The sequence below is a fragment of the Choloepus didactylus genome, chromosome 6 (assembly GCF_015220235.1).
Source record: "Choloepus didactylus isolate mChoDid1 chromosome 6, mChoDid1.pri, whole genome shotgun sequence".
NCBI classification, from domain to species: domain Eukaryota; kingdom Metazoa; phylum Chordata; class Mammalia; order Pilosa; family Megalonychidae; genus Choloepus; species Choloepus didactylus.
This window is the reverse complement of record NC_051312.1, coordinates 8571740-8709764: the sequence shown is the minus strand read 5'-3', so window position 1 is coordinate 8709764 and position 138025 is coordinate 8571740. Positions and strand designations below refer to the sequence as shown.

General features: G+C 50.3%; 8 protein-coding genes and 1 pseudogene across 15 annotated transcripts; 4 read left to right on the top strand and 5 right to left on the bottom strand.

Annotated features, from left to right (window-relative positions):
- Positions 1–9611: 9611 nt before the first annotated feature.
- On the bottom strand, positions 9612–13017 carry MRPL11 (mitochondrial ribosomal protein L11). 2 transcript variants are annotated; one of them, XM_037839367.1, is made up of 5 exons: positions 12809–13007; positions 12349–12444; positions 11811–11904; positions 11570–11729; positions 9637–9893 (listed from the first exon to the last, which is right to left on the bottom strand). In XM_037839367.1, exons 1-5 carry the CDS (start codon positions 12929–12931, stop codon positions 9788–9790), a joined length of 579 nt encoding a protein of 192 aa, XP_037695295.1. In that variant the 5' UTR covers positions 12932–13007; the 3' UTR covers positions 9637–9787. The 2 variants fall into 2 exon arrangements, with proteins under 2 accessions (XP_037695296.1, XP_037695295.1); XM_037839368.1 differs by lacking the exon at positions 11570–11729 and having other exon boundaries at positions 9612–9893; positions 12809–13017.
- Positions 13018–36589: 23572 nt separating this feature from the next.
- LOC119536567 (basic proline-rich protein-like) lies at positions 36590–37819 on the bottom strand. Its single transcript, XM_037839427.1, has 2 exons — positions 37809–37819; positions 36590–37334 (listed from the first exon to the last, which is right to left on the bottom strand). Exons 1-2 carry the CDS (start codon positions 37817–37819, stop codon positions 36590–36592), a joined length of 756 nt encoding a protein of 251 aa, XP_037695355.1.
- On the top strand, positions 36786–47196 carry PELI3 (pellino E3 ubiquitin protein ligase family member 3). Of its 5 annotated transcripts, XM_037838829.1 has the most exons (8): positions 36786–36910; positions 37946–38098; positions 38650–38721; positions 40862–40991; positions 41633–41734; positions 42557–42751; positions 43082–43270; positions 44567–47196. In XM_037838829.1, the coding sequence occupies exons 2-8, from the start codon at positions 37947–37949 to the stop codon at positions 45134–45136; spliced, it is 1410 nt and encodes a 469-aa protein (XP_037694757.1). In that variant the 5' UTR covers positions 36786–36910; position 37946; the 3' UTR covers positions 45137–47196. The 5 variants fall into 5 exon arrangements, with proteins under 5 accessions (XP_037694757.1, XP_037694758.1, XP_037694759.1 ...); XM_037838830.1 differs by lacking the exon at positions 38650–38721; XM_037838831.1 differs by lacking the exons at positions 36786–36910; positions 37946–38098 and adding an exon at positions 38126–38361.
- A 1317-nt stretch (positions 47197–48513) lies between these two features.
- Positions 48514–77686, top strand: DPP3 (dipeptidyl peptidase 3). Of its 2 annotated transcripts, XM_037838827.1 has the most exons (18): positions 48514–48551; positions 49678–49952; positions 51524–51613; positions 52244–52381; positions 53047–53121; positions 53694–53787; positions 56929–57059; positions 57174–57304; positions 57390–57448; positions 65364–65558; positions 65787–65899; positions 66246–66338; positions 68131–68193; positions 68285–68409; positions 68536–68656; positions 69653–69832; positions 74870–75032; positions 77126–77686. In XM_037838827.1, the coding sequence occupies exons 2-18, from the start codon at positions 49683–49685 to the stop codon at positions 77296–77298; spliced, it is 2214 nt and encodes a 737-aa protein (XP_037694755.1). In that variant the 5' UTR covers positions 48514–48551; positions 49678–49682; the 3' UTR covers positions 77299–77686. The 2 variants fall into 2 exon arrangements, with proteins under 2 accessions (XP_037694755.1, XP_037694756.1); XM_037838828.1 differs by lacking the exons at positions 48514–48551; positions 49678–49952 and adding an exon at positions 49978–50899.
- A 1375-nt stretch (positions 77687–79061) lies between these two features.
- On the top strand, positions 79062–99708 carry BBS1 (Bardet-Biedl syndrome 1). The gene is made up of 17 exons (XM_037840019.1): positions 79062–79145; positions 79408–79484; positions 79617–79651; positions 82158–82430; positions 82882–82928; positions 83077–83115; positions 83251–83323; positions 87230–87361; positions 88069–88175; positions 90043–90163; positions 90330–90488; positions 92243–92312; positions 92801–92959; positions 95325–95458; positions 96368–96502; positions 96960–97046; positions 97310–99708. Exons 1-17 carry the CDS (start codon positions 79099–79101, stop codon positions 97394–97396), a joined length of 1782 nt encoding a protein of 593 aa, XP_037695947.1. The 5' UTR covers positions 79062–79098; the 3' UTR covers positions 97397–99708.
- On the bottom strand, positions 85366–85722 carry LOC119537526 (annotated as a pseudogene).
- Positions 99709–102876: 3168 nt separating the features above from the next.
- Positions 102877–109367, bottom strand: ZDHHC24 (zinc finger DHHC-type containing 24). Its single transcript, XM_037838878.1, has 3 exons — positions 109044–109367; positions 107697–107974; positions 102877–105329 (listed from the first exon to the last, which is right to left on the bottom strand). The coding sequence occupies exons 1-3, from the start codon at positions 109322–109324 to the stop codon at positions 105034–105036; spliced, it is 855 nt and encodes a 284-aa protein (XP_037694806.1). The 5' UTR covers positions 109325–109367; the 3' UTR covers positions 102877–105033.
- An 884-nt stretch (positions 109368–110251) lies between these two features.
- On the top strand, positions 110252–122440 carry ACTN3 (actinin alpha 3). The gene is made up of 21 exons (XM_037838874.1): positions 110252–110395; positions 113524–113638; positions 113801–113920; positions 114278–114364; positions 114448–114535; positions 115172–115250; positions 115335–115416; positions 116168–116253; positions 116503–116595; positions 116994–117224; positions 117355–117502; positions 118547–118697; positions 119241–119349; positions 119433–119573; positions 119855–120037; positions 120445–120579; positions 120738–120917; positions 121267–121413; positions 121513–121578; positions 122042–122200; positions 122282–122440. The coding sequence occupies exons 1-21, from the start codon at positions 110252–110254 to the stop codon at positions 122438–122440; spliced, it is 2703 nt and encodes a 900-aa protein (XP_037694802.1).
- Positions 122441–122700: 260 nt separating this feature from the next.
- On the bottom strand, positions 122701–127746 carry CTSF (cathepsin F). 2 transcript variants are annotated; one of them, XM_037838876.1, is made up of 14 exons: positions 127408–127746; positions 127075–127173; positions 126686–126770; positions 126532–126593; positions 126342–126417; positions 125650–125763; positions 125399–125544; positions 125215–125311; positions 125055–125135; positions 124177–124296; positions 124031–124095; positions 123841–123931; positions 123349–123407; positions 122701–123262 (listed from the first exon to the last, which is right to left on the bottom strand). In XM_037838876.1, the coding sequence occupies exons 1-14, from the start codon at positions 127618–127620 to the stop codon at positions 123188–123190; spliced, it is 1383 nt and encodes a 460-aa protein (XP_037694804.1). In that variant the 5' UTR covers positions 127621–127746; the 3' UTR covers positions 122701–123187. The 2 variants fall into 2 exon arrangements, with proteins under 2 accessions (XP_037694804.1, XP_037694805.1); XM_037838877.1 differs by having other exon boundaries at positions 126693–126770; positions 127408–127712.
- Positions 127747–138025: the final 10279 nt, after the last annotated feature.

The following is a 138025-nucleotide window of genomic DNA, read 5'->3' as shown; positions in this document are numbered from 1 at the left end:
TTCTTCTCCGGCTGCCCAGTGAAGAATTTCCTGAGGAGTTCGTCAAAGTTGCTGGTTCATTTCCTGAGGAGTTCATCAGACATCTTCCTTGGAGTTGACAGTTTGCTGACTGCTCTACAGAATTTGGACTGTGCAGACTCACAGTTGCGTGAGACACTTTTACAATTTGATAGAAACACCTCTCATTGATTCTGTTTCCCTAGAGAACCCTAACTAATACAGGAAATAATGAAGTAGGCATGTAGGCTCAAGGGGATGATTCAAGAATAATAATCGTTGCCATTTATTGAGGACTTGCAAGGTACCAGTCATTTTACTAAACACTGCATATGCACTAATTCATTTAATCTTTGTTTCCCTTTTTGTATTTTTAAAAATTTTATTTTTAGAGTAGGTTTACAGAAAAATCATCCAGAAAGTACAGACTTTCCATATAACACCCCCCAGTTTTCCCTATTATTAACATTTTGCATTAATGTGGCACATTTGTTATAAATGATGAACAGATATTATTATAATTATATTATTAACTAAAGTCTATAGTTCACTATAGGGTTCACACTTTGTGTTGTACAGTTCTATGTTTTTTTTTTATTGTGGTAACATATATACAATATAAAATTTCCCACTTTAACCACTTTCAAGTATACAATTCAGTAAACTGAATGCATTTATTCCATTTAATGTTGTGCTACCGTCACCATCATCCATCCATTCATCACCCCAAGCAGAAACTTTGTACCCCTTAAGCATGAACTCTCCATTTTCTACCTCCACCCCTGCCATGAACTTTCATATTCTAATTATTTCATATCAGTGAGCTCATACAATAATCTGTCCTTTTGTGTCTAGCTTATTTCACTCTATGTGATGCCTTCAAGGTTCATCAGTTTTTGAAGCATGTATCAGAATTTCATTCCTTTCTACAGCTGAATAATATATTGCTGTATGGATATACAGCATATTGTTTCTTCATTCATTGGCTATTGGGAATTGTGCTGTTATGAATATCAGTGTACAAATATCCAAGTCTCCACTTCCAATTCGTTGGGTGTATACCTAGGAGTGGGATTGCTGGGTTATATGGTAATTATAAGTTTAGCTTTTTGAGGACCAGCCAAATTGTTTTCCACAGTGAGTGCACAATTTTACATTTCCACCAACAGTGCACGTCTTCATATTTCTCTGCAACCTTGCCAGCTCTTACTATTTTGTTATTATTTTCTAAATAGCTGTCCTAGTGGGTGTGAAATGTATCTCATTGTGGTTTCGTTATGCATTTCCGTGATGACTGATGATGTTGAGCATCTTCTCATATGCTTATTGGCTATTTGTATATCTTCCTTGCAGAAATGTCTACTCAAGTCCTTTACCCTATTTTAAATTGAGTTATTTCTCGTTCTGTTGGTAACTTTTAGCAGTTCTTTATATATTCTGGATATCAAACCCTTATCAGATATATAGTTAGCAATTATTTTCTCTTATTCTGTAGGTTCTCTTTTCACTTTCTTAATAGTGTCCTTTGATGTACAAAAGTTGCATTAATTGTCAATGCATTGTCTTTAATTGCTCATTTTTTTTATTGTGGGAACATATATGTGACATAAGCTTTCCCATTTCAGCCACTTCCAAGCATGCTACTCAGTGGGATTACTCATATTTACACTGTTGCAAAATCCTCACCAGCTTCCATTAATAAAACTTTCCCATTTCCCCAAAGAGAAACCCTTCACCCATTATGCATTAACTCCCCATTTCTCCTGCCCCTTCACCCCTGGCAACCTTTACTCTAATTTCTGTCTCTATGAGTTTCAATATCCTCCAGTGTGTTCTTTGTAGTTGCCATGGAAGTTATATTTAACATCCTAAGTCTATAATGCTCTCTTTTGTTTAGATACCAACCTAACTTCAACGGTATATACAAGCTGTGTTCCTATACCACTCTATCAACCACCTTTATGTAGTTCTTGTCAGAAATTACAGATTCATACATTATGAGTTCATATCCACTGATTTATCATTAGATTTTATGCATTTGCCTTTTTGAGTCGTGTAAGATGAAAAAGTGCAGTAACAAACCTAAAATACAACAGTACTGGCATTTATATTTACCTATATCATTATCCTTACTGGAGATCCTTATTTTTTCTTGCAGCTTGATCTAATGTTTAGTGTCCTTTCCTTCCAACTTGCAGAACTCTCTTTAGCATCTCTTGTAGGGCCAGTCCAGTGGTGATGAACTTCCTCAGCTTTTGTTTATCCAGGGATTTCTTAATCAAGCCCCCATTTTTTTTTTTTTTTTATGGTTTCATTTTTTTTTAATCATCATTTTATTGAGATATATTCACATACCACGTAGTCATACAAAACAAATTGTACTTTCGATTGTTTACAGTACCATTACATAGTTGTACATTCATCACCTAAATCAATCCCTGACACCTTCATTAGCACACACACAAAAATAACAAGAATAATAATTAGAGTGAAAAAGAGCAATTGAAGTAAAAAAGAACACTGGGTACCTTTGTCTGTTTGTTTCCTTCCCCTACTTTTCTACACATCCATCCATAAACTAGACAAAGTGGTGTTTGGTCCTTATGGCTTTCCCAATCCCATTGTCACCCCTCATAAGCTACATTTTTATACAACTGTCTTCGAGATTCATGGGTTCTGGGTTGTAGTTTGATAGTTTCAGGTATCCACCACCAGCTACCCCAATTCTTTAGAACCTAAAAAGGGTTGTCTAAAGTGTGCATAAGAGTGCCCACCAGAGTGACCTCTCGGCTCCTTTTGGAATCTCTCTGCCACTGAAGCTTATTTCATTTCCTTTCACATCCCCCTTTTGGTCAAGAAGATGTTCTCCGTCCCACGGTGCCAGGTCTACATTCCTCCCTGGGAGTCATATTCCACGTTGCCAGGGAGATTCACTTCCCTGGGTGTCTGATCCCACGTAGGGGGGAGGGCAGTGATTTCACCTTTCAAGTTGGCTTAGCCAGAGAGAGAGGGCCACATCTGAGCAACAAAGAGGCATTCAGGAGGAGACTCTTAGGCACAAATACAGGGAGGCCTAGCCTCTCCTTTGCAGCAACCGTCTTCCCAAGGGTAAAACTTATGGTAGAGGGCTCAACCCATCAAACCACCAGTCCCCTATGTCTGTGGTCATGTTAGCAACCATGGAGGTGGGGTAGGCGAATACCCCTGCATTCTCCACAGGCTCCTCAAGGGAAGCCCCCATTTTTGAAAGAAGGTTTCACCAGATGTAAAATTCGTGGTTGGCAATTATTTTCTTCCGAGCTTTAAATATGTCATCCCACTGCCTTTTTGTCTCTGTGGTTTCTGATAAGAAATTGGCACTCTATCTTATAGAGCCTCTCTAGTACATAATGCATTGCTTCTGTCTTGCAATTTTCAGGATTCTCTTTGTCTTTGACATTCCAAAGTTTGATTACAGTGGGTCTCTTTGAGTTTACCTTGTTTGGTTTTATTGGCTTCTTGCATGTGTATATTCATGTCTTTTGTTAAATTAGGGGTATTTTCTGCAATTATTTCTTTGAATATTCCTTCTGCTCTTTTCTTTCTTTCTTTTCCTTCTGAAATTCTCATAATGTGTATGTTGGTACCTTGAAGGTGTCCCACAGGGTCTCATGAGCTAGGTCTACTTTTCTTCATCCTTTTTCCTTGCTGCTCCCCTGACTAAATAATTTCAATTGTCTTAACTTTTAGCTCACTGATTCTTTCTTTTGCCAGCTCCAATCTGCTGCTGAAAGCTTTTAGGGACTTTTTTATTTCAGTTACTGTGGTCTTCACCTCTAGTATTTCTATTTGGCTCCTTTCTATAATTTCTTTCTCTTCATCGAAATTCTCATTTTGTTCATGTATCGTTTTCCTGATATCCTTTAATTCTTTGCTTGTTTTTTTTTTTCCCCTCTTTGAGCATATTTAAGATCATTTTAGAAAAAAAAAGTCTTTGGTATGTCAAAATTCTTGTACTCTGTGTTGGTAGTTTCTGATGTTTTATCTTGTTTCTTGGGATGAGCCATCATTTCCTGTTTCTTTGTATGCCTTGTATTCTTTTGTGGCACCCTGTACATCTTAATATTTTAATGTGTTAACTGTGGAATTTAGTCCCTGAGCTATCTGTTCCTTAAGTTTCTATCCAGCTAGTGATATGACAGAGCTAATAAAAATGAGCAAACACCTTTCACAGTCTTTGCAGATTGGTTCTGTGTTGGCTGGTATTCTCCTTCAGAACTTAGCCTTCCTAATGAAGCTGAAGAACAGCCCAAGGTGAAAGCACAAGGTCCTATCCAGTCTTTTCTGAGCTTATGTCTTGTCCTGGGCATATGTTCATGATCTTAGGAAATCCCCCTGTGCCGGTTTGGATATATTATGTCCCCCAAAAGCCATGCTCTTTAATGCAATCTTGTGGGGGAAGATTTATTAGTCTTTTGATTAGGGTGTAAACTTTTGATTGAGTGTTTCCATGGAGATGTGACTCAACCAACTGTGTGTGATACTTTTGATTCGATTACTTCCATGGAGGTGTGGCCCCACCCATTCAGGGTGGGTCTTGATTAGATCATTGGAGTCCTTTAAGAGGAGCCAGGGCCAACAGAGATGATTAGAGATGCTTGGATTTGCAGACAGATGGATGTTTGGAGATGTTAAGCTAAGAGAGGAAACCCAGAGTTTGCCCAGAGGCCAGCCACATGCCTTCCCAGCTGACAAAGTGATCAGGATGCCATCAACCATTCTTCATGGAAGGTATCCTCTTTTTGATGCCTTAGTTTGGACATTTTTATGGCTGTAGGACTGAAAATTTGTAACTTAATAAATCTGCTTTATAAAAGCCAATCCATTTCTGGTGTTTTGTATAACAGCAGCATTAGCAAACCAGAACACCCCCATTTACAGGCATCCAAATGACTTCTCTTCTCCCTATGAAATAGCTTCTCCTCCTGCTCCATGTGCTCTATTTTATGTCTAAAAACTGGTGACTCTTTGCTTCAGGCTGCTTCAATTTGATTGTTTCTTACACTGATTTAGTTTTCTGCAAGCTGTTTCTGCATGCAGGGCAAGTTCTGGGATGGCAAGTCGGAGATGAGTGTCCTGGTTCAGTCCATCAGACTGCCACCAAATAGAGTGGCATGGATATTCATGCACTCAGTGTGTGCATAGGGGTTACCCTGCTCCATCCAGAACTGTGACCAGGGTCCTGCGCTGAGAGTGCAGATTGGCTCCACACCAAGGCAGGGAGGGATGGGGTCAGCAAGCATGACAAAAGGTTTTCCTATCATTATTATGTTGCCTTTGTAATCTTGATTTGGCACTTGTCCTGTTCCCACAACCCTTTAACTGTTTTCCAGAGCTCTGATAAAGATGGCTGTGCCAGTTTTTTTTAACAGTACAAATTGATTTATTTAAAAATTACACAAAAGCACAACAAAATAGACTATCCTTAGAATTATTAATGCTTTCTTTAAGATCAGATAGGATTAGAGGGTATGAAATGGTATTGGCGGGGGGGGTGAGCACCTGACTAGTTCTAAGGCTTTAGATACAGTGCAGTTGATTACATATTAATTCAGCCATTACATATTGGGGATAGCAGTTGGGGGATCAGTAATTTATCTACAGGGAACTCCTACACAAATCAGACCATCCAGACTATCCCAGTGCCATCGTTTACTCCAGACCCTAAAGCCACCTGGATAACAACATTCCCATCCTTCCTTCTCCACCCCATCCCCTAACCATATATTCTTCTCTCCCCTAAGGTGCAGTGCAATCTGAAGCAGTCTGCTCTCTGCAGCTGGAACACATATTGTTTTGGCTGCATGGATCCTGTGTGTCTAGGAAGGTTGTAGGGGGACAGCCTTATTTTAATACTTCAGGTTTGCCATGAGTAGTTAGTCTCTTCCCCACACAATCTAGAGTCCCTTGAATGCAATACAAGTATCAAGCAAGTAAGGGATCAACTCTGCCTTTAGCAGTACTAGCAATGCACTAATCACTCACAGCTCACTCTGTGCAACTCCCTGTACAGGGGGTGGGTGTAAAACTGCTGTGTCACCAGCTTTCTCTCTCTGAAGAACCTCAGTCCCCATGACAGTCATAAAGACAGAAACAACACTTGTGAGCTCAACAACAGGTAAAGGCACATGAGCTGTTGCCATACATTGCAGACAGATGCCCAACTTGGGGCCATCTTCGCTGCTGAGTGTTTGCAGTGGAATGCTTTGGGATCACACCAAACTTTGAGTTTGTAATCTACATGGGAGGATCTAGGCTCTGTCAGCTTTTGCTTGTTCAAAGATTCTGTGAAGAAATGGAACCCTGGAACGTCTTTGCCACGTCTTTTTAGGTAGGTACCATTTTCCCTATCTTATAGATAGGAATCTAAGGCACAGAGTAGTTAAATAACTTTCCCAAGACCACACAGCTAGGGAGCATGGAGTGGAGATTCGAACTTGGGCAGGTTGAACCATTACACCTCAGTGCATCTTGGAGAAACTGGTGACAGAGGAGGGGATGTGTGGTTTGAGAAGTGAAGAGACATGGCCCTCAGAAGGGACTTTGCCTTGAATGGAACAAGAAAATTCCACTGTCACAGGTAGAATGAAGTGAAAGACGGTAGGTTTGTAGATTCAGTCAAAATTGGGGGATTTGATCACTTATATGCAGGCACCAGGAACACATAGGTAAATAAGTTCCTTTTGTAGCTGCAGAAGAACGTACATCTAGAAGCAGAGACAGATACATAAAAACCCAACAATGGGAGGCTGGCCGAAACACCATTGTAGAAGCATGGAAAAGGGGACTGGTTAACCTGCCAATTCCTTACAGTTCTTTTGATCCAACTGACAGATCGCAATTGCAATTGTGTATCCCCTGACATATTATTTGTGGTCTATTCAGTTGCTTCTTTTAAAAGTATTTGTTATAAAATGTTTCAAACTTATAGAAAAATAGAAGGAATAGATCATCGCACAGTCAATTGACCCAATCTCTAGAGTCAATCATTGTTCAAACCATTCAAATATTTTACTATATATATGTGTGTGTATATATTATATATATTGCATATATATTATATGTATGTAACTCCTGATGGTCTATATGTCCCTAATGAAGTATGGAGCTAGGTATGATCCTGGGCAAGTCATTTAACCTCTTAGCATCACTTTCTTCATCTACAGAATGGGGTTAATGGTATCTATATCACATGATTCTTTAAGAAATTAAAAAGAGAGAACAACTCAGCAATTCCACTTCTCAGAATTTATCCTAAAGGAAAAATTGACCACACTGGGCTTCACTTGATTTTTCCAATTCACTGCATGCTTCCCTGAACCATCAGAGTGGGCTACATTTTGCTGCAGTAACAAACCTCAAAATATCAGACTTTAACTTAGTCTTGTGTCTTGCCCACACAAAGGCCACTATGGGTGCAGGTGAGCCGTCCGTGCAGCTGTCCTCTCTATGATGGCTCAGCATTGTATCTTCAACAAAAGCTTCTGCTTGCTGCAGTAGGAGGAAAAGGCACTGGAGAGCCTCACACTGTCAAGCAAATAATTCCACGCACATTACTTCTGCTCACATTTCACTGGCCAAAGCAAGGAATATGCCCTCACCTAACTTCAAAGAAGCCGGGAAGTGCAATTCCCAAGGTGAGAGGGAGGAGAACCAGAAATATTGAGAGCAGCACTCAATGTGTAACACACACCCACTGAGCACAAGCTGTCAGCTCTCATAGCGGACAGGGTCTAAGTTAGCCCGCAGGATCCCCACCTCCTGGTATTCACGCCTTTGTATAATTCCCTCTTCTTGAGGATGGGCAGGACCTGAGGTTGCTTCTAACCAATAGAATATGGCAAAGGTATGGAATGGATGTACGAGATTACATGCATGTGGTAGCATTATGTAAGATTGTCACGTCCGTCTTGTGAGAGGCTCTCCCTCACTGGCTTTGAGTGAGCAAGTAGGCATGTCGGGAAGACCACATGGTAAGGAACTAAGGTGGCCTCCAGCTGACAGCCAGCAAGAACCCGAGGCCCTCGGTCCAACTGCCCACAAGGAACTGAATGCTGCAACCACTACGTGAGTCTGGAGGCAGATCCTCCCCCGGTGAGCCTCGGATGAGACCGCAGCCCTGGCTGACACCTTGATGGTCACTTTATGAGACCCTGAAGCAGAGGGCCCGGCTAAGTCATGCCTAGACTCCCAACCCACAGAAACTGTGAAATAAAACAACACATTGTTTTAAGCTGATAAGTGAGGGGTGATGTTATTACATAGCAATAGTAATACAGCTCTGCCTGGAATCCTGTCCCCAGCACTCACCCCTAGCTAAGGCCTATTCAGCCTCAGTTCTCACCTTAAATACCCTTCAAGTCTCAGTGTAAAAATCACTTCCTCTAGGAAGACCTCGCCAAATCCGCAGGCCTGGCTAGGCCCCCCTTTAAAACCTCTCAGCCCATCATACTTCTCCTTTGTAGCAATAATCACCATTGTAACTAATTTTTTTGTGTAACTGTCTGTTAAATGTCCATCTCTCCCGTTAAACATTGAAGAAAGAAACTGTATCCATTGTATTTACTACTAATTACTCCTCAGTAATAGTAGTATCCAACTTTGAATCCAGTGCCTGATTCATAATAACAGTTGCTCGGAAAATGTTTTCCAAATGATGCTCATCCCAGGGTGTTTGCAAAAATACCTAACAGTTGAAGACTGATTGGATAAAGAACAGTTTACCCATAACACAGTCATGGGTGAAGCAGTCATTAAATTTTTTTTTTAAATAATAATGAAAAAATATTCTAAATAACTGCCAAGCTAAAAGTAAAAGTATATAGAATATAGCTCCAATTTGTTTTTAAAAAAGAATTATAAATACACACACATACAAATTTTAAGAGTATAAAAGATATACACCAAAATATTAGCAGGAGTCTCATATACAGTGGTGGGATTACCTGTGATTTTTATTTTCTCACAGGTGTTTTCCTATATTTTCCAGATCTCCTCAGTACAAAACTAAGTGTTTAGTACATAATAGTAACTCATTAAATGCAAATCCCATTTCCTGCCCACCTCCTCCCCTCTTCCTTGACAGGAGAATCCTTGATGCAATGAATAATGGGGAAAACAAGGGCCAGGGCCTTCCAGGGGGGCCTGAAATAGCCCCAGGATCTGGGCCACTCTGACCTGAAACCCCCACAAGGGTCTGTTTCTACCAAGACAGCAAGTCCTCAAGAGACAATATATTGCTGATGAAAGAAACAAGCAACACTTTTTGCTGCTTCTGTACAGACAAGCCCCGCATCCATGGCCCCCGCCAACCCTGCCCCTTCCCTCACCCCTTGGGGGAGAACACAGGATTTATAATCCAGAGGCCTCGGTTCTAGTCTTACCTCTGCCAACAACTCAAAACATGGGCAAGTTGCTCTGCTTGTCCGAGCCCCAGTTTTTGCATCTGAGAAACTGCATGAAGACCCCCACAACCCAGGGCTGCGAATGTCTGTCCATGTTTGCTATGATCAGTAACCGGTCCCTTTCCCCTGGGGTTCCAAGACAGAGGCCAGAGTGGGTGACAAAGGATGTTTATTCAGGGTTGATCCCTTGCTACAATCCACACGTGTAAAAATATATAATTTAAAGTCAAAATAGGAACAACAGACTTAGTGTAACCTCCCTCCACCCCTCCCCTTTGGCGCAGCCCTCCCAACCAGCACCCTTCCCGGCAGCTCTCTTCAAAATTCTGGGATGTGGGGGGCAGGGGTCACTTCGCAGCAGCTTCTGCCTGGGCTGCCAAATCGGCCTCTTTCTGAGCAGCCAGAAACGTGGCTCGCTCCTCCTGGAAAGCTGCCAGCTCCTCTGCACTGAGGCTGTGGGTGCAGAAAAACAGGCAGTAGGTGAGTAGCTGGATCCAGCTTGCCCAGTCCTTTTGCCCCACCTCAATGTGCCAGCCTCCATTTCTGTTCATCTGTTCTCTCTGCCAGGAAGGCCACACACACACACACGCACGCACACATACACACACACTAACTATTTTCTTCTTATCAAAGCCCTACTCATCCTTTGAGGCCTCGGCTGGATCCCAGTCCAGATTAAAGGCCTCTCCGCTGTGCCTCAAACACTGTACAAGGAAGTCCCTGGGCTGTGCTTGGGTGTCTCCCCTAGAGCAGGGATCAGATTTGCTTATCTCTGTACTCCCAGTAAAAGTAAAGTTTTGAGAAAAGTCAAGTGATCACTGCTCCAGGCCCAACCCCACTCCTCTTGGGAATCAAACAACGGCCTTGGGGTAGGGCAGACCAGAGGCAGCAAGAGGCCAGACTTACCCTCCCACCCATCACCTTACCTCAAGGAAACAATTCCTGAGGTCACCCAAAGCCCCACAAGGAGGGCTCCCTGTTGTCCTCAGGAAAAAGTCCGAACTTGAGGCAACTTGAAAGGTCCCTGCTGACTGGTCCATTTGCTTTGCCTCCCTCGTACCATCTCCCACTCTGCTTCTGGTGCTATGTACCTGTCAGACCCCAGAAATAAGAGTCTAACATATAGAAGGAATGTCTGATCCAGGGGCCCTGCTGCTTATCTCATAGACACTAGGTGCGCCATAAACTAAGGGTTGAAGGCTATTTTAGAAATCCCAGTCATAGAGGCACCTAGACCCCAGAGGGCAGAGAAGGCAAGATCAGATATGCCATAAGATGAACCGACCACAAACAAGCCAAAAGGCCTACTTTCTCCACATAGATAATACAGTGCACATCAAAGAAGAGTAGTATGTTAGAACCCCATAAACAGTCAGCTCAGAAACTGATAAGCACTCACCCAATCGAGGCACAGAAGACACTCAGCAGGACCCTTCCCCCGCAAAACCCAACGTGGGTTTTTCCTTTAAAACATGCTGCTCTCAGACAGAGGGCTGGAGCCATTTTTCCTTTCTTTCTTTTCACTGGCTCCAACCTGCTTTCTTCTGCTTTCTTCCTCTAATAAACCTTAAACTCTCTACTTAAACCATGACTCACTGCATTGTGTGGATTCCTGAACGACCTAACAGTACCCAGATCACACCGAACTTGGCCTCACTCATTCACCTTTCAGATTCACAGGGATTTTTCCACTTCTCGGAACATTTACCCCCAGTCCTTGTCCTGGCTGCTTCCCCTCCTTTCCCAGGTCTCAGCTTAGATGTCCCCTCCCTTAGAAAGTCCTCAGTGTACACATCAGACAAAATCAAGAGTCCTCTCTCTGCTCCCCCAAAACCCCTACTTCCTTTTATCCACAGGGAACCTGTGGCAGTTAGGAGTGGAGCCAAGCATGGCTGCCTCTTTCCCAGCTGTATCCACTATCCAGAACAACACCTAACACACAACAGGTACTTAATAATTCTATTCTAAATGAATGAATGAGGTCTCCCTGCCCCCACCCAGTCTAGAGAATCTAAGATCTTCTGACTCAGAAGCTGACTCTCCCACTGTAGTAGGCCCACTCAGCTTTGCCCCAGAATCAAGAGCTTTTTGGATCTGTCCCTCACAGCCTGCCTCCCCAAGACACTCACTCTTTCACCACACGAATGCCCAGAGAACGGGCAGAGCCGATGATGGAGCGGACAACAGAGGACAAGGGTGCATCCTGGAGGGCAAAAGCGTCGTCCTGAGCTTTGATGCGAGCAATCTCATACACGTGCTTCAATGTCACCAGGCCTGCCACCTCTTTCCCTGGGAGGATGAAACAAGCAGCCCTTCACTCGTCATTCCTTCTTTCTAAGATACCAAAATCCAGCTCACCCCAGCCCTCACCTGTGTTGCGGGCTCCCTTCTCAATCCCAGCAGCTGCCTTCAGGAAGTAGGAAACAGTGGGCTGTCCAATCTTGATTTCAAATGTCCTGTCAGGCTTAACAGAAAGAAAAAATGTGAGAATATTCCTCCCTGTTTCCCTCAGCCCCTGCTGCTTCAACTGCCCCAGCCCAGGGAACGTCTAACTTCCTGCTCCCCCCATCCCACAACTCACCATTCTATCGACCCACTTTCCTGTTGTGTCCCTTTAACAAACCACAAAGCCACAGGGGAAAAGAAACCAGCGGCAAATATCTCTGCCACCTCTTTCCAGGTCCAGTTCTGCTCTGGAAGCCCAGGAAAATGGAGGGGCAAAGGAAAGTACTGCAACAGGGCAGGCAGGACCTTAGAAAGGGCAGGTCTTCGTCTTTACTGTGTAAATGGGGGAAGCAGAGCCCAGAAACAGGAAAGGACTTGCAGAGTAGCAACCCCAGGCCAAGGGGAGATGGGGAATTGGGGGAAGGTAAGAGGAAAACTGGGGATCGGAGTCCTGATTCTTTACCTTCACAAAAATCTTAGTAGGCAGAGGAATGCCTTCTTTGATGTCCTTTGTCTTCTCGTTGAATTCCTTGCAGAATTGGTTTATGGAAATGCCTTGCTGTGAGGGAACCATAGGGGATGGGTGTTGGGGGGCCAGGGTCGGTAAGGCCCGGCTTCCTGCCACCCAGGAGACTCTGTTCGTTCTTGTCTCTTTTCTTCGGTCTCCAGTTCCTCCCTCTCCCTTCCTCAGCCCAGATTCAAGTACCACTTTAAGTGCCACAGAATTTGAATACTTCATCTCACTTTATCCTCACAGCACTGAAGAAGGCTTGAGACGCTGAGGATCGGAGAAGTTATGTGACTACCGCAAGGACGTAGAATGCGAAATAGATCCGAGGCCTCCTTAAACCCTCTACCCACCGCCTGCGGTACTCGCCACCAACCTCCCGCTGCTCCCACGCCATCCCCTGCCTCAACCGCACCTGACCCAGAACGGGGCCTAGAGGGGGTCCAGGCATGGCCTGGCCTGCCCTCACGATGGTCCGGATCACACCGCCGGCCTCGGGCTTCTTGAGGACCCTAGTGGCCCGGCTTAGCTTTGACATGACGCGGGGCTCAGGGACTCAGTTCACCTCACAGTAGCAGAAAGAGGCCCGCACTGGGCGCCGCCATCTTGGGTCAAGGGTCAAGGGGCCTTATGGCAGGTTAGGGCAGGAGCGGCCAACAAATAGGAGCGTCGCTTCAGTCCTTCCATTCGCCAACTAGTAAGGCGAGGCGAGAGAGAGGAAGATAAATAATTTTTAACTTATCTTCTGTAGATAAGAGAAGGGCCCGAATGACCCCAGTATACACATCTCGACTGGAACGAACACAGGCAATACTTCGGACAACTAAAAAGGTGGGGGTGGGGTGTCGGAAACCCTTGATACCTGCACAGCATTGTGGGTATGGTAGTTTTTACCCTTTATACAAGTCCCGCGGATTGACATGCGCTGCGGCGCCATCTGCTGGACAAGATGATAACACCTGGGTTTGAAATGACTCCAGATCCGGTTTTCAGGGACGCCAAGTCTCTTTACTCTCTGCGCTGCAGTTGGCTCATCTGTGGTTTGCAAGCAGTATGGTTACGAGCATAGACCTTGGAAGTAAACTGCCCAGTTGCTCCTCTTGCTGGTTTTGACATTGCTTGTTACTTGACATACGTGCTCGGTTTCCTCGCCTCTACAGTTGCACCTATCTCTGGAGATCGTCGTGAGGATTGAGTTAGCAAAATGCTTTAGAACAGTGTCTGGCATCTAGTAAGCATGTGTTGTTAATATTATCTGAAGAATGGAGACCAGAGCTAAACAGAGCCGTTGTGAGGCTTAACAGGCCCCAAACACATTTGATACATAGTCTGTGTCCAAAAAAATAAGCCAGCATTTTATTATACCATTCAACTTTTTTTTTGAGCCGTTGCTCTATGCCATACACTGTGCCAAGCAATTGTTTTAAGTCTCATTGAATCCTCACCTTTATTGTATCCACTTTACAAATGAGAAAATTGAGGCTCAAAAAGATGGCTCAAGACACCCCACCTGTTAGTGACAGGGCTGGGAATGTTTCTAGAGCTTGTGCTGTTAACCACATCTCTGTCCCTTCTCATCTAGTAAAATGAGATAACCCATGTAAAGCGACTCTAAACTGAGAGACCCAATATAAATTTCTTGTTTTGAATTCTATTTGGACACCCCCTAATTACAGGTAATGGTTCGTGCCTCTGAAGTCTGTCAAGGACTTGATAACCTTCAGCTTTGTTAACCTTACCAGGACCCTGCACTCAGATTTCCCAGCTGTAAGACCTTGGGCAATATAATTAACCTCCCTGTGCTTCAGTTTCCTGAGTAGTAAAATGGGGCTAAAAATAGTACCCACAGCATGGGAATTTAATGAATGTACTTAAAGCAGCTAGAAGAGGGCCTGGCCCAGAGCAAGCCAGTCTGGGTCTGCTTTAGGGCTCTGTGCCCCACACAGACCAGCGTGAGGCTACCTAGAAAATAGGTGCTCACTTAATTCTTTTACAAATAAAGAAGAAATCCTTCCTGAATAAAAGAATCAGGGAGTTGACCAGCCTGGGACAAACTGGGCTCCTGTCAATGGAAGCACAGTCTGGATTGTTCTGACATATACAGATTATAAAGAAACAACAACTCCCCCAGCTGCCTTTGGAAATGTGTAAGGTCAGAGGGGTCAGTATCAATGGCAAAACTGAGGCTGGACAGGTGGGTGGGGGACGGATCCTGCAGGCCTTTTCCAGCTCTGCTAAGGAGCAGGGGCTGCACAATAGGAAGCCATCAAACGGTGTTAGCATTTGCACTGTATTTGCATTTTGTAAAGGTCACCCTGACTTAGGTATGGAGGAGGGACTGGAGGAGGCAGAGGGGTGGAGACGATGGAAAGGAGGGGCCCAATTCAAGAGATATTAGGAGATAAAATTTATTTTCATTCAACAATTGCTTCTACAGCTTAAACTGTGTCAGGCTCTCCTCACATTAACTCATTTAAACCTCCTCACAACTCTATGAGGTACAGGTGCTATTATTGTCCCCATTTTTTCAGATGAGGAGACAAAAGCATAGAGAGATGAAGTCACTTGTCCAAAGTCACGCTGCTAGAAAGTGGCAGAACCAGCACTGGAACCCAGGCCGCCTGGCTCTAGGATCTGCACACCTAACCACTTCATAGGCTGCCTCAGAAATCAGCAGAACTTAGGGCTTGGTGGGCAATTTGTAGGGTGTGCCAGCTTGGATGTATTGTGTCCCTCAAAACGCCATTACCTTTGATGCAATCTTGTGGGGGCCGACGTATTAGTGTTGATTAGATTGGAGTCCTTTGATTGAGTGTTTCCATGGAGATGTGACTCTATCAACTGAGAGTGAAACTTTTGATTGGATAATTTGCATGGAGGTGTTACCCCACCCATTAAGGGTGGGTGTTAATTGGATCACTGGAGTCATATAAAGGAGTTCACAGACCTCAGAGCAACTGAGAGTGACATTTTGAAGGGGAGCTGCAGCCCAGAGAGGACAAAATGCCCCAAGAGCAACATTTTGGAGAATGCTGTTTTGAAACACAACCTGGGAGCAAGCAGACGCCAGCCACATGCCTTCCCAGCCAACAGAGGTTTTCCGGACGCCAGTGGCCATCCTCCATTGAAGGTACCCTTTGTTGATGCCTTGCCTTGGACACTTTATGGCCTTAAGACTGTAACTGCAACCAAATAAATCCCCTTTATAAAAGCCAACCCATTTCTGGTATCTTGCAAAAAGGCAGCATTAGCAAACCGGAATATAGGGGAAGAGAGACAGAGACACAGTTGGGGCAAAGGAATCGTAGGAACTTTCACGTTCAGTGTGGGAAACGTGGAGTTGTAGGTTTAGGTGGAAGCAGGTGATTTGGCTTTGGGAGTGCCTGTGTGGTGCCCAGTCAGAGGGTCTGGTTTGGCTTCTGTCACTTAGGGATGGACAGTCCTCGAAGCCAGGGCCATGGGTGAGATGACCTGGGCTGGGTTCAAGACAGGAGAACTCAGCATTTAAAAGAGGAGGGGAAAGAGTGAGTAAAGGAAACCCAGAAGGAACAGCCAGAGTTAGAAGGAAAACCAGGAGAATGGGGTGTCCCTGAAGCTGAGGGAGAATGGATTGAGAACAAGAAAATGAAAAAGTGGAAATCAGGTTGCCGCTGAGCCTGTGCCTGACAGATGAAGACGCCTCGACAAAATGTTTGCAAGTGGGAGGTTTGCAAACCCTGTTGTACCCAGTTCACCGAGCTGTCCAGGCTGCCAGGAGAAAGGCGAAAGAGGGAGAAAAAGGGAGGAGAAGAGAGACGCAGGGGGCCTCAGTAGGAGAGGCTCAAAGCCTGTTTCCCAGATGGGTTAATGGATCCTGGAGAAGGGGTCAAGGCCAGGGGTCGGGGGTGATTAGTCCCATTTCCCAGGAAGGCAGTAAGACCCTGGGGAGGGAAGAGTCATGGCGTAACCATGGAAGACTTTGCAGAGATGCCCGTGCCCTTGCCTGGTAAGGAAGTGGCAGAGAGTGTCCTATGCTTGAAGTGTGACGGGAAGAGATGAGAGAAGCCAGCAGCCCGGAAGGGAGAGGCCAGCGAGGCAGAGGCCTGCTCAGGGCACAGGTCCAGATGGGCCATGAGCATCTTGACTCGGGCCTGGGTGACAGACAGCGTTGAGTACCAGACGCATCCCACTGGGGAAATGGGGTAGGAACTTCACATTCCCACCCCATTCCCTGGACTGAGACAGAAATGAAATTGAGTTAGGGAAAGGTAACGTTCCCTATCTAACACACATGAATTATGGACTGAGATTTGTCCTCGTCGCTCACAAACATTGTTGGCCCCATGCCTGAGAACCATGGAGAAGCTGACAGCAAAGGGGAAAGGCCAAGGAGAGACAGAGTAGGTTGGGCTCCCTTGGGCCTTTGATTGGAAACATGGGGAGTCGGGAACCCAGGAGCCTCCCACATGGGTCAGCCCGCTCCCTCACCAGGCACATTCCACCTGTCCCTGGGTCCCGCCCAATTTGTCCCCACAATTCCTGCCAACCTCACCAGCCCCGCTGTGGCTGCCCAGGGAGCAGGGTTGAAATCCAGGTTCTCTCTCTCTTCTCTCTCATACACACACACACACCTGTCCCTGGCTGTGTGACCTTGGGAAAGTCCTTGGTTTTTCTCAATTGTTAAATAAAATTATAAAGATGTCTACTGCACAAGGTGTTCTAGTTTGCTAACGCTGCCAGAATGCAAAACACCAGAAGTGGATTGGCTTTTATAAAGGGGGGGTTATTTGGTTACAAAGTTACAGTCTTAAGGCCATAAAGTGTCCAAGGTAAGTCATCAACAATTGGGTACCTTCACTGGAGGATGGCCAATGGTGTCCGGAAAACCTCTGTTAGCCGGGAAGGCACGTGGCTGGTGTCTGCTCCAAAGTTCTGGTTTCAAAATGGCTTTCTCCCAGGACGTTCTTCTCTAGGCTGCAGTTCCTCAAAAATGTCACTCTTAGTTGCTCTTGGGGTGTTTGTCCTCTCTTAGCTTCTCCAGAGCAAGAGTCTACTTTCAACGGCTGTCTTCAAACTGTCTCTCATCTGCAGCTACTCTCTCAGCTTCTGTGCAATCTTCAAAGTGTCCCTCTTGGCTGTAGCTCCTCTTCAAAATGTCACTCTCAGCTGCACTGAGTTCCTTCTGTTTGTCAACGCATTTATACGGCTCCAGTGGTTTAATTTAGACACACCCTGAATGGGTGGGGTAACACCTCCGTGGAAATTATCCAATTGGAGTCATCACCCACAGTTGGGTGGGGCACATCTCCATGGAAACACTCAAAGAATTACAATCTAGTCAACATTAATATATTCCCGCACAAGGTTACATCAAAGATAATGGCATTTTGGGGGACATAATACATTCAAACCAGCACACAGGGCTATTGTGAGAACTCAGTGAGATGACCCAGGTAGGGTAAGTGGTAAATACTTTATACACGTTAGCTCCTACTATTATCCTCAGTTCAGACTTTATCATCTCTTGGCTGGATGCTCAGAATAGCCCCATCTCTGGTCTCTCTGCCTCCATCCTTGCCCTTCCATCCTCTGTAACTTAGCCCCTGCCGAATGCTTGTCAGAGGCAACAACAGGTTCCTTCCCCAAAGTGTTTGACTTGGTTCATTGGAGACACTGGGGGAAATGCAGCTTTCTGGGGATCCCCTCCAGATCCACAGTGGTGACCCTCAGATACCTGCCCTTATCACAGTGCCCAGGTGGTCCTGCTGCCATTGACACTTGAGACCCACCCTTCCGCAAGGGAAAGTCTACACTTGTTGGTTTGGTGGCCCTCCAGATCTAGCTCTGCCGATCTCTCCAGTCTGCTGATCCCTACCTCACTCCATAACCTCCAGCCGCAGCAGAGTGCAGACACTGTCCTACCACCCTGTGCTTCTGCGGTCCCCGGCCCCTCACTTCCTGTGCATATGTGTGTCTGGACTCTCTCCCCTTTTCTATGTGGCTAACTTCTACACACCATCAAGACTCAGCTCAAGTGTCACCTCCTCCTGAGGGCTTTCCCTGGGTCTCCCTATCCCTCTCTGCAGTATCACGGCAACTGTGTTTCCCTCTTACAGAAAACTGATCACATTGTGCTGCAACTGTCTCTTTACCCCTTCATCTACCGCTCCCATTAGACCCGTGCTTGTTTCACAGCAGGGTTGTGATCTACCTGTGGTTTATGAAATTAATTTTGTGAGTCCCATTAGAATGGAATAGAATAGAAAATATCAAAGCACATCACATGAAGTAAGAATATGTATTGTCTTCTGACATTTGTGTTTCAGGCATGTGTGTGTGTGTGGGTGTGTGTGTGTCTGTGTGTGTGTGAGGTCATGTTGTGAATTGAATCATGTCCTCCAAAAAGATACGTTCAAGTCCTAACCCCTGGTCTGATGAATGTGGGGCCCTATTTGCTTATAGGGTCTTTGAAGATATTATTAGTTAAGATGAGGACAAATTGGGTTACAATGGGCCCTAACCCAATATGTCTGTGCCCTTAGAAGAAAAGGATATTGGACACAGGCAGTCAGACAAAGAGAGAAAAGATGGCCATGTGACAGAGGCAAAAAGCTCCATGGATTGCAAGCAAGTCACAGCCAGAACCCCACAGATTTTTGTGGAAGCATGGCCCTGCCAACACCTTGATTTCAAACTTCTGGTCTCTAGAACTGAGACAATAAATTTCCGTGGTTTCAAGCCACCCCATTTGTGGTACTTTGTTAGGGCAGCCCTAGAAAACTAAGATCAGACATAATGAAAATGTATTTCTTATTATTGTTGTGGTCAAAAAGGGTAGAGAGCCACTGCAGTAGGCTGCATGATCCTCAGAAATGAAGTCACACCTTATTCATTTCTTGATGTCCAACAACTGAGCTAGGACCAGCATGTGGTAGGTCTTTGGGAAATATTTGTGGAGTAAATGCAGTGATCCTTGCATCTACTGTCTTCTTGCTTCCACCTCTGCTACTTAGTCTCACCAAAATCTCTCGCCAGGATGACAACACCCTTCTCACAGGTCTCGGCTTCCACTTTGGCCCCTCTGCAGACCTTCCTTCAGCAGCCAGGAGGGATCTTTCTAAAGCACAAGTCAGATCATGTCACTCACCTGCTGAAAACGCTCCAATGACTTCCCATTGGAACCAAGGGAAAATTTTAGCTCCTGACCATGCCCTACAAGCCTGCCACGATCTATCCTCCTCTCTGACCTCTCCTGATCTCACCATCCCTCATTCCACTCTAGCCACACTGACCTCCGTGCTGTTCCTCAAACTCACCAAGCCCATTCCTGCCTCAGAGCTTTGCAAACATTATTACTTCTGCTTGGGAGGTTCTTTCCCCAGACAGACTCCTTGTCTATGCCCTTCTGGTCTCACATCTAATGTTAACCTCTCAATGAGCCCATCGCTGACCGTCTAGCCATTAAAATCCTATGGAGAAGGAATATTTACTAACATGGAAAATGCTTATGCTATAACTTTAAGTGCTAAAAAGCAGAATACCACATTGTGTGTAGAGTGTGATTACCATTGAGTGTGTGTGCATGTGCACACATTAGAAGAAAAACTGGGAGGAAAATACACTCAGATGGTAAAAGTGATTGTGGGTAGTAAGATAAAGAATGATCTTTTTCTTCTTTCTATTTTTCTGTACATTAAAATTTGCCTACCTTGAATATATGTCACTGCTATAATCAGAAGCTTCTCAGTGGACCCACAGCATCTGGAAGGTAAAATTCTAAGTCCCCAGTATGGTGGTTTGAAGTTGTACATACCCCTGAAAAAATGTTAACTTTAATCCATTCCTGTGGGTGTGAACCCATGGTAAACAGGACCTTTTGATGTGGCTACTTCAGTTGGGTATGGCCCTCCTCATTCAGGATGGGTCTTAAACCTCTTACTGGAGTCCTTTATAAATGGAATGAATCCAGAAAGACAGAGAAAAATACAGAAGCAAGAAGCTGAAAGCAACAAAGTCTGGAAGAGAAGGGACAGACGAGCAGACATTGTCACATGCCTTGTCATGTGGCAGAGGAGCCAAGGATTCCCGGTAGCCAGTCTTCAGAAAGAAGGCATAGCTTTGGTGATGCCTTGATTTGGACATTTTTCTTAGGCTCAAAACTATAGGCTAATAAATTCCCATTGTTAACCAACCCATTTCATGGTATCTGCTTTAAGCAGCTAAGGAAACTAAAACACTCATCTTGGCTTTCAAGGGTTACTAGACTTTAGATTGAACTCACCTTCCTAACACTCCCCATGTCCTCAACCCCTTCTCCACCCTATTTCACTACCTTTAATTGCTTTTTGAAGTGAACGCCTTTGAGTACAATCCATGTCCTAAAGGTTTCCCTGTCTCTGAACCTGCACCTGCAAACAGGGGTCCCGGAAAATTTTGTTACCTGTGCCTGCAGTTGACTGGCACCAAGTCTGGGCCAGAGTTCCTTCCTCTGGAATTCTGAATTAAAACTAAGAAATTCTATTCTCAATCTGGGCTGGCTTCTTGAATGGAGAAGATGCCAAAACTTGAGGGATATAGGGCAGCCATTTTGCACTTGGGCCAAATATGTTGGTCTGTAGGAAAAGGAGAATGATGCCAATTTACAGAGAGGAAAGGGACAGAAAAATAAGGAGAGTGTCCTCCTTCCAGGTTCCTGTTGTCAACTGCCACTCCCCAGAAAGAACTGTGTTCAGGTTTCTAAGAGTGTCAGGACTTTTGATTTCAAGCACAGAAGTTAATTCTGGACAGAAGTTAATAAAGGATGCTGGGTAACTTACAGAATCTCCAAGCTGCCCAGGATCCAGGCTCAGCAGCTATGCACATCAGAACCACTGCCCAAAATCATGCCACAGATCCACTGTCCCTGCCGGGCACAGATACCTCACCCACACCACTAGCAAAACTGACAGAGGTTGCAGACTCAGCAGCTGTACATGGAGTGTTTTCCCAATTCTTTTAGACCTTTAACTTTTTCCAACAATGTTTTTGTGGTTTTCAGAGTTTAAACTTTGCACATATGTGACATTTATTCCTAAATATTTTATTCTTTTTGATGCTGTTCCAGTTTGCTAATGCTGCCATTATGCAAAATACCAGAAATGGATTGGTTTTTATAAATGGGGTTTATATGGCTACAAATTTACAGTCCTAAGGCTGTGAAAATGTCCAAACTAAAGCATCAACAAGATACCTTCACTGAAGAATGACTGATGGTGTCTGGAAAACATCTGTTAGCTGGGAAGGTACATGGCTGGTGTCTTCTGATCCTTTGCTCTGGGGTTATGGTTTCAAAATGGCTTTCTCCAAAATGTCTCTAGGCTAGCATCTCCAAACATCTCCAAGCATCTCTAAGTGTCAGCGTCAGTGTCAGTTCTTAGCTTCTCTCCAAAATGTCCCTCTCAGGTGCTCTAAGCTCCTTCTGTCTGTGAGCTCTCTTATAGGACTCCAGTGATTTAATTAAGACCCACCCTGAATGGGCAGGCTCCATATCTCCATGGAAATAATCAAAAGTCTCACCTATAGTTGATTGAGTCACATCTACATTGAAACACTCAATCAAAAGATTAATGTCTGCCCTCACAAGATTGCATTAAAGAACATGACTTTTGCAGGACATAGTATATCCAAACCAGCACAGATGCTATTGTAAATAGAATTTTTAATTTCATTTTCAGAATGTTCATTTCAAGTGTATAGGAATACAATTGATTTTTTTAAACTTGGGACAAGTGGCTTCATTGAAAAATTTTACAGCTAGAAAAAAATTATTCCATATACAGTAAAGTAGGGAATCTTGGACTTGAATTCCCAATTTACACCTATGTATTTCATGGCTTTAAAATATATATAAGTGTATTAGCTAGGATTTGGTTCAGCTGTCAATTGACAAAAAACTCAAAATAATAGTAACTTAAACAAGATAGAAGAGAAGAAATAAGTCTTTCTCACGTAGATGTAGGTTGTCCAGGTCTGCTATGGTGGCTCCATGATCAAAAGGGACCCAAATGTCTTCTCTTATTGCTTCAACACCCTCACATATGGTTTCTTCTTTAAGATCCAAGATAGCTGCTCTGGCTCCAGCCATCAAGCTCACATTCTGACCAGCAAGAAGGAAGAAAGAGAAGAGGGATGGCATGCTTCCTCCCTTCAAGGGCACTTTCTGGAAGATGCCATACAACACAACCCCTTCTAGCTCACTGATTAGGACTTAGTCACCTTACCACACCTGGCTGCAAAGGAGGCCTAGAAATATGATATTTATTCTAAGTGGCCATGTGCCAAGCTAAAACTGGGGGTTCCAGTACAATAATATAAAGAGAGAACAGATATTGGGAGATAACTTTTGGTTTCTGCCACACATTAAAAGAAAAGAATGAAAATAGCCTCCAAGCAGAGGCAATCACTGTTAACATTCTGATATGTAGCACTTACTTGCATATGTGTATATAATTTCTTTACAAAACTGAGTGCCTACTATATACCCTGTTTTTTTTTTTTTTGCTTTCACTTGAGTACAATTGTTTTTTGTTTATTGCATCCTACCTGAACTTTTATTAGTTTATTAGTTCTAACAGTTTTTCTTTTAAGGTGGTTTCCTTAGGATTTTCTATATGCAAGATCATGTCATCTACAAATAGCAATAGTTTTACTTCTTCCTTTCCAATCTTGACACTTTTTTCTTTTGCTTGCTTAATTGTTCTGGCTAGTACCTCAAGAACAATGTTGAATAGAAGGAATGAAGGCAGACATCCCTGTCTTGTTCTTGATTTTAGAGGGAAAACATCCAGTCTCTCACCATTAACTTTGATATTAGCAGTAAGTTTTTCATAGATGCCTTTTATCAGGTAGTGGAAGATCCATTCTATTCCTAGTTTGTTGAGTGTTTTTATCAAGAAAGGGTGTTGGATTCTGTGGCATGATATATTGTGTCTATTGGGATGATTATATGATTTTTGTTTTAGGTCTATTCAAGTGATATATTACATTAATTGATTTTTTGGATGTTGAAACAACCTTGCATCTCTGGGATAAATCCCATTTGGTCATTGTTATGGGTTGGATTGTGTCCCCAAAAGGATATGTTTAAGTTGGGGTCCCCAGTACCTCAGAATGTGACCCTTTGGAAATAGAGTCATTATAATTAGAATTAGGCAAGGTAAAATGATGTCATCCTAGCGTAGGATAGGCCCTTAATCCAATATGACCAGCATCCTTATAGGAAAGGGAGAGGAGACACAGACACACAGAGAGAACACAGCCATGTAACAACCGAGGCAGAGATTGAGTTACACCACAAGCCAAAGAACACCAAGGATTGCCAGCGAAGCCGGGAGAGAGGCACGGAGCAGGTTCTCCCCTTCTCCTTCTGACATCTTGATTTTGGACTTGTAGTCTCCAGAACTATGGGGCAATAAATGTCTGTTGTTTTAAGCCATCCCATTTGTGGCACTTTGTTATAGCAGCCTACAAGACTAAGACCATCATGATGTATATTTCTTTTTATATGTAGTTGGATTCAGTTTGCCAGTATTTTATTGAGGATTTTTGCACCCAAATTCTTAAGAGATGTTGGTCTATAGTTTTCTTTCTGGTTTGGGTATCAGGCCTCATAAATAATTCTTCTTTAAATATTTGGTAGAATTCAGCAGTGAAGTTATCTGGGTCAGGAGTTTCTTTGTGGGTAGTGTTTTGATTACTAATTCAGTTCCTTCACTTTTTATAAGTCTGTTCAGATTGCCTACTCCTTGAGTCCATTTTGGTAGTTTGCATCTTTCTAGGAATATGTCCATTTCACCTGTGTTATATAATTTGTTGGCATACAATTGTCCATAGTATTCCTTTATAATCCTTTTATTTCTGTTGGATTGGTAGTAATGTCTCCACTTTCATTTCTGACTTTGGTAATTGAGTCTTTTCTCTTTTTTTCTTGGTTAATTTAGCTAAAGTTTTTGTCAATTTTGTTGATCTTTTCAAAGAACCAGCTATGGTTTCATTTATTTTCTCTATTGTTTTTTCAATTCTCTATTTCTTTAATTTCTGCTCTAATCTTTATTATTTCCTTCCTTCTGCTTGCTTTAGGTTTAGGCTTCATTTTCTCTTCTTTTTGCAGTTTCTCAAGGTAGAAGTTGGGTTATTGATTTGAGATCTTTCTTCTTTTTCTCAAATGTAGATATTTACAATCATAAATTTCCCTCTAAGCACTGCTTTAGCTGTATCCCATAAGTTTTGGTATGTTGCATCTTCATTTTTAAAGTATTTTCCAATTTGCCTTGTGATTTCTTCTTTGACCCATCAATTATTTAAGAGTGTGTTGTTTAATTCCCACATATTTGTAGTCTCTCAGTTTTCTTTCTATTATAGTTTTGATCCCAGGAGGGCTCCTCCTAACTGTATCTTTGTTTAAACACCACAGGCTTTATTTTCTTGTTGAATTTTAGTAGACTTTCTGGAACAAATGTTTCTTCATTTGCTGTATGCCCTTAGAACCATTTCCAGAGACTTTAAATGGTTATTGTTTGAATTTTTTCACCATTTTCATTGGGGGAGGGGCGTGTCTTGGTTTGCTAGGGCTGCTGTGGAAAATACCACACAATGGGTTGGCTTAAAGAACAGGAATTTATTGTCTTATGGTTTTGGAGGGAAAAAGTCCAAACTCAATCTCTCAACAGGCCATGCTTTATCTTGGAGGCTGTAGCATTCTGGTGGTGACTGGATGGTCATCCTAGACACTCCTTGGCTTGTATCTCTGCTTTTGTCACATGGCAATCTTTCTCTCCTTGTGCCTGCTTCTCTGACTCTGGCTTCTTCTAAGTGACTGCAACTGAATTTCCTTTGCTTGTAAGGACTCTGGCCATATGGTTTAAGGCCCAACCTGATTCCATCTGGCCACATCTAAATAAGATCTTCAAAAATCCTATTTGCAAATGAGTCCACATCCTAACTAATAATAAAATCTTCAGAGGTCCTATTTACAAATGGGTTCACATCCACAGGACTGGGGGGTTAGGACTTGAACATGTCTTTTTTGGGGGGAGTGGGGGCATGTTTCAGTCCTGGGCCTTCAGAGCTCCACACTCTGTCATAATGGATTGGAACCTCAATGTTATGTTTTTAAGATTAATCCATGTTCTTACATATGGCTATAGTACATCAATTTTAACTGCTTCATTTTATGAGTATATACAATTTATTTGTTGGTTTTCTTTTAACACTGGGCATTGGATGTTTCATAGCCAATAGATGGGCTTCTTTTAATTCAGGTGCCCTTTTATGCTCCAGTAAGATGTGAGGGAATTAAGGAAGGGTTGCTTGGTACAAAACATGACTGCCCAGCAGGTGGTTTGGCTGGGTGTGGTGGTTTTAAGATTTGGCTGAAAATTCTTTGACATCTGTGCCAGTTTGAGTGTATTGTGTCCCCCAAATGCCATTATCTTTGTGGTCTTGGGTGGGGCAGACATTTTTGGTGTTGGTTAGATTTGCTTGGAATGTGCCCCACTCAGCTGTGGGAGATGATTCTGATGTGATGTTCCCATGGAGGCATGGCCCCGCCCATTTGGGGTGGGCCGTGATCAGTGGAGCTATATAAATGAGCTGACTCAAAGAGAGGAAAACGGAGTGCAGCTGGGAGTGATGTTTTGAAGAGGAGCAAGCTTGCTAGAGAGGAACGTCCTGGGAGAAAGCCGTTTTGAGGCCAGAGCTTTGGAGCAGATGCCGGCTGCCTTCCCAGATAGCAGAGGTTTTCCGGATGCCATTGGCCATCCTCCAGTGAAGGTATCCGATTGCTGAGGTGTTACCTTGGATGCTTTGTGGCCTTAAGACTGTAACTGTGTAGTGAAATAAACCCCTGTTTTATAAAAGCCTATCCATCTCTGGTGTTTTGCATTCTGCAGCATTAGCAAACTAAAACAACATACCTCCCACCAAGGGGTGGGTCTAAGTTCCTCCCTTTGAATCTGGGTAGTGTTCTGGTTTACTAAAGTTGCCATTATTCAAAATACCAGAAATGGATTGGCTTTTATAAAGGGGATTTAAGAGGTAACAAATTTATAGTTCTAAGGCCATGAAAGTGTCAAAACCAAGGTATCAACAAGAGGATACCTTCACTGAAGAAAGGCTGATGGCATCTGGAACACCTCTATCAGCTGGGAAGGCACGTGACTGGCTTCTGCTGGTCCATTGCTCCCGGGTTACATTGCTTTCAGCTTCTGAATCTGGTGGCTTTGTCTTTAAGCATCTGTGGGTTCTCTCTTAGCTTCTTTGGGGCAAACTCTGGGCTTCATCTCTTAACTTAGCATCTCCAAATGTCTTTCTGTCTGGTCTCCAAGTGTCCAGGTCTGTGTCACCTCTGATTTCAATGGCAGTCTCCAAAATGTCTCTGGGCATTTTCTCTCTAAGCATCTCTGATACATTTCAAAATGTATCTGCCTTTTATCCTCTCATAGAGGATGCCAGTAAACTAATTAAGACCCACCTTGAATGAGTGAGGTCACATCTCCATGGAAACACCTAATCAAAAGATCCCACCCACAGTAAGTCTTTACTGATAAGATTGGATTAAAAGAATATGGCTCTTCTGGATACATAATAATTTTGAACCAACACAGTAGGCATGTGATTGCTGCGACCAATAGAGTAGAACAGAAGTGATGCAATGTGGCACTGTGGCTTCTGTCTTACACTCTTGGATTACTTGTTTTGGGGAAGCCAGCCGCCATGTTGTGAGAACAATCAAACAGTCCCATGGAGAAGTTGACATGGAGCATAACCAAAGCTTCCTGCTATCAACTAGCACTAACTTTCCAGGCATATGAGTGAGCCTCCTTCTAATTGGGTCTTCTGGCCCCAGTGAAACTGTCTTATGACTTCAGCCTCAGCTGACCTCCTGACTGCAACCCCATGACAGACCCTGAGCCAGAACTACCCAGCTAAACCACTCCCAAACTCCTGATCCTCAGAAACTGTGTGTGAGATCATAAATGTTTATTGTTTTACACTGCTTGGTTTGGAGGTAACTTCTTACTCATCTATAGATAACTACATACAGATTTTGGTACCAGGAATGGGATAATAATGCCTAAAAATGTGGGAGTGAATCTGGAACTGGGTAATGAGCAGAGTCTAGAAAGACTTTGAGGATTGTGTCAGTGAAAGTCTGGAGAACCTCTGAATTAGTTATCTATTGCTGTTTAATAATATTACCATAAACTTAGCAGCTTAAAACAACACACATTTAATACCTTACGTACCTTTCCATAGGGTCGGGAGCCCAGACATGGCTTAACTGGGTCCTCTGCTTAAGGTCTCTGCTGTGGTCTCATTTAAGGCTCAATTTTATTGGCAGAATTCAGTTCCTTGCAGCTAAAGGACTGAGGGCTTCGGTTTTCTGCTGGCTGATGGCCAGAGACCACACTCAGCTCCTAGAGATTGTCCTCAGCTCCCAGCCATGTGGGCCTCCAAACAGAGGCAGCACACAAAGTGGCATCTTGCTTCTTCAAAGATGTCCAAGAGACAAGGCAAGATGGTGGCATAGGGAGATGTGGAATTTATTTAGTCCTCTAGAGCAACTAGTAAATATAGTAAATAGCCAGGAACAACTAATAGTCTGGTGCAACTGTTGGGGGACATCTTTGACCAGACACACATCGTACACCAGTCCAGAATGGGTAGAATGCCTGAGATTGCAGCATAGAACTAAATGGAAATGTCCTCATGTAGATTGTGGTGGTAAATACATAACTACGTGGTTATACTGGGAATCATTGATTGTTTACTTAGGATGGATTATATATGGTGTGTGAATAAAACTGTTTAAAAAATAGAAGGATACAAGTGCTAGAGAATATGTGGAGAGAGGGATGTACCCATTCACTGTTGGTGGGGAAGTAGAATGGTGCAGCCCACTTGGAGGGCAGTGTGGTGGTTCTACAGGAAGCTAAGTATGGGGTTGCCATATGGTCCTGCAACCCTGTTATTTGTTGTATACTTGGAGGAACTGAGAGCGGGGACACAAGTGGACATTTGTGGTGGCAGCATTCATGATTTGCAATGGATGGAAGTGGCCTAAGGGTACATTGACTGATAAACCAAATGGTAAACTGTGGTGTACACATACAATGGAATTTTGAGTGGCAGCAAGAAGGAATGAAGTTGTGAGTTATGCAGCTAGGTGAATGGACCTTGAGGACAGTAGGTTGAGTGAAATAAGCCAGAAATGAAAAGACAAACATTATAATGTCTCACTAATATGGACTAACTATAATGTGCAAACTCTGAGAATTGAATCTGGAAGCATGGGCTATAAGGGGAAGGCTTATGGTAAAGGTTCCCAGATTGTAAGCTCTTACAACAGTCACATTTATTCTTGAATTGTAACAGTTATTTCTAAATTTTGAGATGCTGAGCTGTTTGTGTGTGACCTGGTTGGTCCCTGGAGCTTCAGGTGTCTGTGTGGCACCTGGGACTTGGAGCCAGAGTTTGGCAACTGAGAATGTCAGCATTGCTCCATGAATCAACAGCTAAAGAGGCTGAAAAGGAAATCAGACTTTGACTGGAGATATGAATGACATGGACTTAGTTGAGACTGGGGTAGATCAGACTAAGGGTAGAGGATGATATTAACTGTGTCTTAAAACTTCGGCTTCTGTGTGGGACCAAAGGAAGAGATGTTTATTTGATGCAAAATCTATATTTTCTGTAGCACACTATGTAATTTAACTTGTATGGTCAGTTTATTCAAACACCTTAATTATGTGGAACCTTGAATAGGGTGTGAGATCTTGGTAGTTTGTATAGATTACCGTGAAGCCCTGATACAACCCAGAGTAATTTGGGCAGAGAATAAAAAGTACTTGCAAAGCCCCTTGAGGGACTGGGGAAAAATGTGGAAATATTAAACTTCCCCAGCTGGGGAATTCCTGATACTCTCATAAGCATTGGGGACTACTGATTTGGAAGGCCAAGCCCTGGATCTTGGGGCTTGCCCTTATGAAGCTTCTTGCTGCAAAGGAGAGACTAAGCCTACTCATAATTAGTACCTATCTGTCTCCCCCAGAGAACCTCTTTTGTTGCTCAGATGTGGCCTCTCTCTCTAAGCCAACTCGGCAGGTAAACTCACTGCCCTCCCTCCTATGTGGGACATGACTCCTAGAGATGTAAATCTTCCTGGCAACATGGGATATGATTCCTGGAGATGAGCCTAGACCCAACTTCATAGATTCATAGGATTGAGAAAGTCTTCTGTACCAAAAGGAGAAGAGAAATAAAACAAAATAAAGTTTCAGTGGTTGAGAGTTTTCAAACAGAGTAAAGAAGTCATTCTGGAGGTAACTCTTAGGTATTATATAGATATCCATTTTTAGTTTTTAGTTTTCTAGAATAGCTGGAAGGAAATATCTGAAATTGTTGAACTGCAATCCAGTATCCTCAATTCTTGGAGATGTTCATGTGACTGTATAGCTTATATGGTGTGACTGTGTGATTGTGAAAAACTTGTGGCTCATACTCCCTTTACCCAGCGTATAGACAGATGAATGGAAAAATGGAGACAGGGAGTAGATGAATGGGGGTGGGATGGGAGAGAGTATGGGATGTTTTAGGTGTTCTTGTTTACTTTTATTTTTATTCTTACTTTTATTTTTATTGTTTGAAGTAATGAAAATGTTCAAAAATTGATTGTGATGGTGGGTGCACAATGATGTGATGGTTCTGTGGACAATTGTACACCTTGGATAATTGTTTGGTGTGTGAATATATTTCAATAAAATTGCAAAAAATATATATAAAGCCATCCAAGAGCAAGGGGCAGTACAAATGTACATAACATATCATAAAATCATGCATATGTAATCATGTACATCCCGTCACCTTTGCCATATTCTGGGGTTAGAAACAAGTCACAGGTCCTGTCCACACTTGGGGGAGTGGAGAATGAAAGGATGTGACCACCAGGAGGCAGGACCATGGGGCCATCTGTGCCAGTTTGAATGTATTATGTCCCCCAAACGCCATTTATCTTTGATGCAATCTCGTGGGCAGACATATTAGTGGGGATTAAGTTGGAACGTGGGGATTAAGTTGGAACGTTTGGATTAGGTTGTTTGCATGGAAATGCACCCCACTCAACTGTAGGCGATAACTCTGATGAGATATTTCCATGGAGGCATGGCCCCACCCATTCAGGGTGGGCCTTGATCAGTGGAGCCATATTAATGAGCTGACAAACAGAATGAACTCAGTGCAGCTGTGAGTGACATTCTGAAGAGGAGCTACAGCCAAGAGGGACACTTTGAAGAAAGCACAGGAGCTGCAGATGAGAGACAGTTTGAAGATGGCCATTGAAAGCAGACTCTTGCTCCGGAGAAGCTAAGGGAGGACAAATACCCCAAGTGCAACTAAGAGTGACATTTTTGAGGAACTGCAGCCTAGAGAGGAACGTCCTGGGAGAAAGTCATTTTGAAACCAGAACTTTGGAGCAGACGCCAGCCATGTGCCTTCCTAGCTAACAGAGGTTTTCTGGACACCATTGGCCATCGTCCGGTGAAGGTACCCGATTGCTGCTGTGTTACCTTGGACATTTTATGGCCTTAAGACTGTAACTGTGCAACCAAATAAACCCCCTTTATAAAAGCCAATCTGTCTCTGGCGTTTTGCATTCCGGCAGCATTAGTAAACTAGAACACCATCTTAGCCTTAGGGACATGGTTAGTAGAAGTCTGATGGCCTTTGATGAAGCTGCCAGTGTGGGCTTACAGGAAAGTGAGAAAAATGTTGCTGGACACTTGAGGCAAGGAGATTCTTGTTATATAGTGGCAGAAATTTTACTACAATCACCTGTGGTAGTGTGGAAAGTAGAAAATGCACCTAATGAACTGCATGGTCTGGGTAGGAAGATTTCCAGACAATATGTTGATGGTATCACCTTATTTCTTCTTCCTGCTTAGAGTAGTATCTGAGAGGAGATATATAAACTGAAAGAAGCACTATTAAACTAAAAGGAGTCCAGACTTGATGATTTTGAAAATCCCCAGCTGCTCCAGACAGCAACAATTCTAAAATTAAGAAATGGATTCTGGGAAAAGATCAAACATAGGACATTGTCAGGAAAAATGTGGGATAGAGTTGAAGCCAAGGGTATAGCTGTGAAATTCTTTGTTAAGACCTCAGAAAGACCTAAGGCAGGAGAACCACTCAGTCAGATAATCAGGCTTCGAGGAAACTTAAAGGAGTTGTCTGTCAGCATAGGCTGAAGGGAGAGAAGGGCTTATCTCAAAGAGAATTAGGGGTATACTCCAGTGGAATGAACCCCAATAAGAGTCACAGAAATCTACAAAGTTTTTAAGAGAATTGTATTGGCAGAAACACTGCTAGGTTGGACTGAAAAGGACAGAAACAGTGTAAATGGAAAAGAGGCATTTGGATCCCCAAATGTCTACAGAAAAAAAGTGGGCTGGGGAAACTTCTTAGCAGCAAACACAGACTACTGTTTATGAAAAAGGAAGGATCACTCAGAGGGTGGGGTCAAGAGCTGTGGACAATTATTTTCAGGTCTTGGAGTCTTAATCAAAGGACAGCCAACTTGTATCCTGCTAGATTTCAGGATTGCTGTGTATCGCTGACTCCTAAACTCCCCTTTTATGAACAGGAAGGCATATATAGCAGTTACTCTATGCCAGTCCCACCACTGTATGTTGGGTAGAGGCAGAAGATTAGTTATCTCTTCCATTCCCATGTCAGTTAGAGAGGAGCTGTCCTTGAGGAGGTGTCTCCAGGGAACCACACTTCATGCACATCCGGACCTGATTGAGATGGTGAGATTTTGGACTTCCAGCTGATGCTGTAATGAGGTGAGATTTTGGGGGGCCTTGGGAAGGGGTGAGTATATTTTGAATATGAGAGGGGAGTCAAAGGGTAGTCTCTGGTAACCAGCCTCCAAGAAGCCTCCACCATAATGCCTGCCTGCTGGGATTGACACTATGAGTAGGGCTGATCTATTAGGATAGCTCTAGTAGGATCTAACAGGATATTACAGAAATGATGGTGTGTGACTTCTGAAGCTAAGTCAAAAAAGACATTCTGGCTTCCACCTTGCTTTCTTGGATCACTCACTCTGGGGAAAGCCAGCCGTCTGGACATGAGTACTTCGAGCAGGGGAAGTCCAAATGGAGAGGAACTGTGGCCTCTTGCCAACCACGAGCACCAACTCGCCAGGTGTGTGAGCGAGCTTCTCTGAAAGGGGATCCTCAGCCCAGGGAAACTTTCATATGATTATGTCCCCAGCTGACATCTTAACCGCAACCTCACGAGTGATCCTGAGCCAGAACCACCCAGCAAAACTGCTCCCAGATGCCAGACAGCCAGAAACTGTGTAAGACTGTAAATGTTTATTATTTTAAGCCGCTAAGTTTTAGGCTAACTTGTTATGTAGCAGTTGATAACTAATACAGCCAGGCATGAGATGAACCGTTAACAACTACCTTTTGGTTTAATCCTCATGGATGTCCAGAGATGGGGTGGGTGTTAAGAGTACAATTGGTTCAAGCCATCAGTCCTTTAATTATAAAAGGGGCCGTAAATTATAACTTGCATCACCTTCTAGAGCAGGGGTCAGGAAAGTTTTTGTGTAAGGGGCCAGACAGTAAACATTTTAGACTGAGTCACAGTCTCTCTCATAACGACTCCACTCTGCCACTGTAGCACAAAAGCAGCCATAAACAATTCGTAAGCAAATCAAAGTCCCTTTGAGTGTCCCCACCCTCTTTTACTTGGAATGGCTTCTCAGATCTGAGGATGCTCCCCTGGTGTCATGGCTGGGGGGAGTCACAGGCCTGTGGACCAGTGTCCTTGGAGATGTCACTGTTGCATCGGACCTCGAGTCTGGCTGTCCTCCCCACAAGTCTGGCTTCACCACATCTTACTGTCCTCTGGTTGTCAATCCAGGTACCCTGAGCACCACCCCTGTCAGCCGTGAGACCCCTTAGGACCCTCCAGCCTCTCTCAGCTCTGCCTTTCTTGGGGACAGAAATGCCAAGGCTTTCCCGTCCCATGCTGATGTGGCCAAGACTCCGTGGGCTAGCTCTCAGAGGAACCGGCACAAACCCACACACTGCCGTTCTCATTCTGTCCCCAAGGCTTCCCTCCAAAGCTACACCCCAAGAAGAAGGCCCAGGTCTCCCCTGCCCGGATCTCCAAATTTATCTGGGGGTTCTGTCTTTTCCCAACTCCCTACTTTCCCACCTACAGCAAGACCTCAAAGGCAGAGCCCAGGAAAAGCTCTTGCTTCTCTAACCCTTTTTGCCTCTCCCCTCCCCTCTCCCTTCCCCTCTCCCCCACTCCCCTTCCCCACCTTCTCCAAATGTCATAGTCCAGAAAGAGTTTATTGTTGCTTTTTGTTTATTTAGTTTCTTAAACACTTGTTTGTTTGTTTATTAGAGCAATTGTAGGTTTACAGAAAAATCATACAGAAAGTATAGAGTTCCCATATTACAGCCCCCCAAAAACAGTTTTTCCTATTATTAACATTTTGTGTGGTACCTTTGTTACAACTGATTTAACAATATTATTATATTATTAACTTTAGTCCATAATTTACAGGTCACTTTGTGTGTTGTACAGTTCTATGCTTTTTTTTTTTTTTTTTAATTCTGGTAACACATACACAACCTAACATTTCCCATTTTAACCGCTTTCCAATATATAATTCAATATATAATTACATTCACAACATCACGCTACCATCACCACCGTCCATTACCGAAACTTTTCCATCAGCCCAAACGGAAGCTCTGTACAAATTAAGCATTAACACCTTTCCTTACCCTACTCCAGACCCTGGTAACTTTCATTCTAGTTTCTGACTCTGAATTTGCATATTCAAATTATTTTATTTAAGAGAGATCATACAATATTTGTCCTCTGAGAAGCTTTTGGAGAGCTGCAAAAATCTTGGGACCTTAGCAAGCACTTTTGCTTGGAAGCTTTGCATTGACTTTGCCACTCTCGGCTATGTGTTGCCCTTCCGGGAATTCTCTTTCACTTCTTTTTTTCCTTAATTAGAGAAGTTGTAGGTTTACAGAAAAATCGTGCAGAAAATCCAGTTCCCATTACTAGCCCCTTGCATTAGTGTGAGACATTTGTTACAGTTGACAAAAGAATATTACTATAATTGTACTATCAATTATAGCCCATGGTTTATGTTAGGGTTCTCTGTTTATGCTGTACGGTCCTATGGATTTTTTTTTTAATCCTAGTAACATATATACAACTGAAAATTTCCCCCTGTAACTACCTTCAAATTAAAAATTCTTTCTCAACTGGCCTCACAAATATTCTTCCAAACTATTTATGCCAGCTCCTTGCCTTCAGGCATTTGAACTCAAGAATTAAATAAAATTTTCATCTTGTTGTTCCTTTGTCCATTTCTCTGAAGCAAGTTCTAGAATGAATTAAGAGAAAGGAAGGGAGAAACAAATGGAATAAAAATAATACTGCAAAATGTCATCCCACCACAGACTGGTATTACAGTTATTATTCCCCATTCACAAATAAGGAAACTGAGGCCTGGAGAAATGAAGAGGCTGGCGTTCTTGGAACCAAGCACTGAAGTCAGCGCCGGAAGCCTGATGATGGTGTCCCAACTCTTCGTCCCTCTCCTTTAACTGAACAATTCTGGGATCAGAACCAACCCGTCTCCCCGAGGCCTTTGTGGCCTGCCTGTGCCCTCCATGCACGCCCGGATGCTGGCGCACTACCCAGGAGGAACCTCTGCTCTCTGCAGCTGGCCCTGACGGTCTCTAACTCTCCTCCCTGAGGTCCTGGCATCAGCCGGTAGCCCTGGGGCTCAGGTGGAAGTTCAGCTCCATGCTTGTCTGACCCTGTGACTTGGGACCAGCTTTTCCCGCTCCCCAAGACTCAGTTTCCCCATCTGTATACTCCAGGAGTGTAATAACAATGCAGCACACGTTCACAGAGGGCCCAGTCTGGACAGGCACATGATGGAGTGGGACCATCCCAGTGTCCCCATGTCCCACAGTGGCCGTATGTACCTGGCATGGTGGCAGCCTGTGGCTGGCCTAACTGGTGTGGCTTCTCCGGGAGTCCCTCTTTGATTAATGAATGCCTTTGTCCCTAAAGAATGTGCTGTCATCTGCTTTCTTGTCGCACCTGACTGCTCTAGCCCCAGGACAGTTGGTGAAGCAGTTGGTATCTTGGACTATTTTTAGGTAGGGGAGTTGGTGGGGTGTGTGGATGTGGTGAGGCCCAGGAGGCGTCTGGGGGGCTGGGAGCTTCACGTGCAGCAAGTGGGGGAGTGGGGGGCAGGGATGGATGTTCCCTCTCAGGGATATGCCAGCCAACTTCCTCCGACCCTTCTTGGCCAAGGCCAAAGGCCACCTCCTCTGCGCAGTCTTCCTTGGTTTCCTAATAAACACACACACAGAGCCAAAAGACAGGATTAAAAGACCACCCTCCCAGCCTCCCCCAGCCCTTGGTTATAGCCCTCAGCAGGCCAAGAAATCCGAGCAGTAGGGTCGTTATCTGATGCATCCCTGGGTCTCCCCGGCTTCGCCTGGTCATAAAGACAAGACTTTGGAGTCACACAGTTGGCCCATTCCTAGCAAAGTAACCGTAAGCAAGTCCCTAGCATAAACTTATCTCTGTTTTCTCATCTGGAAAATGGGCTCACCTCCCCCGGTCTGTTTGCTTAAAGCACAGCGCCCAGGCCTGGCACACACTGACAGACGAGATCGCCGGCTCTCCCCCGAAAGGGGCCGCGTGCCCCCAAGGTCTCTGGTGAGTGTATGTTGGGGACAGGGCCGAAGGTCACTCAACAAGAAAGTGGCCAGGCCGGGCTGGAAGCGGGTCTGCGACGCGGGGCAGCAGCAGCCGCTTGGGCCTCCTCCGCCTGCAGCATTTTCCTTGTCTCCCTCCTCCCCGCCCCGCTTCCCTCCTCCTCTAATTCCGCGGCTTCCCTGGGCGGGAGGGGGAGGGGGGCTCCCGGAGCGGGAGGCGGGAGTCCCCCGGCCTAAGGCTGGGGGAAGTAGCCTCGCGCCAAGGGGGTGGGCCTGCACTGCTGTCGGGGAGAACGCCAGGGGGTCTCTGGGGAAACCCCGTAGTCCCGAGAAATGGGGGCGGGGCCAGCAAGGAGAGGCGAGGGAGACCCTGAGCCAGGGTGGTGGGCGGGGCTTCACAGGTGTCTGGGGAATGGGCGTGGCCTCCGGAGAAGGGGCGGAGCTCCGCCGACCCGGGCTAAACTTCGCCGCAAGGGGCGGAGCCTCTGGTGGGGCGGGGCCCTGCTGGGGGGCGGGCCCGAGAGTGGGCAGGGCCTCGGGCCGGGGGCGGAGCGTGGCGATTCGCGCTCGTCCCCCTCCCCCGGCCCCGGGTGTCCCCGTGACGAGGCAGCGCGGAGCGTCCGCCGGCCGGGCCCATCCCGCCGCAGCGGCCCCGGGCCCAGGCAGGGGCGAGGCGGGCAGGGAGCGGCGCCGAGCGGGGCCCGGAGCGCGGCGAGGTGAGGCCGCCGGGGCGGAGGGGGCGGGGGCTGCGCCGGGCGGGCGCGGGGGGCGTGTTTGCGTGTCTGGGGGCGGCGGGGGGAGTGGGTCGGAGGGCGGGCGCCCGTGGCCGTCGGCGCGTCCGCGGGTGCGGGCTGGGCTCTGCGCGGGTCCCGGCGCTGCCCGCGGGGCTCCGGGAGTGCAGAGCCGTGTGCGCGCGCGCGCCGGTTGGTGCGGAGGGGCCGTCGGGTGTGTATCTGCGTATGTGCTGGGCGGTCGTTGTGCCCGGCGGGCCGCGGGGCGCGGGCCTGCCCCGGCGCAGTGCCCCCTGCGCCGGGATGTTTTCCCAACAGGCTCCCTGCCAGAGCCGGGCGCTGCTGCAGCCCGAGGCGGAGCGGGGGGCGCCGTTCCACAGGCCTCCGGGGACCCGGGGACCGCAGACACCTGAGGAAGAGGGCGCACCCGGAGCGGGGGGCCGAGATGGGGAGACTGAGGCAGACAGATGGGGAGGTGGAGGCGGGCAGACGGGCAGAGATGGGTAGAGACACGGTGAGGACAGCGGCTGGGAGGACAGAGAGTCATTGAGAAAACAGAAAAACGGACAGAGGCCTAGACCCGCAGAGGGGCAGAAAGATTAAAATGGACAGATTCCAAGAACCTCACAGAGGGGAGAACTCAGAGGTCCCGGGGCTGACAGCTAAACCCAAGAACTGAGTCTGAGATGAGGGGTAAGGATCCCCAACTCCTGGGGTGCCCTCTCTTCCAAGCAGGTCCCAGAATGGGGTCTTGGCCAAAAAGCAACCTCTGGCCACCCCAAGTTGACTCACCCCTCTGGCCTGTCCCCCTTGATTCCACCCCACCCGTCTCGGCTCTGTGGAATCGCGGCAATCCTGTCAGTTTAGGAGAAGCAGAGGTGACGTGGTTGCCATAGCAACAGAGGCGGTGAAAGGTCACTCTAGCCTTAGCCTAGGCTGCCCTGCAGCAGACTGGAGCTCACATTGAGGGGGGCTGGGGTGGGAGGCTGCCAAGCTCTTTTCCTCTTCCACCCTGCCCAGAATGGTGCTGGAAGGAAACCCTGAAGTGGGTTCCCCCCGAACCTCAGACCTCGGGCACCCCGGGAACAAGGGCTCTTGTGTCCTCTCATCTGCGGGTGAAGACGCACAGCCCGGCGAGGAGCCCATCAAGTATGGCGAGCTCATCGTCCTGGGGTGAGCGGCCCTGGGCCAGGTGGGGTGGGGCACTAGCACCCCCCAGTGCAACCAGACCAAGGGCCCCCCAGGTCTCCCCACATTGGGCCCTTCTGCTCTCTGTCTCTCCTCACCTTCCCAGCTGAGAGTCCGAGTTGACAAAACCTGCCTCAATTCATACTGTTACTTTATGTTCCCATTTTTCATAAATTACTGAGACAACTCGAACTGCCCACCCGAGCATCTGTTGGGAGGAGAACAAAGTTTATTACTGGCTTCCTTTCGTAAGTCACCTGTGTGGAGTTTGGGGCGAAGAACTCTGGTTCTCGAGCAAAACTGCTTGGTTCACATCCCACCTCTGCAAGTTACTTAACTTCCCTGTGCCTCAGTTTCCCCCATTAACAAAGAGGGATAATAAATAATAATTCCTCCTTCAGAGGGTTGTCAGAAGGAATGAATGAAGTGATTTCTGTAAAGTTGGTAGTCCGTACCTGGCACAGAGCGAGTGTTCTGCGAGGCAGGCCTGTGCCAAGCCCTTTCATGGACATTATTTCATTTCGATCTTCACAAAGATGCTGTGAGGAAGGAGGTGAGGAAACCGAGGCTCAGAGAGGGGAAGTGACTGGCCCAAGGGCACACAGCTGGTAAGTGGCAGGGCTGGGATTTGGACCCAGGTCTTTCTTACTCTAGGTCTAGTGCACTTTCACTAAAGCCACAGCTGACCCTCATGCTGCCGATGAGAAAACTGAGTTCAGGAGAGAGGAAGCAACGTGAGTTGGTGGCTGGATAGACCGCATCCCTTCCCACTCTTTGCCTGCTCCCTGATATAGGATCCCTGCACCACCACTCAGCTCTTCTTTCGCCTCCATGCGTCTCTCCTTTCGGCCTCTCTCTGCCATTGGTCATGACGAAAATATCTGATAAACTCTGTTGTCATGATGATAACTATTTAGAAGTAATAATTGATAAAACTCTGTTATCATGATGATGACTAGAAGTGATAATGGCTAGTTTGCGGACGTGTGCCATGTACTTTTATTTCTAATGACCGTAATCGCTAACATTTGTCAAGGGTTTACTATAATACATGCCGTACTGCCAAGCACTGTTAGATGCTTTCGCTCGTTTAATTCTTACAACGAACCTGCGAGGTAGATCCTGCTATATTAGTCCCATTTTACAGAGGTCACATGATAAGTGCAAGAGCCAGGATTGAAGCCAGGCCTGTCTGAGTCCAAGCCTGTGCCTTGAACTTGCCCTCCTCAAGGCCTACCCCACCTTATGTGTGAAAAGTTCACAAGAATAAAAGTGAAACCCCTCTCAGAGCTGCTTGCCCTGGAAAAGTAGCTGCTTGGTGGCCCGTGGGTGAGGCCATGGTAGGGAAGACTGTAGACCTGAGGGGATGGGCCCTCTTGGCAAACCTTTGTCCTCTGCAGAGCAGGGAACCCCACACTGGCTGTGCATTGGGGCCATTTGGAGAATTCATTGAAAATACACATTGCTATACCCATCCCAAACCTTATGGAATCAGAATCTCCAGGGGCAGGGCTAGGAGATCTGTATTTTGACACACTCACTGGGAGATTCTAATTCAAGTGGTCCTTGTCTATATTTGGCAGCTCTTCATCTTGCTACTCCCTGCTCTGAAACTTTCTATGGCTCCCTACCGCTTCCAAAATAAAAGCCATACTTCTCAGTCAGGGGTCCAGGGCCCTTCTACCAACCTTTCAGGCCTCATCATCCCCCCCTGCTATGCTTTGCCACCCAAATCATCATCCCACCAAACCCTGCCAGCTTCGGGACCTCTCCTTAGGGAAGCCCTCGCTCCATCTAGAAGGGCTTTTGCAAGAGAGGCAGGAGTCAGAGAGATCGAGCTCAAATCTGGACTTTCTCACTTACTGGCCTGAGACCTTAGACAACTCAGTTTACCTCCCTGAGCCTCGATTTTCCTCATTCATAAAATGAGAAGAAAAACACTTGCCTGGCAGGACGTTGCACAGAATCCATCAGATAACTAGTAATATGAAGCATCAGGCACCCATGAGACACCAGGACGTGGCTGTGATTGAGGCTCTGTTTCACCCCGTCTGCCTCTCACAGTCATTCCCTCCCAACAGGAGCTGGAAAGGAAGGTGGAAATTTGAGATCTATGGATAGATGGAGGTAGTTGCATTGTGTGTCTATTTTTTTCCTTCATTTTTGTTTCCAGGAGTGATTGTGGTGGAATAAATGGCAGTTTGCTAAAGACAAATCCTTTCCAGTTCTTCAAGGCCCAGTATAGTTGTTCCCTCTTCCAAAACCCTGATCCTGGGGCCAGAATTCCCTTCTCCTGCCTCTGGGCCTGTGGCACGGTTGGCTCTTGCTTAGGTCATGCAGGTGGCACTTGAGAAGTTTCCTTGAGAAGCCGAGGAACAACCCCATCTCACCCCCTCCCCACCAAAGGCACAGAACTGACCTGGGGTGTGTCATCTCTTCTTCCCCAGCGCCCAGCACCTGGCCAAGCACGGCTCAGGTGTCCAGGAAACCCTTGGTTACTTGAACAAAAGGCCGTTTGAAGATACTCTGAACCCCTTCCCACTCCCCACATGCATCAATTTGATATTGTAGAATTTTCTAGTCCTGGGTGGTCTAGTGCTTGGGTGGTCTAGTGCTTGTTTATTAAGGTGGGATCTGCCTGGAAGTTGGCAGTGTCCTCCAAGTCTCATCAAGGGCTCACTTTTCTCTCTTTTTCTCTCCCACTTCCCTGCCCCCAAATGCTATCCTCTTAACCTCCCACCTCCACAGCTACAACGGGTGTCTGGCAAGCGGAGACAAGGGCCGCCGGCGGAGCCGCCTGGCACTGAGCCGCCGGCCACATGCCAACGGAGTAAAGCCGGATGTCATGCACCACATCTCCACCCCGCTCGTCTCCAAGGCAAGCAGTGCATCCCAGCAGACCTGCCCTGTCCTGTCCCTCCTGCCCGGGTCCTGGGTCTTCAGACTTCCCAGACCTACATGCCCACAGCCCCACTGGAGTGGGGGATCCCACAGCGTCATCACTCACTGCCTCGGGGGCTTCCAGGGAAATGGTGATGATGGAAAATCCTCAGCAGAGCGTGCAGTCTTTTACCGTTTGCGAGGCGCTTCCCCTTACCCAACCTTACCTTCTTGAAGCTCTTTGGCCACCAGACCCCCATCCATTGAACAGTCATGATCAGCATCATTTTAGAGGCAGCCAAGGCCCAAAGAGCAATGGCAAAGGAGAAGCCTTTGGCTTCCGGGGATTTGGCTTAGAATTCAGGCGCTGCTGTTTCCAGCTGTGTGGCTTTAGGTCATTTTCTCCTCCTCTCTAAGCTGCAGTTCCCTAAACTGTAAATGGGAGAGCTACCCATGACTCCTTCATGGGTCGATGCGGGATTGAAATAAGGTAACTGGGTAAAACAGCTGCTGCACAAACTCTCCCTGCAAACGGTGGGATCCCCTCCTTGTCACTAGGAGCCCCAACTTCTGGCTCAGGGACTCACACTTCTCATAGCCACGTGCCCTGGGCAGCGACTTCTCCTTTCTCCCCACCAGGCACTGAGTAACCGTGGCCAGCACAGCATCTCGTACACGCTGTCCCGGAGCCACTCGGTCATAGTGGAGTACACGCACGACAGCGACACGGACATGTTCCAGGTATGCTCAGGCCCCTCCGTGGCCTCCTGCCACCAGGCTCCCATCCATTGGACAGTCATGATCAGCATCATTTTAGTGGCAGCTGCAACCCTGCCGGCGTCCCAAGGTGTGGCTGGAGGACCAAAGGCCGTGGGGAAGGTGCTTCAGGGATACATCGTGCAGGTGACACCTGTTCAGATGAGGAACCAAGATGTCCCCATGAGGGCTGTTGGCTTTGCAGAGTCACACAGCACGTCAGGGGCTGGATCAAGACTGGAGTGGGAGGCTGTGCACTTTAGGGGTTCAGAGTGACCCTGCCTGGCTTCAGATCCCAGCTCCATCACTTGCTAGCTAGGTGGCTTCGGGCAAGAGTCACTTCACCTCTCTCTGCCTCAGTTTCCTCCTCTAAAATGGGGCCAATAATAGTACCCGCCCCCATGGAATTGTTGGGAAGATGAAATGAGGTCATGCACACGTATTGCTTAGCATGGTGCCTGGCACACAGTAAATACTTAACTAAAATTTCACTATTTGCTGCTAATATTTGAGCACTCCCAGGTGTCCTATCAGCAAATTAACTAGATTTTTATTGAGTGAGGTGCCCCCCTGCCCTGCCCTGCTCCAGAACTGTGGGGGAGACAGAGAAGAGGAAGCCCCCAATCGTGGGCCTGTTGGACCTGGAGACCCCACCTGGGTTTTCCCAGAGGGCCCAGGGGAGCTGGGAGGTGGCCCCAACATCTGTGGGTGGGTGACCCTACACACAGAGCAGCTGCTGGGAGCAGCAGGTGCAAAGCCCGCATGATTTACCTGTGCATGTCTAAGCCTGTGCCTGCCCCGCACCAGATTGGCCGCTCCACGGAGAACATGATTGACTTTGTGGTGACAGACACGTCCCCCGGAGGAGGGGCCGGGGAGGGCCCCTCGGCCCAGAGCACCATCTCCCGCTACGCCTGCCGCATCCTGTGTGACCGCCGCCAGCCCTATACTGCCCGCATCTATGCCGCTGGCTTTGATGCCTCCAGCAACATCTTCCTTGGAGTGAGTGAGCCCCCAGGCAGGGACTGTCACCTCATCTGGGAGTGAGCCGAGGGGTAGGTCTAGGGCTGCACAGCATCCTGGGGTGCTGGGGTGCTGGACCGGCCCCCGGTCACCATCTCCAAGACCCAGGCAGGGATCTGCAGCCTGCCCCTCCATCTCCCCCTGAGCAAATGAGCAAAACCAGGCCTGCAGCTCCAATTCCAGTGCTCCCCTGGCCACCGCTGGCCCTGAGGGGCAAGAGCAGGGGGTCCCGGAGGAGGGAGCACCTCTGGCAAGCAGCCTGCTGAGGACACTCGGGGATGTGTGATTCGGTCCCTCGTGTGGTCCCAGGAGCGGGCGGCCAAATGGCGGACACCTGATGGCCTGATGGACGGCCTGACCACCAATGGGGTCCTGGTGATGCACCCGGCGGGCGGCTTCTCCGAGGACTCGGCCCCAGGGGTCTGGCGGGAGATCTCGGTCTGCGGGAATGTGTACACGTTGCGCGACAGCCGCTCGGCACAGCAGCGGGGGAAGCTGGTAGGTGGCTCTGCCCCAGGGGCTTCTGGCCTGCTCCACCTCCACCCACCCCCCCGCCACCCCTCTCCTGCTGCTGCCCAGCCCCTCCTAGTCTGTCCAGCCCTTTGCCGCAGCCAGAAGGGGGTCCCCTGTCCCTCTGGCCAAGGGAGCTCTGGCAGTCTCTGTTGGGGGGAACACCAGTCTCAGGAGTTTTGGGCATGTGCCACTCGCTCCCCAGACAAGACAGACCAGTGTCCCCAAGTGTAGCCCACACACCGCTGGGGTCCACAGGGTGATGGGAAGTAGAGTGTGCACACGCATGTGCGCGCACACACACACACACCCCTTATAATACCAAGTGCTTTGTGGACACCAGCAGTTTACAAATCACACCCTCTTATGAGGGTGACACCTAGCCTGGGTGCGAGCAGTTGAAAGTCTCGAGTGTTGGCAGCTGGTAGCACGTCTGCCACGTTCAGCCGGCTTCAGCTTTATGACCCGCCCCCAGCGGGAAAGGGCCCTGGGAGTGGTTCTGCCACAGGTGGCTGTGGATGTTCCACCTGGCACAGGGTAGGAGCTGGGAGCACACCCTGGGAGGGGGAGAGGATTGTCCCAGGCCTCATGGCCATGCAGAGCCCTTCCTGGGTGTGGGGACATCAGGCAGGAGGACTGAAATCCTCAGGAGAACCCACAGCTCATCTTTTGAGAGCATGAGCTCTACTAGGGGAGGGGGAAATAAGATTTTTAAAAATGATGCCCACGAGTGTGTCACACGCACATGCCGAGCACCTGCTGTGTTCCGGCCACCTTTCCAAGGGTTTACGTTGATTTATCCATGTGGTTGTCATGAGAACCACTCTAGCCGGGGGAAGTGGCACCCAGCTGGAGGTTGAGCTCCTCAGCCAGGGACACAGTCACTGGTCGGACCACACTTGAAACCCTGCAGTCTCGCTCTAGAGTCCTTGCTTTTGACATCCCCTGGGAAAGCTGCTTGGGGCTAGGTCCCCACCTTTCCAGGAAGAGGCGTTTCCTGCCTTAGGGGAGAGCTTGGGAGAACATTCTGGAAAAATGCCGTTTGGGTCCAAACCTCCTGACTTCACGGGTGAGGAAACGCAGGCCCACGTCCCACCGAGAGGCAGGGTCACGGCCCACCTGGAGGAGCCCACACCTGCCCTCCCACCCCACCTGCCCTGTAGGGGGCTCTCTGCAGGGTGGTTTGGTGGGTGGGATGGGAGCTTGGCTGGGGCAAGGGCTGCCCGCTGGCGGGGAGGCCTTGGGGTCCCCTTGGGCAGTAAGGCCCGTCTGCTGCCCCAACAGGTGGAAAAGGAGTCCAATGTGCTGCAGGATGGCTCGCTCATCGATCTGTGCGGGGCCACGCTGCTGTGGCGGACGCCGGCAGGGCTCCTGCGGGCCCCCACGCTGAAGCAGCTGGAGGCCCAGCGGCAGGAGGCCAACGCGGCGCGGCCCCAGTGCCCCGTGGGCCTCAGCACCCTGGCCTTCCCCAGCCCGGCCCGCGGCCGCACGGCACCCGACAAGCAGCAGCCCTGGGTCTACGTCCGCTGCGGCCATGTCCACGGCTACCACGGCTGGGGCTGCCGGCGGGAGCGGGGCCCCCAGGAGCGCGAGTGTCCGCTCTGCCGCCTTGTGGGGCCCTATGTGCCGCTGTGGCTCGGCCAGGAGGCTGGCCTCTGCCTGGACCCCGGGCCGCCCAGCCACGCCTTCGCACCCTGCGGCCACGTCTGCTCTGAGAAGACTGCCCGCTACTGGGCCCAGACACCACTGCCCCACGGCACCCACGCTTTCCACGCCGCCTGCCCCTTTTGCGGGGCCTGGCTCACCGGCGAGCATGGCTGCGTCCGCCTCATTTTCCAGGGGCCACTGGACTAGGCTCTCCAGGGCCTCCTGCTGCTGCACCCGCCTGCCCACCCAGGGCAGCCACCTCCTGCAGCCCAGAGGACGCTCTGCATGTGGGACTCGACCTGCTGGCAAGCGGCCACACCTGATGGATGTGTTGGATGGGCTGTGCCCTCCCCCTTAACTCCGGCCCCCAAGGGGGTCCCCGAGATCCCCACCCTAATTGGACACACCAGCTCTGACCCAGGTCGATGGAGGGAGGCCCACCCCAGGCCCCTGCCCCTTCCTGGGGCATCCCACGTTTTGCCGCCTACACTGTGCCCCCTCCTGGGGGAGTGAAGGGGCCCAGGGGCCCCTGACCCCCAGCTTAGGCTGGCTGCACCCTGAGCCCGCCAACCCAGTTCCGGATCTCCACCCTTCCTGCTGCTGCCCTGGGTTCCTCCGTAAACTGCGCTGCTCCGCTGCCCTCAAATCCCGTGCGTCCTGCATGCGTGCGATGCCTCCAGTCCCAGAGCAGAGGTGGGTGGGCAGCGGGTTGCGCCCGGCACTTGCTGACACCCGCTGTGGGCAGGGCTCCATGCCGAGTGGGCACTGGGAACAGGAACAATCAGACCGAGTTCGCTGCCTGGTGGAGTTCAGTCTAGTGGAGGACAGACCACTTTGCCACATGACAGCGTGGCTCCCTGGGTGCTGGAGTCGGAATTTCTGGGGGCTGCAGAGCTGTTCTCCCTGGCTGGTGGAAAAGCCAGGGTTGGTGACCAGAGCTCAGCCCCTGTGGCTGAGTCAGAATCCTCCAGGTCCACGAGGATGGGAAGGGTGTTTGAGGCAGAAGGAAGAGCCTATGCAAAGGCTCAGATGCAAGAGGGATTCAGAGTGTCTGCAGGTGGTGGAAAGAGGTTGGGGCCGTGCTGATGGGGAAAGACGGTGGATGGAGAATTTTGAACCTCCTGGGGACAGCCTGGAGCCGATGGAGGGAGGAGGCGGACTGAGGTCTTCAGAGCGTCAGCTGTGACACAAGGGCTACCGTTACTGAATGCCCACCGTGCCCCGCACTGTGCTGATGATAATAACTACGTTCATTGAGCACTCACCTGGCGCCGCGTTCTGCTTCTCGGGCACGTTGTTTAATCCTCACGGTGACCCAGCTGGGGAGGTGTTACTGTTTCTGTTTACAGGGAGATTAAGGCACACGTCTGAAGTCACACAGAAAGTGGCCAAGCTGGGACTCAAATGCACAGCTGCCATCCTGGCCCCAGAGCCTGCCCTTTTCTTAGTGTGTGCCTCCCATGAACAGGGGCAGGGGTGAGGCTGGAGAGTGGATTTGTGGCCCCCCACCTGCTCAGTGCCCAGCCTTGTGAGGGGAGATGTGATCAGGTTGTTGCTTCCAGGACATCACCCTGGCCACCGCAGGGAACCCAGTGGGGAGGCAGAGGTGGATGTGGGAGCACTCCAGTTACAGTGCCCACACGTGCGCGCACACACACTAGGAAACCAGCTCTTACCTAGTTCTCTTTTCTGACCCTGAGAACCAGGTAGGGGAACTTTCCAGCAAGAAACCTCAGACAAGAGGAGAGACAGGCAGAGGCAGCACCTGTGGCCAAGCCTCAGCTCAGGGCACCATCCTGGGCGCTGGGGAGCTCAGGGGTGCTGGTGGAGGGGATCAGACAACCCCAGTCCTAGCCTAGCACTGCCCCTGTCCAGTTGGTGGAGCCTCAGTTTCCTCAATTGTTAAATGGGAATAACAACACCTTCCTTACCAGGTGGTTGGTAATGTATGGAGTACACCTGTGATACAGTAGGTGCCTGAAGCCAAGGCTGGGAAAGGTCCTGGGTAGAGTGCTCTGTGTGACTGTGGGGGGGACCGGGGGACAGTGTGGTAGAAGGCCTGAGTGGAGCTAGACCAGTTCAGAGACACCTAAGGATCTCTGTGACCTTAGGGAAGTCAGTGAACCTTTCTTAGCCTCAGTTTACCCATATGTGTGAAGGGTAAAATGGTTGTTGCAAGGATTAAATGAGATCCTCCATGTCAAGCTGCTGGCATAGGACCTGACAGTAAATGCTCAAATTAGCTGTGATCATAGAAACAGGGCTTGACTTGGTGGGGGGGTGGGGGTGGAGGGGAGGGTGTCCCAAGGGTACTGCAGAGATCTTTTGCCTCCTTCGGCTGCCCCCTGGTGCCAGCAGACAGCACTACCTCCTTCCCTGGGCACATTTCAACTTCACCCCAGTTGAAGACTTTACCCATTTTAAAGACTGACAATTGAGGCCCAGAAGAGTGATTTAACTAAGGACATAAACCAATTTACTGAACTCCCCCTAAAATGATAACTGTCATAAAGAGCCAACAGTTAGTAGCACTGAGGTGCCTAGCAGGGCCTTTGCCAGCCCATGGGCACCTTTGTGAATGAGAAACTGGTGCTGGGCACATGCTGCCTTGTGCCAAGGCAGAGTGTGGCAAGGAGAATGTGCATGATTTCAGCCCAACCCCTTACTTAAGCCTACAACGACCTGGGAGTAGACAGTTTTTAGCTCAGTTTTCCTGCTGAGGAAGCCAAGAGAGGTGTAGTGACCTACCCAAGGTCACACAGCCAGTGGGTGACCAGGCCCCACCCTTGCTTCTGACCCCGGACATCACGATGCTCCCAGTCGACCCAGGCCTGGCGAAAGGCACTTTCTCATCCGTGCCCCGCCTGCACCCCCAGGCCGTCCTCTTCAGACCTCCAGCCCTGGCAAGCTCTCAGGGTCGCAGACAGCTTTTTTAACCAAGTGGCACCTGGCGAGCACCAAGGACCTGCCAGGCCTCTCCCACGCCTCGCCCCTTTGTGCCGAGTTTGGAGATGTTGAGCGGTGCAATGAAGAACCCGGAGTCTTTTTCTGCGCTCCTGTGCGGGCAGCTCCACCGCATCCCCGACCAGAGCCGGCTCGTCTGTAACCCCTATTCCCCGCATGCAGCGCTTCGCAGTCTCCGAAGAGGCTCCTCCACCCGGTCCCCGAATCCAGAAGGGGGAACCACGTTATTCCCATTGTGCAGGTTCCCATCTGCAAAACCGAGGTGTGGGGGCTTGGGGGGTGAAACCCCAAAGGAGAGCGGGGTCGGGGCTGTGTGTTGCGGGGAGGTCCCCGGTGCGCCGTCCAAGATATCCACCTGCTCGGGTCGGGGGACCTTGCTAGCCCCAGCTGCCGGTCTACGCCGCGGCCCCCGCGCGAGCTCAGCCCGCGGACGAAAGGCCGAGGCCGCAGAGCCCAATGCACACGCGCCTCCGCGGCGCCTGGGGGCGGGGGGCCGGCGGCCGGCGGAGCGCGTCTGGGCGCGCCTATTGGCTGGAGTCGACGCCCATCGCGGCCCAGGGGCCTGGCAATAGGCAGGTGGGGGCGGGGCTCCCGGAGCTCCAATGAATGGGGGAGCCGGAAGCAGGAAGTGAGTTTGCGAACCGAGCAGCTGCTGCAGGTGAGGCACGGCGCCCGGATTTCGGGGTCACAGTGCGTCCTCCGTGGGGAGACGGGGCGAGGCTGGGCCGAACGCAGGGCCATTCCCCTTCTGACCCGCCCCCCTCCAGCACTCCCTCCAAGTCCATTGCGCCCCCGCGGCCAAGGAGTGCTCTGGGCAACGAAGGGTTGGCATACCCTTTCGGAACCCCGCGGACTGTGATCTTGGGGCGGAGCACCGAGAGTGGGGGAAGCTGGAAACTCATTCCCAGGAAGGGAGGGGACTGTGGAGAGGGCCCTGGGCTGGGAAACCCCGGGTCCCAACTGGGTTGTGTGATCTTCAGTAAATTGCTTGGTCTTTCTAAGCCTCTGTTTCCCTATCTGTAAAATGAGTTTTCTTCCACCTCTGAACTTCTGTGACTCTGGCTCCCCGGGCTGAGTTCCGGGAGAGAGCAGAAGACTGGAAGGCCAAAGAAAAGACAGGGATGAGGTAGGACAGATCCTGGGAGCCTAAGGGAGGAAAAGAGTACAAGGAAAATAAATCCCTTACTGCTATAGGTATGTTCTGTCCTATGTGACTTCATCTAATTTGCACACCCACGATGAGGCTGGGGTTATCATCATCCCTGTTTTACAGAGAAGGAAATGTGTGTGCAGAAAGGTGAAGCAATTGACTTGACTTTCAAGAGTTTGGGGCTGAGCCAGAATGGAAACCTGTGTCTTCCAGCTGGTGGCCTGGGTTGCTGCCCTTGTGAACACAGTGGACTGATGGGGTCATGGTGGGGTTGAAGAACCTGTGGGAGGGTTCTGGACAAGAAGGGCAGGGAAGTTAGAGGAAGGGGCCTTTGGTTGAGGCTCCTAGCCTCTCTGGGCCTCAATTTCCCCATCTGTAACCCTAGATGGATGGATTCATCTCTAAAGCTGAGGGACTGTGGGCGGAATATGGCCCACAAATGTATTTTGAAACCTCCTTAGGTGACTCACCTAACCTCTGGGCCTCAGTGAACATATCTGTTGAATGGGTACAATAGTATTCCCTTCCTCATTGGACTCTTGGAGGATTAAATGAGACCATGTGCGTGCAGAGCCAGGTGTGCATTCGGCGCGTGGTAAATGATGGCTGTACTGACGGTGATAGTTCTCAGCAGGGCCCATGGCGGACACCCAGTACATCCTGCCCAACGACATCGGCGTGTCTAGCCTGGACTGCCGCGAGGCCTTCCGCCTGCTGTCACCCACCGAGCGCCTCTACGCCCACCATCTGTCACGGGCCGCCTGGTACGGAGGCCTGGCTGTGCTGCTGCAAACCTCCCCGGAGTCCCCCTACATCTATGCCCTGCTCAGCCGCCTCTTCCGTGCCCAGGACCCGGACGAGCTGCGTCAGCATGCCCTGGCCGAGGGCCTGACCGAGGACGAGTGTCAGGTCAGTCCCTCGGGCCAACCTGCACTTCCCAAATGAGGTTGGGTGCAGGGGACCAAATGTAGGGGTACAAAGGTCTCTTTCTCTCTCTCCCGGGGGTAGGTGGTCTAAGGAGGAGGATTAGACCAAAGGTTACAAATACAGGACCCTCCCCTCTGTAAAAGATGCAGGCAGGTAGTCTGTACCTCTTAGGGTGTGACGGCCCACGCTTAGCCAGGTGCCTAATTCCCAGGTAAATGGCGGCTGCTGTGATTAGAACAAGGGTGCTGAGCAAAGGAAGCAGCTTAGCGGTTTGGAAATTCAGAAGGCAGAGGAATGAGTCCAGGGTAGGAGCCGGGAGGTCTGGGTTCTAGACCAGATCGTCCTCTCCCGCCTTGTATGGCCCTGCGCAAAGTGTTCTACCTGTCCCCTGGTTTTTGTCTGCTCGTGGGTCTGTTAGCCAAGTCATGCATGAACGCCTTCTTAGTGTCAAAGATTCAGCAATGCAGAAAGGCACAGAACAAAACACGAAGGTCACGTATTCTCAGGGCCCTCCCCAGAGGAAGCCACTGATGATGGAGTGGTGTACACCCTTTTCAATCCCATCTGTGTATTGCATTCCTTTGTGTGTAAATGCACCCCTGTATCAGCTCCTTCTTTTTTATATAAATGAGATCGTGCTCTCCATATTCTTTTGTGTCTTGCTTTTTTCACTGAACACCATGTCTTTGAGAACTTCCATGGGGTGCAGTTAAATCATCCTCATTCATTTTTATTGGCAGTGGGGCATTCCACAAAAGTACACCCTATAATCACTTGGCAAGTCCAGTGTTAGAGGAGGCGTCGGCACGGGAGAATTCAGGCGCTCACCGATACCATTCATTGGAACATGGTCTTCATCGCTCAGCTTTGCTTCTTTTCCCCACTCCAGAAGGGGAGCTCCAGGGGCTCCCGGCTTGACGATCCCTTTGGTAAAATGGACACTCTTTGCCAATGGAAATTTCCTGGGTAGGGCTTCTACAGGCCAGCTTGAACTTCATGCCCACCCCTGAACTCATCCTTGTAGCTGGGGAATTGATGCTCTGATTGGCCAAGCCAGTTCCATACCCGTCCCTGGAGCTGGGGGAGGGGAGAGCCCCTGTGCCCCCCACCCCCAAAAGGAAAATCGAGGAAGGGAGAATAGATTTGGGGCCAGCCAAACCTGTAGAGTGGATGACCCCTCGAGGTTCAGCATCTGCATCAGATGCCAAGTTGCCTGACAGGCTAGGGGGCCAGGGACAGGCTTTGTGGAGAAGGAGATGGTGTTTGAACTGGGCCTTTGAGGCCGTCTGGGACCATCCCAGGTGGCAGAGAGGGTGCCCTGGCTTGAGGGGGCAAAGTGGGTAAGTGCCTGGGTGTGCCGGAAACGGCTGAGAAGACCAGTTTGGCTGGACAAAGGGTGTGTGAAGACTGGCCTAGGAAAATAAGTGGGGGCCAGCCTGGGGCCTCCCAGGAACTGGGTCCCGCCCCCAGATTTCCCAGCCTCACCCGTACCAGTCCTCTGGGGTGGGGGTGGGGGTCTGCATCTCCCTGTCTCTGACGGCCTCCTCCCCCAGGCGTTCCTCGTCTATGCCGCCGGCATCTTCTCCAACATGGGCAACTACAAGTCCTTTGGCGACACCAAGTTTGTGCCCAACTTGCCCAAGGTGAGCCAAGGGTGGGCAAGCGGGCTGGGGAAGATGGGGACCACAGGGCCTGAGGGGTGGGGGTGCAGAGATTTAGCAGAAGGAGCCCCCCTGGAGTCAGGATCCCTGAGTGGAGCCTTGACCTTGTCACCACCGTGCTGCATGACCTGGGGAGAGTCACTAAGCTTTGCAAAGGGCTGAAACCTCCTCACTAGAAAGAAAAAACGATGGCTCTTCCCAAGGGTCAGGTGGCGGGAGGTGTGGGGGCGCTCTGCCAACCGTTAGGTGCTTGCAGAAATGGAGACCAGCTGGTCATCACTGGGAACGGTGGAGAAGGCCTGGGCCTGGGAATCCCTCTCTGGAACCATGGGGCTCGAGCCTAGTGGGGGCAAAGGTCTCTACACCAGGGCTTCTCCCACGTCAATGTGCACCCACGTCACCTGAGGATCTTGTCACAGTGTCACTTCTGATTCAGGAGGTCTGCAGTGGGGCCCGAGATTCAGCATTTTGCAGGCAAAGCAAGTGCTTTGGTCCATGGACCACAATTGGAGTGGGAAGGACTTAGAGTGTGGGAGGAGAGCTCTGGGTGGGTGTCCTCCGGAGGACAGGTGTGGGTGTGCCACCAGGCCAGTGGCCTCCCTTCCCGTGCAGGAGAAGCTGGAACGTGTGATCCTGGCGAGCAAGGCTGCTCAGCAGCACCCAGAAGAAGTCCGGGGCCTCTGGCAGGCCTGCGGGGAGCTCATGTTCTCTCTGGAGCCGCGGCTGCGACACCTCGGGCTGGGGAAGGAGGTGAGGCCCCCAGCTACATGGAGCATGGAGGGCGTCCCTCGAGGCCACCTGGTGTGGAGGGAGGGATGGAGAGGCAGGGCCCCAGGTTTAAGTCCTGGCTCTGCCTCACTCTTGGAGCCTCAGTTCTGTCATCTGTAAAATGCACAGCAGGTAGGGTGGAGTGCTTGCCAGATACCCTCGCAACTCTGACATCCCAGAATTCTGTGTGCAGAAGTAGGGATGGAGAGGAGAGCTGAGAGCTTGAGGGAGCTGAGGAGGGGGCAGTGAGGGAAGAGAGGGTCCTCGGGCTTCCGGCCTCCCGAGGCTCCCCGTGTGGGGTGGGAACATGGCTAGCGTTAGCCAGGAAGGCTGGAGAGGGGCATCTGGGGAGTGGGGACAGGGTGTGGGGGTCCCCCATGGAGCAGCTCAGGCGTTAGTCAAACTCTGTTCTAGGACAAGAAAAAATGGACTCTTTCTTCCTTCCCTTCTTTTTTCTGTATTTTTTCTTTCTTCTTATTTTTTTACAATTTTTTTTCTTTCCTCAAAAGAGATGAGAAATTGGGAGAGGACAATGGAGGGGGGCAGGGAGCCTGGGGTAGGGGAGGGAGCACTGACTGGACTGATTTGCCCCTGCGGGCACACAGCCTTGGCAACTCCCCTCCACATCTCTCCTCCCTCCCCAACAGGGAATCACCACCTATTTCTCTGGGAATTGTACCATGGAGGATGCCAAACTGGCCCAGGACTTCCTGGACTCTCAGGTTCGGGGTTGGGGAACTTGGTGGTGGTTTGATGGTGCTCGTCGTCTCCGCTCGCGCCCGGGTCTTGAGCTGGAAAAGACTTCGGGAAGTCCTGGTCTGAGAGGTCAGCCTGGCACGAGGGAGGAAGACGTCCATAGGCGCCAAGGGTGGCACGGCCCCCGGCCCCCAGCTCAGGCTGCACGGCTCGTGACACCCTCAGGGTGCAGTCTCGGGGTGAGCTGGGGCTCTGCAGTCACGGGTCGGGTTCTGCTCCTGGCTCAGCCACTGACCTGCGGTGGGACCTGTCTCCATGCCTGTGAAATGGTATCCACCTCACGTAAGCTGACACGGCAGGGTGCCTGGTGCAGAGTCAAGTCTGGGCCTAGTACAAGTCAGTGCTCTGTGAACTGAGCGGAACTGAAGGGTCTGCCTGGCCTGCCCACCCTGCTCCCTTCCCCAGGAGGTCCCTCTGAGATCCCGGCCTGCTCTGCCTCAGTCTTTTCTCCCTGGTATGACCCCTTTCCCTCTCTCCAGCACCCCCTACCCCCTCCAGACCTCACTCTTCCCCAAATCCCTTCCCTGGTCTTTTCCAGAACCTCAGTGCCTACAACACGCGGCTGTTCAAGGAGGCCGCCCAGGACGGGAAGCCTCACTACGAGGTGCGGCTGGCATCCGTGCTTGGGACAGGTGAGCTGAGTCTAGGAAGGCCGCTCCTCACGCTCCTTCCACCTGCTCCTTGGCATTGGCAGACCAGGCTGGAGGGGGCTGGGCTTGCGGAAGGGGGTTAGCCGGTTCCGAGTAACTCCAGAGAACAATAACAGTTACAATAGTTAGGGCTGACGTTGATCAAAGGCCTACTGGGTTCCCAGCTCAGTGCTGGGCCAGGTGTGCAGTGGTACCTGTGAGGTGGGCTTCTCTTACAGAAAAAGGAAAAAGGCACAGAGAGGTTAAGTGACTTGCCCAATGTCACTCAGCCATTAACATGTCAGAGCAGGATTCACACCAGCTGGCTTGATTTCAAAGCTTGAACTCTTAACTGCTGAGCAGTGCTGCCCTGGGAGGGAGATTCTGTCATTGATCCTGTTTCTCAGACGTGACCCTAAAGCTCAGAGGGGTTGAGTAATAAGTGTGAGGTAAGTGGGGGTTCTGTGACTTGAACCCAAGACTGTCTGACTCCCCAGTTCTTGACCATCAGAGGTGGAAGAGGAAGACATCTTCCTTGATGGTGTAGACATGGAGTTGTCCAAAGATTTCTGGGGCTGCCTTGAAAGGTAGTGAGTGCCCTGTCACCAGAAGCATTTAAGCAGGGACAAGAGGTCATTCGGTAGAGTCACTGGGGTGAAGATTGAGGCGTAAATTGTGGGCTTGGACTGGAAGCTTCTGAGGCCCCTCCCCACCTAGGAGTCTGCCTGACAGTGGCAACCACCACACCCATGTCCCATCTCTGGCTCCTTTCCAAGCTTCTCGAAGGCAGAAGTGGTCCTAATTATCCCTCATCCCTGGTGCTGGCAGTGGCAGTAAAGATACAGAGGGGAGACACAAGGGGAGAGAGAGGACTTCCATTCCATCTGGTGGCTGCCATTGCTGCCAGCTCAGATAGGAACTGTGTTGGCCACAGCCCCATCCTCCCGGCAGAGAAAATGATAATCCATGATGACAGCGAAAATAGAGGCTGGACCATGTGTCCCTTGAGAGCCTGGAGGAGAAATCCAAATTGACACATTAGGAGGGCTTAGTGGAAGAAGTGGCCATTATGTATCTTAGAAACCAGGGAGACCATAGTGGGTGGGGATGGTGAACTTGCCAAACTCTGCTTCCTAAGTATCTCCCGAAGAGTTGTCAGGATAAAGCCCCAAACTTGACTTCTAAGGACTCTGTCATTCAGAACTCTTTGAATACAAGTGAAGAAACCTTTTTCAGACTTGCTTAAGCCAAAAGGAGACTACAGACTCATGTAATTAAGAAGCCTGGAATTACATGAGTGGCTTCAGGCATAGCTGGATCCAGCACTCAGACAGTATTAGTATTGTCAGGCATCTCTCTGTCTCGGTCTCTTGGCTCCATTCTCTTCATCTTCATCCACTAGCAGGCTCTCCCCACATGGGCTTGGTGGTCATCGGGCTAATTACTTCAGCAGAAAGAGGGCCCTTCTCTCTGAGTTTCTGTATAACTTAACCTGGGGAGCAGCTCTAGTTAACCCATTTTGGGTCCCATATTTAGCTGTGAACTGGTCCCCTGGTCAGGGGGCAGGCCTCTGATTGGCCAGACCTGGTCCCAGTTCCACCCCTGGAGCCAGGTGAAGCAGACAGCTCCCCCCAGAGCACTTAGACTGGGGGTGGGGTGGGGAGTGGGCTTCTCAAAGGGAAATTAGGGTCTGTTACCAGGCAAGAGAGAAATGGACGCAGTGTGGACAGAAATGTCAAGGCCCCTGTGAGGACCCTTAGACCTGGCCCTGCCTTCGTACCCAAGTTACCACCTCCCATTCCCCCCACCTCATATCCCTTATCAGACTCCGGGCTCCAGCCATGCTCAACAGCTTTCAGTTCCCTGAAGACCCCGTGTTCTCACATCCCTTCTGTGGGCCTTTGCACAGTCTATTCCGCATGCCTGGAATGCCCTTCCCACCCTCTGGGCATGCACCTGGTAAACTCCTACTCATCCATTAGGCTGAGCTTGGACATCACCTCCCCAGGACCTTTCCCAGTCTTCCCATAATTGAGCCCATTCCCTTCCCTCTTCCCATCAGCACACCCAATAATTTCCCAGTCCTTTTCTGTTTCTCCCACTTGAGTACAAGCTCCTTGAGAGGAGGGACTGTGTGTTTCCTTCAGACTGTCTCCCCAGTGCCTGACACTGGGTAGACACCCAGATACTTGTGCAAATAGGAAGATGTGTGGGAAAGGCCCTGCAGGGAGAGAACAGCATGAGCCAAAGCAGGGTGCAGGGATTAGCAAGTGGTTTGGCTTGACCGGGTAAAGGGTTCAGGGGAGTGGGAGTAGATCACACCAGAATATAAGGTGGGCCTAGACTTACAGTGCCAGATGCAGAATAGGGTAGTGGTTAAGAGTGTGGCTCGGGAGCCAGGCGGCCTGAGTGTCTCAGTTATCTGTGGCTGTGTAACAAACACCCCCACAACTTAGTGCTATAAAACCCCCATTTCTCATCCTCACAGACTCTTCTGTGGGTCAGGTATTTGGATGGGGCACAGAAGAAACAGCTTGTGGTCAGCGATGGCTGAGAAGGCTCGGAGGTTGGGGGTGACTCCAGCTGGGAGCTGGAGTCATCTGCAGGTTCACTTGGTCTCACATCTGGCAGTAAATGCTGGCTGTCATGGGGCCTCCCCTGGGACTGTCGACCCAGATGGCTCACGTGGCATCTTCATATTACTCTCGGTGGCTGGGTTCCAGGAGTGAATGTTCCCAGACAGCCAGGCAGAAGCTCTGTCGCCTTCTAGGACCGATTCTCAGCAGTCGCGTGACATCGCTTCCGCTGTGGTCGCAGGCCTGTCCAGTTTCGAGAGGCCTGTCCAGCTCCGAGAGGAGGGCAGACACTACCTCCTGCCTGTGTGAACTTGGTCAACGTTCTTAGGCTCTCAGTGCCTTCATTTCCCCTTCTGTAAATGGAGATAATAATCATTCCCCCCTCTTGGAATTGCTGTAAAGGTTAAATGCACTTAGAACAGTGTGTTTCTAAAGATAAGAGTTCATACTGATTTTTGTAGGCAGTAGGGAGCCATTGATGATCTTGGAGCAAAAGAGTGCCGTTGTGAGGAGCCTACTGGGATGTGGTCACATGGGCCTTTTCCCTAGCGATCCCTCTTCCCCTCAGAGCCTGCTCTGGACTCCGAAGTGACTTCCAAACTGAAGAGCTATGAATTCCAGGGGAGCTCTTTCCAGGTGACCCGGGGGGACTACGGGCCCATCCTCCAGAAGGTGGTAGAGCACCTGGAGAAAGCCAAGGTAGGGCTGGCTGGGGGCTGAGGCGATCAGGCTCAGGACCCTGCTGGGCAGCAGTGGGGAGTATGGGGTCCGTCAGGAGGCCTGGGGGCTGACCCACCCTTGCTCGCCCCCCAGGCCTATTGCGCCAACAGCCACCAGGAGCAGATGCTGGCCCAGTATATAGAGAGCTTCACCCAGGGCTCCATCGAGGCTCACAAGAGGGGTTCCCGCTTCTGGATCCAGGACAAAAGCCCCATCGTGGAGAGGTGAGGGGGCCCAGCCTTCACCCCCACCCCCCAACCTCCTGCTCACCCCTCCTGGATCCATCTCTGCCCTTCTCTCCCCCCACAGTTACATCGGGTTCATCGAGAGCTACCGTGACCCCTTTGGTTCCCGCGGGGAGTTTGAAGGTAACTTCTGGGGGGGGTAGAGGGACGTCAGGTCAGGTCCCTTCCCCAATGTGCAAGACCACACTCCACTGACCCCCGAGAGTTCTGCCTGCCCCCTTCAGCAGTAACAACAATAATAAGAGCCAGTGTTGATTGTTTACTATATACCAGGCACTATTATAAAGTTTAGCCACATTCATTCATTTAGACAGCATTATCCCCTGAGGATTTTCATCCTCTCTTTACGGATGTGGGAACTGAGGCAGGCGGTGGGTGACAGAGCATGGGCCCCGGGCAGACAGACATGCGTTCCAAGCCCAGCTCTGCCACTCACCAGTGGCATGACCTTGGGCCCATTGGCCCAGCCTCTGCTCGCCAGTTACTCACTTTTGGATGCCAAGGGAAGTGAGGTAATGCGGGCAGACTGCTTGGCACAGTGCCACGCATGGAAGAGCCTCTCCGTGAATGGGAGCTGCTCCAAGGATTGGTGCAAAGGCTGGGAACTGACTCTGTCATCCCAGGTGGTGGCTGGTACCCCGGCCTCGGGGACCCACCTGTGCACAGAAGGTGCCTGGCTGGAGCCTCTGCCTCAGCTCTGCCAACCCTTCTCCTTGCCCAGCCCCTGGACTCAAGAGTCCCAGCCTCCAACTGCTGGAAGTAGAGTGATGAGCCGGGGAGGAGGGAGGAAAGCCCCATCAGCCCCCCCCAGGGACTCGAATCGGGACCCAAAGATCCAGACCCAGGGAGGGGGTATCTAAGGGGGTAGATAGCCTAGGGGCCTGAGGGGAAGACGGGTTCACACACCCCAGGGCCTTCTCGGCTGAGCCTCAGTCTCTAAGGCCACAGTTGCCAAGATCCTCTTGCCTTCCCCCTTTTTCATATAACTCATTATGATTATTAGAAGTGTTCCATGTTCGTTGTCCAAAATTTTGAAAATACAGAAGAAACAAAATCAACTCTAGTTGTACCCAGCCCAAGGCTGATTTTTTTTTCTAGACCTATAAACATTTAAAAAGCTAGATAATTAAAAAGAGAAGTCCACTTACGATAGAGAAGTAAGTAGGATAAAATGAGAAATCCTTTACTTCCTTCCCCTTTCTCACTCTCCTCCCCAGAGTCCCCAGTTAACTGTTGAGTAAGTGTCCTCCAGACTTCTAAGAATTGACGTGCACAGATTACTTTTTTTTAAATTAGAGAAGTTGTAGGTTTACAAAAAATTAAGCAGAAAATACAAAGGCCCCTCCTCACACATATAGTTTTCCCTATTATTACTCTCTGCAGTAGTGTGGTACTTTTGTTACAGTTGATGAAACAATATTATTAAACTGCTAAGAGTTCTGTAGTTACATTAAGATTCATTGTGTTATACCGTCTCCGTTTGTGTGTTTTTAAAAATTTTTATTCTAGTAACATATACACAACCTAAAATTTCACCTTTTAACTATATTCAGATATATAATTCAGTGGTGTTAATTGCATTCACATTGTTGTGCTACAGTCACCACATTCATTGCCAAACTTTTCCATCAGCCCAAACAGAAACCCTGTACCAATTAAGCATTAATTCCTCATTCCCAAAACCCACCCCGGCCTCTGGTAACCTGTGTTTTAGTTTCTGACTCTCTGAATTTGCTTATTATAATTGTTTCATATCAGTGGAATCATACAATATTTGTCCTTTTCTGTCTGGCTTATTTCACTCAACATGACGTCTTCAAGGTTTGTGTTGTCACATGTCTCAGAACTTCATTCCTTTTTATGGCTGAATAATATTGCAATATTTGTATATATCACATTTTGCTTATTCATTCTTCTGTTGATGGACCCTTGGGTTGCTTCCATCTTTTGGAAATTGTGAATAATACTGCTATGATCATTGGCGTGCAAATCCCTGTTTGAGTTCCTGCTTTCAGTTCTTTGGGGTAGATACCTAGAAGTGGGGTTGCCAAATCATATGATAATTCTATGCTTACTTTCTGAGGAACTGCCAATCTGTCTTCCATAGCAGCTGCCCCATTTTACATTCCTACCAACAATGAACAGAGATGTTCATTTTCCACATCTTCTCCAATACTTGTTATTTTCTGTTTGTTTGTTTTTTTTTTTTTAACTAGTAACCATTCTAATGGGTGTGAAGTGGTTTCTCATTGTGGTTTTGATTTGCATTTCCTTCCTGGCTAATGATGTTGAGCATCTTTTTATGTGATTTTTGGCCATTTGTGTATCTTCTTCGGAGAACCATCTGTTCAAGTCTTTTGCCCGTTTTTTAATTGGGTTGTCTTTCTGTGGTAGAGTTGTAGGAGTTCTTTATATATTCTGGTTATTAAACCCTTATCGGATGTGTAGTTTCCAAATATTTTCTCCCATTCTGTAGGTTGTCTTTTTACTTTCATGATGAAGTCCTTTGATGCATTGAAAAATTTACATTTTAAGTCCCATGTATCTATTTTTTCTTTTTTTTGATTGTGCTTTTGGTTTAAGGTCTGAGAAACCATTGTCTAACACAAGGCCCTGAAGATGCTTCCCTCTGTTTTCTTCTAGGAGTTTTATAGTTTGGGTTCTTATATTTAGGTTTTTGTCCATTTTGAGTTAATTTTTGTATATGGTGTGAAGTAGGAGTCCACGTCATTCTTTTGCATGTGGATATCTAGTTTTCCCAGCACCGTTTGCTGAAAAGACTATTCTCTCCCCATTTAGTGAACTTGGCACCGTTGTCAAAAATCAGTTGGCTATAGATGGAAGGGTCTATCTATTTCTGAACTCTCAATTGGATTACATTTGTTTATATGCCTCTCCTTGTGCCAGAACCATGCTGCTTTGATTACCATAGTTTTGTAATAAGAATTAAAATCTGGAAGTGTGGGTCCTCCGACTTCATTTTTCTTTTTTAAGATGGCCTTTTCTATTTGGGGCTCCTTACCCTTCCGTATAAAATTTGATTATTGGCTTTTCCATTTGTGCACAGAAGGCTGTTGGGATTTTGATCGGGATTGTGTTGAATCTCAAGTTGTTTTGGGTAGAATTGACATCCGAATAATATTTAGTCATCCAATCCATGAACATGGAATGTTCTTCCATTTACTTAGGTCTTCTTTGATTTCTTTTTGCAATGTTTTGTAGTTTTTCGTGCATACATCCTTTACATCCTTGGTTAGATTTATTCCTAGATATTTGATTCTTTTAGTTGTTATTGTAAATGGATTTTTTTTCCCTTGACTTCCTTTTCAGTAGAAACACTATAGATTTTTGCTTGTTGATCTTGTACCCCACCACTTTGCTGAATTCTTTTATTAGCTCTAGGAACTTTGTTGTAGATTTTTTATATATAGGATCATTTCATCTGTAAATAGGGAAAGTTTTAATTCTTCCTTTCTTATTTGGATATCTTTTATTTATTTTTCTTGCCTAATTGGTCTGGCTAAAACTTCCAGTGCAATGTTGAACAATGATGGTGACAGTGGGCATCCTTGTCTTGTTCCTGATCTTAGGGACAGAGCTTTCAGTCTTTTACCCTTGAGTATGATGTTAGATGTGGGTTTTTCATATATGCCCTTTATCATTTGAAGACGTTTCCTTCTATTCCAAATTTTCTAAATTTTTTCGTCAATAAAGAGTCCTGGATTTTGCCTAATGCCCTTTCTGCATCAATTGAGATGATCATGTGTTTTTTCCCCTTCATTCTGTCAATGTGATGTATTACATTAATTGATTTTCTTATGTTGATCTCCCTTGAGTACCTGGGATAAATCCCACTTGGTCATAGTGTATAATTCTTTTAATGTGCTGTTGGATTTGGTTGCAAGTATTCTGTTGAAGATTTTTGCATCTGTATTCATAAGGGATATTGGTCTGTAGTTTTCTTTTCTAGTGGTATCTTTATCTGGCTTTGGTATTAGGGTGATTTTGACCTCATAGAATGAGTTAATGAGTGTTCCCCCTTCTTCTGTTTTTGGAATAGTTTGAGCAGGATTGGAATGTTTCATAAAATTCACCAGTGAAGGCATCTGGTCCTAGGCTTTTCTTTTTTGGGAGGTTTTTGATTATTTATTCAATCTCTTTATTTGTTATTGGTCTGTTGAGATCTGTTTCTTCTTGAGTCAGTGAAGGAAGTTTTGTCTGTTTCTAAGAATTTGTCCATTTCTTCTAGGTTATCCAATTTGTTGGTAAACAGTTGTTCGTAGAATCCTCTTATAATCCTTTTAATTTCTGTAAGGTTGGTAATATTCTCTTCCATTTCTGATGTTAGTTATTTGCATCCTCTGTTTTCTCCTATATCAGTCTAACTAAACGGTGGTTGATTTTATAGATCTTTTCAAAGAACCAGATTTTGGTTTTGCTGATTCTCTCTATTGTGTTGTTGTTGTTCTTTACTTCATTTATCTCCAATCTATTCTTTATTTCTTTCCCTTTGCTCGCTTTGATTTTAGTTTGCTCTTTCTCTTTGCTTCTCCAGGTATGGGGTTAGGTCTCTGATTTGAGATCTTTCTTCATGTATAACGTAAGCATTGAGAGCTTAAATTTCCCTTTGAGTGGTGCTTTTGCTGCAGTCCATAGGTTTTGGTATGCTGTGTTTTTGTTTTCATTTGCCTCACAATATTTTCTAATTTCCCTTGTGATTTCTTCTTTTAACCATTTGTTGTTTAAGAGCGTGTTGTTTAATTTCCACATATTTGTGAATTTCCAGTTCTCCCTCCAATAATGATTTCTAGCTTCATTCCACTGCGGTTGGAGAAGACACATTGTACGATTTCAATATTTTTTAATTTATTGAGACTTGTTTTGTTACCTAACATGTGATTTATCCTGGAGTCTGTTTCATGTGCCCTAGAGAAGACTGTGTATTCTGCTCCTGTTGGGTGAAGTGTTCTATATATGTCTGTTGGGTCTATTTGGTTTATAGTATCACTCAAGATTTCTATTTCCCTTTCAGTCTTCTGCGTAGAAGTTCTAACTACTATGGAAAGTAGTGTATTGAAGTCTTCTGTTAATGTAGAACTGTCTATCTCTCCCTTCAGATCTGTCAGTATTTGTTTCATGTATTTTGGGGCTCTGCTGTTAGGTGCATATATATTTATAGTTATATGTCCTCTTGTTGAATTGACCCTTTTAACGGTACTTAGTGACCTTCTTTGTCCCTTGTAATAGTTTTTTACTTAAAGTATATTTTATCTGATATTAGTATAGCTACTTTTGCTCTCTTTTAGTTACTGTTTGCATGGTATATTTTTTCTATCCTTTCACTTTCAACCAACTTGTGCCTTTGAGTCTCTTGTAAACATTTGTCTTATCCATTCTGCCACTCTTTTCCTTTTGACTGGAGTGTAATCCATTTACATTTAAAGTAACTACCTATAATGCAGGACTTTCTTTTGCCATTTTGCTATTTAGTCTTTGTAAGTCTTACACTTTTTTGTCACTCAATTCTTCCATTAATGCCTACTGTAATATTTGTTTGATTTTTTTGCACTGTACCATTTCAGTCCCTTTGGATTTCTTTCTGTATATATTTTTCATCTATTTTCTTTGTGGTTACCATGGAGCTTAAATTTACCATTTAACATTAAATGTAAATCTATAACAATCATACTTGATTTGATAACAACTTAACTTCAATAGCATACACATACTCTGTTTCTGTACCCTTCCATCCCCCACCTTTTTGTTTACTTGTTAGGAATTATATCTTTATGCATTTTATGTGCAAAACCACAGATTTATCGTTACTTTTTAATGCATTTGCATTTTAGAGACTGTGAGAAGTAAAAGGGGAAGTTACATACCAAACAATACAATGCAATATTACCGGCATCTATAATTACACATATGGTTATCTTTACTGGAGGTCTTTATTTCTTTATGTCACTTCGATCCACTGTCTCGTGTCCTTTCCTTTCATTCTGAAGAACTCCCTAGCATTGCTTGGAGCGCAAGTCTAGTGGTGACAGATTCCCTCAGCTTTTGTTTATCTGTGAATGTCTTAATCTCTGTCTCATTTTTGAAAGACTGTTTCACCAGATATAAAATGCATGGCTGGCAATTGTAGGGTTTTTTTTTCCAGCACTTTAAATATGTTATCCCACTGCCTTCTTGCTTCCATGATTTCTGATGAGAAATCTGCACTGCATCTTATTGGGACTCCCTTGTATGTAACAATTGCTTTTCTCTTGCAGTTTTCAGAACTCTCTCCTCGTCCTTGGCATTTGACAGTTTGACCACTATGCCCCTGGGTGTGGTTCTCTTCAAGTTTATCCTGTTTGGAGTTCCTTGGGATTCTTGAATGTGTATATTCACGTCTTTCATTAAATTTGGGCAGTTTTCTGCCATTATTTCTTTGACTATTCCTTCTGCCCCTTTCATTCTTCTCCTGGGACTTCCATAACGTGTATATTGGTATGCTTGATGGTGTCCCACAGATCTCTTAGGCTCTGTTCACCCTTTTTCGTTCTTTTTCTGCTTGTCAGCCTGAATCATTTCAATTGTCTTGTCTTCAAGTTCGCTGATTCTTTCTTCCCATCTCCTGTTGAAACCTTCTAAGGAACTTTTCATTTCAGTTATTGTGGTCTTCAACCCCAGTATTTCTGTTTGTTTCCTTTTTAAAATTCCTGTCTCTTTACTGAGATTCTCATATTGTTCATTCATTGTTTTCCTGATATCCTTTAGTTCTTTATGTTTTCCTTTATTTCCCTGAGTATACTGAGGATCATTGGTTTAAAGTCTTTGTTCAATATGTCCAAAGTCTGGTTTTCTTCACTGATGGTTTCTAGATTTTTATCTGGTTCCTTTGGATGGGTCATCATTTCCCATTTCTTTGTATGCCTTGTCATCTTTTGTTGTACACTATATGTACATTTTAACATTTTAAAGTGTAAATTCTGGGATTTAGCTCCTGAGTTGTTTGTTCCTAAGGTTTGTATCCAGCTAGTGATATGACAGAGATTTTCTTGAAAGCCAGGAGCTGACAAAAACAAACCAATACAAAAAAACACCTTTTGTAGTCTTTGCAAATTGGCTCTGCACTGGCTGCTGTTCTCCTTCAGAGTTTAGCCCTCCTATCAAGAAGATCAGCCCAAGGCAAATGCAAAGTACTACGTCTTCTCCATCTTTTCTGAGCAAGTTCTGGGAGGGTGAGCCAGAGAAAAGTTTCCTGCTTCAGTCTTTCAGGCTGCCACCAGAAAGGTTGACACCAAGCTAACTACCCTTCTCGAGAACCTGTCCGGGTAACAGTCTAGACCAGCATTTTCCAATTTCCCGCAGTATTAACAGGACTTATACCAAGAAGGGTTCTCTGACAAGGCCTCAGAGATCTTGCCTGCAGAACTCCTAAGTACCTTTAATAGGCTCATGTCCATTGGGAATCTCCTAGAAGTTAGAGATGGAATATGTAGTGGTGGCCAAACTTATTTAACCAGGGAGCTCTTTCTTTATGAAGGCTCTCCTAGAAGACATGTTCCATATAGTGTAGTTTTTAAAATATCGCTTTCAGCCAGGAATTCTTAACTACGTTAAATCTAAAAGCAACAGCTTTACTTACTGCCAGAGAAGCCAGGTGCTCCAGCCATATGGGGCATCTCACAGTTCCTCCCAAAAGAGGAATAGCTTTTTGCTTATGGAGTCCCTTCCGCTTGGAATTTGTTCTTCTCCCCACCACCCCTTGCATGCACCCTACCAACTCCTTTAAGACCCATGAAGCCTTCTCTCCACACCCCTACCCACCCCAAGCAGATTGTGGGTCCTTGGTTCATCTGCTCATCTTTGACCCCACTAAGGGCAGGGCCCATGACTGGGTTCACCACCCTCCCCAGCAGCCAGCCATTGCACACAGCAGGCATGCAATGTATGCATGATGATGGCTGTCTGGAGGGGTAGAAGGACTGGGTAGGGGGGAACAGAGCTCCCACCCAGAACCCCACCAACCGGTAGTCTCCCTCCCCCGCAGGCTTCGTGGCCATGGTGAACAAGGCCATGAGTGCCAAGTTCGAGCGGCTGGTGTCAAGCGCGGAGCAGCTGCTGAAGGAGCTGCCCTGGCCCCCAGCCTTCGAGAAGGACAAGTTTCTCACCCCCGACTTCACCTCCCTGGACGTTCTCACCTTCGCTGGGTCTGGCATCCCTGCTGGCATCAACATCCCCAACTGTGAGTTCCCAAGGCCCAGCCCCCCCAAACCACAGCAGTGGCCCCCAACCCCCAGGAGCTTCCCTTTAGAATCACTGTCACCCTGCTCCCAGACACACAGCCTGACCACAAACTGCCCTGCTCAATTGACCATCTGGCCTTGTTCCTCTGATCTAGACTCCAGTGGCCCCCTGACCCATGACCCTTGACCTTTGCCCCTTCTCCCTGGTCCCTGCCCTCTTCCTCTAGATGATGACCTAAGGCAGACGGAAGGCTTTAAGAATGTATCGCTGGGGAACGTGCTGGCTGTGGCCTATGCCACAAAGCGGGAGAAGCTCACCTTCCTGGAGGAGGACGACAAGGTGGGCACTGGCACCCCGAGGGTCAGGCCTGGGCGTAGCCTGCCCTAGGCTGACCCAGGCAGGCAGCAAGGCCCGGGGCGGTGCAGGAGAAAGCACTCAGCTTCAAGTCCTGGCTCTCCACTTCCCGGCCCTGTGGTCTTGTGCAGCTTCAGAGCCTTTGTTCCTCATATGTCAAACAGTGGAGACAGAACCTTTCTCCCTGGGGTGTTGCATGATGAGGTGGGCCTCACGGTGCCCAGCATGGAGGCTGGCGCATAGTAGGCCATCACCAAGCATGTGCAAGGGTGGGCAGGCTCCTGGCCGTGGTGGGGCAGCAGACAGCGTGGGGCTCTGCTTGACTCGGCAGGACCTGTACATCCGCTGGAAGGGGCCCTCCTTCGAGGTGCAGGTGGGGCTGCACGAGCTGCTGGGCCATGGCAGCGGCAAGCTCTTCGTGCAGGTAAGAAGAGGGTCACCTGCCCTGGGGCCAGCAGGAGCCTCCCTGTACTCAGGCCTATGGCTCCCCTCCCCCACGATCAGCCGGACCCAGGGGTGAAGCGGTTCCAGTCTTTGCCCTCAGGGGCTTCGGGTCAGGTGTGGGGAATGGCCCCTTAAGCAGGGAAGACCCTGCGTCACCCTCCCCCATGATGCCCCAGGAGCTCAGAGAACTGAGTGGGTGCAGAGAGGCCTCCAGGACAGTTCAGCTGCTGTCCTCTCACCCCAGAGTGGCTCAGGCCGATGTAGCTGGCCCACATTTCCTGGGGGTGTGGCTCAGACAGCCCCCAAGGCCAAGGCTAGGAGGGAGTGGTCTCTGGACCCTGCCTGTCCTGAGGCTGCAGCCCTGTCCTTGAGCAAATCGTCCCTGAAGCTTGTGCCTTTCCAGTTGTTGTCGGGAGCCCCTGCCTCCCCTGAGCGGCCCCTTCTTGCCAGCCAGCCAAGTGGCTGGAGCCCCATTGGCCACACACTTGGGGAAAATGAAAAAGACAGCCTGAGCTTTTCTGGGCAGGCTGAGAAGAGCTAGTTATGGACCCCTGGACACAGAGCTGCGGGATGAGATGGCTGGCAGCAGGGACAGGGACAGGACTATCAGGGAGAGTGGGATTCTGGGCCGGGCCTGCTCCCCTCCAGGACACTGGAGCTGGGCCTTAGAAGACAGGAAGACTTCAGAGGCGCTGATGGGGGGCAGCCTCCTGAAGCAGTGGCTTGTCCGGGCTTTGAAGGCAGAGGGAAATGGGAACAAACACAGCCACTCTGTGGTCTGAGAGGGCAGTTCCCCTCGCCGAGCCTCAGTTGGCCCATCTGTGAAATGGGGGGGTTGTGCCCACCTCTGCATGGGCCATTGTGACACATGAAATCCAAGGTGTATAGTAAGCCCTAGGGAAGACACATGGAAGTCAATGAAAGCTGTATTGAACTTAGTTTTCAGAACTGTGTAACATACTGCTTTCGCAGAGTCCCACGTGACTGCTTTCAAAAAAGTTGTTTTTCAGCCCAGGGAAGACACATGGAAGTCAATGAAAGCTGTATTGAACTTAGTTTTCAGAACTGTGTAACATACTGCTTTCGCAGAGTCCCACGTGACTGCTTTCAAAAAAGTTGTTTTTCAGCCCAGGGAAGACACATGGAAGTCAATGAAAGCTGTATTGAACTTAGTTTTCAGAACTGTGTAACATACTGCTTTCGCAGAGTCCCACGTGACTTAGTGACCTAGAGCTTGCCTGGTGCACAGAAGGCTCTCAGCAAATGGAGGGGGTGGGCCTTGTGAAGGGACAGTGTGTACCGGTTGTGTGCTCCGGTTCCAGTTCGGAGCTCTTAGCTTCTGAGCCTCGGTTTCCTCATCTGTGAAGTGGGTTGATAGAGAACCTTCCTTGGACAGTGGTCGTGAGGATTAAGGGGATGACATGTGACAGGCACTCGGCTCCTGGTGGGGACAGCGAGGATGGTGCCATGGCCTCTGCCAGTGCCAGGAGAGGGGCATGAAGCACGGGGCAGCCAGGCGCTGGCCCACCCATTGGGCATCCAGCTCTGAGTGGGGTCTGGGGATACTGGTTCTGGGTCTTTGAGGGACTTTGGACAAGTCCCTCCCCTCTCTGGTCCCCTGTTTCCCTCTGTGTGCGGGGCGTGTGTGGCTCTCATTCTTCCCCCATGCAGGGGCTCTGGGGGGACAGCCACTGCTACAGGACCCTGCAGTTTGTCACTTGCTGGGCTGGGGCTGCCGGCCTGGTCCCGTGTTCATGACCCGTCTCCTGCAGGACGAGAAAGGAGCATTCAACTTTGACCAGGAGACAGTGATCAACCCAGAGACAGGGGAGCAGGTGAGGTTGGCATCAGAGCCCCAGGGCGCTGGGAGGGCGGACGTGAGTGGGGCAGCACCCCTAAGCCTGCTTCCTGGGCATCCCTTCCCAGATTCAGAGCTGGTACCGGTGTGGGGAGACCTGGGACAGCAAGTTCAGCACCATCGCCTCCAGCTATGAAGAGTGCCGGGCGGAGAGTGTGGGCCTCTACCTCTGCCTGAACCCCCAAGTGCTGGAGTATGAGCTGGAGGCCTGGGTGGGGCATGGGGTGGGGGCACCAAGCAGGGGCCGCTCTGGGTGGAGGGGGCGCCAGCTGGGGTGGGTGGCAGGGCTGAGGCACCTCCCCCTGCCTCCCTCCCCCAGGATCTTCGGCTTTGAGGGGGCCGAGGCGGAGGACGTGGTCTACGTGAACTGGCTCAACATGGTGCGGGCTGGCCTGCTGGCTCTGGAGTTCTACACCCCCGAGGCCTCCAACTGGAGACAGGTGCACCACATGGGGCTCTCGGGAGGAGTGGGGAGCCTGCAGGGGGGCCCCAAGATCAGGATCCTGGGTACAGGGAAGAGACAGCCATACCTCCAAGACCATGCACAAGTTTAATCCCAGAGCCCACTGCTTACGGGGGCAAGTGGCCTTGCTGTTCTCAGCTGCCGTGTCCCCGCCTGTGAAATGGGAGTCCTGAGCATTCCCTGTCCAGCCTTCAGGGTGAGTCAGAGAGAAGCCCTGACTTCTAAAATAATAGCTGACTCGCACTTCTAAGCACCGTACGTGAACTAGCGCGTTCGTTCCCAAGTCCAACCCCAGGAGGCAGGCACTGTTACTATCCTCATTTTAGAGATGAGGAAACTGAGGCACAAGGAGATGAAGTGACTTGCTGGTAAGTGGCAGAGCCTGGATTTGAATCTGGGCAGTCTGCCTCCAGCCTCCCTGCCCAATGTGGCACATGGGCAGGTGCTTTGGAAATAGGGGAAACAATAGAAATAAAAGTTGAAGAAAACAAAATGAAAAGAGCACAGGCTTTAGAGCCCGAGCTTGACTCTCACCAGCTGGGTGACCCTGAGCAAGTCCCATCTCCTCTCTGGGCCTCTGTTTTGGCATCTGTGAACCGGACATGGGGATACCTACTGGGTCCCACTGCTGAGCTCAGACAGGTGCAGAGAAGAAAGGGCTTGGGGTGCCGGGCAGCGAGGGGCCTTTGGAGGTAACTGCTGTCATCAGGGGAGGGGCCAGAGAAGCAGAGGGTGTGTGGTGACAAGGGGGCTCCCCTGGAAATGGCCTCCCCTCCTGAGCAGCTTGTTCTCCCTTGAGCAGAGGTGGGGAGAGGACTAGGCAGAAAAGGAGCCACACAGTGGGAGAGGGTGAAATGATGACAACAGTCAACAGTGAATGAGCAAATCCAGAATGTCAGGCCAGGCTGGGGCCCAGGCACTTACCATATCTAATATTGGGGCTGCAAATGACTCCTTTCCTTCCACCCGGCAGGCCCACATGCAGGCCCGGTTTGTGATCCTCAGGGTCTTGCTGGAGGCGGGCGAGGGACTTGTCAGCATCACTCCCACCACGGGGTCCGATGGGCGCCCGGATGCCCGCATCCACCTTGACCGCAGCAAGATCCGTTCCGTGGGCAAGCCCGCCCTGGAGCGGTTCCTGCGGAGACTCCAGGTAAGCGGAGGCCTTGCGCCTTGGTGGGCTTCCCCTCCCATCCCTGCCCTGTCTCCCCACCTGGGAACACCTCCTAAAGCCTCCCAATCAGTTCATTCATTTACCCAACCAGTCTCTGTCCCTAGGGTTCCCGTGTGCCAGGCGCTGAGAACAAGCCGGGAGCACTCCCTACTTCCTCAGGGCTTATATTATAGCGAGGCGGGTACACAATTGTTCCAGTTTGCTAATGCTGCCTTTTCACAAAACACCAGAAATGGATTGGCTTTTATAAAAGGGGTTTATTTGGTTACAAAGTTACAATCTTAAGGCTATAAGGTGCCCAAGGTAAGGGGGTGCCTTCACTGAAGGATGGCCATTGGCATCCGGAAAACCTGTTAGCTCGGAAGGCTTGTGGCTGGCATCTGCTTGCTCCCAGGTTACATTTCAAAATGGCATTCTCCAAAATATTTTTCTTGGGGCATTTGTCCTCTCTTAGCTGCAGCTCCTCTTCAAAGTGTCACTCTCAGTTGCTCTCAGCTCTCTGTGTGTTCTTCCAAGTGTCCCTGGTGGCTGTAGCAAGCTCACTCCTTCTGTCTGAGCTCTAGTAAACTAATCAAGGCCCACCCTGAATGGGCACTTCCATGGAAATTATCTAATCAGAGTTATCACCTACAGTTGGGTGGGTCAAATCTCCATGGAAAAACTCAAAGAATTACAGTCTAATCAACACTAATACTACATCTTCCCACACAAGATTGCATCAAAGATAATGACGTTTTGGGGGCCGTAATTCATTCAAACTGGCACACCAATAAACATGTAGACAGTAAGTGAACAAGGTAATCGGGGATCACGACGAGCTGTGAGGACAATAAAACTGGGCGACGTGATAGCGATTGCAATTGGAGGGGAAATGAATGCAGGACCACCATAGCATGGCTGATCAAGGAAAGCTTCTTGGAGGAGGGGACCTTTGAGCAGAGATTTGAGGGCCAAGAAGGAACCCGCTCTGAGAAGACTTGAGAGCAGAGAAAACAGCAAACACAGCGGCCCTGTGACTGCGATGAGCTCGGGGGCTCGAGGGACAGAAAGGAGGCCTTGAGCTTGCTGAGTGAAGGTGGAAGAGGACAGTGGTCAGCGCAGCCCTGGCTGCCCTCAGAGGCCGGTGGGGGCCGTGGCGTAGCGTGGGAGGCCTTTGGAGTCCTGGTGCCAGGATTAACCAGCCGTGTCATCGAGCAACACGCTTTGCCTCTCTGGATCCTACTTTTCTCACCTGCCAAATGGGATCCACCACCTACCTCACCTGGTGGGGATTAAAAGAAGCAACATAGGTAAGGAAGGGAGCAGCTGAGGTGGGGTCCGGGGACAAGCAGCATCGGCATCACCCAGTGGCAGGTTAGAAATGCAGATTCTTGGGCCCCGTCCCCAGATCCACTGAATCTGGGTGCTGGGCCCAGGAATCCGCACATTTGCTTGCCCTCCAGGTGATTCTGAGGCTCCACAAAGTTTGAGAACCAGCTCAGCCGCTCTTAAATGCGCAGCACCTTCCTGTTGGCTTTTTCAACCTAAAGAAGGCCCAGCCTTCAACTCAGCAAATATCTCATGATTATACTCTTCATCTGTTTCCAAAAAAGATTTAAGGCATTTTCCAATAAAAGATAGGAGTTTGGCCATGAATGTAAAATAAAATCAGAAATTAAAAATCATTAGATGCAAAACGCAATGTGGTGTCTTGGATAAGATCCTGGAACAGAAAAAAGGGCATTCTTGGGGAAACTAGTGAAATCCAAATAAAGTCTGCAGTTTGGTTAATGATAACACTTCCATTATATAAGACGTCCGCGATAGCGGAAACTGGGCAGGGGTACACCAGAGCGCTCTCCTGTTCTACCTTCGCAAACATTTCTCTGTATCTAAAATTATTCCAAGATAAAACGCTTATTAATACATCATTAGACGGAGGAATCAAATCTGCCAATTCCCAGGCCAGCATCGACCTGCGACTGAACATTGAATTAGCATGGAACTTTCTAGCAGCCTTTTCTAGGGAGTGAATCGCTGGGTCTCTGCACAAGGGGAGTTGTTTGGTATAATGGACCATGACTTGAAGATACGGAAGCGTTTTTGGTGTGGCTGTTTGGTAAAATCAAGAGCTTTTACCAGGGGTCTGATGTAAGAAGACGGCAAGCAGGGAAGGTGGAGGCTTGTCTACAGATAAAGGCTTCAGCCAGGGGTGACAAACAGCTGTATTTTTGACACCTACCCCCCCCCCCCAGTATTATAAAAATTGGCAAAGGTTAGGCATAAATAGGTTTTTCTGGCTTCTCGGAAGCTTTGGCAACAAAAGGCTTAATTCCCATGTGGACAGTTGGCTGGAACTGAGTGGCAGCCACTGCATTTAAATGTGACGTGGACTCCCCAACTCGCCTGGGCCTCACCACTCCCTGTTACTTGTACCTGCCTTCATCACTCGTCTGTGACACTGCCTGGCTCTCCTTAGCATCCACATTGACCACCCTCCAGTTTAAGCTCCTGGGGTCTAACGTGTCACTTGATGGATTCAGCACCTTCTGGGCACTGAGCACTACCAGAAAAGAGAAGGGCCAGACCGTTTCTTTAGCCTCCCCCAGGAATTCCCAGTTGGTTTTATGTACTCCAGAGCTTCCAGGAATGCAAGATTTATTTAACAGTAGAAAATACAGTCACATAAATTACCGTATTAACAGATTAAAGGAGAAACATGATCATCTCAATAGATTTAGGAAAAGCACTTGCTGAAAATCAGTATCCATTTAGGATGAAGACTCTTAGCCCACTCAGAGTTGAAGAGAATATCCTTAACCTAATCAAGAATGTCTCAGAAAAATTGAATAAAGGTCATCTGTTGAAACACCAGAACATCCCCTCTGAAGTCAGAAACAAGTTAAATGCTGGCTTTTTCCACTTCTGTTGAACATTGTATTGAAAGTCCTCGCCTTGGAAGGAAACAGGAAAAAGAAGTAGAAAGTTTAAGGAGTCAAAAGGAAAAGAGAAATCTATCGTTTTTCAGATGATACGATTATATAGAAAAGCTAAAGGTTCTACGGACAGATTATTGAAATTAATAAAACAGTTCAGCAAGGTTGCATAAAGTCCCGATAGGGTTTTCCATGGGACTCGGCGATCTGATTGTAAAAATTTAGATGGAAGCATAAAGGGCCACGATTAATAGTCAAGATGCTCCTGAAGAAAACAGAGGTGACAACAGCACGTTATTTGAATATAATTAGTAGTGTTGAATTGTGAGTGAATGTGGTAGAAAGGGGAAGTTTAGAGTCATGTATGTCACCAGAAGGAAAGCTAGAGATAAAATGTATAACAGTGAATCTTGTGGTGGATGATGACTGATTAACTGTACAAATATAAGAAAGTTCTTTCGTGAACTAGAACAAACATACAAAACTATTACAATGAGTTAAAAATAAAGTGGTATATGAGATAAAATGTAACGATTGCAAACTATGGACGATAATTAACAGCAATATCTTAATAGTCCTTCATCAGTAACAAATGTACTACACCAATACTAGGGATCAACAATGGGAGAGGGGAAGAGGGGTATGGGATGTTTTGGGCTTTCTTTTATATTTTTATTTTATCTTTTTTTTGGAATAATGAAAATGTTCTAAAATTGTGGTGATAATTGCACAACTATGTGATGATACTGGGAGCCACTGATTGTATACTTTGGATGGATTGTATGGTGTGTGAATGTATCTCAATAAGATTGCATTAAAAAAAAAAAGAGGTTAGAAAAGAAAAAAAAAAAAAAAAACCACAATACCATTATCATACCTAATAAAATTAACAATAATTTCTTAATATAAAAAAAACAAACAGATGCTCCTGAAGAAAAGCCAGATTGGGGGCTTGCCCCACCAGATATCAAAACTTGTAATGAGATCAAGTTCGGTGTATTATTGGGGCAGGAGTGGATCAGTTGCTCAGCGGAACAGAACGGTGAACCCAGGCACGGACTGCGCTGATTTGTGACAGAAGCAGCACTGTAGGTGGCTGGAGAGAGGAAGGGGGATTTAATGAGTGGTGCTGGGCCATTAGGTTATGCTGATACAGAAACAAAATTAGATTTTTGCTTCCCACCATACACAAAATCAATCCCTGGTAGATTGATTGTCATAGGGGAAAGGCAAAGATTAAAATTTAGAGACTATCTTTATGGCCTCAGGGTAAGGAAGAATTTCTCAAAACAAAAAAAGCACAAGCTGTCAAGAAGACTGATACCTTTGACGACCTTAAAAATCACTTTTCTTCCAAAGTTACCATAAAGAAGTTGAGAAGACAAGTCTTAAACTAGGATAGGGTATTTACAACATATATACCAACAAAAAGTGAGTATCCAGAATATATGAAAAGAGCTTAAAAAAAAAAAACAAACAAAAAACCACCCAACCAAGAAATAAGCAAAAATGAAATGAATAGCCCACCAGCTTACGAGAAGATGCTCAGCCTTGCCAGTGATCAGGAAGATGCAATTTAAACCACATGAGATGCAAGTTGCACTCACCAGCTTGGCAAAAATTATATCTAGTGTATCAAGCAATGAGAACTGCTGTGCACTGCTTCTGGGAGTGAGGCAACACTTTGGAAAACCATGTTAGCATCATCTCAAAGTTGAACATTCAGTAAACGCACACACACATCAGTTTTCCTGGAGTAGCTGGCATCTGCTCATCAGGAGACATGCAGGGATGTTTGCAGCAGCATTTAACAGCAAAAAAACTCAAATCGTACAACTGTAGAAGAGATTAAATTGTGGTACGTATATAAGCGGAATAGTATACAGCAGTGAAATGGGTGAACCACTGCTGCATGCATTAACAGACGAGTCTCAAACATAATTTAAGCAGAAAAGCAAATCACAGAATAAAGTTTGGAAATAAGCAGAAACTTAAAAATAATATTGGGAGTAAAAATCAGGGAAAATAAGGGAATTATAAGTACAGAACTGAAGACAGTGGCTCCCCCATCCTAGGCACTAACTCCTTCTCCTTCCCACAGGTGCTGAAGTCCACCGGGGATGTGGCCGGAGGTCGGGCCCTGTACGAGGCTTACGCAGCCGTCACCGACGCGGCCCCCGAGTGCTTCCTCACCCTCCGGGACACGGTGCTGCTGCGCAAGGAGTCTCGGAAGCTCATCGTTCAGCCCAACACACACCTTGAAGGTAACTGACTTTTGAGCTCCCTATGATGGGGGTACAGACAGGGCCCTGTGGGAGCAGAGAGGAGGCCTGGAACCCCCCGGGAACCACCACAAGCCAGGACCTTGGCATCTACCCCCACATACCAAGGATCTTGCTGGTTGTACGATAGCACAGGGAGGTTCCAGGGGTGCAGCAGACCCCAGGCTTTCTGGTAGGTCGGTTGTGTGTGCTGCAAGCCTGGGAGCAAGGTCAAGTCAAGCAGTGAGTTGGGACCCAGCAGGCACGTGGGACCCAGTGGACAATGGGACTTGGCCAAGCCCAGGCCAGAGATCAGCAGCCCTGTGTCCCTCTCCCTTCTCAAGCGATGACTCCATTTCAAAATGCCCCAACCCCGTCGGTATTGTGTTCATACCCCTGGGCGTCCTGGCACCTCACTGCCTTCCCTTCCCTTCCACCTCTTGGCTCATGTTTCACCAACATCTGTCAAATGAGGCACCTAAGAGGAGGCAGTGCTGCAGGTGGGGCCTGGGCCCTGGACTGCCCTGCGACCTTGACCACATCACTTAAGCTTTCTGGGCTTCAGGGTCTTCACCCTTGAGCCAGTGTTGATTGCTCGCTGATGTCATAGTGAACCAGATCAAGCACTTCCTTCGTGTTCGAAGTGCTTTGCATGCATTAGCCCTTTGGAATCCTCACAATAACCCAGTGAGGTTTTTATTTCTATTATCTCCATTTTACAGATGAGGAGACTGAGGCACACAGAAACGCAGTCATTTGCTCTAAGCCCACAGCTTTTAGCAGGAGGAGCCAGGGGTTGAATTAAGAGTGTGCCCCTGATACCAGAGGGCAATGAATGAGTCGAGCCACTCACACAGTAAATGCTTGTTAAGTGGAAAATATCATCTTTCTAGAATACATCCAGCCCTGTGCAACACACAGGGGTTCAAGAGGTGAATGAGACCCAGGCCCTTCCCACAAGTGGTTCACAGCCCCTTAGAAATAATTATGTATTAAGTGACAATAATTTTAAAAAGCATTAATTGAGCACCTCAGAGAATCAAACACTCATGGGGGGAAGGTCACATCCACCTTCCAGTGATTCTAGGACAGTCCTGGGGAAGAAGTGGTCACTACACCAGGTTTGAAGAACAGGTTGGATTTTCAAAGGTAGTTGATGATGATGATGATGATGATGATGATGATGATGATGATGATGATGATGATGATGATGATGATGATGATGATGATGATGGTGGCGGCAGCTAACTTTTGAGGATTTCCATGTGCCCAGCACTGAGTAAAAACTTTCCATGGATTAATTCCTCAAACAACTCAGTGAGGAAGATATGATTATTACCCCCATTTTCCAGTTAAAAACTGCGACACAGAGGGACTGTGTATTTGCCCGAGGACACACAGCGAGTGGGTTCATTCACCTCTTGAACCTCACAGTGACACAGAGCAGGGCAAAGCTGTGTAAGTGGGTAGACGGCAGAAGTGTGTTTGAAGGAAATGTTTCCCAGTAATTTTTCAGGGACCCTCAGAACTGCCCAGGAGGTAAGCCGTGCCCTTAACCTCATTTAATAGACGAGGAAGTCGTCTCAGAGATGATTGTACTGGTGGCAGCTAAAATGTATTGAGCACTCACTGGGCGCATTATTACATTTAATCATTGCCACAGCTCTTTAAGAGAAGAGGCCCCTGCACTTATCCTCACTTCACAGATGGGGAAACCAGGGCTTAGAGAGGTGGAGAAAATGGCTCAAGGTCTCCAGTAGACAGAAATGAACCTATTGCTGGATATAAGCTCTAGGAGGGAAAGGACTGACTCACCTGGCATAGTGCCAGGTGTGCGGTATTATACAATAACTCTATTCAGTGAATGAATGAATGAATGAAAGCAGCAATTCATTGAACAACCCCCTTCCCTTTAATAGTTCCTTTCTCATGGGGTTATTGTGAGGATTAAGTTAATAATTATCCTAAAACATGGCACACAATTTTTAGCCCATAGAAAGAGCTGAGTGAGAACCAGCTGCTCCTATGATTATCAATATTCTCTTTCCTACCCAGACCTTTTTGCTGCTACTGTTTTCTCTCCATCTCCTCCCCAGGCTCAGAGGTGCAGCTCCTCGAGTATGAGGCCTCGGCTGCTGGTCTCATCCGGTCCTTCTCCGAGCGCTTCCCAGAGGATGGGCCCGAGTTAGAGGAGGTCCTCACCCAGCTGGCCACAGCTGATGCTGGCTTCTGGAAGGGCCCCTGCGAGGCCCCACCTGGCCAGGCCTGAGATGGGCTAGTGCGGCCCCTGCCCCCCTCGCATCAAACCGAGGCTGCAAGTGGCCCTTCTGTGTGTGTATTTTGAAGGGCTGGGGGCAGGGCAGGATCTGGGATCTTGGTGCTACCTCAGTCCTGGGTGGTGACACTAACCCCTTGCATTTGTCAGCACTTTCCAATTTACCAAGTGCTTCCCATCTGTTATCTGCATTGCCACCTGCGGAGTGGGCAAGACAGGGCTGTTTTCCAGATGAGGAAGTGGAAGTTCTGAGACGTTGACGTGACTTGTCTAGATCCCACAGGTGGTATGTGATGGAGCCAGGACTCAACACCTCCTTGCCAAATCCAGTGCTCTTTGTGTATTACTTTTATAACCAGAAAAATAAATATTAGAAACCACCACCATCTTTGCCATGTGTGCCATTGCATGCCTTTGTCTGCCTTCTTGCTTGTTCCTAGCACAGGATTGGGATCAAGGCTTGGGGAGGGCACAGGGTGGTGATTTCTTGCCTCCCATTCACAACAGGGTTGACCTCATCTCTGAACAAGGATATGAGGACAGTCACAGAGAGGAACGCAGCATGATTTTTGCAGTCCTCCTTTGGCATTTCTTGCATTTAAAAATATCCCAGGGGCCTCAAAAATGTAAAAACCATCAACTTCAGTCAGAATCCTGGGAGTTAATCTTCATTGCTCCTCAATCTTGGTGCTTCGTGTCTCTGAGGCTGGAGCTCTTCAGCAAGGCCCCCCCCCCTTTTTTTTTTTTTTGTTAATTTCTTTTTTTTTAATTAAATTCAGTTTTATTGAAACACATTCACACACCATACAATCGTCCATGATATATAATCCACTGTCCACAGTATGATAACATAGTTATGTGTTCATCACCACAATCTGTCTCTGAACATTTTCCTTACATCAGAAAGAACCAGAACAAGAATAAAAAATAAAAGTGAAAAAAAACACCCAAATCATCCCCCCATCCCACCCCATTTGTCCTTTAGTTTTTATCCCCATTTTTCTACTCATCCATACACTAGATAAAGGGGGTGTGATCCACAAGGTCTTCACAATCACACTGTCACCCCTTGTAATCTACATTATTATATAATTGTCTTCAGGAGTCCAGACTGCTGGGTTGGAGTTTGGTAGTTTCAGATATTTACTTCTAGCTATTCCAATACATTGAAGCCTAAGAGGTGTTATCTATATAGTGCATAAGAATGTCCACCAGAGTGACCTCTCGACTCCATTTGGAATCTCTCAGCCACTGCAACTATTTCGTCTCATTTTGCATCCCCCTTTTGGTCAAGAAGATACTCTCAGTCCCACGATGCCGGGTCCACATTCATCCCCGGGAGTCATACTCTGCGTTGCCAGGGAGATTTACACCCCTGGGAGTCGGGTCCCACGTAGGCGGGAGGGCAGCGAGTTCACCTGTCGAGATGGTTCAGTTAGAGAGAGAGAGGGAGCAAGGCCCCTTCTAATCAAGAAGGAGGAATTCCTTCTGTGGCTCTTAGACGCCCTAAGGGGCACCTCTCCAGGCTTCAAAGCCAGCGGGTCCTGCCGCTGACCCAGAGAGAGCAGGGCCCAGAAGCCTGGGAAGGAGCAAAGATAAAGGAGCTGGGCTGGGATGAGGGGTTGCGCCTCAGCAGGCTGAATCCCTGGCGAAAGATGCAAAGAGGCACGCCTGACCCGGCCCGGAAGCCTCGGCGCCCGGAACCTTTCTGCGCGCGCCTTCCCGCGCCCGGACGCTATTGAGCTGTGCGCGGCGGCGGGGGCGGGGCCGGTTGCCAGAGCGACGCCAGCGAAGATGGCTGCTGCGTCGCCGTCGGATTCCGAAAGCCCCAGAGCTGAGAGGTGAAAGCCAGGGCCCCAACGCCTCCTTTTCCGTAAATGTCATGAGAGTGCCCTGGTGCCCGGGCTCTGGGCCCCTGCGGATCTCGGGCGGCGGTGGGAATCCTTGAAGGGCTCTTAGAGATCAGAATAGGGAAGGGGCGGAACCTGGACTTGAACCTAGACGCTCTGTACCCCCGAGTTCAGAGCTCCCTGCGCGCCTCCCTCTCAGAGACCACCCCCTCAAAGTTTTTTTTCCCCATCCTTCTTTCTCGCCCTCTCCCAGCAATGAAGTCAATTCGAAATGGCTGGACGCTCACTATGACCCCATGGCCAACATCCACACCTTTTCTGCCTGCCTGGGTGAGTCTCTGGAAGCAGAAAGCTCGGGTTCTGAGACACTGGAGGCTCTGATGATGGTACCATAGTGAAACCTTTGAGCTCTGATGTTCTGGGACCTTGTCCCCTGGCTTAAGGACCTCTTTTGTTTTCCAGCGCTGGCAGATTTGCATGGGGACGGGGAGTACAAGGTAAGCCTAGCCCTCTAGCGGAAAGAGAACTGGGAAAGGGGGGACGAGGGAGAAGGTCCCCAGAATTATAATTGTCTGAAATGGCTCCAAAGAGGCTCAGCATCATCTGGAATTCACATTTACTGTGAAAAATACGTTTAGTGTTAAATTTTATTTTTATGTGGAAAGTGCAGAGAACCTATTGAAGAAAATAAAGCAGAACAAAATGCTACTGAGGATTCTATTAAGGCAAAGCCTCTTAGTTTAGTTAATGTGACGTGATCCTTGGCCGGAAGGGCACATCCAGTGGTTGGAGGTGGAAGTAAGAATATGGAAGGAAAGAAATAAGGAGGGAAGTGAAAGTTTTATGTTTATCAAAAGGGCATAGATTTTGCAGGGCTTCCTTTTGGATTGATGAAATGTTTTTGAGCTACATAGAGGTGGTGGTTGCACAACATTGCGAGTATGCTAAATGCCACTGAGTTGTTCAATTTAAAACGGTTAATTTTACGTTGTGTGAATTTCACCTCAGTTTTGTTTTTTTTTGTTTGTTTGTTTTTTTGTTTTTAAGCATATAGGTTTTAAGATTGGCCATGAGCTGATACTTGTTGAAGCTGGGTGATGGATACTTTTGTGCATGACTGAAAGTTTTCATTAATAAAGAGGTTATTTTTTATTTATTTATTTTGATTTTCAAAGGAAAGAGAAGATACAGGGTTTTCAAAACCCTGTGGTTAAGGTTAACCTGGGCTAAAATAAAGGAAATGAACATGTATTGAGCATCCATTTCTGGTCTGCATCCTTTTCTAGACACTTTCACATATGCAGAAATTCTTTCTCTTCATTTTAGTCGGAAAGTAGAGTCAGAGAGGCTGAGTAATTTGCCTTAAGGTTACTGAGTTTATAAGTGGCAGAGCTAGGTCCGTCAGATTCCAAGTCATTTGCTCGTTCCCCTATAATTCAACCCTCCCCAAGGGCAACTATCCCATAATAGGTGGATACTGTGGCTGTTACAGGTAGCCCCAGAATCATACCCCACGTGGAGAGTGCCATTGGACTCAGTAGCTTTCATCCCAAATTCCTATCTGTAAAACGTTCAGCAATTTGGCAAGCTTTCAGTGATTTCTAACTAAATTGTGAAGACAATTCAAAAATAAATTAGCACCTAGTCGGGAAGAGATGCAGATACTTGTTAATTCATCTTTGCTATCGACGGGACACCTGGTTTGTGCTTGGCGCTGGGTTTATAGCAGTGAGGAGTTGGGAAATCATAGACACAGTTCGAAACTGAAATGTTAGGTGCCTTTGTGTAAAAACTTGTTTAATGGCTAGCTTGTTCACCGCTGATTCCCAGCATCTAGCCCAGGGACTGACCCGTAGTAGATACTCCATAAATATTTGTGGGGTAAGGAGGGGTTGCTAAATAGAACTGGTAGAAAGTATATGGGAGCACCGATGAGAGACTAAGGAATTCCATCTGGAAGCAGCAGGAGGCAGTAACAGGTCAGCTGGTGTCAAAGAATGAATAAAGTGTACAAAGAAGACAAGATGGGAAAGACATTCCAGGTAGAGGAAACAGCACGAGCAGGCACAGAGGCTTGGGAGGTCATGACATATTTAGGGAAGAGTAAATTTAAGGTTAGAAAATTGAGACCAATAGAGGATAGAAGTTAAGAGCATGCCTGGATTTGGAGAGACCTAGGTTCTGGTCCCATCTCCTCCACTTCCCAGCTGTGTGACCTTGGGCTACTTACTTAACTTCTCTGAGCCATCGCTTCCTCATTTGTGAAACGAGGCTAATAAGAGTACCTACCTCATAAGGTTGTGGAAAGGATTAAATGAAAGGATGCAAGTGAAGTCCTGGCATGGTTCCTGGTACATGGTGCATGCTTATTGTACAACTACTCTGTGGCAGCCCCCATTCTGGCTGGAGCACAGCATGATGGGAAAGTGATGGAAAACAAAGCAAGGACCAGATCATGAAGGGACTTGAAGGCCTCCCTAAGGAGAATGGGCTTGTATGGCAGCTGCAGCAGCATAGAGGACGGCTCAGAGGGTGGGAAACTGAGAGCCCAGGAGCTTGGTTCCCCTCTCTGGGTCCACGGAACACACCCTGCTCCCCGTCCTTGGATCTGCTTCTTTGCTTTTGGCACCCCCACCCCCAACCTCAGCCACCATCCCAGTGCCATGAACAGTACCCAACATGAAGCAGGCCCTCAAGAAATGTTTGCTGAATGAATAATGAAAACAACAGCTGCCCCCTACTCCTCATGAGGTTCCCAAACATATGATCTTGCTTGCTTTTCAGCATGTGTCATGAGGTAGGTATTCCCATTTGGCAAGTGGAAAAACTGAGACACACAAAGACCAAGCAACTTTCCTAAGGTCGTACAGCTTGTAAGCCTCTGCACACACACATGCCACCCACCATGGTACACGCGTGTGGGAATGAAAGTGCACCAGCAAAAAGAGCCAGTGGAGGGGTCTTTGGACCCTGAACCTGGAATAAGCCAGCCTCTCCCTACAGCTGGTGGTGGGAGATCTTGGCCCTGGTGGGCGGCAGCCCTGCCTGAAGGTGCTCAAAGGACCAACGGTGCTGACCGAGAGCCCACTACCTGCCCTACCAGCTGCTGCTGCTACCTTCCTCATGGATCACCATGAGCCCCGGACTCCAGCCCTCGCACTTGCTTCAGGCCCTTGTGTCTACGTCTATAAGAATCTGAGGCCCTACTTCAAGTTCAGTCTGCCCCCGTTGCCTCCAAACCCCGTAGAACAAGACCTTTGGAACCAGGCCAAGGAAGTGAGTGGCACACGGGACAGGAACAAAAAGTCAAAGGTGGCAGCTGCTGAGTGAGGAGGGCTGCTTGACTCCCACGTGGGCCCATGGTGGGAGGTCAGCCACAGCCCATCTCCCGTGCAGCTGTGGTGGCACTTCGCGGCAAGGTGCTGTGCTCAGCCCCTGAGCAGCGGCCCCAGAGAGGTGGCGCCCAGGGGGCACTCAGCCTGGCTCCTGGGAGCACTGAACCCAGAGGATCCCTCTGTGCCAGCCACACCCCACCCAGCTCCCCCCTTGGAGAGGCCCACCGGAAAAGGGGGAGGACTGGGAAACGAGATGAGGGTGAAGGTGTGTGTGGGCTGAGACTGGATTTAAATAAAGGGCTTGAGTTTGGGGCTCAGTGCAGAAAGGCAGAGGAGGAGGAGCTGGAGCATGGGCATCTTCACGGTCTCTGCCTTTTCCCATGTTGCCACAGGACCGGATTGACCCCTTAACCCTGAAGGAGATGCTAGAGGGGATCCGGTGAGAACACTCTTTCCCTTTGCATCCCCCTTCTTTCTCTGTTCCTTCATCCCAAAGCTCTGACCTCCTTGGGGATCTTTTCTCTCGGTCTGCCCCCCAGTGCTTGTTCCTCCCCTAAACCTATTGCGATGGCCCCCTCTCCTTGCAGGGAAAAGGCGGAGGTACCTTTGTCTGTCCAGTCACTCAGGTAAGAGCCCTTTGGAGGGCAAGGACTCCCCAGAGGCTTCAGGGGAGGAAGGAGTGGCTGCAGCCTCACCTATGGGATGGGTGGGTGGGTGGGTGGGTGGCCAGAGGTGCAGTTGCCCATTCTCTGCGTCTCCAGGTTTCTGCAGCTGGAGCTGAGCGAAATGGAGGCCTTTGTGAACCAGCACAAGTCCAAGTCCATCAAGCGGCAGGTAATGCCTCCTCTTTTTTATTTCCCTGTAAAGAATATATACAATTTTTTTAAAAAGATATGTAACCTTGTGGTGAAGAGAACGTTACCTAATTCTACCACCAGTTGCAATTGGTTGACAATTTTTTGTTTTCAGTACTTTAAACATATCATCCTCCCACCTTCTTGCCTCCCAGGTTTCCAATGACAAATCGGCACTTAATCTTATTAAGGCTTCCCTGTGCCTGACACAGTGTTTGTCTCTTGTGGCTTTCAGAATTCTCTTTTTTATCTTTAGCATAAAGATTTCAATAGTTTGATTATAATATGCTGGGACATGGATCTGTTTGGGTTGATCCTGTTTAGAGTTCGTTGAGAGTCTTGGATGTATATTTTCATGTCTTTCGTTAAATTTGGGAAGGTTTCACCTATTATTTGTTTGAATATTCTCTCTGCTCCTTTCCCCCTTCTTCTGGGACTCCCACAGTGCAGTCTATTGGGATGCTTGACAGAGTCCCACAGGTTCCTCAGGCTCTGTTCACTTTCCTTCATTCTTTTTTCTTTCTGCTCCTCAGACTGGATGATTTCAATTGTCTTATCCTCAAGTTCTTTGATTCTTTTTTCTGCCAGCTCGAATCTGCTGTTGAACCCCTCTAGGGAATTTTTTGTTTATTTGTTTGCCTGTAAGTTATTTTATTGACACTTTTTAAATTGTCACAAATAGGAGGAATCCAAAAGGAAAGTAAGGTATTGTGGATGTAGACAGGAAGGCCGTGCATATGAGATGAGAGTTCGGAGCATTACTTTAGATGTCAGGAAGTAGCAAGACTTTGAGGTTTTTGAGGAAATAGAAAAAGGGGGAAATCCAATAAAGAGAAAGATTTAAGAGAGACAAAAAGAGAGGCCACAAGATGCAGTATCTTCCTGGAACTGTAGTCGAGGGGCTAAATGAGGTCATCATTTCATCCTTTAGGGGATTGTTTTGGTTTGCTAAAGCTGCCAGAATGCAATGTACCAGTAATGGGTTGGCTTTTAACAGTGGGGATTTTTAAGTTACAAGTTACAATTCTAAGGCCGTGAAAATGTCGAAATTAAGCTATCAACAGGAAGGTACCTTCTCTGAGGAAAGGCCACAGGCATCCGGGGTTCCTCTGTCACATGGGAAGGCACATGGTGACATCTGCTGGTCCTTCTCTCCTGGTTCTGGTTCCAGTGTCTGTTTCCAAATGTCTCTGGGCATTTTTGTCAGCTCTCCGGGCTTTTACTATCTTTTATCCTCTTCTCAAAAGACTCCAGTAAAGGATTAGACCCACCTTGAATGGGCTGGTCACATCTCAGTTGAAACAACCTAACTGAAAGGTCCCACCCACAATAGATCTGGCCCCGCAGGGATAGATTAGAAGAACACGGCCTTTTGTGGGGTACATAACAGCTCCAAACCAGCTCAGGGAGAAACAGCTCTTCAGAGAATCACTAGGGCCGCAGAATGAATTAGTGTGGAATTACAGAGCCACTGACAAATGAGTAATAAGAGCTATATTTAGGTTTTGGGGTGGTAATAATATCCCAGGGTTGCCATTTATCATCCCAGTACTACATGCCAGGAACCATACTAGGCTCTTGTGATGATTCTTAGGCATTACAGCAGCCCCCAAGATAGGCTGATGATTGTTCCAGTTTCACAGAGGGGTCACGTCATGCGGTTAAGGATCTTGGCCCAGGTTCCATAAGCAGAGAGTGGCAGGCCTGGGTTCCTCTCCCAACCCTGCCGGGCTCTGAAGTTTGAGTGTTTCCCACATCCCTACTTCTCTCTGCTACAAATTTCAAGTAGGGGTTGGATGAAGGTGACTTGGGAATTTACAGGTTTCCAGTGAGAGTTAAAGAACAATGAGGAGGTTCGTGTCTGAGCAGGATATTTAAAAGTTTTACAGGAGAGTTATTGGATCCTGCCTAGAATTTCCAGGAAATGGAATGGAGAGAAGGACTATGGGTGGGGGTGATTTGGGTTTGGGGAATTTTTTGAGGGAGGGGACCGGCAAGGGGAGTCAGAACCTGGGTTGGGGCCTAGGCAGTGATCTGGGAACTGAGATTGACCTGGGGCCTGACATCGCAGACCATGCCAAGAAGCTGAGCCAGGACACAGTCGCAGTTTCTCTGCTGGGAGCTCAGTGTGCCCAGCACCTGGTGCCTTGTTACCCGCTCCGCCTCCACAGACATCTTCCTCTGGGAGCCCATGGCTGCCTGCTGCTTGCTCGGGAATTCCTGCTCTCCCTCCCTGCGGCCCTGCTCCATCTCCATCTAGGTTTCCTCCTTTACCTGCTTCCATCATGGGGCCTTCCTCTTTCTGGCTTTTGTCACCTTCTCAGCTGCCCGCTTTTCAGCTCACAGAAGCTGCTGGAGGCCCTGGGACTGACTGGCCATCTCTTGTTACAGCCAATGCTATTGCTGTCAGGGGCACCGCCAAAGGCCCAGGGACTCCCACCCTCGCTGCCTGCTTCTCCACCTCCTCTAGGGAATTTTAAATGTCTGTTACCGTGGTCTTCAGGTCTGTTTGGTACCTTTTCATAATTTCCAAAGAGAATATTGATTTTCTCTTTATGTTCATCTTCTGTTTTCCTGATCTCCAGGTGTCCCTTTAGCTCTCAGCATATTTACGACCGTTTTTAAAAAGTCCTTTGTCAGGAATGTCTCAAGTCTGGTCCTCCATTTGAGTGTTTCTACTTCTTTAATCTTCTCTTTTGCCAGGGCCATTGCTGCCTGTTTCTTTGTATGTTTTGTAACCGTTTGTTGAAACCTGGACATTTTGTTATTATCACTGGAATTTGGACTCTGAGGCATCTGTTCCGCAAGCTTGTGTCCAATTAGTGTTATGGCAGAGCTTTCCTTGATTGCCAGGAGCTACCAAAAAAAAAAAAAAAAAAAAAAGAAGGAATAAAAGAAAACACCTTTCCCAGTCTTTGCAGATTGGCCTGTGGGAGTGCTCTCCTTCGGGACTTATCCACACAGGGAGTTTGGAGAACAGCTCCAGGCCAGAGCCGAGGGCCCTCCCTGATCCCTTCTGCACATGCGTCTTGTCCTGGCCGCCTTGCACATGGCCCTGGGAATTCCGCGTCTGCCTGGGTGTGCATGTCCTTCTTCCCTGGGAAACAGTCTCCTCATGGGCCCCGACACTGGAGCACTGCACTGTGTGTCCTAAAGCCGGCCACCCCTTGTCCCAGGCGGCGTGACTTGTCTGCTGCCCCACAGCCTTCTGAAGGAGAGTTCCTGAGCTGCCTTCCACACACAGGGCAAGTTCTGGGACCGTGAGTCCCTCAGCCCACCACCAGACAGACTGGGCAGACATACATGCTCCTAGTATGTGCACAGGGGTTATTCTGCTTCTCCAGGAACTGGGATCAGGGAACCATGCTGGGAGCTGGCTGACTCTGGCTGGTGAAAAGATGGAGGAGGAGCCAGCCAGGGCACCTGGAAATCTTATCCTCTTAAATAACCTTTTTCTTGTTTTGGCACTCGCCCTGTTATAGCAATCCTTTAACTGTTTCCTGGAGATTTGGGAAAGATGTTTCCACAAGTTCTTGCTGTTTGTTCAAAGTTTCTGCGAGGTGATGGAGCCCTTGAAGCTTCTCACTCAGTTTATTTTTTAAACTGAGACTGTATTAACATAACTGTTTTTACTTAGTTTTCTCTCAATACATTAGAAGCACCTCCTGTGTCACTGAATCTTGTTCTAAGGACTGCATGGCTTTTAATCATATGGATAGTTCATAAATGGTTTAGGCAGTTCCCTTTTGTCAGAGATTCAGGTTAATTTCAGAAAACACCTTTGTGCATCAACCTTTTGTCATATGTTTCGGTTATCGTGGAGGTGTCTGGAGATGGTGAGTGGGAGGCCTGGGGACCCTAGGTGACCTCTGGTGTCCCTCCACAGACCGTCATCACCACCATGACCACCCTGAAGAAGAACCTGGCCGATGAGGATGCCGTGTCCTGCCTGGTGCTAGGCACCGAGAGCAGGGAGCTCCTGGTGCTGGACCCCGAGGCCTTCACCATTCTGGCCAAGGTCAGTGTGGGGCTCCCACTCCCCACTCCCACCTCCCCCACTCCCTGGCCTCAGGAAGTTTTTGTTAAAACAAGTTCATTGTAGAAAACTGAGAAGATGTAAATAAACAAAACTTTGGATAAAAATCCTACCACCCATGGAGATCCACCTTAAAGTTTTGGCCTATGTCTTTCCAGATGTTTTCGTATTTAGACACAGATATATATGCATATTTATTTTTTACAAAAACAGGATCATGGTACAGGATCATGTAACCTGCTCTTTTCACTTAGCCGTATATCATCAAGATCTTCCATATCTATATAAAACCACACCAGCCTTTTGAAAAGCCACACAATATCCATGACATAGATGCATCTGCATTTTTTTTTTACCATCACCTATTGTACATTTTCACCTGTTGTACGTTTTACAGCCTGTCACTATTATTAACACCACAGCGATAGACCTCCTTGTTCAGACTTATTCACATGCTTGTTTAAATATTTCCTTAGGATACATTCATTGAAGCAGCATAATTTAATTAAAGAATATAGGCTTTTGCTACATGCTGCCAAGAAAAACTGTACTAGTTCAGCATGTGACCAGCAGGACATGAATGAGGAGACTGGGGCTTTAGGCAAGGCCCTAACTCAAAGGAGTTACTTCAGGGCAGGGAGGAACTGGGGCTCCTAAGAAGTTGGGGCGTTTGAGCCTGGTCTTTGCAGATGAGCCTTCCCAGCGTTCCCGTGTTCCTGGAGATCTCGGGCCAGTTCGACGTAGAGTTCCGGCTCGCTGCTGCCTGCCGCAATGGCAACATCTACATCCTGAGAAGGTAGCCCCCTCCGTGCTCCCTGGGGCCAGAAGGAGCACACAGAAACCTGATGGGTTCAGAGGCTCGCAAGATGAGCAGGGCACTGTGAGACTGAAAGTTGGAAAGGGCTGAGGATCTCATGTAGGAGGCTGAGCCCATGGGGGAGTATCTGGGGGCCGGTGAAGGGAGACCAGGCTGGGTGGCGCCCACACGTGAGCAGTGCAGTCGTGAAGTGGAGAAAATAAAAATAATCTCCCGTATTTGTACGTAACTTCATAGTGTACATGACACATCCTTGTGCATTAACGTGATACTCATTCTAACATTCATTTTTTAAATCCATGAAATATTGATGGAGTTCCTTGTTCTAGTTTGCTAATGCTGCAGAATGCAAAACACCAGAGATGCATTGGCTTTTATAAAAAGGGGGTTTATTTGGCTATACAGTTACAGTCTTAAGGCCACAAAGTGTCCAAGGTAACACATCAGTAATCGGGTACCTTCACTGGAGGATGGCAAATAGCGTCCGGAAAACCTTTGTTAGCTGGGAAGGCACATGGCTGGCGTCTGCTCCAAAGTTCTGGTTTCAAAATGGCTTCTCCCAGGACATTCCTCTCTAGCAAGCTTGCTCCTCTTCATTAACCGTCACTCACAGCTGCACTCCGTTCAGTCTCTCTGAGTCAGCACGTTTATCTGGCTCCCCTGATCAAGGCCTGCCCTGAATGGGCAGGGCCACGCCTCCATGGGACTATCCCACCAGAGTCACCACCCACAGCTGGGTGGGGCACATTCCAAGCAAATCTAATCAGCACCAAAAGTCTGTCCCACAAGACTACATCAAAGATAATGGCATTTGGGGGACACAATACATTCAAACCGGCACATTCCTACTAGGCATTAAGCACTGTGCAAGGTCCTGGGGGTATTTTGATGCACAAAATAAACATGGTCCCTGCCGTCACAGGGAAGAGAGAGTTTAATGCCAACGAACTAAAGTATTTTTACAAGTATGGATGCTATGAAGGAAAAATACAGGGTTCAGGGGGAGGGGGAAATGACAAGGTAAAGGTGAGCAGGGTGCACCTGTCTGTGGAGGTGACTTGAATGTTAAGAAGGAGCCAGTTGTCTGAAAAGTGGGGGAAGGGAAGCTGCGGGCAGAGAACTGCAGACCCGAGTAGGAGAGACACTGGCACAGGTGCCTCGAGCCTGGTGGGCAAGGAGGAGAGAGGAAAGAACAGGGGCAGCCCTCGCAGGGTGCGGAGGGACTTGGTAAAGATTTGGGATTTTTTTCTGAAGTGCAGTGGGAAAACCATTATGGATTTCAATCAGAGAAGTGACATAATCCATCTACATGGGGAATAGATTACTCTGCTGTGTGGAGGGCAGACTGACAGGGGGCCCGGGGTGGAAGTGAGGGGACTCTCACAGTCCTTCAGGTGGGATACGGTGTTGGCCTAGAGTTGGTGGTGGAGACAGGTGGCCGTAGGCTGTGGTTGGGAGGAGGAATCGCCCCCCACTTTCCAGATAAGAGAAACTAAGACTCAGGGGCCAGGAAACTGAAAGCAGTGCATTTACTCAGGGCAAACTCCTCACCGTTTTCTGATGAGCGAGTACATTGCGGAGGTCCACTGGCCCTGGCTAGTCCAGCCTCAGGTGGGCTCGCTGGGAACTTTGGTGAAAAGGCAGGAGGGAGACGAGAGGAAAACCCACTCCAAGTCATCCAAGGACACACAGCTCTTGTATGGGAGGGGAGGGATGGTACCAGGATCAGGTGCTGCTGGGCCAGGGCTCCTCCTAGAATATTCCCTGGGGCTTCCAAAGCAGAGGGGCAGCCAGGGCAGCTGGGAGAGGGCTCTCTGAGACCGAACAGTATCTTTTTCCCCCACAGAGACTCCAAGCGCCCCAAGTACTGTATCGAGCTGAGTGCCCAGCCCGTGGGGCTTGTCCGGGTGCACAAGGTCCTGGTGGTGGGCAGCACCCAGGACAGCCTGCATGGCTTTACCCAAAAGGTGTGGCCCAGGGCAAGCCCCCCTTTCCCAGCCCCTCCACCGCTGTCTCCCTGGTCCCTGTGAGCAGCAAAGCCCTCTGGCTCCCCCTTCCCCACCGCTCCAGCCTCTCCTCCTCTCCCCTCTGAGCCCTGAGCCCCCCTGCGGACTCTTGGCCATCCCCCCGCAGGGGAAGAAGCTGTGGACCGTGCCTACACCTGCAGCCATCCTGACCATGAACCTCCTGGAGCAGCGCGCACGGGGCCTGCAGGCCGTCATGGCTGCGCTGGCCAACGGCGAGGTCCGCATTTACCGTGACAAGGCCCTGCTCAACATCATCCGCGCCCCGGTGAGCCCCTGGCCCGCCTCAGCTGCTCTCTCTCCCTCCCCAGCCCCTGCCCTTGACCTCTTAACATTTTATTGTGGTAAAATGTATATGACATAAAGCTGACTGTTTTCACCATATTTAAGTGTACAGTTGAGTGGCCTTGATGACATTCACAATGAGGTACAGCCAGCCTTCCCTATTTCTAGAACTTTTTCATCACCCCAAACAGAAACTGCCTACTCATGAAGCAGTAACTCCCCATTCCCTCTCCCCCTAGCCCCTGGGAACCTCTGACTACGTTCTGTTCTGTCTCTGTGAACTTGCCTATTCTAGAGCTCCCATAGAAGTGGAATCATACAATATTTGTCTTTTTGTGTCTGGTTTATTTCGTTTTGCATGATGTTTTCTAGGTTCATCCGTGTTTAGCATATATTAGAATGTCATTCCTTTTTGTGGCTGAATAATATTCCACTGTGGGGATAGACCACATTTTGTTTGTCCATTCATCTGTTGATGAGCACTTGGGTTGTTCCTGCCCATGACAATTTTTTTTAACTTTTTTTTGTATTGTGTTTAAATTTACATCACCTAAAATTTACCATTCTAATCATTTTTCTTTCGTTTCCTTTTTATTTGTTTGGTCGATGGTTTTTTTTTTTCATTCTAGCCATTTTTAAGTTTACATGTCAGTGGCGTTAGTCTATTTGCAATGTCATATAATCATCACTACTGTCTACTTCTAGAACCTGCCCTTGATCTTTGATGCACTTAAAAAACATTTGTTGAGCACCTCATATGCACAAGTCACCATATTGAGGAGGAGAAAACAATGGTTAAGTCCTTGCTTTCAGGGATCTCACAGTCATGAGGTGACAGGCAGTTAGAGACACAGTGAATTAAAATACAAGGCTGACTGAAGCAGAGAGAGCTAAGAAAGCAGCGGGCACAGTGAGTGACTGGGAGTCAAGGTGAGGAACACATGGGAGTAGAGCCCATGGAACTCTTCACAGAGCAAGCAACAATTGAACTGGGCCTGGAAATCGTGTATCAAGTGGAAAAAATGTAGGAAATATATTTCAGACAGGGAACCAATGAACAAGGGCTCAGAGGCGTGACTGTTCTTGTTTAAGGATTCCAGGTAGTTTGATGAGTTTGGACCAGAGTTTTTCAAACTGTGAGTTGTTAAATCAAATTAATGGGTCACAACCAACAACTTAAAAAAAAAAAGTATAGAAAATTCAGAGTATATCACAAGTAAGTCTTTTGTGCATGTGTGTATGTATCAAGTGTGCTGTGTCACGACATCAACTTTGAAAGCAACTGGTTCAGACCTTAGGGTGCTGGGAGGGCAGGTGGTGTGCAGATTGGGAATCGGGTAGGGAGGAAGGAACTAAGGGAAAGGTAGGTGGGGTCAGATGTGGAGGACCTGAAATGTCCCGACAAGGAGGACAAAAGCCATTGGAGGCTTTTCAGCAGAGAACAGACAGGATCATATTTGTGTTTCTGAAAGGCAACAGTGTGAACAACAGACAAGAGGAAAGACTAGGGCTGAGAGGAGACTGTACCCTGAAGCCCAGTGTCATTTAGTCTGGAACCGTGGCGGTGGCAGGAGAGATGAGAAATATAAGAAATAATCCAGAGGTGGCCCTGCCCCCAGCCTCTCCTCACATCTCACCCATTCTATCTGATATTTGGGGTGTCACTGACCTGACCCCACTGTCCTGCTCTCCTCTCTGAGATATTTCCCCAACTAGACTCTGGTGTCTCCTCTGTAGGATGTTGTGACCAGCCTTTGCTTTGGCCGCTACGGGCGGGAAGACAATACCCTCATCATGATGACGAGAGGTGAGGGCAGCCAGACCTCATGATGGTTTGGGAGGAGGGGGTGAAGGAGACAGGCCTGGCTCTGGGGAAAGAAGAGGACGTGAGTATAAGGCATGGGCGGACCTGGCCCTGGACACAAGGCCTGCAGGCTCGTGTTCTGTCTGGGGCTGGGGCAGCCATAGGCACAGCTCATCAACGGCTGATTTTGCTGCCCAGGGACCAGGCACTGCTCTGGGTCATGTGTCTCTCCAGTTTACCCCTGCCTCCCAGTGCATGGCAGCACAATGCCAGTAATATCACACTGTTCCATAAATACCCGCTAAATGAATGAATCAATGATTAGAGATTATTAAGATTTACTCCATGCCTTCCAGAAACTCAGTGCTCACCAGGAAGCTAGACGTGCAGAAATGGCTCTATAAGGCAGATTGTTTGGAGGCAATGGAAAGGGACTGTGGGGCAGAACTGGGGAGAACAAGTCTCATGCTTCCATCTGTCCATTTCCCTAGGTGGTGGCCTGATTATCAAGATCCTGAAACGAACAGCAGTGTTTGTGGAGGGGGGAGGTGAGGCGGGCCCTCCACCAGCCCAGGCCATGAAACTCAACGTGCCCCGAAAGACTCGGCTCTATGTGGATCAGACACTGCGAGAGCGAGAGGCTGGCACTGGTGAGACTCGGCCCCAGCCTCCCTTCTCCTCTTCCTCCCATTTCTCCTTCAGCCAACAAGAGCTGGGTGAACTGGGCCAGTCTTGTGCCTCTGAAAGTCCAGGGGCAGCCTTGGAGATCTAGCTTGCTCACAGATAACTACACCTCCAGGGGGAAGGTGCTGGGGCTGGGGCAGGAGCCCTTAGAATTCAGAAGGGGTGGTCACTTCCAGCCCCAGGCATTCTCATGAGAGGAGAGAAGTGGAATTTGACCAAGGTTCTTCTGCCTCCTGCTCATTCATTTGTTCATTCAATATCTAGGACTCTGCCAGGCCTTGAATCAGGCTAGTCCCTGCCTTTGGGGAGCTCAGTCTTCCTGACCGGCATCATGTTGTGTGACAGATGTGGAAGAGGTTTCTGCAAAGGGCCATCAGAGCACAGAAGAGGGAATGATTTTTCCTGGGAGATTGGGCTTCAGAGAGAAGTGACATTGGACTTCACCCTGTAAGACAAGTCTACCAGACAGAGAGGGGTCAGGGAGGGCAATCTAGGCAGAGCCCAGGGCCCTGACCCTGGATTCAAGCAAGCGTCTGTGCATTTAGCTGCAGGTGTGGTGTGGGAAGGCCAAGAGGCCAAAGGGGAGGCTGGAAAGGTGGGTCTGAAAGGCTAGAAAGGGCCTGGAACGCAAAGCCAAGAAGTCAGCAGGAGTTTGTAGGTAATGGGGAGCTGGTGAAGATGTTAAGCAGAAAAATACAATAACCCGACCTACTGTGTTTTAAAAAGGGCTCTTGATTACAATTTGAAGGATAAATTATTGGAAAGAGAAAATAGCAGATATTATATGCTGGAAGATCCAAGAGAATCAATTGTTAAACTACCAGAGAAATCATTAAGGAGCCCTGGAAGGTGGCCAGAAATTAAATATGCAAAAATCAATAGATTTTGTCCATACCAACAGTGGCCAATTAGAAAATGCAATGGAGAAAGCTTCCATTCACAATGGAAAAGAAATCCCTAGAAATAAACTTAAGAAAATATACCAAGTCTAATAAAGAAAATTATAAAACTGTCCTGAAGAACATAAAAGACCACCTGAGACTTTACCGAGGCTCTGGGTGGGAAGATCTTCCAAAGTTAATCTAGAAACTCAGCCAAGTTAGTTTCAAACCCAGTGGGATTTGTTTTGGGGAATTGACGAATTGATTCTAAGGTTAAATCTCAGAAATGTTGGGAAAATAAGGATGAATAAGGACTTACCCTATCAGATAGCAAAGTGAACCGTAAAGCTGTAGGAATTAAGAGCTGTTGTGTTGATGTAGTAATAGACACGTTATCAGTAGTACAGTTTAGGAGGGCCAGAAACGGACCCTTGTATGTGTGAAAATTTAGTGTATGTTAAAGGTGTCATTTCATATTAGTGGGGAAAGGAGAGACTGCCTCTAAAATGTAATCAGGACAACTGGCTATCCTTCTGGAAAAAAAAATTTAACTCTACCCCATACCAAACACCAAAATTAATTCTGGGTAGATTAAAAATAAGCTGTAAAAGTACTAGAAAGGAAAGAAAGGCTAATAGACAGATTAACATAAAGAGTTAAAACTTCTGAATGGCAAAAGCAAAGATGGACTGGCAGATGAGGCTGGAAAGAAGGGGTGCCCATGGGGATCGAGGGAGTGGTTCTGGAGATAGTTCTGAGGAAGTCCCCGGATCTTGGTGAATGATGAGGGTCAGGGGAACCTCAGGTGGCTAGATGGATGGGGATGCAGTGACTGAGGCAGGAAACAGAGGTGGGGCCCAGCAGCATTGAACTCGAGGCACCTGAGGCCATCCAGGGGAGATGACCAGCGGGCAGTTCCGCAGGGGACGCAGGCCCGGGAGCCAAGGCACGGGGTACATCATCAAGGGTCAACCTGGGAAGCCCCGAGCTGGGCCCTGATGACCCAGGAGTGACAGGTCATCACCCTCAGGAGCTCGCAGCTGCCCCTCTTTGGGATGGTCAGAGCCAACCATGGCAGGACGTCTGTTGTCCAGGGGAAGAAGACGAACGGTGAGAAGGGGACCAAGGACACGACGCAGGGGAAGTCCAGCCTTTCAGGTCAAACAGAAGGAGCTGACAAAGGAGACTGAGGTGGACTGGGCAGCAGGGTGGTGGGAGAGCCAGGAAGGAGGAAGCAGGGAGTAGCCTACAGCGTCCAGAATTTGCCAGAAGGCTGAGCTGTTGGCCCTCCCTCCTCCTTTTCACTCTCTCCCCACCCTCCCCTGCCCTTCAGACCCTGGTTGCTGCACCTTCCCCACAGCAGCCTGAGCAGGGGCGTCCCTTCCCCTGAACACCACTGCCACCTCCTCCTGCCCCACCTCCAGCATCAACTGCTTGTGTCTGTTCTCAGCCATGCACTGGACCTTCCAGACAGACCTCTACCTGCTGCGCCTCCGGGCCGCCCGGGCCTACGTGCAGGCCCTGGAGTCCAGCCTGAGCCCCGTGTCCGTGACAGCCCGGGAGCCGCTCAAGCTGCATGCGGTGGTGAGCACCCAAGGCCAGCGGGGCAGAGGTCAGGGTGGATAGGAACCAGAGCCAGTTCCCACCCCAGCTCCCTTCTCACCTGCCCACGCGCCTGGGAACCAAGTCTCCACTTCCTTGTGAGAGCTGCTCTCCTCTCTCCTGCTCTGCTCCTCCTGTAGGCTGCCTGCCCAGGGGGACAGACTCTCCAGCTCCCCTGTTCCGCCTGTGCCTCAGGCAAGCCCTTGGAATTAGGGCAGGGGACAGAGTAGTCACCCTGGGATGTTTCTTCCTGGGAGGTTGGTGAGATGCTTCTAACGGCAGTGCCAGGATGAAGCTGTGTATTTCAGTCACCACGGGCAGCCCAAGATGTTAGACTGCCCGGTCCAGGGAAGGGGCTGGTCTGGCCTGATGCCCAGGCATCCTGAGCCCATACCCACCCAAGGGAGAGGGGCTGGCCCCCACGCTGAAGCACAAGGGACCCAGCCCAGACTGGGTCCTTCGGTCTGTCATCTGGTCCACCTGGGCTTCTGGTTTCTCTGCCCCTAAAGGAAGTGGGTAAATATGGGGGAGGAAGAGGCTACAGAGCAGCCTGGGTAGAGGCCACATGGCCAAGAGTAGGAGGTGGAACCAGGCCCTGGGATGAGGGGCAGGGAGCAGTGGGGAGGGGACACAGGAGGGAGTCAGGGCCCAGGCTCCCGGCCCAGCTCTGCCTCGCACCTGCTAAGCCTCCCTTCCCTTCTCGGGGGCTCTGCTGCTCCCTTGCCCCACTACAGTGACCTTCTGGGCCTTCACATTTTGAGGGGCAAGAGGATGAAATGCTGGAGCAGCTGGACAAGGGTGGCTTGAGGGTGCTGACAAGGGGTGGAGGGGCAGGGTAGTCCCCTGGTATTCGGGTCCTCAGGGCGTTCTCCACCTGCCCCCTCTCCACAGGTTCAGGGCCTGGGCCCCACCTTCAAGCTCACACTGCACCTGCAGAACACCTCGAGCACCCGGGCCCTCCTGGGGCTGCTGGTCTGCTTCGTGTACAGCGAAGCCCTGTACGCCCTGCCCCGGGCCTTCTTCAAGGTACCGGCCCCTCCGCGCTGAGGCTCAGGGGAGAAGGGTCAGGGGTGGGGGCCCAATTCAGTGCCTCAGCACCCCGCAGGGTAGGTGGTGAGGGAGCGGGCAGCTGGCCTGTGGGCAGAACCCCCGCCAGGACTGGGGCCAGAGCTGGGCCCCCTGGAGAGAGCACCCAGGACCTATCTTCCGTGCTTGCTCTCCTGGCCTGGGAGAGGTCACCAGGAGCCCACACAGAAGTTGCTCAGAAAACAGCCCGGGGCCAGGGTCCACTCACTGCTTCTCTCAGCCCACCTGCTTCACAGCTGCCCTGGCCACTGACCAGGTTCTCCTTGAACCAGGGTCACCCCTGCCCCCCTCGCAGGGGTGCCATGAGGGTCGGCTGAGACAGTGGGCCTGAGAGCCCTTTGGAAGTCCTCTCCAGGCATGAGGGCTGTTTTCCTACCTGTTTGTCCCCCAAACTTAGGTCCCCTTGCTGGTGCCAGGGCTCAGCTACCCCCTGGAGACCCTTGTGGAGAGTCTCAGTGACAGGGGCGTCTCAGACATCATCAAGGTAGGCTGCCCGCTGGTGGAACTTGGAGGGCGAGCCGGGAGCCCAGGGAGGGCCGTCAGGGTCAGCGTGGACAAGGCCCTGTGGCGGCGGCCAGTTTGGGGTAGCAAGTGGGTTTCTGTGCAGTAGAGGCTCCCAGCCCCCCAGCCCCTTGGACAGAGCCCCAGTGACTGTCATTAGGACCAGTGCAGAGCAGGCCAGGGCACAGGGGGAGGGGGAGGCGGAAAGGGTGTGTGCCCCCTGCTGCCACGGGCCCCTCCGCACAGGTGCTGGTGCTTCGAGAAGGCCAGGGCACACCCTTGCTGAGCGCCCACATCAACATGCCTGTGAGCGAGGGGCTGGCGGCCGCCTGACCCCGGGGCTGCAGTTCCCGCCTGTGCGGAATCAGAGCCTGGAAGGCCCAGCCACCTCCACTGGTGTTCTGGGGCGACAGCCCCCCACTTCTCTCCTGTGTCTCCCCTTCTCACCACCCCCACCGCTGGGTCTATAGCAGCAAGTCAGTGATTCCCCTGGGGGCCCAGCTCCTTCTCCCTCGGGAACCGGCCCAAGCACCTTCCCGCTGAGCTCCTGCCACTCCTCCGCCCTCAGCAGTTTTCTCCAGAAACTACACCCAGGCCTGGAAGAAGCACTTTGAAGTGGTCACAGTGAGGGGAGGGGGATAGGCTCAGCCCTCTCCTTTGCCACTTCCCTCCGGCACATCACTCATCTCCTGCCGCCAGCCAAGGCCAAAATTGAGCCAGGGCCTGGCCTGGAAGAATCGGAGGCTTTTCCTGGAGGAGACTGAGGCCCTTGCTGCTCCCTGGGGTTCTGGAGGCTGGACTGTTGCCAGCTCAGCTTGCTGGCAAAACACCTGCTCTGGTCTCCTCTTATCAGCTGAGCAAGGGGCTCCTCCTTCCATTCTGGGACTAGCTACCTCTGCAGGGGGATTTTCTGAAGCCTTGGACTTAGCCAGGGTCTTTGTCCTGTAGTACTTCATGGATGCCGAGGACCGGGCAGTGCAGGAGGGCAGAGGGTTGGCCGTGCAAGGATCTGGTGGCTCTGGTTCCCTCGTAGAGCTCCTGAAAGCCACCCAGCAGCTTCTCGTGACTTGGATGCTCACACCCAGGAAGAGCGTCCCACGAGAGGAAGGCTAAGCTAGAGAAGAGGGTAGGGGCAGAACCTGGGGGACACCGGAGAGGCGTTTCTGTGGCACAAGGGAGGTGGCACCAGAGGCAGAGGCCCAGAACTGCATGTTACAATCCTGCTGGAGGCTCTGGAGCCCAGATCAGTCATGCAGGTAGAAAATCCCCCAGGCACTGGCCACAGTGGGAGAGAATTAGCCGGAAAGCCAAGGACCAGAGGCATTTAGTAAGGCTCAAGACTGAATGAAGCACATGCTTAGAACACAAGGGCCAGAGGCTCACCATCTTGGCCTTTGCTGCCCTGTGGAGCCCTCCCAGCCAGCCTGCCTGGCCCACCTCACAGTCGTCTCGGGTTCGGGCCACCAGGGGCCACCCGGTGCCACTTGCAAGCCAGGAGCCCTGCTCTCTGAGGACCTTAATCATTCCCTTTCTGACCAGGCACAGCCAAGCATGTGGCACACAGCTCAGTCTTGGGGGAACTGCCCACATCCCTCTGGTAAAATTAGGGAGTTAACCAGATTGTTTCTGAACTCCTTCCAGCTCTAACACCCTCCGGGCTTGACAGCCCCGCTGGCGGACACGAGGAGTTGACTCCAGAAAGGTGACACTTCACAAGTGTAACTGCAGACTTTTGCCCTTGAGGCCAAATGCCCCAAACTGGCTGCCACTGCCAGGCAACAGCCTCGGTGCCCAAGATACAGTGAGGGACTGGGCTGGCAGAGCCCCCGCCCAACCCCTGGCCTTCCCAAGGGAATGCATTATGCGGCCACGTTCTGAGATGTAAGGGGTCTGTACCAAAGAAAGAGCCAGTGCCCCTCTTCTCTGCACGGCCTGGTGCAAGCTGAAGCAGCCACTCGCAGATACAGTACAGTTGGGTTAACGTAGCGAAGGGTTTCTAGATCAAGCCAACTGAGGCACAGCTGGAACAAGCAGGAGGTTTAATCTGCCAGTTGGAGATTTCAACTTTACCTGAAGAGCTTTCCAGTAGAGCTTATCAGAGATGGAAGGGCCTGCCCCAGAAGGCAGTGAGCTCCTCATTGCTCCAGCTGGGTTATCAGGAGGGTGGTAGTGTGATGTCTGGATGACCTTACAGTTCATCCCAGTAGCACTGAACTCTGAACTAGAAACAAAAAAGTCTAATCCAAGTTCTCTTCACAGCTAGTCCTAACGAAGAAAGGGGAGAAACTAACCAAGCAGCACCTGCAGTGAATTTATGTAGTGCAATACTGTGTACCCATTATTTTAAAAATATGTGAACTCCCCTGATGCAGACCAAGTGTACATCAAACAGTATGAAGCTGTTTGTTTCTCTAAAGATGCTTATCCTTCGGTTTCCCTGTTTTATGGATCTTAGATATTCTCTGTTGACTCCTTATTGTATTAGATGAGGCTTTAACTCTTGGGGTGGCACTCCACCCCCTCCCCCCATCCCCGATTTCTAACTAAATCATTACCCACCGTTTTACCATTTATGTTACACGTGAGTTAGTCACTACAGAGCCAAGAATTGGACCATAATTAAATTAACTTTTTTTTATATCCTTTTAAATTTTCAAGGACTTACTGTTTTGTTTTTGCATTCGCCACATACACCAGTTGCTAATTCTCCCCCACCCAGTCTGACAGTTCCTCCCTCTCCTGGACACATCCCCTCACCCCCTGCTTGGGGGCCCACCGTTTGCTCCCCAGCACTGCCCTGAGCCTTTCTCCTGGGAACCCCCACTGCATCTCCTGGGCTAGACCCCGGCTTCCCAGACCCCATGTTTTATTCTTTCTTGGTTCTTTACACTCACCTGGTACCTTCTTTAAAAAATCACAGGTTAAAAGTCTTCAAACACCGCTTATCTGAAGATTTCCTTCTTTAATTCCCGCACGTGTGTGATGGTTTGGGGTGTTATAACCGTCAGTGGTGAAGATCATGTTCATGTCTTCAGTTTCTGGTAACGCTGCTGGGCGTTCCGTGCCCTGCTCACTCCTCTCGGAGGTGCCAAGAGGTCGGGATGGGCCCTACCGGGAACCCTGGCTGTTTGTCGTGCTTTGTGCTGGGAGATAGAGATGTTTGTCCTTCATTTCCAGGAGGTCTTGTTGGCATTGTTTCCTTGGTGATTTGTTCCCCTCAGTTTTCTCTGTCTCTCTGAACCCTCATTAGCCCAGCATCTGATAAATGGTCATTCCAGAGGCAACAGGAGAGAGCCTCTGATTTTCTTCCCTCTTGTCTTTTTGGTCTATGTTCCGGGAGGTTTTAAACAATTTTAACTCAACTCTTTTGGTTCTTTCTTCAATCCATAATTAGAGTATTTTTTGTTTTAAAGTTGCATAGTCCTTTATCTCTCTGAGAATATTGTTTCTCTTTTATTCCCTGCAATAGCACCATTTCCCCTCAGTTTGCTGTTATTTATTTTTATGTTTTATTTTTTTTTTACCTCTGAGGTGGGGACCCCAAAGAGCTTACATGTTCAGTGTAAAGGTGAAATAGAAATAAATCATCCCCCTACCGTCTATCTCATCAGAACCAGCAAGGAAAACTGTCTCCGAGCTTAGTGCTAGGAAAGGAAGGAAAAAAACTCTCCAGAGAATTTTTAACTACAAGCCAGCCCAAAGTAAGAGTTTGCACCCTGAGGGCATGCTGCTGTTACACAAAACACCAGAAATGGATTGGCTTTTATAAAGGGGGTTTATTTGGCTACAAATTTACAGTGCTACGGCTATAAAAGTGTCCAAACTAACAAGAGGATACTTTCACTGAAGAAAGGCCAACGTCATCCAGAACACCTTTGTTAGCTGGGAAGGCATGTGGCTGACATCTGCTAGTCCCGGGTTGTGTTTCAGCTCCTCTCTCAGATCCTGTGTGTCCTTAGCTTAGCATCTCCAAATGTCCTTCTGTCCACTCCAAGCATCTCTGAGCATCTGTCAGCTCCCAAGCATCTCCAGACGTCTCTCAGCTGCTGTGAGCTCCTTCTGTCTGTGAGCTCTCTTATAGGACTCCAGTGATTTAATAAAGACCCACCATGGATGTGTGGGGTCCACATCTCCATGGAAATAAATTAATCAAATGTTTTCACCCTAATTAACAGACTAATCAGTCTGCCCCCACAAGATTGCATTAAAGAATATGGCTTTTTGGGGGATATAATATATCCAAACTGGCACAGGTCATAATATCTAGGTGGTCCAAAAGTTCCCTAACTGAAATTTAGTTTAAAGCAGTGCTGGGTTGGTGTGTCATCAGGCAACGGACACGCATTTCCTCTCTGGAGGAATTTACTTTTAACTCAGCCACAAAGAATCCCCATTGATAAATTCCAAGAAATTTGAACTCAGTCAAAAACTGCAAAAAATGATAAATTTCAAGAAAATAAGGTACCATGAAGAAGAACCAACATAAAAAAACTGCCTACGGAGTCAGATCCACAAAGACTTAAGATATTGGAATTATCAAACAATATAAAATGTGTTTTCAGTATATTTAAAAAAAAAATAGAAGAAACTTAAAATATTAGTAGAGAGCAAGAGATTATATAAAATGATCAAGCAGATTTGGAAAAGAACCAAATAGAACTTCTAGAAATGTTAAAAATGAAATCTTTGAAATGCAAAACTTCAAAGGATGGACTAGTACAATCACTTAAAAAAAAAATTAAAAAACCTCCATAGACAGGTTTAGCAACTAAAGAATTAACCAGAAGATCTGTAGAACTTATCCATAATGCCCAGAAACAGGGAGAGAAAATATGTTCTAGTAAGAGAAAAAGAAGTTGGAGAGAAAGGTCTAATCAGAGTTCCAGTAGGGACAGAGAAAATATCCAGACGGAAAATTCTAAAAATTTAGAATTTTCTAGAACTGATAAAAGACATCAATTCATAGAATCAGGAAACCCAATGAATCCAAATAGGATACATAAAAAGAAATCCACACTTGGGCACATCATAAAACCACAGAATATCAGAGGCAGAGGAGGGACAAAAAGTATCTTCAAAGGAACAAACAGCAACAAAAAATAGATGGAGTTGATTTAACTGCAACTGTGAAGACCAAATGACAGCAGAATAATATTTTCAATATATTGAGAGAAAATAGCTATTAACTTAGAATTCTATACCGGGGTGGGGAGGGGCTTTAAATAAAAGCTTAAAAAACTAGAAAAGGTGGGACAAATAGAAAGTACAAAGTAAACTGGTAGAAATATATCCAAGTGTAAAATTACAATATATATAAATGACCGAATCCTCCAATTAGAAGACAAAAATTGTTACAGTAGATAATTTTTAAAAAAATTGAAAGGCTGTTCTTAAGAGACAAAGATTGTAGGTAATTGTTTGGATAAAAACATAGCTTTGGAATAGAAAGGAACTTTCTCAGCCGAATAAAAAGGGCATCTATTAAAAACAAAACAAAACAAAAAAAAAAACAAGCAAATATATTTAATGATGAGATAATGAAATTATTCTCCTAAAGGTTAGAAGCAAGTCAAGGATGGCCACTACCTTTATTTGACATTGCACAGGATCTTGCCATACAGAAAAGCAGAATAAGAAGTATAAGAATAAGAATTTAAAAGAAAGACCAAATCTATTTCTTCATAGATTATATGATTAAATTGAAAACTCAGATGAATCCATAGGTAACTTAAGAGAATTAGAATTTTAACAAGTTTACTGAACACAAAATAAAATTTCATAACTCATGTCCGATAGCATGAAAAATTTTATCAAGTAGTTAATAAATCTAACAAAAAAAGGTATGATCTTTATGAGACAAAATAACTTTATTGAAAAACATTAAATAGAGATACCATGTTCATGAACTGGAAAATTCAATTTCACACAGATGTTGATTTTCCCAAAACTGATTTCTATAGATTCAATCCATTTCATTTGCAATTTCAAAAGGGTTTTTATTGATGGAACTTGACAAGCTAATTCTAAAATTTATATGGAATAACAAAAGCCAAGAGTAGCTCTTAGTGCAGGATTCCCAAAGAACACAGGGGAAGGTAAAATGATGAGTGGAATTGAATAGAAAAATAAACTGTGGAATATTCGATAGATCACTTAAGCAGGGAAAATGAATGTCCTCCAGCCACATGCATTAACTTGGGTGAATTTCAATATTCATCATAATATTGATTGAAAAAGGCAATCACAGAACAATAAAACAGTATGATTCCATCCATATAAAACTCAAAACCATGCAAAACTAATACAAAGCGAGAGAATGATTAGACAGGACAGCCTTTCCCCTACAGGACTCCAAAGGAAATGGTAACATGCCATTTCTTAAGCACTGGTGGAGGGTGCAAGGGTATTTGTTGTTTCTCTTTATTTTATAAATATTTTCTTGCATCTCATCATTAACAAAAGCCAAGAAAATAAGATATTCCAGAGAGAGAGAGGTGAGACAGAGGAGGAAAAAGGAAGCCCCAGGCATACAATTACCCAACATCGTTAAAAACTAGAATTTAAAACACAGCAATAGATCAAGTTATTTGAAAACAAAAGCCAGGCCACCGGAACCTCAGCGAGCATGGGCAGGGCCTATTGGAGGGGTGGGCTTCTCTAGGGGTTCCTGGGGGGCAGGCCTGCTATTTCACTGAGGACACCCAGCAGCACTATCTGTGGACTTTTGCTGAACTTTTGCCCCTCCCTCTTCCCTGATGCCCTGAGACCCAGAGCTTCGCTGGTTCTGAGGGGGAAGGGCACCCCTAACTGCTCCTCATATAGACTTCTGCTCAGTCCCCACTGCCCCCCAGGCCTCACCTCACCTTCCACCATCCTGCTGGAATCCTTGAGCCTCTCAATCGCCTTGTCCCCCTGCCTCTTCCTCAGGAATCAGGTAATTTCAACTTCTAGCTCTCTGCTCAAAGAGTAAACAAGCCCCAACCTCCTGTCATTTCTGTGGGATTTTAAGAGGAAGCAAGATAAACCCATGGTTTAAACCTGCCACATTGAACTGGCAGTCTCTATCTTGCCATAAAGATATTTAATAAAAACGTTGAACAACTAGCTCCCGAAGAGGTCATAGAGGGAAGCAGGCTTTTTCCTGCACATCCCCGGTCAATCTCTTGGCCTTGATTTTTCCTTCCTTCTGCTGTGCAAGGGGGAAGGAGAAAGCACGAAGACCTGGGTTCAAATCCTGGCTCCTCCATTTACTACCCCGTCATCTTATCATATCAACTCTCAGAGCTTTGAGTTTTTCAGCTGCAACATGAGGATCAGACTTGCTGCCCAACGTGCCAGTTAGCCAGAGGGAGGCGCGATGAAATTGCTGTTGGAAGAAACGCTTCTAAAGATAAAGCTCTGACCCTGGGAAAGAGTCCTTGGCTCTAATCCCTAGGATCACTACAGAACTGCCTTAGCTTGTGGGTGCCCCCACTCCCGCCCTGGCAAGGCGAGAAGAGACAGAGCCTGGGCCCTCAGGCCCTCACATAGTCCTTGGTTTCCAGGCATGACAACCAGAAAAAACAGAAACAGCCCAGACAACAAAGAGAGGGACCAGAAACCCAGCAGAGTTGGAGAAGGACACAAACCAAGAGGGCACTTTATTAACCCGGCAAAGGGGCAGCTAGGCTGGCCGAGCAGCCCTTTGCCAGACCCGCCAGACCCCTTGGGAGCCACCAGTAGAGGCAGAGTTGACAGGCCCAGGCTCCAGATGCAGAGGAGTCCAAGCTGGGCAGGAGCAAGGCCCAGGAAGGGGCTGGAGTTGCTGAATGATCCCAGTTTTCCAACCCAAGCTGGCAGGGTTGGCAGCCCAAATCACTTCCGGAGCAGCCGCCGGCCTTAGGGGCCTCTGGCCTCCCCTCTGGAGCTCTCAGCTACCCTCCCTCTCGCCCCGGCCGCCCACCCCTGTGCAGTTCCAGCTCTTCCAGGAGTCAGGAAGCCACGAGCCCCTCCTCGGCTGTGGTCTGGAAGGTGATCCCATCCCCAGGCAACGGGGAGGCCAGGAAGGGCCAGAGCCAGACAAGGGCCCAGCGGGGCCCCAGGACAGCCTGCAGGTTGCAGCTGGGGCCCAGGTCGTAGGTGTGCAGGCCCCGCGCCCACTCCCACGTGGTCTGGCCCCGCAGCAGCAGCATCCCGTGGAACAGCAGCCCCGCGCCGCACAGCAGTGCGCCCACCACACACGTGTCCGCCACAAAGGCCAGGGCGAACTGCGCCAGGGACACTCGGCCTGCGAGGAGAGAGCAGAGCGGGTCAGGGGGCCGCGGCCAGGCCCAGCCCTCCTGGCACCCCTACCCTCCACCACCAAGCAGGGCTCAGCCCTTGCTCAGCGACCGTCATTCACACGTGGCGCCGAGCACCTTCCTTTGTGCAGGGTGCGCTGGGGTGACCCAGGATGAAGGTGATGTCCCTGCCTTTGGGGAGCTCAGAGGCCTGAGGTCCATCACTTCTCACTGACCGACTTACAGCTGCAATGTGAGCAAACCCGAGAGTGGCTGACCCACCCGGAGGGAGCAGCAGGCAGAGGACAGGGTGCCTGGCCCTGAGCACCAAGGAACGCAGTCAGTCCTTAGGGTCCAGATGATGGAAGCCAAAAGGACAGAGGAAACCCCAGGGTTCGGCCTCCATGACGTGACACCAAGGGGAGAAGGCTCCAAGGAGGGCGGGGACTGGCCTTTTGTAGAGGCTGAAAGGTCTCATAAAGCAAGAAGAGAACCAAAAGGGGCCTCTGGATTTTTGGGGAGACAGAGCACTGTCTCGGGTGCGGGGCGGGGGCAGGAGCCAAGTGGGAGCAGGCCGAGGAACAGTCCGAGAGCACGGCAAGTCCTTCGAGAGCTTGGCTGAGGGCAGAAGAGCGAGAAGGCAGAGCCAGAGGAGGAAATGGGACGGAGAGAGCGTTCGCACGGGAGGGAAAACCCGGAGGAAGCCAGCAGAGGCTGCCTGGGGTGGGGGGCAGGCTTCGGAGTGGGGAGGAGGGCGCCAGAGCAGGCCAGGGGCCCTTCCCCCATCCCCCAGCACACAGGGCAAGTGGGGGACAGTCAGGCGGACCTAGAGATTTGAGGACAAGGCAATCTTGGACATACCACATAAGGTCTTGTTTGCTCTGACAGTTTCAAGAGGAGTGGGGGACTTGGAGGACAGGAGAGTGGGGAGCACATTTCTGAGGGACAAGACAGCCAGGCTGGTCTGGGGCCTAACTGAAGTCAGCAGCCACGAACGCGCCACGGAGCCGACTGCCCACGGCATGCCGCTCTGCTCTCTCTGGCAGCCCCTCAACTGCCCAGGCCCTTGTGGGAAGCCAGGGAGGCCCAGGAGAAAGAGGGGGCGAGGAAGTCTGAGATGTTAGCAGGAGAAAGACGGCAATGAGGGGCTCCGAGCTGGATGTGGCCCGGTGAAGGTGGGAGGGTCCCAAAAGGAGGGGGCTCACGAGCCCAAAGAGCAGAGGTTGGAGAGCAGGAGACAGAGAGGAGTTGGGGAGCAGAGAGAGGGGTGACCGATGGGGTGATTTTGGAGGTGACGTATGATGGATCCAGCAAGGACCAGGGTGTGGATGTGGGATTAGGGGAAGGAGGAAAAATGGAGAACTGGCCAAGAAACCGACAGATTAGTTCACTGACTAGGCCGTTTGAATGGACTTTGAAAACACTCAGGATTTCCCAGGGCCCAGGACTGAGAGGAGCTGGGGGCTGGAGGCCACGTCTCCAGTGGCTGAGGGTCGAGCAGGAGGTCGTGACGACCACGCGAGGTGGGGTGCAGGGGGTGGAGATGGAGAGCTCGAGTCCCCGTGGAGGCAGGAGGTTACTGAGGAGGTAGAGAAGGGCTGTCAGGAACACAACAGGGCAGGGGGCTGCATGGAGAGGGGTCCTAGGAACACAGATGACCTTGGATAGGCTGAGTGGTTGGGGAGTTGAATAATTACAGAGCCAGGTTACAGAGGGGACCGTGGGAAGGTCGGCATGGAAGAAGTCAGAGGAGAGAAAGCCCAAAGCATTCTGGGGGTATCATTGGGGGACAAAGAGTATAGACAAGTGGGGTTTTTCTCCTGGGTGGTGGTGTCCAGGCCACGGCCTCACAACCTGCCCCTCCCACTGCATTTGCGTCACAACTTCCAATGACTGGAATTTTCCCTGCCTGGAACCTTCACTGGCTCCCCACTGCCAAATCAAATAAGGTTCATCCTCACAGCATTCAACGCCCTCTCCCCTCCAGTCCTAACCTACCTTCCTAGCCTTAATCCCCAAAATTCCCTTCACATTCCCTTTACTTCTCCTTGCCCAGCCTCCAAATCTTTGCTCTGTATCCCCCACTTGGAATTCCCACCCCACCATCCCTCCCAGGATTTCCTACTCTGCAACGCCTCCTGGAAAGCGTCCCTGGTTCTCCCAGGCAGACTTCGGCACCTGAGCTGAGGTAGTGACATTAAACACCAGGCTGCCCTCACCTCCCACCACCCCCATAAGTGACACTGGGATCCCAGGGGACTGCCAGGAGAACCAATCAGAAATCCTCTGCCCCGCCAGAATGGGCTTTCTTCCCCGGCCAACCCCAGGGCCCCTGACACCTCCACTTCTCCGCAGAGGTCCCCCAGGCTTCCCACCTGTGAGCAGCACGAGCCAGGGCAGCAGGAGGAGGGCAGCGGCATGGAAGGGGGTGTGGGCTCGCAGCAGGGCCGAGAGGGCAGGGCCCAGCAGCACCGAGACGTGCAGCAGGACGCCGGCGGTGTGGAGCAGCAGGCACAGGAAGGGCCGGTAGTTGCGGAAGCCCACGCAGCGGCCCAGCAGGCGGCAGTGGTGGTCCCGACGCAGGATGCAGATGCGGCAGGCAGAGCAGTGCCCACTGCGCGGCGGCACCTGGCTCTGGCACTGGTAGCAGTACCTGCAGGGAAGGAACCACGGGGTGAGTCTCCCCACCCCTGAGCCCATCCCGGGAAGCAGGAACAGCTTCTGGGCCTCGCTAAGCCTCAGGTGCATCATGGGTAAATGCAGGTGGAGCAAGACTCCCCAAGGCCCCCTCCAGCTCTGGCACTGCAGGTCTGAGGTCCCTCCCAGATCTAACATCACCATCCTAAGGCCCTTCTCTGGCCTCTAACATCCGGGAGCAAACTTCTCACCTCCACCACTGTCATCATCTTGGTCCAAGTCACCGCCAAATCTCCCCTGGATGACTGCAATCACCTCCTGACTAGTCTCTCTCCTTTGTCCCCTCCTGGTCCAGTCTCATCCCAGCAACCAGACTGATCCTTCTAAAACCAAGTCATGTCCCTCCTCTGCTCAAAACCCTCCACTGCCTCTCCATTGCTCTTCCATTATAAAGCAAAGCCTTCAATGTCCTACAAATCCTACCCGATCTGACTCCACCCCTTACATCGCAGTTCTCTCTCCCCCTCTTCCCCTCCCTCACACCACTCCAGCCACACTGGCCTTCTCACTGTTCCCAGGAACTGCCTTACACCCTTTGCATTGTCTGTTCCCTATGCCTGGAACATCCTTTCCCCAGATTCCCACATGGCTAACTCCCCACCTCCTTCAAGTCTGCTCGAATGCCACCTTCTCCATGGAGCCTACTTTGACCACCTTATTTAAACTGCAACTTGCACCCCCTTTATCCTGCTGTACTTTGTGTTTCCATTCCATTTACCACCTTCTAATACTCTATATACTTTCCTTATTTATTATGCCTTAGTTCATTGTCTGCCCCCGCCCTGTTGCAGGAATCAATTTTATTCGGTTGTATCCCCAGTGCCTAGCACACAGTACGTGCTCAATAAATATTTGTGAGTGAATGAATGATACTCCTTCTGGCTCTATCATCCCAGGTTCTAAAGTTTCCTGGCTCTAACGTCCCGGATCCTAAGGTAACGGGATTCTAACATATCAGGTCCTGGGGCTCCACCCCCTGGCCAACGCTCCCGCTTCTCCCCCGCCGGATCCCGCGCCCCACTCACGCCCAGCCCTGGCCCACACCGCGGCCGGCCAGCAACACGCCCCGGATGCTGGGATCCGCGCGCAGGAAGAGCCCTACGTTGCCCAGGAGGTTGAGCAGCTGGAAAGCGGCCAGCGCGAGCTGCAAGGCCCGGGCCTGGGGTCCCAGCGGGGGCGGCCCGGGACCCAGCACCAGCACGTAGGCCAGTTCCAGGCCCACAGCCGCGGCCCACAGCGCCGTGAACACAAGAGGCAGCCGCGCGGGCGCCCACTCTGCGCTCCGCGCCACCCAGGGCGGCCCCATGGCCTGGACCCACCCGCTGTCGGAGCCGGCGTACCCAGCCACTTCCGTATTGGGGCGGGGATAGCGGCAGACAGACGTCCTCCACGACCAATAGAAGCCCTGGAGGGGTGCAGCAAGCTCCAAGACTCAAAGGGGGCCGCCGGCAGGTGCGGAAATGTGATTGGACGGCGGCATGAGCCAAGGCGGGGCTTGGAATCCCGCGGGCTCTAGAGCTGGGGTCAGGCCGCTACGCTATGGCCCCGCCCAACGTTGAGGCTCCGCCCCTCCCGCGGAAGCTCCGCCCCGGCGGGCTGCAGCGCCTGAAGGATTGAATTGCGGCTTCGGTGGCGTCGGGGTTTCCCGGCTCAGCACATTCCCCCTCACCCCGGGCCGCCCCGATATTAATAGCCCTGTCTCGGCCCTTCCAGCTGGCTCCGAGCCCCTCTCCATGCTCGAGTGTCTCCCTTCATCACCCCAGAAAACATTCAAAACAGCTCGGTGCCTCCGTGTTTCTGATGGTGAAGTGGGGATAAGGCTCCCCGTTTCCCAGCAGCGGGGCGCTGGAAGGGGAAGGCCCAAAGGGCAGCCTCTAGAGCGGTCTGCAGCCACTGTTGTTATTGTCATCTCCATTTACCGATGAGGAAACTTAGATTCAGAGAGGGCCCGTGGCTTTCCCAAGGTCACACAGCGCCCAAGCGGTTGGAGCTGCGACGCGAACCCCGGATCTCCGCCACCGGCTCCACCCCAGCGCTCCCCAATTTCGCAGTCCCCTGGCCCCAGCGCAGCGTCTTGCCTGGCTCCTACCCCAGCGCCCTCGCCCCTTCCCGGCCCCTCCCTCCTCCCCCATAATTAGCGCGAATCTGATCCGGGGCTGGGCCGGGCCCTACTTAACGCGGCCCGCGCTTCCCGGAGCGCGCCGAGCCCAGCGGAGCCCGGAGTCCGAGCGCGATGATGATGGTTATGCAGCCCGAGGGCCCAGGGGCCAGGGAGGGGCGCTTCGCCGGCGTCGGGGGCGGCGAGTACATGGAGCAGGAGGAGGACTGGGACCGCGACCTGCTGCTGGACCCGGCCTGGGAGAAGCAGCAGAGGAAAGTGAGTGCTCGCCCATTTCTCGACGGCAAAACTGAGGCCCGAGAGGCGGGGCGGGTGGTCTTCCGGCATCCCAGCAGGTCAGAGGCAGAGCCTGCCTTTAACACAGATGCGCTCCCTGCCCAGGCTCGGGCCCCCCAGCCCCTCGGCTGTCCCCGCAGGCCTGGAAGAGAGGGCTGGGAACCCTCCCCAGGGGGTTAGGGTGACAAGGAGAGCCTCTAGGGTCTCCACTCCCCAGGGTTCATTCCCCTTGGACCCACCACCGCTGTTCTGCTGGGGAGAAATGGATTGGACAATGCCCAGAAGATCCAAGTTTATGGGGTTCAGAGAGAATAATCTCCCCACACCCCCCACTCTTTGGTTAAATATACCCAGGCCCCACCCTGAGGGCTTAAGGCCAGGCAACTACTGGACTTGGAATGGGGAGTTGGTGGGGGAACCATCCTAGGCCCCATCGCTTCTCCCCTCTGTACTCTCTTCAGCATGGGGTCCATAGTCACCCTATCCCAACTGTCAGATGAGGAAACTGAGACCCAGAAAGGGGAAAACGCAGGCCCCAAATCATATACTATCGGAAAACAGGACCCCCAAGCTGAGGTGCTTTACCTCTTGCCCTACCCCAACTGAAAAGGCTACAAGGTTAAGGAGGAGGGGAGCCCCAGGTCCCCTTACGCAGTAACTTGACTCCCCAGCCAGATGGACACTTTGTGCTGAGACAGCGCCTTGGGGGGGCTGGAAAGGGGCACCAGGGCAGTTGCTGCGCCGGCCCAGCCTTATAGGGCACACAGGTCCCCCACCCTCCTCCATGAGCTCGTTTCACCCCCAGACTCTCCCAAGCGTAGGAGGCGGGACACCTGGGTCCCCCAAATAGACAGTGATGCAGGCTGGTGAGAGAAGAGTCCGGGGGTGGCAGACCGGAAGTAGGGACACCACGAAGTCATCAGACCCTGCTCCACGTTTGCCAATAATGTACGATCCCTGGAAACAGCAGGGGACAGGGGCATTTTGTGGAATTTGCAGAATCTGAGAACCCCAGAATTTAGAATCAGAGCATTTTCTCTGGGTTAGACGACAGGAGATGACCCTTGGGTCCAGAAGGCTCAGCTGACTTGGCTGGGGTGCCCTGAGTGACAGGCTTTCCCCCCGGGCTCCTCCTGCACCTGTCTCCAAGCACTGTGGTCCCTGGGCTGCAGCCCCGGGCTCAGCAATCTCCCGGTGATGTCATCCCTGCCCCTGGCAGTTGCTGCTGCCACCTGCTTTGCAACAACTCGACCTATACCCTCACCCACCCACACCAGGCTCGCTTGCCCCTCATATGACACGTGCCAGTCCCTTACGTGCCTTTGTCATTTAACAAAACATCAGGAACATCCTTCCAATGCAACTAACAGCCACCTACCTCATCCATTCTTTCAACGGCTGCACCGCAGGGATGCTCCGAAAATCACTCAGCGTCCCCTGTGGTTGGACATTCAGGTTCTTTATAATAAATGTCATAACACAATGTAATAAGCATCCCTCTGCTTGGCCTTAGCCCTGCCCTTGTCCCTCCTCTATTCAAGGGATCCACACAGAGTCTTGGAGCACTCCCCCCTCCTCCCTCCCAACGCCTGGGGAAAATATAAAGACTCCGTTTCAGGGAGTTTATATTCCAGCAGGGATGCAGATTTCCATCTCTTGCACTTGCCACTGCCTCTTCCCCCTCGCTGACTCCTTTCCTCTCTCGCCCTGGTCCCCACCACTGCCTCCTCGATTCTCCCTTCTGTTCCCCAATTCATCCGTCTCCACTCTGCAACCAGAGTGACCTTTCTAGAACAGTTCTGCCCACCTCCCTCCTCTCCCTGAAAGCGTCCCTGACTCCCTGTTGCCCTCAGGATCAAATTCAAACTCCCTGGCTTAGCAGCCAACACCGTGCGTGACCTGGCCCCTGGTGCCCCTCCGGCCTGCCTCTCACTGCGTGTACACCCCCAGCTCCATTCCAGCGGCGCCCACAAACACAGCAGCTGGTTCCCCCACCATCGAGCAGCCACCCCCGCAGCCGCCCCCGCCTGGGATGCCTTCACCTGCTCTTCTCCGCAGGAGGAGCTCCTGCCCTTGCATCCAGCTCTGATCCAATATTCGCCTTTCCCTAAAGGCCCCACCTGATTTGGAAGACCCCCTCCCCTAAACCCCTGAAATGAAAGGGCTCCCTGGACCACCTCCCAGAAGCATCTACCTGGTGGGGGGGGGGGCTGCTGTGGGTTCTAGAATGCTGCGAGGTCAGAAGAGGAAGGACCTGAAACACCATGATTAATTATACAAGTGGGGAAACCGAGCCCCAAAAGGGGCAAGGGGCTGGCCCCAGGTCACCGAGAGTGAGGTCAGCTGGGACTGGCGTCCACTGTGCTCACAAAGGACCCTGCGGCTGGTGGCAGACACAGGCCCGGAGGGCTTGGGAGGTTGGTGGACACCTGTGCACCAGGCCCCAGGCCACCCCCCAAGCCCAACACATGCTCAGCTGTTTACCCCCATTCCCATCACCAGCGGAGGCTGACTCTGGAGGGGGAGGGAGGGCAGATGGTTCTGGAAACTAAGTGAACCTGGGCCTGAGCGCCTAGCTGATACGCCACAGCCTGGAAGCACTTGCACACCCGGGATCTACTTGAAGGCCAAGTCACAACCATACTGGAAGGTCGGAGATAACAACAGCACAGGTGCACAGTCCCTTGGCAAACCCCTCAAAGCCAGACATGCTTCAATCCAGAATTTTTTCAGATATTTTAGAAAGGCGGTTATCATCCTGCAGTGTAACCCCTGCGCCTCAGGGGGTCCCACACACTGTCTGCTCTGAAATTTTCTAAGTCCTCTTCCATTGCTTGGGACCAGCCAAGGCTGTGGTGCTGTCCTGGTGGGGCACCCCAAGTACAAATCAGGACCTGTGTGGGCCCCAGGCCCTGTTTCTGTCCTTCCAGAAGAGCTAAGGCTCAGAGAGGGAAAGAGACTGGACCAAGATGCACAGCATGTCAGTGGCTGAGCTGGGACTGGAATCCAGGGCCTCCAGCTCTGAGACCTCCCCTGACCGAGCAGCCAGGGCTATGCCCCACACCCTCCGGGCTCTGCCCCGGGGACTGAGTGCTGCCCTCTGCCCCCAGACCTTCACTGCCTGGTGCAACTCACACCTGCGCAAGGCGGGCACCCAGATCGAGAACATCGAGGAGGATTTCCGCAACGGTCTCAAACTCATGCTGCTCCTGGAGGTCATCTCAGGTGAGGGGTGCCAGGCCCGACCCAGGGGAATCCAGAGAGCTGGGGGAACAGTGGAAGGAGAGTACTGCAGGGGGCTTTGGCAGGGGAAGGGGGCAGTTTGGGGAGGCTGTCCTCAGCTGCCTGCCATGACCTTTGATCCTTGACCCCTCCTCATACACTCAGGGGAGAGGCTGCCCCGGCCAGACAAAGGCAAGATGCGCTTCCACAAAATCGCCAATGTCAACAAGGCCCTGGATTTTATCGCCAGCAAGGGGGTGAAGCTGGTGTCCATCGGGGCTGAAGGTGAGATGGCAGGGGGTCCCTGGGCAGGGGCAGGGTGGGGGCCATTCCTGACATCAACAAGTCACCTTTGGGAGCCTCGTCTCCCTGATGAGGACCATCGTCCCTGCCTCGCGGGAGGGACTGGAAAGAGCAAATGGACTCAAGTTGCCAGCACAAGACTAGGCACCTAGTAAGTGGGCAATGAATCGCTTTGAAATAACAATCAATGTTTATTGAGCACCTACTACTTGCTGGCCCGGAATGGGGAGCAAGGGCCAGAAGGCAGGGCCAGTGAAAGGTGAGCTGAGGCCCGGTAGTGCGGGGCCTTGAATGGCAGGCAGAACCCCACCGTGTCCCCCACTCCCCCATACCCCGCAGAGATTGTTGATGGGAACCAGAAGATGACCCTGGGCATGATCTGGACCATTATCCTTCGCTTCGCCATCCAGGACATCTCCGTGGAGGGTGAGCGGTGGGGAAGGAGGCAGGGCGAGGGGGCTGGCCCGGGCCCCTCCCCATCTCATGCTCCCGCCCCCGCTCCCACCCAGAAACCTCGGCCAAGGAAGGCTTGCTGCTGTGGTGCCAGCGGAAGACGGCCCCCTACCGCAACGTCAACGTGCAGAACTTCCACACCAGGTCTGTCCGCCGCTGGACAAACGACCCGGGGCCCCCACTGGGTGCTGGGCCCAGAGAGGAGCCTGACACAGGCCCCGCCTTTAAGGCCATCCCTGGTCAGTGAGGGACACAGAGCTGGCCCTGTCACAAGCCACGGGGGAGCGAGACGTCCCAGCCGAGTTCCTTGAATGGTGTCTGAAAAGAGGGGGCACTGAGTAAATGTCTGATGACTTGGGTGGAATCAAATCCAGGTGGTTTGAGGAGAATCTCTAGAGGAGGGGGGAACTTAGACATGCCTTGGAAAGGCATTCTGGCCAGAGGGAACCTCACTAACAAAGGCCTAGAGGCCAAAAACACTTAGCAACTGGTCTGGTGTAAGCAGAGGGTGTGTGAAGGACTCACGATGGGCTTGGAGGAGGCGGTTGAAGTCTCATCATGATGGGCCTCAAATGCCAGGCTAAGGCGTTTGTGCTTGACTCGAGAAGTAATGGGGAGCCATGGAGGGTTAGAGAGATGAAAGGCTGTGACCTGAAGGGCAGGGAGGCAGTAATGAGTAGCCCCTAAGGTGTGGGGGGGTGCTCCTGGGGCAAGGGTAGGACAGGGCCTCGGCTCGAACCCAGGCCTGACCCCCGCTGCCCGCCCCTCCCCTCCGTCCAGCTGGAAGGATGGCCTGGCCCTCTGCGCCCTCATCCACCGACACCGCCCCGACCTCGTCGACTACGCCAAACTGCGCAAGGTAGGCCTCTGCCACCCCCTGCCCCAACTTCCCAACCTCTGCCCTCGGCTGACCTTTCACCTCTCCCCCCTCACACCCTTCTAGGATGACCCCATTGGCAACCTGAACACTGCCTTCGAGGTGGCGGAGAAATACCTGGATATCCCCAAGATGTTGGATGCGGAAGGTGAGTGTTGGCCCTAGCCCAGGCCCAGGCCTCCGCTTACTTACCTGTCGGCAACAGCCAATCTCCACACCTTTGCTTGAGCTCCAGAGTCCTCCCAGAATCCTCTGCTCCCCCTGGACACACACATACTCCCTGGTCCGAATCTTCCTGCTGAAGGCCCCCTCCTCCAGGCTCCTCTCTCCTGCCCCTTTCCCACACCACCCAATGGAAGTGGCCTCTCCTGCCTGTCCTGCCCGGCCCCTTGGGTAATGGCTCCACCCTCTGCCTGGCATCCCAGTCACCTGGGCTACCTGTGAGCCTGTTGGTCCCTTAAGACAGAGAGTTCCTCTGAAGAGTGTCCTGTGGCTGGTTCATGTCCCTGGTCCCTGTGACACAGCCACCCATTTAGTCAGTTGAAGCAGCAAACATTTTCTGAGCCTGGCACCCCGGATCTGTGGGCATTGATGAATGAGAACATATTCTGACCCCTGAGGAGCTCATGGACTTGAGGGAAAAGACAGACAGACAGACAGACGGAGTTATGAGATGGTCAGAGGCACTAGGCAGTGTGGACAGGTACCTCCTGAAGTACCCTCGCCCACACCCTCATGCTTTCCTGGCCCCACAGAGGGGGAGGTTGCTGGGTCCTGGGGTGATCAGGAGGGCTTCAGGGAAGAGGCAGCTGCTGGGTTTGGGGTGGCAGAGGGAGAACTGTGCCTGGGTGGGGGCTTCGGGCAGTAGACACCACGCTACACTCACCCCCCCACCCCAGACATCGTGAACACCCCCAAGCCGGATGAGAAGGCCATCATGACGTATGTTTCCTGCTTCTACCATGCCTTTGCGGGGGCCGAACAGGTAAGGGTGGCCTCGCTGCTGCTGCTGGACTGGGCTTGTGGACCTGCCGGGCCCCACCTCAGCAACTTCCCAGCATTTGGAGTGCCAGGCTCCGGGTGGGTGGCAGGGTCACTGTTGCAGCTCTGTAAGACGTATGCCACCCCATCTGCACTGACCCAGGCTTTAAGAGCTTCACAGAGGGAGAGAGGCTGGGGGCTGGCTGGGGCAGCTGGTTTTAACACCCGCCCTTCTGCCCACCCCCCACCATAGGCAGAGACAGCTGCCAACAGGATCTGCAAGGTGCTGGCCGTGAACCAGGAGAACGAGAAGCTGATGGAGGAGTACGAGAAACTTGCCAGTGAGGTGAGACTGGTGTCCGAGAGGACACCCCAGTGCTCCCCTTCCAATCCCTGCAGAGCCTCCTCCTCCCCACAGCGTCCTCCTGCCTGGCCCCGCCCATCTCCTGCTCTCCTGTCTTTCCAAACTCCTGGCCACTGATTGATTGATTGATTGATTCATTCATTCATCCATTCACTCGTATTTACAGTTGCATTGCCCTTTGTTCTATGCCAACCTATACTGGCCCTGGACTCGGAAATGAACCATCCTACTCCCTTCATGATTAGGGGGACCCCCTCTTCTGTCCTCCAGAGTTGTGAAAGTCAGCCCCACCCCACTCAAATCCACAGCCTGGGGGTGGGTGGAGAGGGTGGCCTGGGAGGCAGCCTGGCTCTGAGCTCTGCTCTGCTCACCCCCGACAGCTGCTGGAGTGGATCCGCCGCACCATACCGTGGCTGGAGAACCGCGTGGGCGAGCCCAGCATGAGTGCCATGCAGCGCAAGCTGGAGGACTTCCGGGACTACCGGCGCCTGCACAAGCCTCCCCGCGTGCAGGAGAAGTGCCAGCTGGAGATCAACTTCAACACGCTGCAGACCAAGCTGCGGTTGAGCCACCGGCCCGCCTTCATGCCTTCCGAGGGCAAGCTGGTCTCGGTGAGGCAGTCCAGGGCTCCCGGGTGGTCCCGGTTCTACCTGCACCCCCTACTTGGGTGACCTTGGGCTCTGTGTCCCCATCTGTGCAATGGGTGAACCATGACCGAAGGCACCTCTGCTTGCCCCACAGGACATCGCCAACGCGTGGCGGGGCCTGGAGCAGGTGGAGAAGGGCTACGAGGACTGGCTGCTTTCGGAGATCCGGCGCCTGCAGCGGCTGCAGCACCTGGCTGAGAAGTTCCAGCAGAAGGCTTCCCTGCATGAAACCTGGACCCGGGGTAGGGACAGCTCATGGGGCTTGGCTCTGTCCTGGGGTGGGGACTGGGAGAGAGACAGTGTCCTGGCAACATGCACAAGGATGGGGGTGAGTGCTCTGCAGGGATGCTGGAGACCAGATTTCTAGCCCCAGTGTTCACCCTGGCTTGCTGTGCAACCTTGGACAAGTCAGTGCCCCTCTCTGGGCCACAGTTTCTTTACCTATAAATTCAGGCCTCTAAACTCCCCCCTGGGCTCTAACCTTCCATGGGTCTTCTCTGTTAATTTGTCCTATAGCACTGTATTTGCATGTATAGCCAGTTTCAAAGGTAATGAGCCTCAGCTCTACTTATCACTCAAAGTATATTGATGCCAAAATATGCATGAATAAAATTTCACTCTGTATAAAAAACATTCATGCTGTATTCTGCCAGGGATTTTAATCTGACAAATTAGTGAGTCCTCCCTAAAAATAATGAACAAACACTGAACATGGATGATGGGCATCATGCAAAACACTAGTTCAGAATGATAAGAATTGATTAACTTTACAGACACTCCCTGTGACCTTGGGAAAGTCTCCTAAACTCCTTAAACTTCAGTTATCTCCTCTGCAAAATGCAGAGACAATAAATGATCGCTGGCCGCTATTATTATGAGCGTGCATAACTATGATAATAATTCACAAAGCACATGAAGATTACTCATTCATCCAACAAATATTCGTGGAGTGTCTAAACGCCAGGCGCTGTGTCAGAGGCTCACGACGCTCACGGAGGAACTGGGAGGTGGCCCGCCATCAAATAATTCCCTAACTGTTCCAAGGGCCACCCGGGACGGTGCGGGGTCAGGGGACGCTGACATCATTTAGGGGGTCATGCCCTGGGACAGGAGCTTCACTTAACTTTATCACGCTGGGGACTCAGAGCAAACCGCTAGGGTAGGCTGGGCGCGGTGATCGCGCGCATTTCACAGGTGAGGGATCTCCACGGTCACACAGCGCAGCGCAGACCCCGGCTCCTGCCGCGGTCGCGCCTGGGTGACGGGAGCCGGGCCTCTCCGAGCAGGGAAGGAGGATATGCTGAGCCAGCGCGACTACGAGTCGGCCTCGCTGCAGGAGGTGCGGGCGTTGCTGCGGCGCCACGAGGCCTTCGAGAGCGACCTGGCGGCGCACCAGGACCGCGTGGAGCACATCGCCGCGCTGGCCCAGGAGCTCAAGTAGGCGTGGCCGGCGGCGGCCCCGCCCCCTCTGCTCTGGGCCCCGCCCCGTTCCTCTCCCCTTCACAACCTCGTTCTTTCTGGTTGGGTAGCTTCGCCCCTCCCCATCCCCACTCGCTCCGCCTCCCCGCCCGTGACCCCGCCCCCTAGCCCCAGACCCCGGGGGCTGCCCCCCGTTTCCCCCATCGGCCTTCGACTTGCCCCGCCCCCGTGGCCGCCCCCTCAGCAAGGGGCCCAGCCTGCTAACCCCAAACCCTCCCCCTCAGCCTTGGACGCGCCACTTTCCCCCGTAAAACCGCCCCCATGTCACCGAACCCCAGCGCCGAAACTCCAGCCCTTCCAGCCCCGCTCCAACCGGACTGGAGCTGAGCACCTGCCGGCGCCCCCCTTCCTCCAGGAACGCGCCGACTCACCCCTCCCGGTCCTAGCTCCCTCATGCCTCCACCACCACCACCCGGGGCGTGGGTTCCTGCGCCGGGAGGGCAGTCGGGAGGAAATGTGGGCGCGGGTCTGGCCCCGCAGTCACCCCCTTCCCGCCTCCAGTGAGCTGGACTACCACGACGCGGCCTCGGTGAACAGCCGCTGCCAGGCCATCTGCGACCAATGGGACAACCTGGGCACGCTCACCCAGAAGAGGCGCGACGCGCTGGAGGTGGGGCTGGGGGCCCGAGAGCTGGGGCAGGAGGCGGGAGAGGCTGGGCAGGGTGCTGACCTCCCCATTCCCGCCGCCCTCAGAGGATGGAGAAGCTCCTGGAGACCATCGACCAGCTGCAGCTGGAGTTTGCACGGCGGGCAGCGCCCTTCAACAACTGGCTCGACGGCGCCGTGGAGGACCTGCAGGACGTGTGGCTGGTGCACTCGGTGGAGGAGACCCAGGTGGGCAAGGCTCCCCCCCCCCCCCCAGTCTCTGGCTCCCCAGAAACTACTACTTCCCGGGGCCTAGATGCAGTGACAGCAAAGCTAGACTAAAATCCCGTCAGCCAGTCTTTTGCTGCTCCTGGGGAATGGGGAAGAGAGGAAAACCCCAGTTCCCAAGTCCTGGGCTGGGAGCAGGAAGCCTGAGTTCTCTTGCCAGCCCCCCGGGGACCCCGCCAGAAGTCCTGGAGCAGCTGCTGCCCTCTTTCTGTTGTCTGACACTTCCTGCCTTTCGCCCACAGAGCCTGATGACAGCCCATGAGCAGTTCAAGGCAACACTGCCTGAGGCTGACCGAGAGCGAGGCGCCATCCTGGGCATCCAGGGCGAGATCCAGAAGATCTGCCAGACATACGGGCTGTGGCCCAGCTCCACCAACCCCTACATCAGCCTCACCCCACAGGACATCAACAGCAAGTGGGACACGGTCAGTGCCACCACTCTAACCACCCTCCAACCGTGGGTGTCTTGAGATACGGAGACCAGCGGCCACCTTGGATCTGGGGTCTGCCACTGACTCCACGTGGCTTTGGATAAGTCACCTTTTGTGCCGTGGCCTCATCTGTAAAATGGCCAGAACAGCAGTGTTTTCCTACCAGGACTGACATGAAGTAGAATTAAATCTTGTGTATGGACATCCTTTGTAAAACCACCCTTGTTAGTTACCAATAATGTCACTGGGCCCATTTTACAGATAAGGAAAGTGAAGCCCAGAGAAGCTGAGTGATTTGTCATACAGCCCAAACAGTTTGGCTAAGAGCCAAAGCCCATCTCCCCTCAAAGTCACCTCCCAAACCCCAGAGCTGCCCCTGGCACAACCACCCTCCTTCCCAGGTCCGCAAGCTGGTGCCCAGCCGGGATCAGACGCTGCAGGAGGAGCTGGCCCGGCAGCAGATGAACGAGAGGCTGCGGCGACAGTTTGCAGCCCAGGCCAATGCCATCGGGCCCTGGATCCAGGGGAAGGTGGAGGTGAGGGCCCGGACCGTGGGAACAACCTGGGAGTTGGGAGCCCTCATCCTGCTGGGTACCGCTGCCAGGAGGTGAGGGGCCTGGTGGCAAGGCCGGCATGCCGGGGCTGCCTGAGCCCCAGGCTGCGAGGTACCCACTGCCACCTGGCACCCCTGCAGGAGGTGGGGCGGCTGGCAGTGGGGCTGGCGGGCTCCCTGGAGGAGCAGATGGCTGGGCTGCGGCAGCAGGAGCAGAACATCATCAACTACAAGAGCAACATTGACCGGCTGGAGGGTGACCACCAGCTGCTGCAGGAGAGCCTGGTGTTTGACAACAAGCACACCGTTTACAGCATGGAGGTGGGTGCCGCCCCGGCTGGGGAAGCCAAGGACGGTCACAGCTGGACAGTGCAGTTTGGCGAGGCTCCCCCCAATGTACCCAAGAAGATAGTGAGACCCAGAGAGTAAAGTGACTTGCCCAGAGTCACCTAGCAGTCTTAAGTCAGGCCAGAATTGGCCATGGCTGGTTGATCAAAACTTAATAATCCTCAAACGTGATGGCAGGAAGGGCTGCTGGGGGTCACTCAGTGGAACCTCCAGGGTCCAGAGGCACAGAGAGGGGGAAGGCGTGCCCAGGGTCACCTGGTGGCTTGGGAGTGGAGCTGGAGCTGGTGGCCCCTGACCGTGGTGCCTCCTGCCCTCCCCCCAGCACATCCGTGTGGGCTGGGAGCAGCTGCTCACCACCATCGCCCGCACCATCAATGAGGTGGAGAACCAAGTTTTGACACGAGACGCCAAGGGCCTGAGCCAGGAGCAGCTCAATGAGTTCCGGGCATCCTTCAACCACTTTGACCGGGTCAGCGGGGGCCCAGCCCTGTGTGTAGGGGGAGGAGGTGTGGACTTGGGGGCAGGTGGGGTTCGTGGACCCGGCCTGACACCCACTCACCACTGACAGAAGCGGAATGGGATGATGGAGCCTGACGACTTCCGGGCTTGCCTCATTTCCATGGGCTACGACCTGGTGAGCGCCCCAGGCCCCTCCCAGGCGTCCCACCAGTCCCCCCATGTCCCTCCCACTTCATCAACATGATCCCATTAAATCCTCATCACACTCACTGGGGTTGGACAGAATCACCCCATTTTGCACAGGAGTTCAGAGAGGTAAATGAACTTGCTCAAAAACACACAGCTGGGATTTGAACCAGGTCTGCATGACTCCAAAGTCTGGGCGTACATTTTTACCTCACAGAAACAGCACTATGGGGACAGCTCTGTGTGGCCTGAGAAAAAAGCCAGGACCAAGTGGTGGGGAGCGTTGTCATGGGCAGGAAGCAGATTTCAGTCTCTTAGAAAGGACTTACTGACGCCAGAGCTCCTTGTCACCGGGGCTGTGTGAGTCCAGGCCAGGCAGCCCCCAGGCTGGGACATCGGGACCCCCCTGGCTTTGGTGCCCACGGACACGGTGCCGGCCTCTATCCCTGCAGGGGGAAGTGGAGTTTGCCCGCATCATGACTATGGTGGACCCCAACGCAGCTGGGGTCGTGACCTTCCAGGCCTTCATCGATTTCATGACCCGAGAGACAGCAGAGACAGACACGGCTGAGCAAGTCGTGGCCTCCTTCAAGATCCTGGCGGGAGACAAGGTGTGCCCCGGGCGGTGAGGGGCTGGTGGGCCAGGGCAGGCAACAGGCCCCGTGGGTCCTGATCACCCCGTTGTCCCCCAGAACTACATCACTGCTGAGGAGCTGCGGCGGGAGCTCCCGACTGAGCAGGCCGAGTACTGCATCCGCCGCATGGTGACCTACAAGGGGCCTGGGGTGCCAGCTGGAGCCCTGGACTACGTGGCCTTCTCCAGTGCCCTCTATGGGGAGAGTGAACTCTGACCTCTGACCTCCACCCCCGAGGTTCTCTACGTAAGATGGAGAGAAGGTGCCCCCTGTGGCTGACCCTTTCCATCTCTCCGAGCAAAGGCCTGAGACATGGGCCAACCAAGGGTTTCTGAATAAAGTACCATCCTGGGGCTGCTCCCCGTCTCCTTTTGGTTCCTGAAATAGCAGCTCAGTCCCCGGGCTCCTGCTGCCCTTGTGGGGGTCCCCAACATCCCTCCCTGCCCTCAGGGACTCAGCATTCACACCACACCGGGGACCAGGACACCTCTTTATTGCTGTTAAAAATGGGTGGTTGCAACAGTTTCTCTAGACATGGAAAGCGACACTGTCCCATCCAGGAGAACCAGAAAATTTATAGCGTTAGACAGAGACAAGCCGGGGCAGGAAGGCAGGGCCTGCTGAGGAAAGCCTGCTGAGCTGGCTTTCAGATCAGAATATCTCCTCCCCACCTGCTCCTTACCCGAGCCCAGGATTCTGGCCCCTGCTTCGGCTGCCGAGATGTCGTCCTTCACCCCAAGATCCTCCTAGCTACCACAATTCAACAAAGGTGCAGGTGGGGGGCTTCAGGAGGGGGTGGGTGGAGGGAAGGAGGGGCCGTGCCCCAGTGCCCTCTGCTCACCGAGCCCGAGGTACCCGGTGCCCGCCCCTCAGCCGAGCCTCCTGCGGAGGGGCCTGGACATGCAGGTCAGGCTAGGGAAGGGGCCGCTCTGGTCAGCACCAGGTCCTGCGCTGCTGGGTGCCTCAGTCCACCACTGCCGAGCTGGCCATGCTGTTCACACCGCAGGCCCCAGACCCGCGATGCAAGTAGTAGTAACCCTGGCAGAGGGGAGAGGGCAGCGGCGGTCAGGGCCCTCGGGCAGGCCAGGGGCTGGTGGGCTGGGGAATGGCAGGGTGGCACTCACCTCCTCACCCCAGTCGGTGCCCCAGCTGTTCTTGATGGCCCAGTAGGGAATGTCAGAGCCTGGGGAGGGGGAAGTAGGGGGAACCAGTGTGGAATGCAGGGAGTCAGGGGCTCCCAATTCTCCAGGCAGGGGCCCAAGCACTTTGCATCCTTCAGGTATCTTTTGTGGGCCTACTATGTGCCAGGTGCTAGGAATAGAGCAGAAAGCAAGACCAGACCCACCCACCACCCTCATGGAGAGCTGGGACTGCTGTGGGGTCTGCGGGGGGCACCCACCCCCCTTGCCTCTAGCAGATTACTGGTCTTTAACAGTTCCATCTCCCATACCCACAGAGGGGATGGGTGACTCCCACCTGGCCCAGAGGCCAAGGCCGGAGTGAAGACAAGGTTCTCAGGCCTTCCCCCTCTTTCCCCGTCCTGAGAAGCTACGGTTCAACCCCTCCCTGCCTGGGGCCTGGAATGGATGGGCAGACAGATGGTCAGAAGGACTCACGGTTGCCGTAGCCCACAAGCAGCATGGCATGGTCGATGAACCAAGGGCTGCAGAGGGGCCGGAGGGGGTGGGCGATCCCGTGGCGGTAGAACTGGGGGGGAAGAGTAAGGAGTAGGGGGCCAACTCCAAGGTGGAGAAGTGTGGGGAGTCAGCCAGGGATGGGGCAGGGGCAGTGGGGCCACGACCTCACCTGCATGCCAAAGGCGTTGATGGCGACAGAGATTGGGCCGTTCATGGCCAGCCAGGCTGCCAGCTCTAAGGCAGGGAAGGGGTAGCATCAGTGGGCACCCGAGCCCCTGCCCCACCGGGCCCTTCCTCACCCGGGGCTCCACTCACTCTGCTCGTTCTTGCTCAGCTCCACTGAGTCGTTGATGTAGACCTTGGCCTTCTCTAAAGAAAAGCTGCAGACCTGCGTGTGGCCCTCATAGCCGTAGTCGTCCTCTGTCTCCAGCCCTCCTGGTGTGCAGGGGTGGGGTGGAGGAAAGGGGGGCTCCTGTTTACCATTTGCTTGCTTCTCTGAGCCGGGTGCCGTGCAGCCCCATGTTCCTCACTGGACCCCTGAGGGAGAGCCTCATTCTGGAGCTGATATGACTGAGACGCAGGGAGGAGTAACCAACGAGAACAGTGGCGGAGATGGAACTCAACACCCAACTTCCAACTCCTAGCAGGGGACTCAACCCAGCATCCCTTGACTCCTGACCTGGGCTTGCATGTCCCCACTCTGACAGTCTGCTCCCAATCCAGACCCCTGCCACACTCCGGAAGCAGCCTCCGTACTGCCATCTCAGTCCCTCACTCCTTCCTCCTTCTGCTACAGCAGCCCACTGCCGAACTGAATGGCCAGTTTGGGTCAACGCCTCTCCTCAAGAGTGAGGTCTGTTGGCTCCCTGATATAGCTGCATTCTAGAAACACACACCTCCAAGGAGCAAAAATACCACGACCCCTGTTCGCCGAGTCCCTGCTATGCACCAGGAACTTCACATATACTTCCTCGCTTGCTAGCCACGGGAATTCTATGAGGTGGGCATGGCGAGACCCACTTCACAGATGAGACAACTGAGGATCTGACAGAGCAGCCCTTGCCCAAGGTCTACAGCTCATAAGGGTCAGCAGCAAGACTTGAACCCACTTCTGTGTGCCTCCCCCATCCAACTGCCTTCCTGCAGAGGGAGAGGTGACTTCTGCTGCCCCTCCTGATCCCATTAGGGCTTACCCAAAGTCTTTATGGCTGCGTAGGCGTTGGAGGGCAAGCCGCCCATGCAGGCCTTGTCCACGTCATCACAATCCAAGAGCTCTAGGAGACAGAAGGCTGGTCCCGAGGAGCCCTCCAGGGGGGCTGGGCTGGGGACAGGGGGGTGGAGCGGGATACTCACCCTGCTCAGAGAGGGAGAGCAGGGCCCCCCGGTTCAGGAACCACTGGCCCTCCACATTGCCTGTGACTGAGAAGGCCCAGCAGGAACCGCACATGCCCTGCAAGAGACAGGCAGTCAGGGCTGGGTCCCTTCCCCAACCCTGGTGCAGTACTCGAGGCCACCCTCACCTCTGAGGGGGTCCAACCTGGTTCTTGACTCTGGTGACGGCCCCCTTATTCCTCCAGTCCCAGTCAGGTGGGGCAGGTTCACTGGGGGCCTTGACTTGCTGCATACTCTTCCCAGAATCCTCTTTTAGGAGGGGATTCAGGTAGATGGTACGGAACTCCTCCTCTGTGGGCAAAGGTGGCCAGGGGGTGGGGGAAAGAACATTCTAAGCCAGCCTTGACCAGGGGCCTCGGGAGCAGGCTCCAGGAGGGCTGTGGCCCCCACCCCTACCTGTGAGGTCACTGAACTTGGTGACCCCATACTGAGCTGTGCCACGGTCCAGGGCCTGGATCTTCTGCGCTCGCATCAAGTTATTGGCAAAGATGGACATGCGCCACTGGGTTTCTGAGGACCAAGGAGCATGAGAGGACGGGCTTGGGCCCCAGGTAGATCATAAAAGGTGGGGCGCTTGGGGTTAACTGGCAGGGGGTTCCCTGGGGAGTGTGTGGGCTCTGGATCAGGCCTGAAGCTCTTTACAAGGAGGACAGACCCCTGAAGTGGGGTGGGGGGAGCAGACCTGCAAGTGATGGAGTGGGAGGTATGGTCAACTTTTGGGGCCAAACTGGGGTGGTGACTTCTCAGGCATGAAAGCAGTAACCCAAATGGGCTGCAAAGGCATCACCAGACAGGAGGTTGTGGGAAAGGGCCGTGATCCTGGGAGGGGGGAGGGGCTCTCCAGCAGAGAAAATCTGGCCTCTGTCTAGGATGGTTTCTGAACAAGAAGGTAGGTCAGATGGAAGCAGGGGCCAGGTGCTCAGGGGGACTGCCTGGTCCTGGGAGCCTGGGTAAGGACTTGTGGATTTAGGGGTCCCCAGAAAGATGCACTGACTCTCGTGTCCTTCCCCTCTCCCAACACCAAGATGCCAAGTTGGAGGGAAGGCCCTGATCTGACGGGAGAGCTACACCCAAGGCTGGATCCTCACCCTCCTTCGTCTCATATGTCCGGTTATAGGTGATCATAAAGTTCTTGAAGATTGAAGCCATCTTCATGGAAAAGTCCTGGACAGGCAGGAGGGTCTTTTAAAGAAGTCCCTCTCAGTCTGGCCAGGGTAAGGGGAGGAGAAAGGAAATGAAGCCGCACCCAGTGGCCCCAGACAGACATGGGCTCCTCACCTGGGGCAGGGGATCCTTGTTCAGCAGTGGAAGGACTGAATTCAAAGTTTCATTTCTGTTATCTGGATAAGGTTGGAACACAGAGGAAATCAAGGCTGAACCTTAAGCGAGGCCGGATCTGGGCTATCCCAGCATCCTTGGGCTATCCCAGCACCTGTGACCTTGGTATCCACTGGGCCACAGTCCTGCCTCAGCAGCACTTGTTTCCCCAGCTCCTCGAGGACTTCGAAGCTGCAGAGCTGCAGGGAGAGGAGGAAGCCAGTCTGGGGCCTGGGTTGGAAGCAAGGTCTGGGCAAGATGGAGCTGGAGGCCCCTCAGATGGAAGCCAGCCCCAAGGCAATCACTCCCACATTGGAGACTGGGAATCTTGTCTCTCAGGGAATCTTGGTCTCCTGCCCCCAGGGAACTGGGCAACCCACTCTTCCAGACCTGTCAGGGATGGGTAGCTACTGGGTCAAGTCCCTTCTTCCTGCCCTGACCCACAAACCCAACCGCTGCTAACTCAGCCTGGGGGCAGGGGAGCGCAGGAGTCCCGTCACTCACCAAGGTTTTCTGGGACAAAGGGAGCTGGCACACCGTGGGGTCTTTGCAGGGCTCCTCTTCCAGAGTGGCCTCCAGGGAGTACACTGACCCCTGGCCGTCCTGGATGGAGGGATGGGTGAGGCGGGCACAGCTACTCCCTCCTCAGCCCCGCCTTCACCGGGCCCGCAGCCCCACCCCGGGCCTCCTTCCCCGACTCCATCTTCAGAAGTGCGTCCCTAGGCCTTCCAGAACCCCCCTCCCCCCACCCCAGCCGCAAGCCGAGGCCCGTTCCCTCGGGCAAGGACCCCCAAGCAGCCCGGCCCCGGGAGACCCCCGCCCTCTGCGCGGCCTCACCCGGCGAACGCGGCCGCGGACGGCCCCCAGCGCTGCCCGCCTCCCGGCAGCCCGGCCGCGGTTGTACATCTCCAGGGCGAAGCGGCCGGGCCTCAGCAGCTCCGCGGCCGGCGGCTCCCAGGCCTGAGCGCCAGCCGCCCGGGGTCGGGACGGCGCGGGGGCAGCGCCCGGGAGCAGCCCCAGCAGCGACAGCAGCTGCAGCCAGGGCGCCATGGCGAGGGCGAAGCGGGAGACCCGGTCGCACGGACCCACAGACACTCCGACCAACCGACCAGGCGGAGGAGACCGCGGCCCGAGCTGCCTGCGCTGCTCACCAGCGCTCCGAGAGGCGGCGGGGCGCCCGCCAATGGGCGCCGACCCGGGGCGCCTGCGCACTCGCTTATTTACCTGAGGCACGTGGGACGCACGCGCGGACGGCTCCTCACCCCCCAGGTTCATGGGAGCTGTGGGTGGGTAGTTCCTTGCAATAATCCTATTATGTCTTGGAGTTGCTGAGAGGAGAAAGGACACAGGCCTGAAAATTAAGATAATAATATTTATTGCATGCTTATAATGTTTGGCATTACAAACCATCACCGTGTAGTCGTAGCAATCCCATGAAGTAGTGTGACCCCCATCTTATAATTGAGGAAACAGAGGCTTCAGGGGATTAAGTGGTTTGCCAAACAGCTGAGAAGTTGTAGAGCTGGACTTGAACCACAGCTGTTAGCTTGAGAGCCTGGGTTCACAGCTTGATGACCTTTTCAAGGCTCCTATTCTCAACAGTGAAGTGGCAGATAATATCCCCTGTGCTGGTGTGTCTCGCTCCTGTCTCGAGCTGTTGTCAGGACCAAATGCAATGCTGGAGGCATTTGGCAACCACTAAGCAATATACACGGGCCGGGCCGGTGGGAACCATTCTTTGTTCCTTCCAGCACTCACTCGCTATGTTCCAGGGCCTACTAAGGGGGAACACAAATTCTTTAGACATGATGTTGTGATTTTGGAGCTCTCAATCCAGTAGAGAAATAAAAGGAAATTTTCCTACAATGTATTGTGGGCTAGGAGAGGGAAAACAGAAGAGAGAGCCTGGGGGAGCAAATCACAGAGGAGGGGAAAGGGTTAGTCGGAGCTGGGAGCGTTTGGAGGGCTGATAGCAAAGATCAGCTAGTCCAAACCTGGCTTTTTATAACAGCAGAGGTCTAGAGAGGTGAAGTGACTTTCTGCCATTTAGAAATTAGTGCTGGAGCCAGCTCACTGCTCCCGGCTGCCTGCTGAGATTTGGGAGGGGAAGGTCTGAGGGATTCTTTCTCTGCTGGGTCCTCCCCTGTTCAAAGCCCCTTGGGCCTCCCAAAGAGACAGTCCCAGGTCCTTAACGTGGCTTAAAGGCACTGTGAGGTCTGGTCTCTCCTTTGTCCTCATCACGTGCCCCTTGCACTTGACCCTCCAGCCTAACTCACCCTTGCGTTTCCTCAAGCTCTGGCACACCTCAGAAACTCCAGGCTTGCTCTTCCCTCTGCCTGATAAACTCCAAACACCTTTCAGCTCTCAGTTTAGAGGTCACTTCCTCCAGGAAGGCGTTCCTGATCCACCCCACCCACCTCTGGCTGGTGTTAATGTCCTGTATTGATCTCTGTGCTCCTGGCCGCCCTGAACTTCCTCTCACACTGGACTGCAATTGCCTATTCATCTGTGGGTGCCCTTCACTGGGCCGGGAGTTCAGTAGCTCCCAGATCTTGTGTTGTGGTCTTGGCTCACTGCTGTTTTCTCTGTGCCTAGCAGAGTGCTTACACACTTAGTACCTGCTCAATAAATGCTTGCTGAATGAACAATTGAATGAATGACTCCCTCTGCATGCCCCGGAGTGGGTGTGATGTCAGCCAAGTGCTGATTGATGTGTGATCACTTCCTAGAAGGATGAAGGCTGTGACCGTGGACGTCACAGTCCTGATAGAAGAATCTTGGAAAATGCCTACCATTGATGACCCAGGACCCCTAAATGTGTCCGTGGAGGTGACACACACACAAACACAACCTTCATCTCCTGAAATTCAGCTTCATCTCCTGAAGCTGAATGAATGAAAAACAGGGATTTCTAAGGCCCCAGCAGGGGGAGCAGGACTTTTCTTAGATCCGGGTTTCCAGACAGCCACATTTTCACCACACTTGATCTTTGTGGGAAACTGTCACCTACTCCTAAGTCTGTTTCCTGGACACTGGATCCACCTGACAAGTGTCTTTGGTGGGGAAAGGTGGCTCATCTCTTTGCCAGAGTGAGGCAAGGGAGCCTGATTATAATCAGTGGACTTGGGAGAAGGAATACTTTTTAAGCCATGCAAATGTTGCCTCATATAATTCTCACTCCAACTCTGCAAGAGAGAAATTACACAATTACAAATGAGGAAACCGAGGCCCAGGGGCATGCCAGCCTTCAGGAGCCAGGCTGAAAAGAGGGAGGCAGCAGAGGAGCCTTGGAAGGAATGGACATTGAGGAAAGAGGAAGGCTAAGAGAGAGGGGAAAACCAGAGTGTGTTTCATGAACGATGAAGCAGATGGCTGTGTTGGATGGATGCTGCTGAGAGAGAGCAAGTAAGAGGAGGAGGGAAAAGTGATCTTAGAATTGGGCGACGTGTAGGCCATTGGGGGACATCATTAAGAGCAGTGGGTCGAGGAACAAGGGTGAGAAACATGCCCAATGGCTGGAAACAATTTCAAGTTCTGCAATAAAGAAGAGCAGAGAAGTGTGGTGATAACCAGAAGGATATGGGGCATCAAGAGAGTGTTTTTAAGATGGGAGACACTGCAGCATGTTTGTGGGCAATGGGAACGATACTGAGCAATACTGATGATTCGGGAGGCGGGGGGAGAATTGCAGGAGCTAAGGGCTTGAGAAGACAAAGGGTGATATATTCATTATCTATACTGCTTTAAAAATGGTCATAAAATTAGTAGCTTGAAAAAGCACATTTATTACCTCCTGGGTCAGGAATCGGGGTACTCTTTCTTGGATAGGTTCAGATCTTTGCAAAGGGTTATTTACCTTTCCAGAAAGTGTCACTGAAAGCAACATGCCTGTTGTCAGTGTGTATTTGGAGCTGCCCCAGTTTGCAGGAATCACTGTGTCATGTCTTCTGTGTGCTTGAGTCCAAGCACTTACATGTGGAAATGCAGATTTCTTTAACTCCTTTCCTTGATTTTTAAAAGGGATGTGGGTAAGTAGGATGTTGTCTGTGAAATCCATTTCATTTATTTACTTGACACATTTTGAGTGCATCAGGCATGATTTAGACTCTGGGGGTGGAGATGGAGCATTGTAAACTATTGTTAAGGAAATTGTTGGATCTGATTTAGTTGAGAGCCATTGGTGGATCAACCTGGGTTTGATCCTAACTCAGCCACCATCAACCATGTGACTTAGGACACATCTTCTCACCTCTCTGAACCTGTTTCCTTGTGGGGATATGTGTGGATTAAATGAACTCCTGCAGATACAAGCCTGGCATCTCATCTGTGCTCCCTGAATGGCAGTGGTCAACATTATTATTATGCTAACTGATTCTTTTATGTCACAAATAACACCCTTTAATTTCCTTAAATAATTCCTCAAACTCCATTGCCTAGCTCTCTTTCTTTTGAGGTTCCTCCTCTCCCTCCCACCTCTAAGTTGCCCAGAATCCTCAGTAATTTACTTGGTCCAAAAGAGGGAGGGGGACTGGCTCCCGAGGGGGCTGCCGGCTTCCCTCCCTTTTCCCCACCCCTTGGGGGAACTGGAGTCTGGGGTCCACTGTTGTTATGACTTCTCGCTGCCACACGGTGGCGCTGCTGAGGCTGGGTCCTCCACCATCCCGGTGCGTCCGGCCCTGGAGGACGCGCTCCCTGTGCGCTCTCCACCGCTCTCCAAAAGAACCGCTGGGACAGGGCGCCAGATCCAGAGGACCGTCTGGCATCACTGGAGGGATGCCAAGCATGGTCAGCAAAACATTAAAACAGAAAAAGATCTGGCCTCTGAGCGTCACATCACCTGGGTGACATCAACTCTTGGATGGCAAACCTAACCAAAGCTGCGTGCTGTTTTCATCCCGCCCTTGATTCAGGAACCTTCCATCTCAGCAAAGGGCATCACGATTCTCCTGTTGTTCAGTCCAGAGACTTAGAAGTGTCCTTCCTTGATTCTTTCCTTCCCAACCTCTAACCCATCTTCAGATACTTTCAATTCCACCTCCCAATAAATCCCTCCACTTCTCTCTACTCCCACAACGCCTGCTTATGCACAAGCCACTGCCACTGCTTGCCCGGCTGGACTTACTCTTACTTCCAATAATCTACTCTCCACACAGTAGCTAGAGGAACCTCCTTAAACATAAATTGGGCCTCAAGAGGACTGGGATGCAGGCCCCCAGCAGGCCCCCTTTCTGGAACGGGTTTGTTCTCCAGCTGTGGGGAGGCCTTCTCGGCCTGCCTGAAGAGCTGCTCCTCCTTCCCCCAGGCGGCTGCATTTAAAGACAAATCTTAGGGGTCATGCCAGCTTCAGAGCTCCCTGCAGGGTCTGCAGAGATGTCCACTGGGACTGCATCCCAGCTCAACTTCTCCCCATGCACAGTCCTGCTTCCTTCCCTTCTCTTTCCCAGAGATCCCAAGAGCCCTCCCTAACTGGCCTCCTGCCCACTGATCTCCATCTCAGAGTCTGCTTCCGGAGAACCCAACCCATGACAGATCATGTCACACCCTGTACTTGGAATAAAATCCAAACCCTATACCATGGCCCTGAAGGCCAAATGTGCTCTGCCCTCTGTCTTCCTGTCTGAGCTCATCTAGTGCCTCTCACGAGGTCCTTCACCACGTCACTGCCACAGTGACCCCTTTCCCGTCCACAGGCTGAGCACTTCGCTGCCTCGGGGCCTTTGCACTAGCTGTTCCCTCACCTGGAAGCTTTTCTCCTGCTCAGTACAGGCCAGGTTCCTTCTCAGCCTTCCACTCTGTGTTAGTATCCTAGGGTTGCAGTAACAAATGATCACAAACAGATACCTATTCTCTCACAGTTCTGAAGGCTAAAAGTGTGAAATCAAGTTAACAGCAGGGCTGGGGGCTCTCTGAAAGCTCTAGGGAAGAAAATTCCAGGCCTTTTCTGGCTTTCAGGGGTTCCTGGCCATGCTTGGTGTTCCTTGGTTTGCAGTCACATCACTTCAGTCTCTGCCTCCGCCACATGCCTTCTCCTCCCTGTCTCTCCTCCTTTTAGAGGACACAAACCATATTGGGTTAAGGCCCACCCTAATCCAGTGTGACTCATCTTAACTAATTCCATCTGCAACGACCCTATTTCCAAGTAAGGTCACATTCTGAGGGATGGGGATGTTTGGACTTCAGTGTGTCTTTTTGGGGGACATAATTCAACCCTACGTGGTCTCAGTCCAAATGTCACCTCCTCAGAGTAAAGACCACCTCATCTAAAGAACCCCCCACCTGGATGGAAAGACTTAGATGTTCTTTTTTGCTTTTATTTTTAATTTGGAGTAAGGAAAAGTTTCAAAAATTAATTCTGGTGATGAATGCACAACTGTATGATGGTGCTGTGAATAATTGATTGTACACTGTGGATGACTGTAGGGTGTGTGAATACATCTCAAATAAACTATTAAAAAATTAAATGAACAATGGGGGGAGGAGGGGAATGGGAGGTTTTGGATATTCTTTTTTTATTTTAATTTTCATTTTATTTTTGGGAGTAATGAAAATGTTCAAAGTTTGTGGTGATGAAAGCACAACTATATGATGATATTGTGAACAACAGATTGTACGCTTTGAATGAATGTATGCTATGTGATTATATCTCAATAAAATTGCATTTTTAAAAAAAAGAACTCCCCACCCCCACCCTACCCCCATCCTCACTCTATCTCAGAACCCTTTATACAGTTTGGCACTTTTTATGCCTGGCCTTATTTTGCTTATTCTCCACAGGAATAAGTTTCTGAGAACAAGGAACTTGACTGTTTTATTCCCTTTTTTAAACCCCAGTATAGGAACCCTGCCTAGCTCCCAGGGAGCCATTTTCTCCAGCAGGTTCCATAGGCCTCTGAGCTTTCCCGGGTCTGGGAGAAGGGGAAAAAAAATGTCATTAGGGTCAAAATTATTTTAAAATGCAAAATACAAATAGTCATATATTTAATTAAAGGCATCTAGAGTATAACCGTTTATTGACTTTATTGTTAAATGTAATATTCATAAATATTTTGGTACAACTGAGAAGGATTTATAAGTTACACTTTCTCAATCCAAGACAATCTGGAGTGTTCTGAATGATGGCTCAAAAAAAAAAAAAAATCATAGCAAATTGTAATTTAAATGTTACACAAAGCCAGATCATTTCAAAAGCAAAACTATAAGATTCCTTTCAAAAAATTTTACAGTAAAATATTATTTAATGTGGGACCTACGTGTATTTTATCAGCTGTGATAAGATGTGGGGTGTGGCTCCCCAAAGTTTGAGGGACGAAGGTCAACGAGGGTCAAAAAGTGGCCCTGCCTGGCCCTTAGTGGGCTTGTCCTAATAGAATGAATGAACAGGTGAATGAATGAATGAAGATACTAGGCCCTAGTTCTCAAGCCCAGACTCCTTTCTTGGAGGAGAATTTATCCCAGAGGACATCCTAGGCCTTGATCTGTCTCCAGATCTTCCAGCCAAGGGTTGGGACACTGACTTTCCCTGTCCCACCCACCTCCAAGAACTCAGGGCCTCCTGCAAAAATCGGTCCACATCCTCCCTGTTTTGTGTGTGGGGGTCTTAGGCATCCACAGCTTTGAAACGCGCCCAAAGGTTCCTGTTACATTCTAATCCCAGAATGACCCCAATTCACCTCACCTTTGCATAACTCAAAGGAGCTATTCAGTAATAACCATGGTAATAATAATAACCCGTAGGCAGTGCTTTCTCTGTGCCATGTGCTAAACCCTTCACGGGAATCATCTTTCCATTTAAGATGGTCATCTCCAAGGGATCTGAGGCCTTCAAGCCTAGATATGGTAGAGACTGACTTTTTAGGACCTCTCTCAATGGAGCCCATTTAAATCTCTGCCTTAACCAGTGGCAACTTATCTGGGGCTTTAGTCAGATGAGGTGTTGCAACTTAAAACCTGAAATTAGACCCAACCCGGGCCGATCCCACTATGAGGTGGGGCTGGGATGAGTGTGCGACCCTGTGATGCAAGAAATGCAAGAAAGCTCAGTTTGTCCGAGGAAATTCAGCATCCTGTGTGACTGGCAGGAACCAGTCACAGGCCAGGGTGCAGGTGTCTGAGATGGAGTGCGGTGGCGTGGCACACAGACCCTCCAGGAAGGAAGGACAGACCCTTGCGTGAGGGTAGCAGAGAGCCAGCAGCTGGCAAGGCCCCTTCACCTGGCCTTCAGTCCTGGGGATTAACAGGGAGCACCCCCACCCAGGGGTGGGTTCCCTTGTGCACCCAAAGTATGCCTGCCTCAGTGCCAACCTTCTCACCCCTCCCTGGGGTGCCCCCAGCCGTGTCCCACCCCAAACCCTCCAGGTGGCGGTTTCCTTCCCCAGGTCCTCAGCAGTTTCCTGCTATAAAGGGACACATCTCCAAAGAACACCTGAGCCAGCTTTCTCCGCAGACCATAACAAAGCCTAATTCATTGTTATTAGCTGAACTTTGCATGTAATGATTAATGACTTTTTTAAAAGCGTGGCTATGGTAAAATTTTAAACAAATAATTCTGATACATACGTTAGGTCCCAGATTGATACTGTCAGGCTAAAAAGAACCTAGTACGTGACGGATCTGTGATACTGGAGCAGCCACCCAAGACATACCTGAAGAAGTGTGCTGTTCAAAGAGGATTTGTATCTTTAACCATATTTATGTGTGAATCTGACAAAGGGAAAAAATAAAAAGTAACTTTTTCTTCTTGATTTCCACTTAGGGTTGAACACGCCATCTCCCCACCTCCTCGATCTCTGCCCCAACCCCACCAAACCCTCCAACTTCCCATTTCACGAAGGCACCATCAGAGGCCTAACATTCAGGAGGCATCGTTAACTCTCCGCCCTTATTGCCCACAGCCAATCATCACCAAACGCTGCACATTTGCTCCTTAAGGGCTCCATCCCACCCCGTCCTCCACTGCAGCTGCCCTCTTCGGCTGCTACCCAGAGCACTGCGGCAGCCTCTGCCCAGGTCTTCTTGCCGCCAACCTGGCAGCTTCCCCCTGTCACCCATGGCACAGCCAAAAGGCACGTCTCAGAATAAAGCCTCTTAAACGCCATCACTTCCACTGCAGCTACACTGATCTCCGCAGACCCACCAGGCCCATGTCTACCTCAGGGCCGCTGTGTTATCTCCTGCCTAGAATGACCTGTGCCGGTTTATATATATTATGTCCCCAGAAAACGCCATATTCTTTAATGCAGTCTTGTGGGGGCAGACGATATTAGTGTTGATTAGGTTGGAACCCTTTGAGGGTTTCCATGGAGATGTGACTCAATTGACTGTGAGTGAAATGTTTGATTGGATAATTTCCATGGAGATATGGACCCCACCCATTCAGGGTGGCTCTTAATTAAATCACTGGAGTCCTATATAAGAAGCTTAGACAGAAGGAGCTCGCTGCTGAAGACTAGAGAGGAACGTCCTGAGAGAAAGCCCGTTTTGAAAGCAGAACTCCGGAGCAGACGCCAGCTACATGCCTTCCCAGCTAACAGAGATTTTTCAGATGCCAATGGCCTTTCTCCAGTGAAGGTACCTGATTGTTGACGCCTTACCTTGGGCGCCTTATGGCCTTAAGACTAAGTTTGTAGCCAAATAAACCCCCTTTATAAAAACAAATCCATTTCTGGTATTTTGCAAAACGGCAGGATTAGCAAACCGGAACACCACCCAAATATTGCCCAGCTCTCTTCCCTCTCTCCTCCAATCTTTGCTCAGATAGGGCCTTCTCTGATCATCCTATATTCAAATGGCCAGTCTCTGAAACTTCCTGTTGCCCCATCCTGCTTTGTCGTTTTTTTTCCAGAGCCTTTGCCACCCTCTCACATAACCCTTTGTTTTACCTGCACAATTATCATCTGTCTCCCCCACAGAATGTGAGCTCCAGGAGGGCTGGGATCGCATCTGTATTGGCTAGTGTGGTCCCCCCAGCCCCTAGACCAGTGCCTAGTACATACCTGGGGTTCCGTAGAGATTTACTGGTAAATACGTGGCTCCCACCATCTATAGATACAAGTCCAAACTTGCAGCCCTTCCAACCTGGCCCTACCTCCTCCTCCAGTCTCACTCCTTTCCAGGAATTTGAAAGGCAGGCTAACGCCAAAGTGCCTGCAGTTCTCCATACACTATGCTCATCTCCCTTCTGTTCCTTTGCTTCATGTCAGGCTCAGAAAGCTCTCTCTCTGCCACCATTTGCCCCACTCAACCATTTAGAATCTAGACTCCCTTTGGGTGTGGCCTCCTCCAGGAAGCTTTCCCTCACTACTACCTCCCCCAGCTTTGTTGAATGTTCCTTTTGTGGGCTCCCATTGTACCCTTCACTTGCTATATTATTGAAATTATCTTCCCCACTAAACCTTAGACTTTTTGGCAACAGAGACTGGGTCTCTGGTTTCCTCCCGTCTTCCCTGCACAAAGCAAAGTCCTGTCCACTTAAGAAGGGCTCAGTGGCCTAAAAAAAAAGTGGCCTGAGCCTCAGAACCAATGCCGGGAATCAGGGTGGCTGGGAAAAAGCATGATTACCTCTGGTTATAGGCAATGATGAAATAAAGCCAGAAATTTCCACAGTTCTTTCCTTGGGCCTCAACCAGGCAGACTTATTTTCCATGTTTTGCAATAAGAAACAGGATAGTGGGTAAGATTTTGGACTTGGAGCCAGATCACAAAGGCCTGAACCCAGATTGCCACGTCCTTACTTGTGTGCCCTTGGACAAGTTGCATAACCACTGTGTGGCAATTTCCTTATCTGGACCTTGGAATAACAATAGCAACTAGCTCGCAGTATCACTATGAGGGTTAAATAAATTACTGCATGTGGAGTGTTTAGAACAGAGCCTGGCACTTAATAATCACATGCTAATATTATTAAATTTTCTTCTTTTTTAAAAATTTTAATTCTTTTATTTTGAAATAACTTCAAACCTATAGGACAGTTGCAAAAATAATACAAACCCCCAAAAGAGAAGTCCAACATACCCTGCCCTCCAGATAACCAGATCCACCAATTTTAACCTTTTGCTACATTTGCTATATCTATCTAATGTATCTGTCTATCCATCTATCTATCTTCTGAACATTTGAGAGCAGGTTGCACACATCAATTCCTTGAACACATAATACTTCCATGTGCATTTCCAAAGAACAAGGATATTCACTTATGTAATCACCTTGTGGGCAGTTATCAAGTTCAAGAAATTTAGCATTGATATACAGCTTATGGTCTATATCTCAATTTTTTCTTATGACCCAATAATGTCCTTTTGAGTCTTTTCTCCTCTATTCTTAGAACCCATCCCAGTCAGTTCACCAACAGCCAATCTGTTCCTCTAGCAGCCAGATGACCGGTTTGCAGAATTGCAGAGCTTTTTTTCCTAAGTGGGGGTTTCACCTCTGGCCTTACCCTTGTCATTTTATAAGCGAA

Excerpts from the sequence above, each read along its gene's own strand:
- DPP3 (XM_037838827.1), top strand. The coding sequence starts at position 49,683 with ATGGCGGACACCCAGTACATCCTGCCCAACGACATCGGCGTGTCTAGC. Across the intron at positions 52,382-53,046 it reads ACCTCGGGCTGGGGAAGGAG|GGAATCACCACCTATTTCTC; the intron begins GTGAGGCCCCCA and ends CCTCCCCAACAG. Across the intron at positions 68,657-69,652 it reads AGGCCTCCAACTGGAGACAG|GCCCACATGCAGGCCCGGTT; the intron begins GTGCACCACATG and ends TCCACCCGGCAG.
- ZDHHC24 (XM_037838878.1), bottom strand. The coding sequence starts at position 109,324 with ATGGGGCCGCCCTGGGTGGCGCGGAGCGCAGAGTGGGCGCCCGCGCGG. Across the intron at positions 107,975-109,043 it reads GGTGTGGGCCAGGGCTGGGC|GTACTGCTACCAGTGCCAGA; the intron begins GTGAGTGGGGCG and ends CCTTCCCTGCAG. Across the intron at positions 105,330-107,696 it reads CTGGCTCGTGCTGCTCACAG|GCCGAGTGTCCCTGGCGCAG; the intron begins GTGGGAAGCCTG and ends CTCTCCTCGCAG.
- ACTN3 (XM_037838874.1), top strand. The coding sequence starts at position 110,252 with ATGATGATGGTTATGCAGCCCGAGGGCCCAGGGGCCAGGGAGGGGCGC. Across the intron at positions 114,536-115,171 it reads GTGCAGAACTTCCACACCAG|CTGGAAGGATGGCCTGGCCC; the intron begins GTCTGTCCGCCG and ends CCCTCCGTCCAG. Across the intron at positions 116,254-116,502 it reads CCTTTGCGGGGGCCGAACAG|GCAGAGACAGCTGCCAACAG; the intron begins GTAAGGGTGGCC and ends CCCCCACCATAG.
- CTSF (XM_037838876.1), bottom strand. The coding sequence starts at position 127,620 with ATGGCGCCCTGGCTGCAGCTGCTGTCGCTGCTGGGGCTGCTCCCGGGC. Across the intron at positions 125,764-126,341 it reads GACATATGAGACGAAGGAGG|AAACCCAGTGGCGCATGTCC; the intron begins GTGAGGATCCAG and ends CTTGGTCCTCAG. Across the intron at positions 125,136-125,214 it reads GCTCTCCCTCTCTGAGCAGG|AGCTCTTGGATTGTGATGAC; the intron begins GTGAGTATCCCG and ends TCTGTCTCCTAG.
- BBS1 (XM_037840019.1), top strand. The coding sequence starts at position 79,099 with ATGGCTGCTGCGTCGCCGTCGGATTCCGAAAGCCCCAGAGCTGAGAG. Across the intron at positions 83,324-87,229 it reads CCAAGTCCATCAAGCGGCAG|ACCGTCATCACCACCATGAC; the intron begins GTAATGCCTCCT and ends GTCCCTCCACAG. Across the intron at positions 97,047-97,309 it reads GCGTCTCAGACATCATCAAG|GTGCTGGTGCTTCGAGAAGG; the intron begins GTAGGCTGCCCG and ends CCCTCCGCACAG.
- MRPL11 (XM_037839367.1), bottom strand. The coding sequence starts at position 12,931 with ATGTCAAAGCTAAGCCGGGCCACTAGGGTCCTCAAGAAGCCCGAGGCC. Across the intron at positions 12,445-12,808 it reads TAGGCCCCGTTCTGGGTCAG|CAAGGCATTTCCATAAACCA; the intron begins GTGCGGTTGAGG and ends GTTCCCTCACAG. Across the intron at positions 11,905-12,348 it reads CTACTAAGATTTTTGTGAAG|CCTGACAGGACATTTGAAAT; the intron begins GTAAAGAATCAG and ends CTTTCTGTTAAG.
- PELI3 (XM_037838829.1), top strand. The coding sequence starts at position 37,947 with ATGGTGCTGGAAGGAAACCCTGAAGTGGGTTCCCCCCGAACCTCAGAC. Across the intron at positions 40,992-41,632 it reads CCACCCCGCTCGTCTCCAAG|GCACTGAGTAACCGTGGCCA; the intron begins GCAAGCAGTGCA and ends TCTCCCCACCAG. Across the intron at positions 42,752-43,081 it reads CCAGCAACATCTTCCTTGGA|GAGCGGGCGGCCAAATGGCG; the intron begins GTGAGTGAGCCC and ends GTGTGGTCCCAG.